This window comes from Vicugna pacos, chromosome 20, assembly GCF_048564905.1.
Source record: "Vicugna pacos chromosome 20, VicPac4, whole genome shotgun sequence".
Taxonomy (NCBI): domain Eukaryota; kingdom Metazoa; phylum Chordata; class Mammalia; order Artiodactyla; family Camelidae; genus Vicugna; species Vicugna pacos.
This window is the reverse complement of record NC_133006.1, coordinates 12,018,845-12,147,853: the sequence shown is the minus strand read 5'-3', so window position 1 is coordinate 12,147,853 and position 129,009 is coordinate 12,018,845. Positions and strand designations below refer to the sequence as shown.

At 43.7% G+C, this 129,009-nt stretch overlaps 1 protein-coding gene and 1 long non-coding RNA gene across 2 annotated transcripts; one reads left to right on the top strand and one right to left on the bottom strand.

The window, feature by feature from the left end:
* Nucleotides 1-13,785: 13,785 nt before the first annotated feature.
* Nucleotides 13,786-36,852, top strand: LOC140687584 (uncharacterized). Its single transcript, XR_012061975.1, has 4 exons — nucleotides 13,786-13,895; nucleotides 15,031-15,172; nucleotides 32,238-32,656; nucleotides 36,637-36,852. It is a non-coding gene; the product is annotated as an uncharacterized lncRNA (long non-coding RNA).
* Nucleotides 36,853-39,007: 2,155 nt separating this feature from the next.
* On the bottom strand, nucleotides 39,008-99,022 carry TNFRSF21 (TNF receptor superfamily member 21). The gene is made up of 6 exons (XM_072944854.1): nucleotides 98,514-99,022; nucleotides 77,832-78,480; nucleotides 75,801-76,298; nucleotides 60,669-60,934; nucleotides 42,156-42,384; nucleotides 39,008-40,436 (listed from the first exon to the last, which is right to left on the bottom strand). Exons 1-6 carry the CDS (start codon nucleotides 98,601-98,603, stop codon nucleotides 40,207-40,209), a joined length of 1,962 nt encoding a protein of 653 aa, XP_072800955.1. The 5' UTR covers nucleotides 98,604-99,022; the 3' UTR covers nucleotides 39,008-40,206.
* Between the last annotated feature and the right edge of the window lie 29,987 nt (nucleotides 99,023-129,009).

Below are 129,009 nucleotides of genomic sequence, written 5' to 3'. Positions count from 1 at the left end.
TGTGTGTGTGTGTGTATATGTATATATTCTTTTCCATTATAGGTTATTATAAGCTATTGAATATAGTTCCCTGTGCTCTACAGTAAGACTTTGTTGTTTGTCTGTTTTATATATAGTACTTTATATCTGTTAATCACAAACTCCTAATTTATCTTCTTCCCCTACCCCTTACCCCCTTTCCCCTTTGGTAACCATAAGTTTGTTTTCTATGTGTCTGTTTCTGTTTTGTAAATAAGTTCATTTGTGTCCTTTTTTTTTTGTAAATTCCACATATAAGTGATGTCATATGATAGTTGTCTTTCTCTGTCCGACTTACTTCACTTACAATGATAATCTCCAGGTCCATCCATGTGGCTGCAAATGGCATTATTTCATTCTTTTTTTTTGGCTGGGTAGTATTCCACTGTATATATGTCTATACCACACCTTCTTTATCCAATCATCTTACCATTTTTATACAGCTAAAATGTAATTTAAATGAAAGCACTATAGATAATATTTCAGTATGTGCATCTCAAACTCAGCACGCAGCCTGTGAGAACCCATGGAAGAAAGGAGGTGTCTGTTGTTGCCAGGTACCCCATTTCCATCTTGCCTGCTGGTAGAGTGCTTCAGAGCATGATTTTTCCTTTAGCCACTGTGGCTTGCTGCCAGCTACGTCCACCTCTTCATGTAAACCTGTTGCAGCCTCCCTGAGTCACTCAAGTCTTCTTGCCTCCAGGGAAACTCAAAACCTTCTTCCCTCCAAACTCTTCCTGAATGCATCTCCTTCTGGCTCTGCTTGCTGTCAGCCCTGGGGCAATTAACCTCATGACGATGAGGACCAAGGCTGTCCTAAGCCCCACAGCGGAGCTGCAAACAAGCTTTGCCCTCCCTGGTGTCCCAGGTGGAGCTGGCAGCAGTTGCTAACTGCCTAATGTGAGGCCTGCATTCTAGCTCCAGCATCACCAGCCACAAGCCACTGAGACCTCCTTGCAGAAAATGAGGCCGCGGATCATGCGGCAGGCACACTAGGCTCCACCTCTCCCACCTCCACCCGTTTGCCTTCCCTCTCTCAGCTCTAGGGAAATTTGGGGGGTTCATGCTCCTCAAAGTTCAACAACCTCACAGGGTCCTTTGGGGTTTAGGATCCTCTCCCTGGAATCTTCCCTACTAATGAGCACAAGGTGGTGACTACGAATGAGATCAGCCAGGAATGGCAGCAGAGAACATTGTAGTCTTTTCAGTCACTGCCTGTCATGCAGATGTGGGTATGCGCTGCAGATGTGGGTATGCACTGCAGATGTGAGGATGGGCTGAATGTCTGTGCCCCTCAAAATTTACATGCTGAAGCCCTAACCTCCACCGTGATGGTGTTTAGAGATGGAGCCTGTGGGAGGTAATTAGATTCCGATGAGGTTGAGAGTGGGGCTGCCATGATGGAATTTATGTTCTTGGAAGAAGAGGAAGAGAAACCAGAGTTTCTCCCCCTCTCTCTCTCTCTCTCCCCCTCCCTTCTTAAGTGAGGACAGAGTGAGAAGCCAGATCTGCCAGTACCTTGATCTTGGACCTTCCCAACCTCCAGAACTGTGAGAAATAAACATTTGTTTAAGCCACTCAGTCTACGGTATTTTGTTACAGCAACTAAAGCAGACAGGCAGATGTCACCCCATCGTGACCATTATTGATTCATTCTTCATAGAAAAGAATAAAAAGAGGCGTGGGAAATAAACAACTAACATTTCCCAAGTTCCCAGTATGCGCTATGCTCTGTGTTAGATGATTTAAGTTTTTCCCTTAATTCTCACAACTCTACCATAGCATCTCTCTTGTTTCAGTTTTAGAGATAAGAAAATTGAGCCAGTAAGAGAACAAGTCATCAAAGTTATATAGGTAACATCTAGCAGAATTATCGTTTAAACCCACAACCCTTGATCTCAAAGTTTCTGCCACAGTAAAATGAAACTTGTGAACAAGATCAGCCTTCTCAGAGCACACACAACATCACAAAATGCAGCTAAACCAAGATTTTATCTTTTAAAGTCCAGGGTGTTTGCTTTTGCTTTGGAGTATTTAGAGAAATGTAGAGGATGGTGGCTTTTTTCCTTAAACCGGTTCATTTCATGTAGTCCCTTGTAAAAATGATTTCCTTAGCTGACAACCCTAGAGACTGAAGCACAGATTTGTCTCATTCATCTTAATATATCCTACAGTAACACCACCAGCAAAATGCGACAGGAAAATCACATTCAGCCTTGGAAGGCCTTAAAATGTGGAGCAAAATGCAGGAAGCACAATTCTCACACTGTCAGGCATGGTTTGTTAGACAAACTTTTCCTGGGCTATAAATGAAAAGCCTGCAGCCAGAAAACACAGGGAATTCCGGAGTCCTCCCCCAAAATTCAGTGTTATCCCTATTTGCATAAATCAGGGATTTTTTTAAACAACCGCAACAGCCCAATGTCATGCATTGAATCAATTTCAACACTCTGGGAAGAAAACAGAGAAGGAGGCTTCCTTTCAACTTTTTTCTTTTTTCACTGCAGTGTGTTCTGCCAAGATCTCACAATTCTAGGAATATGGAAGACGGTTTTGCTATACAAACCAACAAACAAAAACACGAATGCTGACTCACTCCAAATCTAAAAAAGCAACAAAGAAATCTTTTACTCCTGGTGAAGAAATCCAAACAGAGAGACTGAAGGAGACTGAGACAGAAGTATGCCGCCTCTGGGATCATACGGTGGGTTTTTCTCCCCTTCATCTGTGACATCTTTCTCTCTTGGTGTTCTTGTGTATGACAGATACTCAACACATTAAAGTAAAAACTGCTTTTCCACCACACCTGGAAATTTAGGGGTATAAACTATACCCGCTAGGTGGGTTCGAGGTCAGCTGATTGGCAAATACACATCTTCTAAGTCCTTGGTACCATGCCAGGTGCTGCAGAAAATAGAGATGTTTAAAAACCGATCCTTAACGCTGAAAGAGTTTCTATATTTTTATGGAAAAAGATGATCACCAATGAGACAAGAATGAGCCAATTAAAATATTCAATGATTACACTTTCTAGCATTGACTGCAGGTGCTGTAAGGTTTCAGAGTGGAGGGGAATTGATTTAAAGGCTATGGGGAGGCCGAATCGGGCTCATTAAATTCCTTGGCCTCAACCTACTTCTTCCGTAAAGCCAGCTCGGAGCCTGGAAGCATCCCTGCCAGGCCAGCTGGCACATTCCTTTGGTGTTAACTGTAAAGACTCAGACATTCACTGCTCACTCGCTCCCAATTCAAATAAGCAGACATGTGTCAATAAACGACCAGGTGCAAAGTGCTTCCTGTCTTGTGAGGACACAGCCATCACTAAGACACCAGCATTCTTCAGCACTCACCTTCAGTCTTTGGGTGTGGGCTGCTGCAGAGGGCGTGTGCCCACCTCTCTTGAGCGAAGGTAAATATTGCAGAGGGCTGACCGCTGAGGGTATCTGCACACAGCACTCCCAGCAGGCAGAGGAACAGGCTCTTGACAGCTGACGCGGAACATCAGCCATGCATCACAACACACACTCATCTTTCCTTCATGCCTCCTGCGTCCACTACTTTTAAGTTCTGGAAGGATCTCCCCTAGAATTCCGGGGTGGGTTGTGAGTGGTGGGGAGATTGTTTTGAGGAGAGCTTAGAAGAGGATGGTTAGCCCAGAGAACTCTGGCTGGTTTCAGGATCACAACCGAGACTCATTATTTCCTTCCTCTTCAGACATTATAGATTCTTCTGCCTCCTGGCCTCCACTTCTCAGGTCTTGGTGGCTTACTCCATGGCATCACCTATGTCCTCATCCTTGAGGAATCTTGGCCCCAGTCATCCTGCCCTTATCAGACTGGCTGCTGCCCTCTTTTATCAATAAACAAGGGAGTTTCTAGAGGCACCACCAGGAATTACCTCAAAAGCCATACTTTCTCCTGATAATCAGGGTCAATCTCCCCTGTTGGACTATGACATGAGCTCGCATACACAGCCACCTTTTTTTTTCTTTTTTTTTCTTTTTTCTTTTTTTTGAACAATATAGCATTTTTTATTGATTTGTAATCATTTTACAATGTTGTGTCAAATTCCAGTGTAGAGCACAATTTTTCAGTTATACATAAACATATATATATTCATTGTCACATTTTTTCCTCTGTGAGCTACCATAAGATCTTGTGTATGTTTCCCTGTGCTATGCAGTATAATCTTGTTTATCTATTCTACAATTTTGAAATCCCAGTCTGTCCCTTCCCACCCTCCGCCCCCTTGGCAACCACAAGTTTGTATTCTATGTCTGTGAGTCTGTTTCTATTTTGTATTCATGTTTTCTTTTTTTTTTATATTCCACAAATGAGCGATCTCATATGGTATTTTTCTTTCTCTTTCTGGCTTACTTCACTTAGAATGAAATTCTCCAGGAGCATCCATGTTGCTGCAAATGGCGTTATGTTGTCGGTTTTTATGGCTGAGTAGTATTCCATTGTATAAATATACCACATCTTCTTTATCCAGTCAGCTATTGATGGACATTTAGGCTGTCTCCATGCAGCCACCTATCTTTGAATCAAGGTTTTTGCCTCATTCGTCAGCTGGTTGTCAGGGATCCTCCGTACGGTGATAGGTGTGTGCTGAGAGAGATTCTGTTGCAACAGTGATCCTCATTATCTCCTATCTGGGCTACTTGCTCAGAAATCTTGCTTGTGCCTTCTGGCCCTGCTCATGCTCCAGCCTTTGCGTGCTACCTCCGTCTCGTAATGGATGGTTGTTGGACCCGTCCAACCATATGGCTTAGTGGGTTCAACAGAACTGTGCTCATGATGGACAGTTTTGACTCTGCAATCACTGGTTCCTCATGACCAGTCAATTCCATCACTAACTACCATGGCTCAGTAGCATGCCAGAAGCTGTTTTTCAAAAAAGTATGACGTTGTTAGAATAGGCATGATCTTGCTCCAAAACCCTATGGTTTGGGTTGTGATTCTCCTTGGGTGCTTAGCATAACTTCTTTATGGAGTCATTTCCCACCACTGGGAATGCGTCTAATATCACAGGTCTGCTAGAGCATACGGCCAAATGCCAGGGCCAAATAATGCACAGTAGCCTTGACCCTTTCCTGTGGACCCCAATCAAAATTGATAACCTTCCATATCACTAGGCTGGAGCATTATTCCATGGTGTGGACTGTGCAGCTTCTCAAACCTCAAGAGACCCATCAGATGTTGAACATCCTTCTTTGTCCCGGGAGGCACAAGATGAAACAATTTGCCCTTTGCTGCAGAGATGTTTTGGCATAACCCAAACAACCAAACACCTAAAATTTTTACTAACATGGGGTCCCCTAAACTTTCATTGTTTTTTTTCCCCTATCCTCTGAAGTGAAGGGGGCTTCCACTGAACTAGCATTATTTTTTCATTTGGTCCAATTAGCATGATTCCATCCAAAGAGTGGACAAGTGAATGTTCTATCGATTGCCCAGCTGGTCCAGATCTCTGAGAGTTAACACAGCCTTAGAGCAAGACTGTAAATGTATACATTTGTCTATCCCAAGTAAATCTGTAGTGTTCCAGATATATTTTTCTGTCTGGATAGATACAAAAGAATGGGTTGGCCAGACTACATTTCATGAATCTGAGCTATGCTTCTCTGATCTAAAAAAAATGCACTCTCAGAGCAGCTGCAATTAACACAAGCACTTGCTTGAGCTTGTAGTATCTACAGTCATCCTGCAGGAGCCATCTGGTTTTTTCAGGGCTCACACGGGTGAAATAGATGGAGACAGGATGGGAAAGAACTTCAGGGATGAGACACTCATTTCTTTCGTTCCCCCAGGATGTAATATTCCTTTTACTTACTGCCCTGCCAGGGGAGAAGGGTGCAATTTCGGAGGTTTTCTTCCATCCAGCCTTCCTGTTATGGTAGCTTTTGGTGCACAGGCTAAGAAACCAATGTCAAGGTTGTGCCTATTACCAAGTATATCATCTCCAGTTATACATCAGGGACCAGAAAAAGGACTCCTGGCTGAGTCCACATTGTAATCCAGACATGGGCTCCATTTTATTTGAACACTCCCTTTTCCCCAGCGCGTGGTTTCCTGAGTAAGGGTTTGTAGATACCTTTGGGGAAGTACCGGAGAAATCATTATCTGCTAATTCATTGCTGTATTGCAGAATCCTTCCTCCTGGGTACCGTCCTCTGCATCAGTCAGCGGGTTCTGGGTTTGCAAACTATCATATCTGGAACTAGGTGAGAGGTCATGACTTCTTGTTGGAATAGTTGCCGTCAGCATTGCAATCATACAAACCTGATTTCTTTGGATCATACAGATTGCTTTCCTTATTTTTTTTTGTTAATGTTGGTTTCTCTTCCCTTCTTTATTCTACAGCCAGGGCATACCATAATATGCCATCTATTTTTTTCCTTTTTTCATGGACAAAGTAACATCATATTGTAGCCTGAAACGACATTTATTTATAATTTTTAAACCGTGTCTGACATTTTCCACAGTTTGTCCTTCAGATTCTTTGAAATGCACCAGTAATTTAGACACTTGCAGAACAATCTAAATTCAGAATCCTCCTACACTTCTATAATTTTTCTCCTCAAACGCTTAATCTGAGAACAGTTTTGTTTTGTTTTGTTTTGTTTTGTTTTGTTTTTAGGTGTTACCATTTATGATCAATCATTGGAGATGCTGCAGATAACACAGGGGCATAGGGAGACATGTATTTGACCACCCTGTGACCCCAAGGTGAGAAGTTGCAGTGAGGGAAGGCCAGACAGTATGGGGAACCCTGGTCCGATCTTGACGGCTCAGACAAATGTTCTCTTAGGAGCTACTGCTCCAGCTGAGACTTGCAAGGTGAATATCAGTTGGCATCTCACCTAGAGATCCCAGACAGGGTGTGGCCAAGTCACCACAGCCTTGTAGGATTGGGTCCTGGTCACCACTGGCAGAGTTGAGTGACCCAGCCCTCCCATCCTCTCCACTGGAATACCACCAGCTCTGGGAGTAACTGATTGGGGAAGGGAGCTGACAATGACTACGGCCTTTACCTGTCATCACGGCCCCCTGTGTGGCATCTGGCAAGCCTGTGCTTCAGTCTCCTGTTTGGAGACTAGGGTTAGGAAAAATGCCGAGCCTGCTTCTTGCCCAGGACTGTCGGAGGAGATGAGTAAAATGACCCTTTTGAAATAATTCTGAAGGGGATTGACAGCTGAGGGCTCTGTGGACAGTGCTACCTGGGGCTGGCAGAACAGGGTCCTTCAGTGTTCCCAAAGGACCTAGGTGACACATCACAGCATCCACTACAGCTGGTCTCGTCATTGTGTAAGGAGATGGGATAACTAACGAGGGCTGGGAAGCTGTAGACGGCAGGCTTTCAACAGCTCACCCTGGAAGGCTATGTGTCCAGAAAAGGGCTGTTTGGTTCAGAAAAACTGTGCGGAATAAGTCGAGGGAAGTTTGCTGAGTCAGAGAGACAGCGAGGTGAGCTGCAGGGAAGTCACTGCTTGGCGATTCAGGAGGCAAAGATTTTGGCCTTTTCTTGCTCAACTTCAAAGTAACTGGGAAAGTCACTCTACTTCTCTGTCCCTCAGTCTCCTCATCTGAAAATGAAGGAGGTACCTAGAAGATAACAGAGGAGAGGACTGAAATGACCTCGGTTGTGGCGATGACTCTTTAGATACAACATGAAAGGTATAACCTTACAACGAGATACCTCTGCACACCTATTAGAATGGTATGCATTCAAAGCACCGACCACACCAAATGCTGGTCTGGAGGATGTGGAGCAACAGGAACTCTCATTCATTGCTGGTGGGAGTGCACAATGGTACAGACCCTTTGGAAGACAGTTTGGTGGTTTCTTACAAAGATAAACATACCCCTACTAGATGATCCAATAATTGTGCTCCTTGGTAACTGACCATGATGAGACCAAACGAGAACAAGGTGAGAATGGGAATTACTTAGGGGTAGAGGAAGAGAGAATTCCAGGAGGAGGAGGAGGAGGAGGAAGAACTAGCCTGGAGTCTTGAGAATGACAGAGTTGAGCAGGGGCCCCAAATGCGGCTGGGCAGGCAGACGGGAGCTGGATCATACAGGGCCTCCAAGGTCCCATTAAGGCTTTTAGACTTTAGATCAAAAGCAATGGGAAGACCAGGGAAGGTTCTGAGCAAGGTAAGAGGTGATTGCCGCTGCACGATAAACCTCAGCTATTTTATGAACTTGGCGATTACAGTTGTAATTCGGCCCTGGAATAGATTATCAACAGAGCTGGGGGGAACAATCTGCTGGAATAAATCGAGTTGACAGTTAAGGAAGATAAATAACTTCACATGGGAAAGTTGCAGAATAGAGCTCCAGAGGACTGCAAATGAGGTCAGAGTGGCGGAGCTGGACAAAGCAGAGATGTCAGGCTCTTGTCCCTGAGATGGGAGTCTCCGAAGTGGGAAAGGAAAGGTAGACATTTTGCTCCTTTTGTCACAAGCCAAAAGTCTATTTTGAAGGGATATAGGAGGCTTTAAAAAAAAATGAAGTATAGTTGATTTCCAATGTTGCGTTAATTTCTAATGCACAGCATAGTGATTCAACTATACAAACAAATAAACACATGTCCTTTTCTATATTCTTCTTTATTTGCAGGTGACTATGAGCCATTGAATATAGTGCCCGGTGCTCTACAGTGGGACCTTGTTGTTTATCTACTCTGTGCAGAGTAGGGAGAGCACCTCCTGATGGGAGATTACCTCCTGCATCTTAGGGTCACTAACATGCAGGATAATAGGACAAATTTTCAAAAGGGGGGGAATGACTATAACAGACAAAAGAACTGCTCCCCAAACATCTGCAAAGGCTTTTTCAGAGACTTCTCCATCACTTCCATGGATAGTTATTTTCCTAAGGCACTGACTGTGCCCAATAGGTGGGCAACTTGTGAGAAAGAGGAATAGAAAAGGAGATGGTCTTATATGAAAATGAATATATGTATGTATATGCATGACTGGGATGTGATGCTGTACACCACAAATTGACACACTGTAATTGACTGTACTTCAATTTTTAAAAAAAGAAAGCAAGAAAGAAAAAGGAAGGGATCTTCATTTTCAACAAATTCTCCAGGAACTTTTTCCTTTTTCCAGCCCGTTTCCCCAATCTCAGACTAAACTCTGGGTGACTCCTTTTCTTTTATTTCACAATTTCTGCTACTCGAGGACAAATAATTTCATGCCAGAGTGGGGAAGCTCATGAAATCCGTCGAAACAGTGGTCAGTGGGGATCATTTCTAAGTGCTTTCTAGTTCCATTTGTGCTTAATAATAACATTAATGTTTATTAAGCACATACTAAATGCCATGCTACTATCGATTTTATGTTTTATACACGTAATTTTTAGAAAAGTATTATTTCCAATGTTGATTGAATGACTGGTTGAACAATAATTGAATAGTCATCAGGAGGTAATCGGAAACTGGCAATGGAACTATGTGAATGGGTCAATTAAGGGATGAATGAAAGGGTCCTATTAAGTCAAAAAAAAAAAAAGAAGAAGAAGAAAGAAACTCTGATTGTGCACATTTATCAGGGAATAAATCTGGCTGGGAGAAAAAAAAAACAGGGCTATAATCCTCTAATTACCTGTATTGAGAGATCTCTAAATTGGCTTGAAATCCTGAAAACTCAGATACATCCTGCCTTTACCCAGTTACTAATTTCTTGGATGGGATTAAAGTGAAAGTTAAATGAACCAACAGAGACACCTGCGTAAACTCAGATCACCTCTAAGAGATCGTTTGCTTGCATCTAATGGGAGCTACCCGTTAAGAATCCTTTAATTGACTATGACCAGAGCTAGAAATTCTGAATAAACTATGGAAATTGTGACCGCAGTGCGCAGGAGAGGATGTGTCTAGGTATGAATAAGATATTGTTGGAAATTGAAAATTTCATACCTAGTCACATTTCAACCTAAGTCTTCAACTCTAATGTCTTCTTTGGTATTTATTAGTCCTCATAACTGCCCCTTCTCAACTCCGTTCTTTCCATTCGTTGAACCCAGGGCTAGAAATTAAAGGAGAAAAGCTGAGAATCTGTTGAATGGTAAAGAGAGAAATCAGTGACATTCAGGATATTTGTTGTTTTATCAACCTGGATCCCTGAGCAAAGACCCTCTGTTGACCCAGAGCTGAGAAAGACACAGCCGTGGCCACTGTAACTCACTGAGCGTTTAGAGTTGCTCGTTACTGCAGAATAAACCCAGAGCATAGGCCCTCTCCCAGGAGGAGCTCAGTAAATGTTTTGTTTTGTTTTCTTGAACCAGGCACACAGAATTGAAGCATTTATAATCTTTGGTTCATGAGACAGTATCAGTAGTCATCCACATATGTCCCTCTTTCATTTTCTATATTCTCTTGAATTTGATTATTTTCGTAATGAACATCCACGATTCTCCAACCAGGCCAAGAATGAGAAAATTGTCAACAACCTCATCTCTGTATGTTCCCTCATCCCTACCTTTCCTGAGATGACCTCCACCCTAAATCTTCTGTTGCTCATTTTCTTGCTTAAAAAAGATTAATCTGTTTTATTATGTGTATATATATATATATATATATGGCCTAGGTAATATATGGTTTTGGCTTTTGAACTTTATAAAAAGTGTATCATACTTCTATACATTCTCCTGGAACTTGCTTTTTTCTGATCAAATTCATCCATATTCCTAAGTACAGCAGTAATTCTTTAATTACTGTATACTAATGCACTGTATAAATACCTCAATATTTCATCCATTCTACTGTCATGGACATTTGAGTGGTCTCCAGGGTCTTTGCTATTATGAATGGTGCAACTGTAATGATTTTTGTGCATGTCTACTAGCATGCAGCTGCAAGAATAATGAGAGAAATAAAAATGAGAACACAATAAGATATCATTAGGTATCAAATTATTTGAAATGTCAAGAATTAAAAGGTCTATCAAGATCAAGGGTTGGTGCAATGAGCATCAATAGGATCTCGAACGCACTGCTGTTAAGAGTAGAAGTATCAACACCATTGACGATAACTTGGCACTGTCGTTAAAGCTGAGCATCGGCATGCCCTATATCAAAGCTCCATAAACGCTGAATGAACACATGAGTGACTAAGTGATCATTCAGAGAGTTAGTTGAGATACTTTCTACCTCTTTGCATGTTTGCCTCTTATCAGTCCCCTAGTGACTTTTCCACGTTGGTGGATTTTCATCTCTGGCCCACCATTTTCCTCTCTGCCTCATGTCCTGCCCATCATTTAGGTTAACTTGAGTTCCCAAGTGCATGACTCATCCACCATGCTAGCCTCCTCTTTCCATGACATCAGTTATGAGGACTTACTAGCTTAGTAAGTCCAAAGTGCTTAGAACAGTGCCTAGCATAGTGTAAGTGTTATATAAATGTTTTTCCTTCAGCACTCCCACAGAATGACTATCGTCTGGTATGTAATTCAAGTATTCTTTTGGTACCTTGGCCAAATGTATTTATATTCTCATTTCCATTTCATTTTTATTTGGGGCTTAGGTGTTTGTTTTCCTAACATACTTTTCCAGATTTTCCAGTGGAAATCCCCCCATAGTCAAAGATCAAATTTCCATGAGTTCTAGGTCTACCCAAATCATCCATTATTCAAATAAGTCACATCTCCCCTTCCCTTCCTTTAGAAGGAGAGCTCCACTCTGATGTTATCTGCTCATTGTCATTACAACACCTAGTGATGATCTGGACTTCACCCCTTGCCTGTCCTTCCTTTAGTGAGCCTCATCTCCCCTTAGAGTTCTTTTTTTTCTTTTTTTAATTTTGATTTTAACTTTTCTCCCCCTTATCGGAGGTAGTGGAGATTGAACCTAGGACCTCATGCATTCCAAGCACATGCTCTACCACTGACCTATACCCCGACCTCTCTCCCCTTAGAGTTCTGACTTTATAAACTGCTTGGGTGTATCAGTCATTTCTACATCCTCCCCTTCAATCCCACTGACACTTGAAACTTACTGCCCAATGCTCAGAACAGTTTACTCTCATCTCGCTCCTTTCCTCCTCAAACTGTCTCAAATTTCTCTATCACCTTGTAGAGCTGTCCCAGTCGTCGAAGGCAGATTCCTCTATTGAATTTATTATTGATTCCCTTTCTATAGCTTTAAGAGAACTGCTAGAAACTTTCCTTCATCAGGATCAAACATGTGTGAGGTGCTGCTATTTTTGGATATAAAGCGTGTGCGACTGGTCCTGGAGTTCACCAACTAGAATTCTCTCTACGCCAGGGAGGACTTGGAGAGCACAGCGGAGGAGATTTACACGAAGTGACTACCATCCTGATTATGTGAGCCATCAAGCACAGTCTTTCCTTCTGATCTCCATCAGGCAGAGGGCATCAAAACAAGCCCACTTCCAGGGGCTGTGAGAGGACCCTGTCCCAACCACCCTGGATGTATTGCTTGCAGGCTTCTGGGAAAGGGCTTGGAATGGGTTGTAGGGGGTCTCATAACAGTGTCAGGAGGCAGCGTGCTCAGTCAGGAACTGTAGCGTGAACTGGGATGGGCCAGAAAGAGAACAGAAAGAGAGATGGATGAGAAAGAAAAGTGGGGGATGGGAATCAGATAACAAGGGTTGGAGAGGGGGCACACGCTAGACCACACATGCCTGAGAATCATTGAGTTTCAGAACTGAAGATGGCCTTGGAACCTGTCTGGTTTAACCAGCTCACCTTACAGTTAGGAACACTTGGCTCATAGAGGTGAGCGGGCTTGTCCAAGGTCACAGAACTGTCAGCTGGATGGAAAACCCAGTTGTGGGAAACCAAACTTTCTGTTTATATCAAGAAGTTTATCATAACATGCCAAAGTGCTTGCTATATCGAAAGCTAAAAATGATGTGAGATAATGTACATAATAAGATCATAATACAATAAAATTAACCAAGGGTTAATGTTGTTCTCCTGGTCAAGGCACCATTATTATTATATGTAGGCTTTTATTCATTAGTGACAGTTTACTCTGGTGCAAAGAATTAAAGATCTTTTTTCCTTCTACTCATCTGTATTTTCATTATTATCACATATTTCCTTCACAATGATTGAAAAAAAATGTTTCACCCTTTTGATTTAGAGTTATTGGTCCCCATCGAGTTGTCCAGAAGGAAACAGCGAATTAGATAGTCTAACAACTTATTTTAAGATATGGAAAACTTGGCAAATTTCTTTTGGTTGCTATTCTTAGGACAGTACCAATTTAACATTTTGTTTTACAAAGATTCCCAGACACCTTTTCTGCTCTCCAGTTTCGAAAGCTCTAATGCACAGTGATCTAGGAGCCAGAACAAATTCCCATGGGAAAAATCCCTTTATAGGTTAGTCATATGCAAAACGCAAGCCTAGGGGGACAAGAAACAAAATTGGGAATTTGGGATTAACAGATACACATCAGTATATATAGATAAACATCGAGGTCTTATTGTGTAGCACAGGGAACTATATTCAGTATCTTGAAATGTTGCAGAAAAATGTGTTACAGCTCAGTGTTACAGCTCAGTTGTGACAGCAACCTGGATCCGGGCGAAAGACCAAGCAGCACTCGGAGAGTGGGAGAACTCAGGTTTCTTACACCAGCAGGCCCAGAGAAGTTAACACTCCTAGCTCTGGACCCCATCTGTAGGTTTACACAGGCCTTTATAGGCTGCCAGTTTACACTTTGTGACATCATATGCAAATAAGGTATAACAAAAATTGACTTAGGAACAAGCTTTGTAGAAATGGATCAATCAGGACAGAGAGAAATAAGCAATCAGGAGTGAGCTCCATGCAAATGAAGTACTACAAGTGGACCAATCAGGAGTTAGCTCAGGGGACCAATAGAATTTTAGAGGTAAGTTCCACTTTCCTAGAAGTAAGCCATTTCAGAGGCAAAGAGTGAGATAAAGCCGCTGGTCCAGGGAACCGGATGGTGTTGGCAGGAGAGTAGTGGCCCTGCCTGGGGGTCCTGCCAGCTTTTTTTATGGGGCTTCCCACCTCAGTAATAATTTATTGTGGAAAAGAATCTGAAAAAGAATATATGTATGTATATATATTGCTGCACACTTGAAACATTGTAAATCAACTATACTTCAATAAAAGTAATTTTAAAAAATCCCACAAACCTAGGAGGATTCTAGAAAGATGGTGTGTTTGGTTTCAGACCACTGCAATAAAGTAAATTACACGATGTTTTGGTCTACCAGAGCATATTTAAAAGTTATGCTTACACTAAACTGTAGTTTATTAAGTGTACAATAGCATTATGTCTAAAAAATGTACATAGCTTAAATAAAAAATACTTTATTGCTAAAAAATGAGGATAGAGAGAGTTGAGTTTGGAGGGAAACCTGCCTACTGGTGGGAGATCTGAATACATTGTTAACTCCCTTCGTGGCCCTGGACACATTTCTCAGTGCGTCTGTCTGGGCCTCAGTCTCCTCATCTGCAAAATGGGGAAGCTGACATCTACGCTATGAGACTGATGTGTGAAGCACCTGGCGTATAATAAAGGCTCAGAAGTGACTGCTTAAAGCCAGGCCTCTTGTCCTCCGACTCCATCCTTGCTGACTCCTAAAGCACAGCAGGGAGAAGAGCACTCACATTCGGGAGACAGGGCACAGGGGGGCCTTGGACAGACTGGGTGTGGTCTCTGTATTCAGCGGAACACCCTGGGGCATGGAGAGCCTCTTGCTTTCTTATCCCCAAATCACTTCCCCCACTGGCTTCCTGTGGCTTGTATCACCCTGGGGTCATCTTCCTGCCAGCATCCCCACCCCTCCCTGAGGCCTCCCAGGGCAAACATGTCAGCACTTGGTGTTCAGAAACAGTTTTGAGGGCCCTCCGGATGCAGCCAATGACCATAAAAAACATTTGGTCTGGATCCACATTTGGCAATCAGGGAGCACCGGAGGGCATGCAGCTGAGACACAGGATTCAGGCAAAGAAATCCCCTTCATCCTTTCCTTCTTAATTTGTTCTGTTTGCAGAATGCCATCCATTATTGCTTAATAGTTACATTCATGAACCACAATCTTCCTGCCGCAAATCTCCCCACACTCCTGCTTTCAACTCTCAGGGCTCCAGGGCAGCTAAGATGTATCCCCTGCCCCACACATCCAAGTGAAGAAGGTAAGTTCTCTAAATCTCAGGTCTAGAAAAATGCTATTGATGTCACAAAAGGCTTTTCTGGTGGTGCTAATGATTTTTTGTACTCTAAATGGAGGAAGAATTAGTAGGAAGTACAGTTACTCACAAAGACTCCAAAAATTCTAGCGAAGCCTCTTTATATTGTCACGTATTTTTTTTTTTTTACAAACCAAGGATGATGTATTCCTCATGTGAAATTTCCATTAATATATATTCAAATAATTAGAAAGCTTTCTTAATTGTTTGTATAGTCAGTAATGAAAAAGTTACGTGGAAAATTACAAGAACTACAAAATTTTAGTTGAAACACTACATTATTTATTAACCAGTCTCTCAGAAAAGTTTTCGTTATAGAGGTTAAAAATTATATAATTTATTTAGATTTTATGTATTAATATTTGACTTCAGAAATAAAATTATACTTTATCCTTTACTTAAAAAAAAAAAAGAAGAAGAAGAAGGTAAGTCTTCTGGGTTCCAACCCGCTCCAGGTTGTTCAAAGTGTTCATGTGGCTATATTAATGGACACAGAAAGCCAGCCTCCCATGTGTTGTGAGACCCAAGACTGGGTCCAGCCGAGCCTTCCTTGGCCTCCCTCATTCAACCCCTTCCCGTCCCCCCTCTGCGGTGTTCAGCCCTATCCGTGTGGCTGCTGTCTGCACTGTCACCTCGGGCTGACCAAGGTCTCCTGCGCAAATGCCTCTGCAGTAAGGGTCGGCAAAGCTTTTCTGTAAAGGGCCGGATAGTGAATATTTTAGCCTTTGTGAACCAAGAAACGACATCAAAGAAGTCATGTAGCTACTTATGCAACCCTTTCAAATGCAATCATTTTTTCAATTTTTATTAATTTCATTTTCTGTTTTCAGAAGTTTCTCTTTGGTTGTCAAATTGGCCCGCTCATTTTCAATAGTCTCTTATTCTTGACTCATCCATTCGATACCATCTTTTCTTTGCTGAGCACATTAAATAAACTTCAATTTATTCCATAATCAATACCCAAATAGCCGAAGCGACCGTCAGCCTGTGCCTGGTGTCTGTTGTTTTCATTTACTCGAGGCTTTGCTTCCTCAAGCTCCCTGTGATCCTCTTTTAAATCGTGTGCTTCAATTCAATGAAATTTTATATCTGTGAACCTGTGAGGCCCATGATAATGGTGATTCCTTCAGTGAGGATTTGGTTTTTTCCTAGACTGAGAATAGGACCAACACAGGGCCACAGTAAAACAAAATTATCAACTAGGGTTTTTGAAACCACAGTCAAAGTGTGAATTTGGCTGCAGACCTGCAGAAAGGTTAACTGGTAGTTATAAATTTTCAGCTTTTTCCTCCTGTTCTCCAGAGTCAAAGTTAAGACAGGCAAGTTTCCTTTCTAGCCTCTTCAGTGGGGACGTGGCGTTGCAGAAATTCCTGGTTTCAACTGCCACTCAGGAGATATCCTTTGAGATCAAGGTACATTATCAGAGGGTCTCTGGCCTGACTTCTCATGTCCCTGGACTTTGTCTCAACTAGGCTGTACAGATATTAAAACCAACTCTCTGGGTCACTTGAGGGTAGAAAGATGCCTTCACCTTAAACACTCACTTATCTCTTAGCTTCCTCACCAGCTTGTTTATTTTGCCTCTTACTTTCTGATCGGTGTAGTGATGCATTTTGAAAGATTTTTAAAATAGTTTATTTAGAAATTGTAGCTGTGTGTGTGTGTGTGTGTGGTGGTGTTGTTGTAGCTGTTTTAAAGAAGAAAAACTAGGATATCCAGATCACCACGTTGCCTCTCGTATGTGTTTTGAAAGCTCTCATCTCCCCCAAAATATGAATTCAATGGTACCAGCATTTGAGATGGTCCCTAGTGGCCTCACCTTCTGGTATAATTCCCTTGCACCTGTATCAAGGATGGTCTGCATGACCGATAAAATACTGCCAAAGTGATGCGTTCAGAGACTCAGTCTTAAAAGGCATCGAGCTTGTTGTTTGCTCCTTCTTACTTCCATCACTTATTCTGGGGGATCCAGCTGCCCTGCTGTGACAACACTCACACATGGAGAGACCTGTGAAACCGAGGCCTCCTGCCAACAGCCACGTAAGTGAGCTTAGAAGCAGAGCCTTCAGCCCCAGTCAAGGCTTCAGATGACACTGCCCCGGCTAACATCTTGATTGCAACCTCATGAGAGACCCCAGCCAGACCCAACCAGCTATAAGCAGCCCCTGAATTCCTGACCCTGAGGAATTGTATGAGATACCAGCTTACTGTTTAAAGCTGCTAAATTTGGGGAAAACTTACTGCATAGTAATAGATATCAAATATAAATTCTTTCTGCTCTAGCTGTAACTCCAAAAGTTTAGAAATGTTTCAGAGCAATACATCCAGAAATTCCTCATTCAAATATGTCTCTGTTCCATGGGTGCGTTGATATATTAAGACTTAACCCCAGATTCTCTTGTGTAACTCACCGCCACCCTTCGGACATGCCATGCATGGGTGGGACGGGTGAGTTCTGCAGAAGAGGCGTTGTGATCTGGAGTGAAGACCGCGCTTCAGAGAGGCCTGTTGTTTTGGGGGAACCAGTGTGGGTGATGTGATGGCGCGGAGTGACTGGGGTCTCTGGAGCGCAGACTCTCCCCACGCCGTCGCTCAGTGTCTTCTTTTCTTGCTATCCCGCCTGGTCTTCTTGGGTTTTCTAAGTCCTACCCTGTCTTCACCTAACTCAACTCTCACCTCAGGGTGATCTTCTGTAACTGAAGGTTCCTTCTCTCTTGTCAGTTCCTGTTGGCCTTACCGTCCACAGAGCTCAGACAGCACAGAGCCTGCACCGCTTACCTTCAAGGCTAGATCTGAAACGTGTAGGCATCCATGTCAGTCCACACCCTAGAAGCCGGCAGAGGACTTGGCACGTAGCCAGTGCTCACACAATGGTGCTGATGATGGCGCACTCTGGGAATGGTTTACCTCCCAAGAAAAGTCAATGATTATTTAGTTTGTAACCTTAAATATATTTTCATCTTCTAGGACTGAACTTCCTCATCGGTAAAAGGAGGGTAAACCTAGAGTGGAGTAGTTAAGAAGTTTCCAAGGCCACCAAGTATAGTTACAAAATGTGGTCCTTCTACCAAGGGACCCGCAACAGGGGAGGAGCTGGAGGGTGAAATCCAGCAACCACTCCCTTCCCCAAATCTTGTGCCAGCCCACAGGAAGGGGCACATTTTGTAATTCATCCACCCAGAAGGTGCCTTGGGTGTCATGCTCAGGGTGTTCAGTGGCTAGAAGGACCTGGAGCACTTCACAGTGTAGAGTGGCATGATTTTGCCAGCAGCAACCTACCCCAAAGCACAAGACCCTGGGCCCTTCTCTTAGATCCCTGGATCATCAAGGAGGCATTAAGGAACCCAGGCAGGGAGCTGGTTCTGTTTCTTGAACAAACACGAGAAAGTGAGTATTGTTTGATCTTTCCCTGCGTGACTGACTGTACCTGGCTACAAGCTAGATTGGGCTTTTGTTCCCTGGCTGGGATTCCTGCAGGTGACACCATTACTCACTCAAGACTCCTGTTCATCCTCTCTTTGTGTGTGCGTGTGTGTTTCGTGCCCATTTGTTCCCTGGTTGAACCAGTTTTCCACCAGTTTTCCGTGTTGATACTGAATACATCTGCTTTTACTAAACCCTGCAGAGTGTTTGTATTTGTGCAAACAGAAGGAAGTCCAATAACTGGGCCTCACAACTGCCTCTTGAACGAGCTGCTGACGACCCAGGGCCCTTTGGTTCCACAGCAGGGGGGCTCGTTCCCTCCTTTATAAAGTCTCCCTGCACCCCATTGGCAGCCCCCTTAAGGCCACGAGAAGATATTCATATTTCCTTAAATTACCAGAGGATATTCTTTGTTATATACACGTGCATAAACCTAAAACCTACAGGTTTACGCTGTAGCCAAATTTCCAAACCATTATAACTTGTGGAAATTTGACACATATTCTCAAACTTATCAAATCTTTCTTATTACATCTTTCCATAACAAGGAGGCGGGGAGGCTTCAAGACTGTGGGCGGAATAGAAGGACATGGAGCTTACCCTCTCCCACAAATACCTCAAAAATACGTCTCCGTGTAGACCAGTTCTCGCATAATATCCACGACAAGAGATAGGCAGGCCAGTGGTATTGAAGCAAAGATCAACTTCAAATGTAGATCATTTTTTAAACATTTTTTGAATTTTTATTTACTTTTTTTGGAAGGGGTGGTAATTACGTTTATTTGTTTATTTTTGGAGGAGGTACTGGGGATTGAACTCAGGGCCTCGTGCATGCTAAGCATGCGCTCTACCACTTGAGCGCTTGAGCTATACCCTGCCCTCCAAACGTAGATCATTAATGGCACATGACAGTTTTCTTGGAGGGGAAGACTTCCTAAGGTATTCTGAGGGCAAAAGAAAAGCGAATTAAACCTGCGAGATCCTTAGACCCAAATGGAAACAAAAAAGGAGACAAAAGCAATCGAGCCCAGAAGATGGAGCTCCCAGCCTCAGTCTGTTGCCATCCTGGCCTGGAGAAAGATGTACAATGAAAATCAACAAAGAAGAAACAGGTCTCTGAAAACTGGGCAACTTGCAGCAAAAGGTTCCCAAAGAAAGCCATGTGAAATCAACTTGGGTGAAAACAATCACCAAAAGAGTTTTTTTTTTAAGAAGTCTTTTCACACAGCACAGGAGCAGGCCACGCTGCCGCTCCTGCTTCGGCACTTCTGAGTGGTCGTGTCCACGCGGACACAGGTACGCAGAGCACACTTGTACCTGGGATTAATCACAGCAGCCGAGACAAATCGTGAGACAGTTTTAAGGCCCAAGTTCTACGAGTAGGGACGATGGGGGATCAAATTAGACTGTGTTTGGTCCTTTTGTTTTACGTCCTAGTAAACGGGACAAAGAGACAGAATCTAATTGCAATGATTGTCAAAAATAATTAAATCCAAATCTCTGAGAATGGGGTCCAGGCATCAGTACGTTGGATGTACAAATTGATTCTAAATGTGCAGCCAGGGTGAGGAACCACTGGCTTTGGGGAAGGAGCCAGAGGGCTGGAGTCAGGAAACTGGGTTTGAATTGCAATTGGAAGTTACCAGCACTGTGGCCTGAGAGCAAGGTACTAATCTCTTTTATTCCGTTTCCTCACCCACAAAATTGAGAGAACATCTCCCTGATGAGCTCTTGTGCATATTCAATGGGACACTGTAAGCCAAGTGTCTCACCGAGCCCGATAGAGCTCAGGGGCGCCAGGAAAGTCAGGGAGGGCGGGGTTTGCACTTAGCCCAGTACGTCAGACTTGAGTGATCTTGCTAATGGCCACCCATTCAACTGAGCCTGGGTAATCAGGAGATGCCAAAATGACTTATCTCTTCTCCCGTTACACACACACACACACACACACAATACAGCGTGCTCAGTTAAACTGTAATTTCAGTTTAATGACAGAAACATTTTACTGTAAGTATTCCCCACGTAATATTTGGTCCATACCGATACTAAACCAATTTACTGTTTATCTGAAATTCAAACTTAACTGAGTGTCCTGTATTTTATCTGGCAACCCTGCTGTGTAATAGGCTTCATGGCAGAGATTCAAAGTAGAATGCAGAAGAGAGACAGTTCTGGGAACAATTAAAACCAAGGTATAAACAATGCGAAGAGATGGAATGCTTAGATAACACCCAAGAGAAGGTCACACCTGGTTGTGCAGCTAAGGACGGGCTGTCAGGCGGTATTTGCCTACATGTGAAGGAGCGGAGATGGCATTTCAGGCCAAGGTAATGGTGTGAGCAAGGGCGCGGGGATGGGGAAGGGTCACACTGTACTTCCCTCTAGTTAAGAATAATGGATTGAGCTGGAATCGAAGCCAGGTTTTTCTGTCTCCAGAGTCCGTGCCTGTTGCATCCTCCCAGTGAGAGAAGAACTAGCTCTGCACCGGGTAGAAGCCAGTGACGAGGGTTGGTTGAGAACAGACGTCCAAGTCCCAGAACGCCAGGCTGAGTCCTATGGGCTTAATTAAGAATAGGAAAGATGTCACCGTCCAAGGACATGACATGCCCAAGCCGTAGCTAACAGGGGGATTCCAGAACCTTTGGGGCTGAGGGTTGGGAGAGCGGCGGGTCAGCTGGCCAGAAGCTCTCGGTTCCCCCACCCCAAGCCCATACCCTGTGTGGGCATCCCCAGCACCTGGAACTTCGTGTGACTGGGAACCAAGCAAGCCCATGGCATCCTGTTGGCCAAAGCTGCATTTGGCTTCAGCTCCGTAACAGTATTCCAGGCATCATGTCCATGTTGTACTTGTTTTTACCCCCAAAGCCACAACAGCGTGCATCTCTGTTGTAAGTCAGAGAAACAGAGAAAAGCAGTTTAACAAGCTCATCCATGATGGCACCGACTCTGAAAACGCTTTCCTGTTGAGGAGCTGGGTTGTGGCAGCAGTAATTCTAACCTTATCTTGGTTGCAAAAGTGTGTCTTCTCAGCCCTGCGGGGGTGGGATTAAGGGAGACTTTGGAGCGGGGGCAGGAGGGCTCCCCGGGCAGAAAAAGTGGATGAATGTGCATTGTGTTATGTCTGCTTGTGGCCAATGACTCATCCGAGGGCACCTGGTCTCTGGGGGCTGCATGCTCACACAGTTTCTCATCCTGAAGACCAAACCTGCTGGCCACGCAAACGTTCACTGGTTGTTCATCCCTCTGAAGCTCTGGAAAGGGTTCGGGAATTAGCTTATTAATAATCATACCCACAATCTCAATATTACACATGATCTTAAACTCACTTAAACTGTTTTTACTCTCACCACTCTGCCGCTCAAAGACATCTGTTTAGCAAAACTTATGGGCATAGAAGCGAGAATGATTACTACCCCTGAGTGGAGGGAAGGTTGACTAGTAAGGGGCACAAGATAATTTGGGGGGACAATGAAAATAGTCAAGTCTTGATTGGGGTGTTGGTTTTAAAGAATATACATTTGTTAAAACTCATCATTTAAGATCTGTGCATTTTACTGTATATAATTATATCTCTATTTAAAAAACATTTTCAAATGCCTGCTCCTGCATCCCAGAGCCCATTTTTGCCACATGTCCTTGGAAATCATCTCTTATCCGGAGCCTGAGCCAGCCCTGTGGCCCCAGGAGGGAATTCAGCAAACTCTACATCCCCAGGAAACAATCCAGAAAACCGCTGGTACTGAGAGACCAGTTTCCAAAGTCTGCTATGTAAATCCTTTACAGCATTTCACGTTTTAATTTTTTGTTTTGTGTTTTAACATGCCTTAGAGCAATTGACCCAGGAAGTACAACTGGCCCATTAAGTGCATGATTATACAAAGAGTTCTTAAGTGAGACTGAGTTAGATGGATCTGGTGGTAGATTGTGCCAGTTGCCCAGACTAGCTCACTCTTTTACTTCATTTATACAACGCAAGTTCAGGTAGCAATGCTCTCAGTTAAAACTATTCATCCTCCAGTTTCCCTTGCAGCTGGGTGGCATGTGACCCAGTGCTGGCTAACGAGATGTAAGTAAAAGTCTACTGGATGGGAATTTGAGGAAAACTATTGTTTTCCTGATAAAAAGAATCAAACAGCTGGCAGGTGCCATTTTTCCTTCAGTACTCCTCCGCCTCCCACTCCCCACCCCCGTCTTCTGCCTGGAAACCAGGTAAAATGGCTGCATGAGGTACAAATATCTTGGACCATGAAGATGCTAAGGATGGGAGAGAAGCAGGGAAGAAAGAGACTGTTTCTTTGAGCCGTTGTCCTTGTCTTGGACTTTCTAACTGTAGTCTCTTCATTACGTGAAAAACAACTCCCTAATTTGGTTAGGCCACTGTGGTTGGAGTTCTTCTATATCCAGCCAAATCCAATTCTGGTCCTTTATGTTTAAATTTTGAAATACAAAATACAAGTTGAAATACAACTTGAAAATACAAGTATAGATGGCCCATGGTGATGCAGAAGATGTAAGTCTGAGACACAAGAGTGAAGAAATCTAAGAAAGGATAGACTGGACCAGGAGCTGGCTGGGGACAGAGACCACGTCTAATTGTTGTTGTTACACCACTTGGCGAGCCCAGAGCTGGAGCACACTAGGTGTGTTTGGTTGTCCACACCTGTCTCCCTGACTACACCACTTGATGATGAACTAGCTATGTATTGTCATCCTCAAACCTCTCATAGTTTCTAAGTGCGTTGGGCCATGTTGTCATCCAAATTAAACTCTACTGACTGTTTGCTGTCTTGCAATGATGTAAGCACATGATCTTTGTTCTTGGAGACAATATTTTTTAATAGTATCTATAATCCTAGGATTTGCTAGAGTCATCTTTAACCTCTCAAAACCTTTCCACTATTATGCACATGCTTCATGTCTTCTAAATTCTTCAAATCATTGTCAGATTGATTCTCTGCTGGAAGGAATACTCTACAAACCGACCTTCTGATTCAAGGAGAACAACCAACTCAACTTTTAAACTCAGAGGACTCGAGTAGCAATTCATTAATGAAGTTGAGTTAATATTCACACATATCTCTTGTTCCAAAGAACAACCTAGGCAATGTTAAACCAAGCCAAAATGGAAAAGTGACATTGAACTTTTGGCTTTCTAAAGACTGAAACCAAAAGAATAAGTCAGCTTCTGAAAGTCTAATTATCTGACGATTACTTGGATGTGTCTCATTGGAAGAAAGCAAGGACAAGAGAATGATCGATGAACTTATTATGCTGTAGACAGAAAGACTTTCCAAAACTTTTCAAAATTGTAGTAGTTGGGGAAATTAAGATCTACTTAAACTTGTTTGATTCATACAATTGATACACTCCAGCTTTAAAATATTTTAGATTTTCCATTAAGCCTAATTTCATAATTCTTCAGGGACAGAATCTGAAACTTTTGTTACCCTTTCCTTCTCAAAGTTCTACCTTTCACCACATTTTAAAGACAAAGCACAGAAATAGCCAACTCATTTCTAGGCCACTTAATAGAATTGGGATGAAAGGACAAAGTGACATTTCTTTAAAAAAAAACAAAATTCTGAAGCAACTCAGGCTAAATGTTAGTATCTGGCAAAACTGGCTAGCGGCTACCCAGCTGGTTACAATATTTCCTACCCTCCATTCTTTCCTCTTGGTGTGAAATGTTTCATGCCTTCAAAGGAGACGGAAAATATCCAGGTTGTGCAAAATAACTGGAGAATTCAATAACGGAAAGAATTCCTTGTACTCATTGTTAGTCACCCAATTTCTCTACTTGCCCCATGAGCACGTGGGTCAGAGTTATTCCTTCAGTTTCCAAGGAAGAAACAAAAATAAGTTAAGAAAGAAACCAAGTGGTTCTGGGGTAAGGTAAGGATAAGCTCGAGTTGGACTTAAAATTCCTGGAGGATCCAAGGATGAGAGGCAACTTGCAAGCACTGGGTAGACATTCATTTAGCCCTGATTTGAAATAGCAGGGCCATCATCCACGTATCAAGGCTGCCGGTGCTCATCCACTCAAGGCTGTCTTAGGGTTCCTCGGCGGTGCTCACTCAGAACTCAGTCACTGCGGCCACTCCTGACCCTTCTCGGCAGCTGCGCACACAACTTGGACTCATCTTTTCAGGGGCCAGCTGTTCAGCTCCTCCCCCGTGTCCTTGACTGACATCTCCGTTTCCCTCTCAAACATCATCTCCCACTGCCCACGAAGCTCTGCAAACAGGCAAGCCCAGGCTTGTCTCGAACCCCCGGTTTCTCACATGCATGTTGGCCCATGTTCTCCAGGGACATCTCCTGTGTCCAGTCCACATGTCACGTCCTCCCAGCCCTCCCATCTCCACTGCGGGGGAAGCCCTAGGAACCTTCCCTGGACCTGTCAGCTCCTCGGCTGACAGGAGACCTTCTGTGGGACTGACAGCTTCTCCTCTCACTGAATAGTTACCACGGAAACCTCTCTGCAGAGCTGGTTACCTGTCTCCCTTAAACAGACTGAAATCTTCCTTCAACCTAAAACCGCAGCCTGCCCTGGTCTGGGACAGCGCCATGGGTCATTCCAGAGTCTTGAGCACCCGAGACACCCAGCTCCTGTTGACTATTGCTGTTTTGGATCAAGAAGAGCAGAGAAGAGGGTCTGGTGATTCAAGGAGTTGGCCCAGAGCAGAGGGCCCAGGAGATGCTGTGACTTAGGGACCACAAAATCCCATTAAATGTATAAAATTTCTCTTAGTTTTGTCTCAACCAAGGGCCGTTACACAGTGCAGGAGGATTCTAGTGACAAGGGAACAGGTGATATGTTCACTGAAGCTTCTTGAGGGACGTGAAATTCAAATTCATCCTCTTGGAGAGAGAGGGGTCTGAGTTACAGGAAGCAAAGTTGTGTGTGTGTGTGTCTAGGTGTGTGAGCATGTGTGTAACTGTTGCTCTCAGGGGTGGTTCCTGCATGGCAGGGGAGATTCATGTACCCTCATGGGCAGCCACAGCCCTGCTCGGAGCCAGGATTCCACCCCGGCCAGGGCTGAGAACGGGAAGGTCCACAGGGAATCCTGAAGTCTGGAGCTGTGAAGGACTTAGAGAGCCAGAAACCCAAGCCCCCATTGCACAGTGGAGAAGCAGGGCTGGGAGACAGTGTTGAGCTTGGACCAGGCTCCGGCTGAGCAAGAATTGCCGCTCAGACCCCGCTCCTGAGCTGCGCGGGTGGGGCACAGATGCCTGCCGTGAGCCTTCTGTGTCATCTAGAAAACAGTGCCGATGACAAGGATTGGGAGTCATGAGCCTCGCCCTCTGGTTCAGTTGCTGACCTAGGCTTGGCAACACTTTGCCCCTGGGACTGGCAGTGGAATTTCTCCTCAGAGTCTCCATGGGAAGGAGCCAGAGAAAGTTCGAGAAGGTTTAAACAAGAGCAACGAATGAACAGGTAAGAAAAGGGCCACACCCAGAAAAGGAGGACAGGAGCCCAGCCAAAGGGACGATGAGGTCGACCATGGACACTCATGACAGAGGCCAAGTGGAGCAATGTGTGTTCTCCTCTCTGCAGGGGAGGAGGGCCAGGCATGCTCTGGGAGTTGCCTCTGGAATCCCCAGCCTGCTGGGTCCTTTGGTTTACGTTACCTGGAAATGTCAGGTGAGGGGGTGGTGGAGAGGCAAAGCTGGCGGTAGACTGAGTCCCAGAGACACAGAGTCAGGGCCCTGGGTGATTCCAGCTTTCCCAAGGAGGCTGCCATCACACCTGGAGGCCAAAGTGAGGCCAACTCTTGGAGTAGGACATGTCCTTCCGGACTTCTCATCAACCTTTGGTCTGAACTTGCCTAAGACCACGACATCCTGTGCCTCAGCCAGCCTAATCCTCCTGAAAAATGCATTCATCTTGCCCCTCCCCAGATCAACTCACCCTCCTGGCTCCAGACTGCCTCCTGCTTCAAGTCCCAACGGGCTCTGCCCTGAGCTAGGAACCCCCAGTCCAGCCCCGCCTCTCTCTGCATCCTCAGATCCCTCCCGTTCCCACATTCCTATGTTCTTCAGAGCAGCTTCCTCACTCTTCCTACTCATTCCTAACTCCTTTGCCTTTTCCCCCCTGTCTCTTGCCCAGGAAATCATGTCTTCTCTCTCTGTTTAAAAATAATCTGCTTCTTCTGGGCATATATATTCAGAGGAAACTCTAATTTGAAAAGATACATGCAACCCAGTGTTCATAGCAGCACTATTTATAATAGCCAAGACATGGAAGCAACCTAAATGTCCACCAACAGACAACTGGATAAAGATGTGGTATATATATACAATGGAATATTACTCAGCCATAAAAAAGAATAAAGTAATGCCATTTGCAGCAACATGGAGATCGTCATACTAAGTGAAGTATGTCAGAAAGAAAAAGAAAAATACCATATAATATCGCTTGTATGTGGAATCTAAAAAAAAGCAGGGGGACACAAATGAACTTATTTACAAAACAGAGACAGACTCACAGACATAGAAAACAAACTTATAGTTACTAGAGGGGAAAGGGAGGATTAAATTGGGAGTTTGGGATTCGTAGATGCTAACTACTATATATAAAATAGATAAACAGCAACTCCTGCTGTGTAACACAGAGAACTATATTCAGTATCTTGTAATGGCCTATAATGAAAAAGAATGTGACAAGAATATATATACATGTAACTGAATCACTCTGCTGTACACCAGAAAGCTTCACAACATTGTAAATCAACTATACCTCAATTTAAAAAAAAGAATGTTCTGCTTATCCTTTGAAGTGCGGCTTAAGCTTACTTCTCCAATGAATCCTTCTTGACCAAACCACACTGATGTCTCCTTTCTCAGAATGTCACGGTGACAAGCCAGTGTACCCCCCGGAGTGTAGACCATGTGCTGTGTAGGAAGCCCAGGCTGACTCTTAGGCAGCAGGATCAAGAGCCAGTAGTCTGACTCCCAGGCGGGGCAGGGTCACACAGGGGCGCCCACTAGTCCACGTGGCATCTTTGTGCCCAGTAGAAGAGATGTCCCCACATACACAGAGCCACAAAGCAGCCCTGGTGTGAACCCCTCGTCAGCTGCCCGCTGGCTGTGGGACTCGCGGCAAGTGCTGAACTTCTGTCGGCTGCAGTTCCTCATCTCTGAAGTGGAGAGACTACTGGGTCATTTTAAGAGTCCAGTAAGAAAACTGATAGAAAGTGCTTAGCATTCAAATCCACTGAGCGGTCACTGAATGTTAGCTATGACTGTCAGGCGCCTCCACCACCTCCTTGATGAACTGTCTCCAGAAAGAGGAAAGGGTGTCAGTAATTTCTTAAGACAGCAACTGACTTAAGCAGCTGCTTCCTTCTCTTCTTCTTCCTTTGCCATCCCATCACCACATTCCATAAATGGCAACTTCAAAGATCCTAGAACCCAAAGTAATATAGCTGTGGGGGAAAATTATGTCTGAGGAGTAAGAGTAATCAGATTTAGCCTAAGGCAATCCAGGCATCAGGTATACAAGAGAGAGAAATTATCCTCCAAAATGGGAGAAGGAGTGTGAGAACATTGTCCCTAAAGAGAATGAGAAGGTACAAGAACAAATGAAGTGGGTGTGGAACCCGAGGCATCATAGGGCTGATTCAGGCATTTCTTAAGTGATTAAATGAATTGGATTTAGGGTCTGACACCCTAAGGTTCAAATCTTCAATTTGGCCCTTACTAGCTGTGTGAGATCAGGAACAGTACCTCTCTGTGCCTTAAATTCCCTATCTAAGGATAGAAGGTGAATGAAACCATATAAGGGAGATAGCATGGCAGTGGTAAGTGTCCCCATATTTGGTGGATAATTAGTATGTAAGAGGCCCTCTGTGGCATCTGCTGAGAGGACCATTTCTCAGCTGTGAGGCCACTGATAACGCTACATCTCCCCCCAAATAAATCATCCCTGAACGGAGTCAGGGGTCAGGATAGCCAGGATTCAGGTTGAGGAGGAAGCAGGAAACACAGGGACAGTTGCATTTATCCCAGGGAATATCTGATGCCTTGTCAAATATCTGACACATTTCTTGTGAGCATTACATTTTATTGAAGGCATGTATAAACACGCAGTTGGTATACAGTGTAGCTGGTAAATTACTTAACCAGAGCAGCACTCCTGTACCCCATGAGGATTTATTTTGTATTTTTTCATTATGAATAATCTATACAAAAGCAGGAAAGGTTAATAAACCACAGTGTACTCATCACCCAGACTTAACAATAATCCACTCATGACCTGGCTTGTTTCATGTATATCCCCCTCTCTCCCCATCCAAACCCAAATTATCTTGAGGCAAATCCAAAACACCGTATCATTTCATGATGAGGATTTAAAAAAAAAAAAAAAAAGGAGGGGAGGGGATTATAGCTCAATGGTAGAGTGTGTGCTTAGCATGCATGAGGTCTGGGGTTCAATTCCCAGTACTTTATTAAAATAAATTTAACTTAATTTTAAAAAGGAAAGGGAGAAGAGACATAAACATTTTACATAAATTTCACTTTTCCTAAAACAAGTCATGGGGCATGGTAACGAAGAGCCAGGATGAGCAGAAAGGGATTAAATCTAGTCATTTTTATTTTATTTTATTTTATTTTTTAGCCTTTTTTTAAAAAGTCCTTTTTAATTGCTTCTCCAGTTTACATTTCCCCTATTTATTCTTTATCATTGCCGTTAGGTATGTTGCCCTGAAATGTGCAGCTTTAAGGTCCTCACTTGGACTTCCTTCATCAACTCCAACTGAACTGGAAACGTGGTTAGCAAGAGCCACTTTTTCTTCTTACTGAGTTTAATGTTGTGTGTTCTAGGGCTCCAGATGGCATCTGCCTACTTTCCTACCTCCCTTTCTTCTTAACATCCTGCCTTCCACCCTACCCCATCTCCTAACCTCCTAATAACTTCCCAACTTCCTTTCACTAATCCCACCCACATTTCCTGGGCATGGCTCCCGGCATACAGTAGACAAAATAAAAATGAGATGGGAACACATCGCAGACCATTGGAGGCTGAGAGCTGGCAGGGAGTGGTGAGTGCTGCCGAATCTTGAAGAGTAAGAATGAATTACCTCATGAAGGAGGAGGTGGGAGACAGTGGGGGGGTGGCGAGGCAGGGAGATCATCATTTTCAGCAGAGCAAGCAGCCCTTGCCTGACAAGGGTCTATGAAGGAAATTGGGGGCCTATTTGGGGAGTTGCAAAATGTACTGTGTGGCTGGACTGATAAATTTGAGTGGATAAAGGAGGAGACTCATAAGGTTTGAAAATGTAGAATTAAATACAGTCCGGTCCTTGGAGGACAGGACTGATTGTTGGGGTAGGGGGCTTATTGGAATAGGCCTGTGGGGGAGGGAAGTCCCAATATGATGGAGACACAGCTAAGATCCACTCCCAAGCATCTCTTCATCTTCTACAGTGTTTCCTGGGAGAACAAATTCTCCTAAGACTAGCGTAGTTCTTTAATAGTTTCATAAAGACTGGTTCCTTCCCCCCAAGATTTTTTCCTTGATATAGAATCTCCATGTCAGACTAGCCATATTATCCAAGGCATGCACTTTTGTTTAATTGCAAACATGTTTCCCCTGAAAGTATTTTCAAAACAGAAACTAGATCCGGCCTTATTATTTTTACATATTTCTCTCACTTGAGGCAACAAAAGAAATGCTAATTGGGATGGAAAGGTGGTAACATAGATAAATCATTCTTACGCGGGCTGCTTTTGTTAGGTTGACTGTGTCTGCAGTGCACCTGTGGGAATATATTTGGAGATGCTTACTTCGGTCGCTCGAGAGCTGTTTAATCGTGTAGCTGAGGCTTTGAGTTCAATTTTAAATTCAAAATGAGACCTGCTAGAGCTGCCAGTTGACTACTGAGTTGGAGTGAGTCGGCGATCATTGCCATGGAATGATCTGTTCTGGCTGCCACTGCCCCAATTTGCGTGGCGGTTGAAAAGCCCACACTTTGCACTTGAGTTGTTGCACTTGACTGGTTTTAGAGATCAAGTGCTGGAGGGATGTTTTTAAGTTTCAAGGGTCCTGAATTTGAACAGCAGCGAAGTATGCAATGGAGCGCTTTGGAGTGAGAAGTGTGAGTAAGTGACCTCTAATATTCTATTTGCACATTACACTAGTCCTTGGACCACAGATACCTGGAGCCACTAAACTTACCATTATTCTTTCCTAAAATAAAGTTAAGCAAACTTCAGGAAGATGACTCGATGACCAGTTTGAGTGGTGGAGGGAAGACTTTGACCATGTTGAGATCTAGCTTCATATTTTATGAGATTTTGATTCTGGGACCACTAAGAATATTGTTCCAGGACCATTCCAGTTCTCCTGCATCCAGACGTGACTTCATTTCTGCTCATTTGTTCCTTCTTGGAATCAGGGGCTCACTCGCCTATTTCCCTTATTTGTAGCCCATGGTTTTTTATGCCGATTGTATTATCTTGCCTAGTTGCCGTCCACCCACCTCTCACCCTCATCTATAATGGTCCCTGTGTCCCCAACTCCAGGGGAATCTGATCTTAGGAGAAGAGCGGCTATTTGGGGAATATGTGGAGCCTAAACATCTGTCTTTAAGTTCCCCCACTCTCAGACCATCACTAGTGGGGTTTCCATCCCTATTTCCACCCTTTGAGGGGCTGCTTACCCAACCCATGCTGCTGCCCTTCTCAGTACTAACATCCTGTTCTCTGGGCATTGGCTCATTTCCCACCCAACTCTTGCTTGGGGCCACTGGGTTTTAAACTGAGAGGACTTGAAAACTGTCCAAGTGACCTGCAGTTCTAGATCCTGGGGACACACACCCTGTGGAATCCATCCCCGTATATCACATCACTGGGCTCCCACATGGACCTTCAGGCTCTGTCCTGACCCAACAGCTCAAGCCGGGCTCATCATCCCACAGCTCCTTCGTCTGTCCCAGCCCCGGCCGGCCTATGACCCTGGACTTGGCTTCTGACCAAGGAGAAGATGGGGGTGAAATCTCTGGCTCTGCCCAAGCCTTGCCTCAGCTATCAGCACCACATTATCACTTTCTAATTGCTTTTCCCTCCTATCAAGTTTCTTTCTTATATGTCCACGCATTGGTCTCTGACCCAGTACTTGACCTGACCATGGTAACAGTGTCTGCCTTATGCCTCTTGCTTCCTTGGAAGCCTCTTTGGCCACTGGGATATTATCTTACTCTGATAGCTGGCTCAAATGTGCTCAGACCTTCTGAGTCTTAACCAATAGCAGCTGTGGGCTGAGGACTTCTGACCCCAAATCCAGTGTTTTTTTTTAGGATGCCACAATGGTATGATTTATATCAGTGCCTTCTAGACTCTGCTTTGCAGAAAATTACTATTCCATTAGACAATAGGCATTTGCAAATACAAATTAATTAGAAGTGTGTATCTGTATATTTCATGATCACATGAATTTAGGAATATGTTAAACATGTCACTTCATGACACGATTTTTCAGGTCCTCCAATATGCTAAAGAGTATTGTAATACTCAAGGGATGGGGGAGAAGGGCAGAGAGGATGCAGCTGTTTTCAAATTTATTGGCTTACAGAGTGTTTTTCTGCAGAATACTCTAAACATGTTGCCAGAAGCTCCTCAGGACACCATGTGGGAACTGCTGAGTGGTTTAAGATCCATTCTTAGACACTGACCTGGAGCCAACTGAAGAAATTTCCTTCTGACAGAACACCAATGGATCAAGTCTTCATGATCATTAGAATAAAATTAGACCTTTGTCTTACAAATGGAGTAAGAAAAACTTAAACATAAGGCCTGCAACTATAAAACTACTAGAAGAAAACACACAGTAGAACTTCTTGGCAATGATTTCATGGGTCTGATGCCAAAAGCACAGACAACAGAAGCAGAAATACACGAGCGGGATGGCATCAAACTGACAGGCTTCTGCACAGCAAAGGAAACAAGCAATGGAGAGAAAAGGCAACCGGTGGAATGGAAAATAAATATTTGCAAACCATATACCTGGTAAGGGATTCATTTCTAAAACATATAAGGAACTCCTACAAGTCAACAGCAAAAAACCTAATAACCCAATTATAAAATAGGCTAAAGACTTGAACAGGCGTTTCTCCAAAGAAGACCTGTAAGTGGCCAAGAGATATATTAAAAAGATGGGTTAAGCTCACTAATCATCAGAGAAATGCAAATCAAAATCACAGTGAGCTATCACTGCAAACCTGTTAGGGTTGTTATTATAAAAAAATTCAAGGGAGACAAAGGTTAACTAGACTTATTGTGGGGACCTTTTTGCAACATATACAAATATTGAATCTTTATGTTGTACACCTGAAACTAATAGAATGTATGTCAGTTATACCTCAATAAAAAAAATAGTCAAAAGATACCACGTGTTGGTGAGGGTGTGGGGAAAAGGGGACTCTTGTACAGCATCGCTGGGAATATAAATTGGTTACAGCTATTATGGAAAACAGTATGGAGATTCCTCAAAAAGGGATAGATGGGATTTCAAAATGTCGAATATATAAGCAAGATTATACTGGACAGCACAGGGAAAGATACACAAGATCTTACGGTAGCTCACAGAGAAAAAAATGTGACAATGAATATATATATATGTTCATGTATAACTGAAAAATTGTGCTCTACACTGGAATTTGACACAACATTGTAAAATGATTGTAAATCAATAAAAAATGTTTTAAAAAAAAGTTAAAAATTGAACTACCATGTGATCCAGCAGACCCACTTCTGGGGATTTACCCCAAAGTATTAAATCAGTATCTCAAAGCGATATCAGCACCCCCATGTTCGTTGCAGCACTAGTCACAATAACCAAGATATGGAAGCAAACTAAATGTCCACTGACAGATAAATAAACAAATAAAATCTGGTGTATCAATACAATGGAATATTGTTTGGACTCAAAGAAAATTCTGCAGTATGTGACAACTCAGATGACCTTTGAGGATATGATGCTGAGTGAAATAAGCCAGTCAAAGGAAGAAATTAACTGTATGGGGTATTTAAAATAGCCAAATGCATAGAATCAAAAGGTGGAATAGTGGTTGCTAGGGGCCCCAGGGAGGGAGAAAATGGATAGTTACTAAGCTAAGGGCATAAATTTCAGTTAAGCAAGATGAATCATTTCTAGAGATCTGTCATGTAACATTGTCAGTTATACTGTAGCTTATACTTAACAATTTTTTGAGAGCAGATCTCATGTTAAGTAATAATAAAACATAATAAAAGGAAAAAGAAAAAATGAAATTATAGCAATTAAATAGAAGTGAGCATCAGAGAGGTAGCCCTTCTCTCAATTTAAAATTCTTACTTATTTGCATGTCTTCGTAACTTTATAAACCCGTTTGTCCCACTACAAATGTATCAGAATGACTAACGCACAAATATTGACAATATTAAGGACAGCAAGGATGCAGAGTAACTGGATCTCTAAGACATCACTTTGGAAATACATAACAGTACTACCACTGTGAAAAGTTTGACAGTTTACTATAAAGTTAAACATACACCTATCATACTACCCAGCAATCCTACACCTGGGTATTCACCTTAAATAAATATAACTTATTTCCTCATAAAAACCTGACCACAGGTGTTCATAGCAGCTTTGTTTGCAATAGCTCCAAACTGGAAACAGTCCAAATGTCTTCCAATGCATGAATGGTTCAACAAACAGTGGTACCTCCCTACCATGGGACATTACTCAGCAGTAAAAATTAACAAACTTGATATTCACAGCTATTTGGGGACCATGCTGAACGGAAGAGGAAAAAGAAGCCAATCTCAGAAGGTTATATATTGTATGGTTCCACTTACACAACACTCTCTAAATGACAAAACTGTAGTGATGGAAAGCAGTTGCTAGGGTGGAGGGAAAATTAGCATTCTAAAGTGGGGTCAGGATGGAGTTTCTCTGTGGTGATGAACCTTCTACATTCTGATTATGGTGGTGGTTATATGAATCAACACATGTGATAAAATTTCATAGTACATACACCAAAAAAAAGTGCATGTGAAAACTGATGGGAGCTGAGTAAGATCAATAGTTTAATAATATTGTATTCATGTCGATATCCTGGTTCTGGTAATATTATGGACAAAAACCTGGTGTGAAAATGTCTATTTTAAGCTTCTAGAGAGAATGGAAACAATTATCCTAGGACTATTGTTAATGAGCTACCTTTTTGCCTCTTCTTCCTCACCCATGAGATTTCCCATTTGGCATTTCACTGTGGATAAAGCAGTAGGTGAATGAAGACAGGTCAATGCCAGGGCAGGGCAGAAGCATCTCCTTTGGAAGGATGAAGAAGCCCGGAAAGACACTTTAGAAATCTTTGACCTTCTTCCTCGTGAAGATGTTAATTACGAGTGATTCGTGTATTGAGAAATATAATGTAGCTGCTATGTTCCCCCTTTCTAAACTTCTACGTCTGAATTCCCTCCATTTGAATTTCGTGTTACCCTAAGTTTGTCTGGGAGCCAAGTCCAGGAAAAGGATCTAAGATCTCTAAGATCGTGGAGGTTGAGGGTGGTGGTGCCATTTCTCCCCAAGAGGCTGATTTTCCCTTTGCAGTTTCTGCTGAAATGGCCCTCACAAAGCTATCACTAATGTTTCCACTCTGGTTCACATCTTTCTTACCTTGGTCTTCATAAGTGTACATTCCCTGGATGTCATAAAAAGTCTAAAAATGATTTTATGTATAATTTTAAAAATTAGTTAAAATTTATTAAATTTTGAAATTCAGCAGTATATGCCCGTGGCACAAAATCTAAAAGATTCCAAAGAAAAAAAATCATGAAAAGAACACATCCTTCTTCTCTGACAGCCTGTTCCTCTCCCTAGAGGCAAATTTCTTGTATAGCCTTGTAAAATATTTTATGAATATCAGTATTTTAGAAATAGTAAGACTCCGGCATCCAGATGTGTCTCACACATGCAGCTACTTGAAGTCAAAAAAGGGTGAAAACTTTTTCAGATTTCTAATCCAAGTAATTCTGGCTCCATTCATTCATTTCATTTTCAAGAAAAGACACAAAAGAGGTCTCTTGGAATAGTGAAAGCATGCTGGCGGGGACTCAGAGCACAGGGCTCTGCCGGCAGCTAGTTAGATACGGCCCTAACTTCCCACCTGAAAACCACAGGCCCCCTGGGTGACATCCAAGGTTCCTGACAAAAGTAAGGGCCATCATTCTGCTAAACAAAAGATCACATTTACTTTCCTTGAATCAAAGGTCAGGATAGGTTCCTGCCGCATCCACAGGACTGTCCGTTGAGATTGATGCCCCAATGGCCCAGGTGTTGCAAAAAGTCTGAGATTCTGTGATATACAGTCAGTGCAAGTTTTATGACTCATTATATCTTATTTCATTTCTTTGAAAATGGCAAACCTTCAAATATATATAGAACCATAAATCAGAATAACATCACTTTCCAAGTGTTCTTGTTTAATCATGCCTTAATAACTTCACTTCCCAAATATTCTTAATCATACCTAATATGTGCAAAGCCACGGAAAATTGATCAGGTGCAGGTGGCTTCATCAATGCAATTAAGCCTTAAGATATTGCCCCAACTGTGCTTGGGAGTGTATCAATTCTAGCAGTTACAGAAAATTTTACAGCCGGATTATGGGCCCTAAAGCAAGTCTGCAGAGTTGAGGGGGACGGGCTATAGCAAAATCACAACTGCAGCTCCCTTAGTTAACTCCCTGTAAGATTTATCGATCAGATCTGGGGTGAGACTTCAGAAGCACTCTCTTCACACGCTCTTAAATCGGCAGTTGTCCAAGCTGACGACACACTGGCAACTCCTGGGGAGCTTTAAAAAATGCAAATATCTGGGTCCCATTCCTGAGATTCTGACATAATTGGTTTGGGGTTTAGCCTGGACATTGGAGTTCTCCAAGCTCCCTGTAGAGTCTGACCAGGATTGCCTGACTCCGGGAATCTCTTTGGTTTGCCAGGAATTGTTCCCTTCTCTCCTGTGGAATCAGTGACATCTTGTCCCACATCAGCATCACTCTACAGGAAACCGAAGCATCATCTCAGGCTGTGCGATGTGATCAGGAAGCTGCAAGCATCCACGTCACCCAGGTACCCGGCCCCACAACAACTGAAACAGAATCTGCGCTTTAACAAGATCCCCAAGTGTTTCATTAAAGTTTAAGGAGCACAGCAAAGTGGCCTCAGACTAGGCATTTCTAACAAGCTCCCGGGTGCCTTGTGCTTCCGCTGGTCCCCCCTCCACAGTGGCGAGGATCTAAAGAGCTTTCCTCAAAGTGCAGCCCAGCGAGGGCTTCTCGAACAATCGTGTGGGAGGCTCATTCTCCACTTCCCCACACACCTCCTGGATGGAACTCTCTGGAACTCTGTCTTTATCACAGCTTGCTCACCCCCTGGTGACTCTTACTTACAGGAAGGGCTGAGAAGTGCTAACGTCCACCGAACTTCTCCATGGGGTAGGAATCATTCTCCCTTTGGAAAAGCAGCCCCATCTAATTGTTTAAAAGCTCCTGTGCATTTAGCCTAAATTGGCCTAGAGGAGACACTATGACTCCGTAAAGAAACAATTTCTCTTCCTCAGCCCTTCACATGACTGTAGATGGTTATTACCTCCACAGACGTTCATTGTCAGGTTGAGATTTCCCAACATCGCTCCCGGGTCTGTCTCTTACTTCTCCGGTTATCCCCTCAGCCCCACATTGAAGACCTCCCACTTCACCAGATCCCTCAGAGTAAGGCAGCTCCAACCAGAGAAGACCTCCAAGTGAGCACCACAGTATACAAAAGAGATTATCATCAACTCCGACCAGGACATTCTATGTTTCGATAATGCAGCTGGAGGTTGCCTCTTTAAGAAAAGCTATGTATCATGTGAATTCAATATTAAGCTTCTGTTTAACCATTAACTCCTATGTCTCTCTCCCCCGGAACATCAAGAGATGTCACCCCATTCCTCTACTTTCATAAATTTATTGAATGTATCGAGCTTTCCTTATAACCCAGATCAGCTTCATCACTGTCATCTCTGCGCCCGCTGTTTCAGCCTGACGAACGTGTTCTGGTTACTCGTCCTGAACATGGTTACTCGTCCTGAACAAACAGTCTTGGATTCAGATTCAAGTCCGATCACTAAGCACGCCCCTTAGCCTTTAAATAAATAAGCCTGTTTTTCATCTATAAAATGGGCACAATTGTAGTTCCTATTTTATAGGACAGTTATGAAGATTCAATAAAATACTGCAAAAAGCACTTGGTAAAGGATAAAGCTGTGTAAATGATTAATAAAAGCGTCCAAAGCTATGAATAATTTACAAGCTTAATAACCGAAATGATGATTCATGCATTTCTGATGTTGTCAACCCCCACATAAAATAAGTGGCAGGCCTGAAATCCTTTGGAAAAAAAAAAATCTTTCTCCTCCACCAGCATCTATGACTCATGCTGGTTGGCTTTCCTTTGGTGAAGAATTTCCGTCTTCTGTCGACAAAAGAGGAAGGGAAACCTGGCCTGAGAATCATAAAACCAAATCCCATGCTGGCTCTCTAGAAACCAGAAAACCCCTTCCATGTCACTGACACGGGTGTCAGGGTGTTCAGACAGGGTATCTAGTTCCAGTTTCTCACTGAAAGAGGAATTCAAAATTGCTGAGGTTCTGGTTGTCAGAATTCTGGAGAGTCAGGGTTCCCAAGCTAAGGGGGCATGCAATGAAATATAAAATGTCACACACTATAATAGAGATGTAATAAAATACGATGTAACATATCCCACCAACATAAGACGTTACCCTGCCGTACTGAGAAGAACGCCCCCCTGAAGTTATTTGGGGGCAATGAGGTTTCATATGGAAGCCGGTGAACTTGTATAGATTCCCCCCTATTCCTATACGTTCACAGTTATTTATTGAACGTGTAAGTGTCGGGCTTTCCTTGGAACCCAGATCCATTTCATTGCTGTGATCTCTGCGTCCGCTGTTTCAGCCTGACAAATGAGTTCTGGTTACTCGTCCTGAATACACAGATGGTAACGAGTAGGAACAGACTCCACGTTCTAATCGGCATGCGTACCTCTCCACCTCCATAATAAGGACCTTCTCAAAAGCAGAAGCCTCAGATTTACCCCCCAAAGACTAGAAAATGCTTAGTCATCTTCAGTGCTGATCAGTCCTTCACCACCAATCTCCAGGTACTTTCCCAAACACAAACCTTTGCCCACGGGCTTGATTTACAGATTAGCATGGCTGAGGGTTTTAGGATACACACTTTTCCAAGAGACTAATCAAAGACTTTGAGCACATGGCCAAGGCAAGGATTAAATACACTCAAACTACTCAAGTAACAAACACCTAATATTTATTAATAAATTAGTACACTTGAAGGCATTTTTCTGTTATCAGTCCCTCTCCACTACCCACAAACCCCACCCACACAAAGGGAGTCCACACCACCTTTGCATTAGAATCTGGCAACCGAGCATCAGGGAGCACGTCGCTAAACAGGAGTGTAGTTGCAAATACATCAGACAAGAGTTCTTAGAGCTGCAGCCATTTTTAATTAAAGTGATTGAATGAAGGAAACCCACTAAGACCAAAGCCTAGAGGGCAGCCTGGACCTATCGACTATGTGTGGATAAAAAAACAAGACATCTTTTAAAGCAAAGCTGGGCAAATCCCCTTTGGAAAAAAGGTGCCGGTTGTGACCGCCACTCAGTTGTGACTTTCCAAAGTGCAGCAATATGTTCCAGGACAGCTCGATCCCTAAAAGATGAAGTTCAAGTTCGCTGGTGGCCCAGTTGTCAAGCCACTCAAATAGCAAGTCGTGATGGCTTGTGAGGATTTCATGTTTCCAGCCCAGAGCAGATTAGCATAAGAGGAGCACAAGTAATCAAGCGTTCTGCACGGTGTCCAGGTGAAAACGTACAATCAGCGACAGTGTGGTCAAGTTTCGGCCATGAATATGAACTATACAACAAGGCATATTAAAAAGATAACTCAAAATCTAATTGTATTACAGTAACTCAACGGGTCTTACATTGCTTGAACCCTTCAGAAAATTCGTAAATGACAAATAATAAAATAGTAATAATAATTAAAAAAAAAAGCAGACGTGGATGTTGAGATGTGAAGACCACTTATAGAATTCACAAGATGCCATGACACTTTTAAGCCATTAAGAGCCTCACCCGCACTGCATTTGTGGTATATTAAGTGAATTTAAAGTGCACAGAATGATTCTGAGAATACGTAAGAAGGCAAAGCAAAGAAAATACGGAACTTAAAAAAAAACCTGTAGTGGTGGATATTCTGCAAAAGTTACATATTGAAAAGGCTTATAAGCTAATTTTCCAGAAGGGTTTTAGAAAAGAAAGAATGAATGAACTCAAAACACTGGCCATATATTCTGTTAAACACACACACACATAAACACACACACACACCCACCCCAAAAACAAAAGTTAAGAACAAAACAAAAGAGAAAAAACACCACCCTGCCACTAAACTGAGTAAATTTCCAGAGTGCGGTGTCCCTTGAGTTCTACAACAGGTCGGGGAGATGGCTATAAACAGAGTCCAGGAGGGTCTGGCTGGCTTCCTGGCTCTTGACTCCAATAATCTCAAATAGCCGGTCCAGTTTGTCCTCAGCCTGAGGAATCTCTTCAATCACCCGCAGCTCCTCGGGATTCAGAATGTGGAGCATGTCGTCAAAAATAGGCTGCAAGTCGCAGGGGTCCAGGCGGACCTGTCGCAACACTGTGTCCTTCTTTTCTGCAGGGAAGAGAGGAGTGGGAAGGGGACAGCTGTAAAGGGACTGTATCAGGGGAAGGAGGAGAGCTCAGAGTGACAGCGACCCTCTCCCCAGGCTGTCACTGCCCCACCCCACCAAGGTGAGTGAACATCCCAGACATGCTAAACCACCCAGTTGTTTTTACCCACAATGCGCATAAGATAACAAACAAGATTCGCCTAATAGAGATCAGACAAGGATCTGATGGAATGGGCTGTTGATGTAACTTGACATTTGCTGAGACTTACATGACTTCTCCTACATTCTTCTGCAACTCAGGAGAATGCTGAAATACTTAAACTTAAAAAAAAAACTTCACCACTTTCCCCATCTGTACTGTGTAAGCAAACACATCAGCTCAGCCCTTCCCTTCAAACTTTCCAAGCCAATAATCAGCTTATCTGACTTTCTAATTACGTTGCCATATTTCAGAACTAAATTGTGAAGAGCAAAAGCTCATAAACAAGAAAACATTGCTTCTTGGGTCACACCTTGCAGTGGGGTGAGGAACTATAACTTTTACTACCATTATAAACTTTATGTAACATAAATTATAAACTAATATGTAAATCTTTTGTAAACATATAGAGGGGAGGGAATAGCTTAGTGGTAGAGCACATGCTTAGCATGCACAAGGTCCTGGGTTCAATCCCCAGTACCTCCTCTATAAATAAATAAAAAACCTAATTACCTCCCCCCACTAAAAAGAAAAAACAACTAAAAACTTAAGTCACCTAGAAAATATAAAGAAAACAAACAAAACCAAAAAATATAAAATATATAATATATGAAGTATAAAATATAAACATGTAAAATAGAACATATTTTATCCACATATAAAATATAGCAACATAAAATAGAAACTTTTCAGTAAAATATAACTGGTATTATGCAAACTAGGAAATTTCAACTAAAAATCTGTCATCAATATGGTGTACATGCTAATTCCCTACCCTGCAATTAAAAACTGCAAGTGGCAAATTATTTACCAGAAGTCCCAATCCACGATGTTTAAAATATTGTTACTTGCAACCAAGCTTAACAGAGTGAACTTTAATCGGAGTCACCAAAACCTATACTCCAGACTCTGAAGATAGCTTATACTCTACAGCCCTGGATTCTGTAAGTCTGGTAAATAATTTGCAAAAAAAAAAAAAAACCTGCCAGACTACATGTTATCGGACCTTCCCCGAAACACACGTTTGATAGCATCGTGAGGATAAAGGGTGACCGATACTCCCGGTCCCAGGCTCCCGGCCAGACAGCCGGGGCTGTAAAGATTTTCTAGGCGGGTCCCGACTGGCTAATGACGTGGTTCCTCACAGGCCAGCCTCACCTCAGAGTCCAGGGCAAGTTAATCAAATGACCCAGCTCCTACTGGAATGGGGAACTGATGGAGAAATCCCATGGGCTCTACTAGGGGAGGCTTAAGAATGAATGTGGGGGGAGGGATAAGTCAGGAGTCTGGGATTTCAGACACTACTGTATATAAAGTAGATAAACAACAAGGTCCTACTGTGTTGCACAGGGAGCCATATTCAGTAACTTGTGATAACGTATAGTGGAAAAGAATCTGAAAAAGAATACATACACATACCTCTATCTGAGTCACTCTTTTGTACACTTTAAACACTGTGAATCAACGATACTTCAGTAAGATGTTTTAAAAAGAATGAATGAGAGATGGGAGCCACCTGTACCTTTGGTTATAAAGGAGCCGGTCCTGCTCAGGGCCGAGGAGCCGCTGGACGTGGAGTCGCAGCGCAGAAGGGGCTCGGACTCGTCCACGAAGAAGCCCTTGTTCTTGTCGAGCGGGGAGGGCTCCACCGTCAGGAGCGTGGAGTTCTCAAGTTTCGTGTTGGGGCTGGGCATGGGGCTCGGGCCGAGGGGGCTGGGGCTCATCGGGAGGGCCAGCTTGTCCGTTTCCAGCTGTGGATGGCAACAAACAACGTTCAATTACAGACTTTGAAAATTACAGAAACTATAATGGAAAAGAATCTGAACAAGATTATATATACATTCGTATAACTGAATCACTTTTGCTGTACCCCAGAAACTAACACAACACTATAAATCAACTATACTTCAATAAAAATAAAATTAAAAAGTAAAATAAATTGTTTAACTGATGAAGGAAAAAAATGAAAAAAAAAAGAAAAAGCCCTCCGCAGATGCTATTTTTGGTTTCATTTAATATTTTATAAATTCTCCCATTTGACAGTCTATAACATATTATCGCTAGATACACACACACTGTTAAGCTCTACAAAATATACGTGAGGATACGTATGAACATCAAAAATCAGGAGGCATATGCACCAAGCTGTCACCTGACGGGAGTGAAACTGGACAAGGAAGTGAAGAGGCAGACCTCTAACTTAAAATGTAATTTTGTATCACTGGAAATGGTCTCAGATAACACCCAGCATTTCTCCTCCGTGACGGGTGGAAATACGTGCCCCTCAAAAATTCAGGTGTTGAACTCGTAACGCCCTGTGCCTCAGAAGATGACTGTATTTGGAGACAGAGCCTTTAACAAGGCAATGAAGGTACAGCTGGGCCCTAATGCAATGTGACTGGTGTCCTCATAGGAAGAAAAGGTTAGGACGCAGACACAGAGGGGAGCCATGTGAAGACACACGGAGAAGACGGATATCCACAAGCCCAGGAGAATCAACCCTGCGGACACCTTTATCTCCAGCGTCTAGTCTCCAGAATTGTGAGAAAATAAACTTCTGACTTTTAAGCATCCCACTCTTTTACAGCAGTCTTCGCAAACCAATACGCCCTCTCTTTACACATAAGGAAATTGACCTAGAGAGGCTACGTGACTGTCTTCAGGGCACCCAACCAGGAAGAGGCAGAACGCAGACTAAACCCTACATCTCCTGACTCCCATCTCAAACTAGCTCAGGAAGTAAATCAAACTGCTGGAAAAAAGGAGGACAGGAAAACACCGGAGGCAAAAGCTGCTGGAAGGAGAGGGAGGACCACCTAGCCAGGGGACCGGCTTGTAAGGATGTAGTGGAGACCGTGAAGCTTGCATTGTGGGGTGAGGGTCAGAGAGACAATAACAAGAACGCAAACAAGTAAGATGGTTACAGGTGGAGAGAGCCAGCTTCATGGCCACTCTGGCTGCTGTGTGGAGACCGGATCTGAGGGAGGCAAGAATCAACGCAGAGAGAGCAGTTAGGACACTGCTACAGTGACCAGGTGAGGTATAATCACAGTTTGTACCAGGATGCCCGGTGGAGACGGGCGGAGGTGATCGGTGGTATCACCCCATTGTACAGGTGAAGTGACTAAGGCCCAGGGAGGGCACACAGACCCTGGCGAAAGCCAGTGCTCTACTAAGGTCTGCTGGACACGTCTGCTTGTCCCTGTCCTTTGACACTACATGTGAGGGCTCTGGCAGTCACTCATGGCATCTCCTGCTGGGTTGACTTTATCTTTTTATTGGCTCTTCTGGGATGGAGGAATATCTGGAAGCCGGGTGGCCAGATGACACAGGGCAGGGTTCAGGAAGCGACATACACTCCTCTCGGAGCTGTTAATCACCGCTCATTAGAAACCACATGACTCCCCTCATGAGAAGTCAAGCGAAACATTTTCAAGTTCCTCAATCAGACAGACATTGACCCTCATTTCAAAGTATGACGTTGCCCAGTTGTAAAACACACAAAGCAAAGTGCAATTGCCTCTTTTACAACCTGTAAGGCCTGAGAAATTCTTGCCACCGACTGCAGATTCTGAAGACCTCTGATGACACCATGTCTAATGTTCCAGCAGCGCCTTCCCCCATACCCACATCCTGCCTCTGCTTCCTGCGCAAGTTTAAGACTTGGATATCAAGCATTCCCACCAGCCCCTTCTGATCCACAGACAAGTTTTATGGCTTTTAAGATTTTAATTCATTAGACCCAGGCATGTGCCCCTCCTCCCTGAAAATGCACACAGCCATGCAAGCCAATACACATTTTTCATTCACTCCATGAGACAAAGAGCACTTGTCTACACTCTGGTTCTCAGGGACAGTACATTGGGCGACACGGTCAGTCAATATAGTGCCCTGTTCTTGCTTACAAAAGGAATTAATTCCCGCCCACAAATCACATGCTGGCAGACTAAGAAGTCCACCCACCTATTTCCTGAACTTGGTTCAAACCTTTAAATATTTCATTTCCCCCCCTACCTTTGCCAAAGGATCTTATCGGTGGAAAGGAAGGCCATGATGGCCGACATAATTTGGAGAGACAGAATGCTGAAGTGATGCTGTCTTATAATTAACAGTGAGTCAAAATGAATGTGAAAATGCCCGTAGGAATGGTTTTAGCATCTCCACCACCATGAGAGCCAGAGACCATCTGACAACCATCTCTCTAGAAAATCCATTCAGCTACTAAGCACAGCTCTCCATCACTATGTAGAGGACACTCAGGAGCGGGTTGCATTCCAGGTTTCTCTGAAGTTACTTGCATTTATTCTCTAGAAGAAAAAAAAAATGCTCCTGGAAACTTAGTTCTTTCCTCCCTTTACCTTAATATTGACACCATCCATCAAAATTGGTTTGCAGCTCCGCAACTCAAGCATCGTGTTAGCTGTGATTTCTCTAATGAGTAACTGAAGCCTCAGGATGGGTGGGTGAAATTAATTGTTTTTTTTTAAATTTATTTTTATTTAATTTATTTTTATTTTGTGGTTGTGGGGGGCAGGTAAGTAGGCTTATTTACTTTTTAATGGAGGCACTGAGAATTAAACCCAAGACCTCATGCATGCCAGGCGGGCACTCTACCACTGAGTTACACCCTTCCTCACAATTCTTTATTAGTTCAGCAAAGTTCATGGTTCAGTACTGAGTTCACAGCACGTTAAGAACACACACAATAAGACTTAGATACTAAAAAAGAAGACATGCGCTAAACAAGAAAGTCCATTAAAAGAGGGTTTTATCCTCTTGAGCATAAACTTATCAAAACATTCACAACGTAGATCATGAGTAACTTAGTTTATTCCTGATTCTTCTCTAAGCTTCCCAAGTTCTCTACAGGGACATATTAACTTTCGTAATTAGAAAAACAATAAATGTTATTTTTAAAAGCCGTCACCACCGAGGAGTATGCTTTCTCGCTCTTCACTTGCAAATGTTGTGGCCGCAGCAGCCCTTATTTACAGCAGGAGCCAAGGCACAGGGCAGTTGGAAGACCATCCACTTGGCTGAACTCCCCTCTATACTTTTCGCAAGCGTTCACGGGCACAAAAGGACAACACTCCTCCCCAACCTACTGCAGCGAGGCAAATATTAAGACTTGAAAGACAGGTCTCAGGGAAAAACTTGGCCAGGGAAGGCAAGATATCTGAAGCTCCTTTGGAGAAACTTGAAAAGTCAAGTTCTCTTTGTTCTGCAGAGGCGAGCGAACCATGTTAACTTGGGAGACTCCCTCGAGAAATAAGGCAGAGAGATGGTAAGACAGACTAACAAGAGTGGAGGGTGGCAGGGATAAGGAGGGGAGAGCTCTCTGAGCAGCCTCAAACAGCTCGGACCCCTCGTGTGAACTTCAAGAGCAGGCAGCTTACTTTGGCCAACAACGTCCTCCGGATCAGTTTCCATGCCCATACGCTTTGTCCTTCCGGATCCTTTATTAGCCTGAACTGATAAGGGAAGAGAGATAAATGGCTCACCTTACAGCAGCTGAATCACACCTATCGCTCCATGGCTGACCTGACTGCTCTCCTTTCTGATGAGCAAAACCACTGAGTTAGGAACCAGCCGGAACGGATGAGGCAAACAAGGTATGGATTGCAATTTGTGGGCTTGAACGTCTCTGGGCTGCCGAGATTTGAGTAGCGTTGGTGAGAACAATGACTTCACTTGTATTTGCGTTGTACTGGAATGAGCCATCTCCAGGTGTGTTCTGGAAACCCTCCATCCCTCCCCAAACTGAAGTGCCCACTCTGGGTGCTCAATTCAGTCACAACCTGAAACTGAAGCTCAAAAATACCAACCCCCCCAAATCACTTCCCTGTCGACTGGCCCTTCCTAGGATGACACACTGTGGAAGGCTGCAGTGTTTCTCCAGCCCCGGGGATGGTGGAGCCATGGATGGTAGACTGATAGTCATGGCGAAGGTGGTGTATGAAGGAAACAGGGTTTGAGACAACTTTGCTCCTCTCCTGTGAGGGAGCAGCAGTTCTGAGCATACTCTGCAAACTGCAAGGGGCAGGGGACTCCAGCCTCAGAAGCTTCTTTTCAGCATGAGTATCATGTTCTTCACAGTCAGCTCCTAAGAATCAAAGTCATGAAAGTCCTGGAACATCATGGCAAGGGGAAAAAAGAAATCTACCACCAACTAGCTGTGTGGTCGGGGACAGTGGATACACTCACCACTGGCAGAAAACCACACCCCTTTTCAGCCCTGTTTCCTCATTTCTAAAGAAAAAGATTACTCTAGGTCATTCTTCCTCAAATTATGTCTTCACATTGTTTGTCTTATCATACCTGTTTCATGATGCCACCTCCCCACCTGTGGACCCCAATTCCCTTTCTCCCTCCAAGTTACCCCCAATTGGTTCACTCAACTAAGATACCACCGAGTTATTTTCAATTACTACCCAATTACAATCTCCTGGTGGTTGCACAATCTGTTTTCATAAAACTAATTAACAACTTTGATGCATCAGTGATCCCCTGAAATGAAGCCTTAATTACCCAGCCTAGATGCCCCTTTGCCAATCTGCTAAAATGGTTCAACTTAACCCCTTGGCTCCTGGCATCACCCATTCAGATTCCACAAGATTCCTTTTCTCCCTGCTCTATCGCCAGATATGCCTGATAGACTCAAGAAGAAAGCTCCTTACAATCAAGACACCATTTCAACTGAACTTTCCCTCCAGACCTCATCCAACACTTAGAAAGAAGGAAGAGTTCTTTTGTGACATTTGTGAAAATTTCTATCACTTTAATGACGGTTTTCAAAAACTCATTTGCTAAATTCAGTGGAAACTAATTGGTATTCCATCCGAGTTGACCAGTTTGTTACTCAGATCCAGTAAACAAAAAGGGACTTAACGAAATAAGCCATCATCAATACTGTGCTAAACGAGTCGGCATGAAATATATGGAATCCAGATGACATTAAGGTAGCTTTTATTAGCTCCATTTTACAGAAGAGAAAACTGAGACTCTCAGAGCTTTAAGTAACCTCCCTATGGTCACAGAAGCCAAGATTCGAGATCTGGTCTGGTCTAGTTTCCAAGTAATCTTTGCTGAGCCAAGTCACTTCCTTATCTGGACCTACTAAGGTTAGAGAAATTGGCAAACCCTGTAAACTCAATATAAGACGTCATCTGGCCACCAAGGGCTGCCCTGGCCCTGCAGCCAGAGTGAAGGGGCCAGAGGCAGGGTCTGCAAGGACCTATAACCCAAAGGCAGATTTTGCACGCTGGCTGGGTGATTGCCCAGAGATAAAGATGAGAGATTATGTAAAAACTTCAACTGGAGCCAATAACTTTGTTTCCTATTTGAAAATATTTCAGATCCCAACAGACCAGTGACTATTTAAAAACAAACAAATTCAATTTCCACTAAAGGTTTATCTCAAAAGAATTACAGTCGCAAATAAAGACATAACTACAACTATTTAAGGATGATGTTATTATCTCTTGTTTCCCCCCTCCTCCCAACTGCCTGTGTAATCAAGACAAAACTGGATTTCATGACCTCCAGCAGATCCATGTAGGTATGTAACACTGGGCTGATAAAAGCAAGCACTAGCCTCCTTGCCATATAAATCTCTCTCATATCAGAATCTCCATATGATACAGTCCCTAAGTTTAGAGAAAAGGAATTCAGATAATAAGAAATGCTGTATTGTTCCAGGACTTCAGATCTAAATGAGGATTCAGATAATGAAAGCTACCAGGCCTATCTCCAAAAATGTATCTGAATCTATTCAATTCCTAAGTTCAGATACTAAAGAATACCTGTATACGGTGATTTCTTCTTTAAAAAATAAATAAGAATGAAAACACCACCCCCAACAAAAAGGAGAAAAAGAAGCAGGTTTCCTTAAAGCTCCAGAAGATATGAAACAATGATTTCATTTATTCTTCTGAGTGTGAGTTCTTGTTCAAGCCAACCCGAAGTAAGGGGACTTGAAAAGAATAAATCCAAATTGACTCAATAAAAAATTTTTGCAAACAAAAAGTAAAAAAAAAATTAAGAGAAAAATGAGAAGACGCTGATTCCTAAACCTTTAAAAGAAGGATTATCAGTGGTTAAGAAACTTGGAGGGAAGTCTTGGAAACAGGAATACGGACTGAAAATATTTACACGCGTATATAGGTAAAAGCAAAGATGTCAAAAGAGGAGTAATTACTGAATCTAGGTAGTAGGTTGTGGGTGTCTGCTGTACCGTGTTTTAATTTTTCTTTGTTTCCTAAGTCTTCTTTTCAAAATCCAGGAAAAGAAATAAAAAAGAAGGGCTAAGAGCCAAACAACCTTAAGACAAAAATTCCCCAAACTTTTCCTAAGCGTCTGACTGTTTAGTTTTTTGTTGTCCTTCTTTCTTCCTCGTTCTCCTGCCAAGACTACAGGAAACGGAGACAAGGAGGTGCTTCCACTGCATACGCAGGGGACAGCGCTAACACGTAAATCTACGTTGTCATTGGCGGGTGGGTCTCGGCTGTCTAGATCTCCCTGGGGTCATGGTAGGTCATGGGGCGGAAGCAGGAACAGGACTTCAGATCTTCAGATCTAACAAGGCCAAGACGTCCCATTCAGCTTCCCTGGGAACCCACTCAAGACCACAGAGGTAACAGAGCTGAGTGAATGCTGACTCTGCGCTGCTCAGGGGAGCTGGGGGCCAAACAAACTCCCCGCAGGAGGCTCACAGGATTAACCTGACCAAAAAATGCCAAAACCACTGGGGAATTATTTTAAAAGACACCCCACACCCACCCTAGGTCTGCCCAAGCATAGGATAATTGGAGGCCTTTGTTTCAGCTGCAACGTTACCAAAGACTATATTTAAATATTAACCCAGGCTAGCTGGCCAGGCTGTGTTTCTCCCTGAAGTACCTCGAGCCCCCATCAAGGCAGCTGCTAGATAGTCTTGTGTGTATATGTCATCGGCTAATTCTGATCACGTCTAAGAGTTAAGTTTCAAAACTGAATCCCAAAGGCTACAAATCCATCCGCATGTAAACCAGGGTGTTGTTGGTGGCCAGTCCCCGCCATCAGCAAGAAAACTTAAGGCGGGAGGACTGGTGCACAGGGGACAAGCCACAGGAAGTCACGACAAGTCGGGCTGTGCGAAGCGGCCGGAGCTGGTAAGAACCAGCTGGCTCCGGAGGGCGTGTCCTGCCCAGCTGCCGGCGTGTGTCTGCAGGCTGTCCCCGCTGCTGACATCAGCCCTAAGGCTGCGGCTCTGGGCTGACTCACCGACTAGCTTCCTCAAAAAGGGAAGTGAGGGTAGTGGGTCGGGGGCTCCCTGGGTTCAAGGCTGGAGCCCACTCACAGTCAGATACACTGCCAGCCCTGCTAAGAGCTCAGCCTCATCCATGCATGAGGAGTTTCCCTAAATGTCACTCAAAGAGACCTATTAGGAAGCCTTCCCCGCCCCCACATACTCTTGGACAATTCTAACCACGAAAAGAGGTGGCACTTATCTTACACGCTTGCCTGAAGACAAGAAGGAAGACCAAACTGTATAAAAGGAGGTCTTGTGTGTTCCAGGCTGGCACCTGTATACTGAAGATAAGACCTACAGAGACCGACTGTACAGTAGCTCCGCCCCGTTCATTGGGGCACATGAATCTTGCGGTATTTCTCCAGCGAACACCAGACTAAAGGCTTTAGAACGTTCCAAAAAACAGTTGAGGAGGATGGAAAATAATTTCATAGGAAATTTTCTTGAGGTGAGAAAGCTCAAGCTTATCTTTGTGACTCAAGTTTTCTGAACTTCCCACATTGGATTAAATTAGTGTTATTCCTAAAAGCCTTAGTTGGAATTCTGCCATTCGAACGAGAACATACATGGCACACAATTCCATAGGTACCAGTGGGGACTTTGAAAACAGGTCTCCTTTACTAACCTGACTTCGGCTACTCAGCTCCCCTCAGAGTGTTAACTTTTACCAGCTCCCCACGTATTCATCCAGGAATAGTCCATCCATACTTACACCAATTAGTACGTACAAATATTCTCCACCCCACCCCAGCTCTTCTTTTTCACCCTTAACAATTTTTTTTTAACAACAGGGTGGCACAGTCTAGGTATACACTGTTATGCACCCTGCCCTTTTCCACTTAAAAATCCTTCTTGAGGTTAGCATGTGAAGAGCTGACTCACTGGTTTTGACTCGTGCATGCTGTTCCACTGTGTGGATGTCCCCTCACTTACATAACCCATCCTCTACTGAAGGGCATTTGTGTTGCTTCCACTCTGTTGTGATCCCAAGTGATGCTACAGTGGACACTTGGACTTGCATCATGCTGCACACATGTGGGATGCACATAAGAACAGATGAAGAACATAGTCCTAGGAGTGGAATGTCAGTGGTCAGCGGACACGTACTGTGGGAGATGAAGCCAGATGGCCTTCCGTGGGGGCGGGGCTCACGCACAGATGGACCAGCGATGGGTGCTGTTCTTAGTCCCTCACGACACAAGGATGGTGTCGTACCTTTTCCTCCTTGCCAGTAAAAGAGGTTAAAACTGTATCTCAAATAAATATTTACATGTTTTAAAAGATCGTATCTCAGTGTAGATTTCAATTTGAATTCTCCTTATTCTAAGCAAGGTTAAAAAAAAATCTATATACCTTTAAGAGCCCTCAGTATTTCTTTCAGTGCACTGTCTTGTTCACAGACTAGCTATTTTTTGGATGGTTGGTCTCTTAATTAATTTGCAAAAGCTCTTCATCGTTAAAGGAAATTAACTCTATGAGGCCAATAGCTTCCCCAGTTATTATTTTGTCTTTTGATTTGCATATGGTTTTTTCTGGCTTGTATATTTATTGTTAAGGAGTTGAATCTCTTGCATGAATCTTTCTCAGAAGAGCCTTACCTCCTGCTGTGATTATTAAAAACGAAAACAACCTCCCTGTTTCTCCCCAGCACTTTTCTGGTGGTAAGTCATCTTAATGGTTGGTCATTCCAGCCTGTCCCCTGACTCAGCCCAACTGTGGATAAACCAAAATTCCTTCTGAAAATAAAAAAGGAGGATGCGAATCAGGAGTGACAGCTGTCTCTCCCAAGGGAACGGTGACAAATAAGTGATTAAAGTGTTGAAATTAAATGGTGTACGATAAAACCTACTGCAAGGGGGAGGGTATAGCTCAGTGGTAGAGTGCATGCTTAGCATGCAAGGTCCTGGGTTTGATCCCAGTGCCTCCATTAAAAATAAGTAAGCAAACCTACTATCTACCCTCCAAAAAATAAAAAATAAAAAATAATTTTAAAAAACTTAAAAAAAACCCCTACTGCTGTCCACAATGTAATTCCTCATCCGTAAGCATACATGCTTTTGGCACTTGGATTATAACAGATCAAGACACAGTCTCAAAATCATAGGACCAAGATGCTAGGACAAAACTTACAGCTACGAAGCTTTATCTGAAGAAGAATTCTGGCTTTAAAACAAACAAGAAAAAGAAAATACAATCTCCAGCACTGGTGACTGATGGCGAAAACAAGCTTCATTTCACAATATTGATTCTGATTTCCCTCCCGTGCAGTTTTTGAGAAAGCCAGGAAGCGGGTGGATTAAAGGGCTGCGTATGTCACCAACTAATAGACTCAAGTTTTTCTGAATGTTGAGACACGGTGTCTCAGGAAAAACAGAAAAACTCACGGCAACTCCTCTACATGGCGGTTTCACAGAAATATATTCTAAAGTTCGGCGCACGTGCGCAGCCTGCCTGTAACACTGCCGGTGTCTTCAGGGATGATCCCGTTTTTGTGTTTGTGTGTGTGTGTTTTTATATACAGTTTTTAAAGGTTACACTCTAAGTACAGTTGTTACACAATATTGGCCATATTCCCCATTATATAATATATCCCTCTAGCCCTGTCTTACACCCCGTAGTTTGTACCTCCCACTCCCCCACTCCTGTATTGCCCCCGCCGACCCCCACTGGTAAGCACTCATTTGTCCTGTCTCTGTGAGTCTGCATCTTTTTTCTTATATTCACTAGTTTGTTGTATTTTTTTTAGATTCCACCTATGAGCGACATCATACAGTATTTGTCTTTCTCTGACTTGTTTCGCTATGCGTAATCCCTGCAAATGGCAACGTGTCCTTCTTTTTTATGGCTGAGCAGTATATACTGTGCGCTTTCATTTAGGATCTCCAGTGCCTGGTGCAGGGCTCAAAATGAAATAGGTGTCCCATTAATGTCTGCTGAAGAAATTGCTTGTGCCAAACCATCTCATCTTTTTCTTTTTCTTCTTTTTTAATGAGATACTGGAGATTGAACCCAGGACCTCGTGTATGCTAAGCATGCACTCCACCACTTGAGCTATTACCCACCCCCACCCCTAAACCATCTTATCTTTAAAGAATTCTTGGGAAAAAAAAAAAGCACGTGTGAGTGTGTGTGTGTTGGGGAGGGGGAGTGTGTCAATACCAGACATCTGTGTCCCAGACTTTTCTCCTCATAACCCGTTCACTTCAAGCGCAACTACCGTATTTCATTAATTCCATGGTGCATTTTTTTTTCGCATTTTAGCACCTCTGAAATAGGGATGTATCTTACAACTGCTTTTATTGCTTTCTTAATGGTACCCATAATAACGGTACATACACAATGTACATGGCATTCAACAAAATACAGCAATATATCTTGATTCTAAAACCTACTGCTGTCTCACAGGACCATGAAGCTTTCCAAATAAAAGCAAACGCAAAGCACCCAGACAGTGCTTGGGACGCAACAGGTACTCGGCCAACACTGGCTCCCTTTCTCCTTAACGTGCATGTACAGACAGTAGAGTGATGTTGCTCCTGGGTCAAAAACAGGAGAGCGTGGAATTCAAATGCCAACACAGAAAACAGTAGCTAAGATTCCCTGAGCCTCCAGTACAAGTCAGAGGCAGGACTGGGCATTTACAACCATCATTTCTAGCAGACACACCCTGTCTCTAATCTTACCAGATGCTTCTAAGACAGTGAGCAGTTCCAGAAGCCAAAAGTCAAATTGTTGGCTATGTCAGTTCCTTCGATTAGTTCCTGGGGATTCAAAGTTCCAACTCCAGCACTTGACATGAAGTGGGACATTGGAACCTCGTTCCTGTACCTTTAATATTGTCGAACAGTGAGCAGTTCTGATAAGCTTCCTCCTGAACCAAACAAAACAAGGTGCCAAGTAAAACAGACATTCTTTGCCAAGTCAAAATTCTGAGGTGCCCTTAGCGTGAAAAAGCAGGTGGCTCCCTGAGCAGAAATCAGATGAGAAAATCTTGGAGAAGACCACAGTACAGTCTTGAAAGAAGCTATAGTCTGTTTTTTTAAGAAATGACTTTCCAATGGAAATACATACATGTGTTGTGTGTGTTATTTTCTAGGTCTATTTTGGTGTGTTGAGTGTCCCTGCCTTCTGGTGCCATAATTCCTCGTGCACACCTCTATTATAACATTTGCTTATTCCACTGAACTGTCATTATTTGCACGCATGTTTCCATCTCGGTGAGTGAGCTATTGAAAGGCGCACACCTTCCTTCTTTACATAGTACCAGGCACACAGCTGGTGCTCGACAAAAGATGTTGACTTACTGAATGAAACTTTGGAAAATGATAAGTTGAATGGCCGGAAATGTCATTAAAAGTCTAAAGGCTTATTCATACACATGGCTTCTTTGTACACAACCACCACCTTCAACACGAGCATCACTAAATGCACCCGGGCCTCTCATGTGTCAGTAATCTCTTTACGTTCCCTTCTCACCACCACCCAAGTCCCCCAGAGCCTGCAGTCACACCCTGCAAGTTAAGTCACCTTAAATGACCCTCTGTGCTGTGGGAACACAGCAGAAGGAAGGGCCTTGATACATGCGAGTTTAGCTAACATCTTAAGGCCTTATGACAATAATCCCTATTTCCCAAGAGCCAATCAACTGGCCAATTAAAGACAAAGGCAAATTTGAATAGCCCAAAAGCCAACAGTTAAAGGCACAGCTGGTATTTGCTGCAATTCGCCCCCCACTATATTTCATTTCTGAAAATATCTGTTCTCAGTTGGACCGTTGATAAAGACGAATGCAGCTGGGAAAGCAAAGGATGAAGCGTCTCTAACAAAGAATCATTCTATCACACAGACGTTAAGGACAACAACACTGGCTTCGGGTCCACTAGTAATTATATTACAGCGTAGTCTGAATCTAGCTAATCTCACGGAAGGAGGGAGGGAAGGATATGGGCTGAGATACCCAAATCCCCTGCCTGATCATCACCAATTCTTTGCATTTGTGAATCTCTGGTCAAAGGCAGATAGGTAAAGTAACACTTCATATTCTTTTAAATGATTGTGGCTGTTTTTGAATATTATCATTTTTAAATGTACATAAAATTCTTTTTTCCTCCCTTTTTCCAAAATGAAACTAGAAAGGAATGCTGGAAAATTCGTATCACCACTACTTCCGAACCTAGCCAGGAAGCATCACTTTAATGCCTCGCTTTTTCATCTCCTACAGTTTAACAAGTGATTCCCGGATTTTGTTCTGAAAAACACTTGAATGCCCATTTTAAATAGAAAAATCTGAGTCAGAGAAATCATTTGCCCAAGGTTTCCTATGGAGAAAAAAATCAAGTCCAAGGTGAGGGTATCAAGAAAACAATTGCACTGGGCAAGGCTATCTGAATACACACAATCCTGAAAAGAGAAAATAGAAACTATAAAAGGGAAACCTAGAAATCCGGTTGCTCAATTTAGTGTCCTTTTTCTGACAGCTACTGGGAGAGCGGACCGTTGTCCTCACACGTACCATCACCTCTGTTTCTTTGTTCGAAAAAACATCCCTGGCGGCCCAGGAACACTCACTCAGGCAGTAAGGAATAAATATTTACAATTCGCTGGAATTTCCAGTTCTTGGGCACTGAACTTGGATGGCAACCCTGCGCTCACCCGTCTGCGTGAAGCATTCTTGGAACTGGCGGTCCCTCCCGACCTGACACCAAGTAACCCTTGGCGCTCAGGATTTGAAGGCTGTTTTACGTGAGTTGGAGCTGGTTAGGAACACTCTTCCAGCCCGCCTGCCTCTAGAGCATTCACCAAGTGCTTCCTGTGGGTCACGTTCACATTGGACAGGTGCCAATGGTGTTCCCATTCTCTTAGGGAAAAACTGAGGCAAGGAGGCCAAGTAATTGACCATCACATCACCAGTGTGATATGCTGCCCGGACAGGAACTGAACCCGGCACACATCTCCACCCCAATGTCCCTATTTGGAGCCTCAGCGCTGATGAGTTGTACGTGCAACACTGCCCTCCCCTCCCCTTGTGGATTTACTCCCTTAGATGAAAGATGCATACGTTTCTTCCCTTCCGTGGTGAGCTTCCCTGACAGCAATGACTTTGTCTTACTTGTCTTTGCATTGCCCAAAGTGCCCAGTATAGGACTGTGCGTGTAATGTGTTATGCAACAGAAATTTAAAAATAAAATCGCATCCTCTCCTTGGCTGTTTAGCAGGGGGAACTTAAACCCAGGCAAGAAAGTACTGGAAGAAAAATAACCGTCAAGCTCAAGCTCTATTTCCAACTAGCCTTCAAAAACAAAACGGCAAATCAGGCAATGTATTCAGTGGGCATTTTTCAGACAAAGGAAAACATTGCTTATTGCTGGAAAACGACATGAAGTATTCTTTAGGCCGAAGACAAAAGATCTCGGGTTGAGGTGGAGGCTGCAGGCAGGAGTGAAGAACAACAGAAAAGATCAATAAACAGGTAAATCTACGTGCATCCTGACTGTGTAAAACCATGATAATTATGCCTCTTGGGGGTTAAGAAATGTGTAGCGTCAAAATGTATGACAACAAAAACAGAATGCAAGAGAAGGATTAAACAGAATTAAAGTCTTTTAAGATGGTTGTATTGTCTCGAAAATAGTAAAAAGGACACATTTATAAAACGGCTCATAATTGAAGTATGCATGTCCTCATCTCTGGGGTATCCATCAAAAGTAAAGTAAAAAATGTATAACAAGTTAATAGGACAGGAAAAGTAGAATAAATAAGAATATTTTATTAACTAGAAAGGAAAGGAAGGGAGAGAACAGATTGGATGAATACAAAACAAATAATAACATGGTAGATTTAAACCATTTAAACCAAATATATGAGCAATTACATTAAAATGTAACCTCACTGAAATTCTCCAATTAAATGACAAAAACTATCAGAATAGATTAAAAAAAAAAAAACAAACCTTAAATATATGTTACTTACAAGAGAATTCTTTAAATCAAGCCACAGGAAAAAAAGTCCAAGTGAAAGGATGGGGAAAAAAAGGGAGGAGGGTATAGCTCAAGTGGTAGAGCGCACAATTAGCACACACAAGGTCCTGTATTCAATCCTCTGTACCTCCTCTAAAAAACATATAAATAAATAAGTAAACCTAATTACTTCCCCCCAAAATTAAAAAAATGTATAAAAACAAAAATTTGTTTTAAAAAGACGGGGAAGAGTTAACATACAATTTGGAAAGCTGTATTAGGGTTTTGCTTTGTTTTTTAAATAGTTTTGGCAAAGTCCCAGTAACTTCCAATGATTGTCCCACTGCTTTGCTACTGGCCCCCAAAAGCTCATGCCCTGGAGGGGAAGAATAGGTAAGACTCTGGAAGGCTGGGCTCAGTTTGGATGTTGAACTTCAAAGAAGAGCACACTGAAAAGTCCAGCTCACACCTCAGATAAGGACAGAGTCAGGCAGGTGAATGGATGAATAAATGGTGGTGCATCCAAACAACAGAATACTATTTAGTGCTGAAAACGAGTCCACTGACAAGTTCTTAGACAGACATGGAGGAAGCTTAAATGCCCAGCACTAAGTCAAAAAAGCCAACTTGAGAAGGCTGCCCACCCTATGATTCCAACCATATGACATTCTGAAAAAGGCAAGACTACATGAGCCAATTAAATGGTTTGTGGTTGACAGTGAAGGGGTGGGTAGGGAGGAAGAGAAAAATAAGTGAAGCACAGAGGATTTGGGGGGCAGTGAAAATAGCCTGTATGATATTATAATGATGGACGTATGTCATTACACATTTGTCAAACCCATAGAATGTCCGACGCCAACAGTGAACCCTGAGGTAAACCATGGACTTAGGGTGATTATGTTATGTGTCAATGCAGGTCTACACTTGGTAAAGAATGTACCATTCTGGTGAGTGACGTTGATAACGTGGGAGGCGACACACATGTGGGAGCAGGGAGTATATGAGAAATCTGTGGAACTCCCCCCTCAATTTTATCTTAAACCCAAAACTGCTCTAAAAAATCTGTCTTGAAAAAAATTCCAAGAACAGTAGAATAGTACACTAAAAAGTGAATTTTACTATCTAATTTGTTAATGCATAAAATTAAAATTAAAAAGTCAGACTCCGGACATGTTTAATTAATGGCAGATGAGCCACTATGGTTAATAATGGATGAGATGCTCCTGCCAGAGGTAACTGGAAGGAACATTGGCGTCCGTCCTTTGAGTGGAACACAACATAGGTGTTCTCAGGCTCATGAATAGGAAAAAACATTAACTGCTTTAAACACACACACACACACACACACACACACACACAGAGTCATTTTTACATATTAAGAGTCCATTAACTCCTGGGGCAAAGTCTCAAGTCACCAGCAGTACCACAGTACACACAGAATACAAATCCACCATAAGATTATGCCCGCCACGTTCTGATTCTCTTGTTTGACTCGACAAATCTCAGAGATGAACTATGAACAAACTGTGTGATTAACAAGAGGGCAGCCAGAAATCCATGCTCGCTGGCTATTAAAATCAGAGTCAGAGCTGGGTCCACAGTGTTGCTGCACAATGATGGACAGTACTGAAACACGGAACAAGAAGCTTAATATGTCCTTCATCATAACAAGGTCTCCATCAAGACACACAGGCTACACAGGACCCAAGGAGTAAGCTATAGGATGTCTTGATACCACTGTTTCTTACAAAACAGATGCTAGAATCTTTTTGTATATAGAGGAGATAAAGGGAGGAAAGAACTAAAGGCAACAAGAGTTTGGCACTTGGATATATCCAGAGAAAACTCTATTTGATAAGGATACATATTCAATAACATGACATTAATATTTATGCATTTTCATTTTCCTATGCTTGTATTTGTTTTTTTCTAATGAGAAAGCTTCTTTTGAGCCCTTAACAATAACATCACAATCATCCTTCCACTTTATTAAATATTCCATTGAACCAAACCCTAGCATTGCATCAGCTGCATTTTATCTCTCTTGTAGGCTTTATCCAGGAGAGCCAGGGGCTTATTCTCAAGTGTCTAAATCCTTCTTCAAATCTGCTGCTTGCCCCACCAGCTTTTCCCTTTAAAGCCAACACTCCAAGGAAGCACAATAACATTTTGCCTCTGGAGTCCCTTGTTTGAACTGCAGCCATTTTATTTAACTGGAGGTCAAACAGCTCCCTTTCCTTTCCCCAAATCCAGCTACTTGAAGCCTTGTTTTTGCTGTGAACCATACTTCATTGAGTTGTTTCTCAAAAAGTCACAAGACACCGTGCCTTTGAATGTTTATCCCTGCATCTATTAGTAAATTTTTTTTCTGAAATTCCACATTTCAAAGAAGTTAAAAATACACCAGGAGCTTGAAAGACTGCCTTCAGAGTCAATTAGCACCTATAAATTTTTATCCAGTCACTTAGATAAAAGACCTACCTGATGAATGTTTACTTCAATAATGAAGAAACACAAGACCGTGAGTATACAAAGATAAAAGCACTTGGATTTCTTAAATCTATAAAATTGAGTCCCTTGATATACAAAATTTGGTTTAGAAAGATAGTGGGTTAGAGTTGATGGGGGAAAAAATTTCTCCCCCGCTCTCCCTCGCTCTTTTTAGGCAAGGAGTTTGAACCACTGGAAAATAACACAGACAGAATGGCCTTTTAAATTTTAAGTGGGTTTTATCAAGTCTCAGCGGTAGCGTTTTTACTTTGGGAATTCACTGCAAAACTTTAATAGAAGTTTGTGGGAAATGATTCAATAGCCAAGTTTGTACCTAATTCATGGCCTTTCAGGGAAGCACGTTATGATTAAGGAAAGGCTACGTAAAACGAGTTACGTCATAACCATGACTACCCCTGGAGAACACCTTCAGTGCATCACGCACTGCGTATACTTTATTCCTAGTCTTAATAAATCCTCTAAATGTGGCTTACAAGTGAGATAACAGAGGCAGAGAAAGTTGAAGGAACTTACCCCTAGCCATCCAGCTAGTTAAGTGGCTGTCCGACTGCAAAGCCAGGGCTCACTGACCAACAACTATGAATAAACCACACCCCTGGGTCCCCCTGGTTTCATCAGACGTTCTGATTGAACGAGCCCAAGGAGAAACATCAGTCCTGTTACTATTGCCAGTACCACCTGCGTCCTCAGGAGGCAAGATGGAGCCTTCCTAAAACCGCATCACAGAAACCACCCTCCGGAGGGGGAAGGGAACGCAAAAGAAAAAGTCTCCTTCTTGCTTCGGTTCAAGGTGTGTCATGCAAAATGAGACTGCAAATTGGGTAGCAAAGAACAGAAGAAGCTGTACAGTCTGAGGCCAGAATCTACCCCAAAGACAATGATTCTCAACTTTGCACACTGGAATTCCTACAGAAACTAACACAACCTTGTAAATCAACTATTCTTCAATTAAAAAAAATAGACGGGTAGCCTAATTGATTAGTTAATTTAAAAAAATACTGATTTCTAAAAATTCTGATTCCTAGTCCTCTCCCTAGAAATTCTAATTTGACTGGCCTACGTGGGGTACAAATACCAGGATTTTTAAAAAGTTTTCGAGATGATTCTAATGGAAAACCACTGAGAAGCACTGCCCCGTAAGAGAGACGCGGGTGTGGGTGGTTGTGTGAATCTAAGCGCCTTCCATCGGCTCTTTTTCCTCCTTCCCTGTGCCTGGACACGTCGGAAGCACGGGGCCCTGCAGGTCAGTGGGAGAGGCAGCCGGGCCGGGCCGCGTTACCTGGGCCGTATCTTCCATCAGGCCCCGGATCTTGTCCACGACGTCGTTGCGCCGGTGCTGGCGCAGCGCGCTGATGAGCTGGGCCAGGCTGGCCTCGGGGCCGCGGATGGTCCAGTGCTGCAGCGCCGCGTACGCCCGCTCGTGGTCCGCCGTGTAGCCGTTGGAGAACGCGGCCACCTCCCTCTCGCTGGCATTGCACAGAAACTGATAGATATCCTTCCACTGGCTGCCCACTTGGGCTGCTACAAGCTTCAGGATGTCAATACCTGTACCGGAGACAAAATCAAGCCGAAAACAAACACAGGCGTGTGAGGGGAGGGCTCTCTATCAGGCCGCTCTGTCTGCACGAAGTAAAAGCAGCCGGCTTTCTCACGGCTACCATCTGTCAAAAGGATGCAGTGCTTTTAAAAACACTTGGCACACGCAGCTCATCCTGGGGACTAGTTCGGTACTTTCCAGCAAATGCGGAACCAGAAGAAGGAGAAACCTGGAAGTATATAGTAATAAATGTACATAAAATGATTTTTTTTAAATACAGATACTGGGGATTGAACCCAGGACCTCCTGCATGCTAAGTGTTCGCTCTACCACTGAGCTATACCCTCCACCCTGCCAGAGGATGTTTTGAAAGCCAAACCCAAACCACTCACAGTGATTCCTTTGTCGCTGCTAAAAACAAACGGAAGCAAATAATTTAGAGGCTCCCCAGACTTAGAAAGTGGTGACTTCACAAAATCTAGAAAAAAGTAAGCCATAGGTTAAAACTGCGGGGAGTTTATCGAACACTGTCGGGGTAAAGGGTGTCCCAGAGTTTAGCTATAGTGTCCATTATACCAACTGACGAAGTACCCAGCTGACCCTGCCCAGTGGAGGCATTCCTGAAGAACATCTAACTTCTCACTCTCTAAGATACAGTGCGTGTGGGGGAAGGAGGGAGGGGTAGATAGCTCAGCGGTAGAACGCATGCCTAGCACTCACAAGGTCCTGGATTCCATCCCCAGTACCTCCACTGACAATAAAATTCAAGAAATGAAATTCTCTGCTCAACAAGCCCTTTTCTGATCTAGTATTCAGTCTCCTAAGTTGATGTGCACAGTTATAACGAAGACAACCACAACATTACAGTATATAAACAATAGCGGTCGTCTCCCAGGTATTACATGAAGGCACTAGCTCATGGAACATCTTTCCAAAGCATTCACATTCCAATTGCTCAGGTAAGGGGACAAAAAAACCAAAGAAACAAAAAAACACACACACAGAAAATTTAGGCTATTTGCCCAATATCATCAAGGCATGTGGGTTGGGTTTTGAATCCAGTGTTCTATATTGTTATTGTGGCTCATCTGCTCCTTGTAAACGCAGCATGGCTCTGCCGTCCCCAGACCTGATGAACAGAGGGGGAAATGCCAAAATCGTAAGCACCTGGGACTCACCCTCCGTGAGGTGAGGGTTTCCCTGAGTGTCACCCTTTAGTGTCTTTCCCTTTAAGATGCCTTCTCCGTGCAATGACGCATTGGCTTTGCCCACATTAATCCATGAGTGCATATATCACCTCACAGTAAGAGCTCTGGTGTTTTTTTATCAATAGGTGGATAAGTCTTCATGAGTCAATACTATGGCTTTGGATGAAGCCATACTTACATGCTCAGATACCAGAGTTAGTATAGTTAACAATGTCTTGAAAACATTTATTACTCCAACAACAACAACAACAACAAAATGGAGTCAAGTTCCCAAGTGAAGCTTAAGGGAATAAAAGAGAAGGATAAAGGAGTTTGTTGTGATGGTTAATTGAATTTTTTTGGTTTAACTAGAGGTTAGTCAGGAGGAAAAAAAAAAACTTTTTTTGCTCCAATCCTTTGTTGGGGAAAATATTTATTAAATGAGCTATCAATTTTTGTCTAAGAAAGGAGCACTAAGAATTCCAGAAGTTTCCTTGTAAATGGAGGATTTTGTGGTTCCTCCGTGGAAGCCCTTCCTCTGCTGTGCAATTTTACTGAGACAGATGGTGTCTGGAGGACGGCGTGGACCTCCTGAACCAAACCCCTGCAAATGGTTTCAGAAAGGAAGTTCCTGCTTTCTTGTCAGCTGTAAAAGCAGAACACTACAAATTGAGACATTACTGTACTTCCCACACTGTTTTCCCTGGCAGTGCGAAATATACTTGAACCCGCTGCTTTTTGGTTTTCATAGCAATGTTTAGCCAGATACAGAGCTTTTAATTTCAAGCAAACAGATTCCTCAAAAAAAAAAAAAAAAAAAAAGCACTATTTAAAACCCCACAGGTAACTTTTCAGGAGTAAGCCAGCTCTCTGTGGTTGATGTGGTAGATTCTTCCGAACACCAAAAGGCTTGTTAGTCCCTGAATCTTAATTTAGGTCAATTTAACGGAGGCTCACAGCATCTTGCATGACTGCGCTTTTTTTCTTGTACGTGGGACCTTTGCTTACATCTTCGTAGTGCCAGTGACAGTGCGGCTTTGGGCAAACCACTAACTGTCATGTTCGTTTCCTCATTGGTACAATGGAGATACTCACTCCGGGCCCTGGGGAATGGGGCTGCTTAACATTTTCTATAGAGTCGATTTATTTTTGGAAGTACCCCATCATTACAAATGCTCCATATACTGGGCACCAAAATTGAAAACTACATGCATTTCTGATGCAAACGCACAGCCTTTATAGAGTAATTACAGCGTTTAAAAGGCTTATGCTTAACAATAGCTCCTTCTTCCGTAACCCAGTATTTTATACTCTTTTTCAGCCACAAATTTTTTTCCCCAAAAAAAGGGAAAAACACAAAGAATGGATACAACGAGATTTTCCTTCAACTAAAATTGACTGGAAGCTAAATTTAAGGCCCACACATCAAGTTTCATCTTGTTCTTTTACTATGTAAACATGGAGTCAACTCCCGGGAACCAGCCAGGGGTCGGCAAGGTTCCGGGCCACTGCCCGCTCCCATTGCAGAGCTGATCAATCTAGAGAAGGCAGAGACCCCAGCCTCTCAGCCTAGCACATGATCACAAGCCTCGGCAGGAGAAGGGAGGACCATTCTGAACTAGCCCACGAGTTTGCCGGACCTGGTCCCCACCCCACCATTGCCACCAGAGGGAAAAGAAAACCCTTGCGGAATAGTTCAGGAGTATTTCTTGGGCAGGCACTGTGCGTCCCTGTGTTTGCTGGACTGAAAACTGATGAGATTTTAAGACAAAAGAGTTTATCACCAAGAGAATGAAGGAACGCCAATGAAGCACAGGACTGGAAAGTGTTCTCTGCTGAGAAGAAAGTTTGGGGCAAAACTAACCAGTCCAGCTACAGGGAAAAGCAACAGAATGATTAAACTACACTGAGATGCCTGCCTCGGGGGCAGGAGGGAGACGAGACGTTACCGGACAGGTGAGCAGAGGGGACGTCAAAGGTCTTCACAAGGTTCCATTTCCTAAGTTGGATGGTGGGGAAATGGGTCTTCTTTTTATTTTATTACTGTATTTGATATTTATTATTCCTTTTAAAACTATGCATATAATATATATATGACTCACTGATATGTGACATGTATGTATATATCCTTTATATATATACATACTATTATGTGGGATATATAATTTTTTTAACTGTTTAATTTTACTGGGGAGGAACTTCCTGTAGAAAGGTTATTGATCAGTACAAGGTGGCCCAGCGAGTTAGTGGTCCCTCTGTTGTGGTTAATGGGGGATGTGGTATCGTAGAGGAGCATGATTATGGTCCTAGGACACAGCCATCTAGTCCACGTGTGAATGCAGTCCAGGTTGGCCATGATGTGTGTGTTTCCTGGCCTGTTATTACTGACCAAGAAGATGCTGGGTAAGTTTCTCTCTGGGGCTAGCAAGTGTTGTCCTTTCCTTTAAAACTACGGTCCCTTTAAAAAAAAAAAAAGAAGAAGAAAGAAAAAAGGACGTTTCAGCAAGCTTTTTCTGTACAGGTTAAGGCTATATATTTTCAGTTTCTGTTGGAACGTGACAGCAACCACGGACGACACAAGAGGCCCAGGTGCTACAGCCCCTGCAACCAGCAACTTAGAGAGGCCGTAACTAGACGATCAAGTGGCTAAAAGATTTAGAAAAGCATCGTGTTTAAAAAAAAAAACACAGATACCCTCAAAAATGAACGTTCCCACCCAATTATTAACCTCAGTGTGAAATGACAGTAAGTGAAGTAGGGAACAAATCTCTGCTTGCCAGGGCGCCCTGATCATCCGCCCGCCAGGGCTCTGAGAATGTTCGTCTAGAATGGACACAGTCACTGTGCGGAACTAATCTGACTTGTTTAGCCTAACAGGATGCCAGGTGTCTGTTTTCTTAGGATGAAAAGCAACACAACCCTCAACTCAGGGAAATGCTGACTGATGGGGCAATGAGCCTAACTTTGCTCTCGTCGTGATGGCAGGTTCTGAAGCTCTGGGGAATGGCTGGGATTTCTAAAGAAGTCATTGAAGGAGCCAAGCCCTCTAAACCAGGGACTGTACTTGCCGGGAGCTGCGTCTGAGAAGGTGGCCCTGTGTCGAGGGAAATGACTTGTCACTTCCAAGGTGCAGGTAGTAGGAAGATTATGAACTTGGCAATCACAAGATACGGTTTCAAACTCCATGACTTGTTCGTTGGGCAAGTGACCTCTAAGATTTCAGTGTCCACATGGGTAAAACGAAAATGCTACCTCTTCTCTCATAGGCTGGGTACAGAGATGTATGGGGTCAAACCAAAAAGCACCATGGTTCTCTTCCCTTGGCCCCCTCCATTTTTGTGTGGACAAGAGTCACTGGGGCAAGGAATCTGAAAGGTGGGAGGAGTTCTGCATACACGTTGGTTTTTGCACCAGGATTACAGGTGCTGAACAGTGGAGCCAGGCACCAGCATCCTAGCTTCACTAGTACGTGTCCGAAGGGTCACGACAGCACAAGAGGCATCATCCAAAGAAAGGCACATTGAAAGGACAATGTTGCCCCTCTGTCACACGCAGGGCATCATGACAGCACCCCACTGGGTGAGCAGACACTGCCCTGATCCACCATGAAAAAAGCTCAAGAAAAAAGGCATAAGGTGTGCAGCTGGGTTATCACAGAAGGCACGGTATTTTCCTGTCCGTTAAAAAACCCTGAATCAGATCTAACCTGGGCGATAACCCTCCTTTGAGGTTCATTTCTTTGAACGCTCACTGTCAAAGCCAGTATGCAAAAAAAAAGGATTCCTCCTCTTTTAATAAGAACTTGAGTTGACCTTTATAACCAGAGAAGGTATTAAAGCTCTTGCCTTTTGGAGATTAATATCTGAAATGAGCACCATCATTAAGAACCCATATTAAAGCCTTCCCTGGAAGATGCATGAAGGAGAGTGATGAGAGGACAAAGGCCACCTGGAACCCACAACACAGCCCGCTGGACTTCACACTGTGCAACCACGCTGCGTACAGAATGGGTGCAGGGAAGAGATGGATGTGTTTATAGAAGCTTTTTGCTGGTACTGCATTCTTATCATTTAAAAGGTTCAAGTATTCCCACTGCATCTCCCGTACTTGTTAACGTAATGGCAGTTCTCATTATTCTTCTAGAAAAAAAGAAATGGAGGGACAAATAATGGGAGAACTCCCATGGAGGCAATTAATCCACAAACTCCTCCCAGGACAGACGACGCCACAGTTATCCCCGTGCTGGTTTCTACACACAGACACACACACACACATAGCAGTCTCCCCAGACGTCCATGTGGGAAACAGGACACATGAGCTCAAAACCACTTTCCTTCTGCCACCACCTTGACCCCCCATCCCAGACATGCTCTTCATCAGCATGTGCTGTGACCTCTGGCTTGCAAACTACAGACACAAGGGCAAAGATGGACACAATGCATAAAACATAGGTCAAGTTTGGAAATCTGATGAAAAGCCTGGCTTGAGCATCCCGTGACGTTCTTCCCTGTACAGCAGTCATGTCCTCAGAGATGCCTTTGCTGACCACCTCCTGCCCAAGCCTCATATCTACTCTGATTATCTCCCAGAGCCTAGCACATAATGAAAGTACAAAGAGTATCTGTTAATGAATGAATGAGAGCCTTTTTTGTCATCCTTCCCCTCTTGCCTAACCCTCCCCCCATTTATCATCCGTTAACTGAAGTTACATCTTCTGTAACTGAAGCCCCTGAGAACATGAGGGACCAGATGCATCACACCCTTGTCGCTTGGTCCTGCCAGATCCACAGTCTCTACGATAAGGAGAAGGCAGACCCACGGGTGGCCAATGTGGGGAACCTGGGCTTCTGGTGCACGAACCTAGCAGTTGTGCAAGAGCCCCTCCCTCTGCCGGCGTCCTCTTCCCATTGGTCCACCGTGTCCATCAGGGCCCAGAGCTCACCAGGCAGAGATGTCCCACCTCTCCCTGCGGCGAAACCCTTCTACCGCCGTCTGTCTGGCCTGATAACATACTAAATGCTCCTAAAAGCAACCAACCCCCACGTCTGGGTGTGTTGTGGGAACTAGCATGTCACAGGATGGTTAAAACACAGTGTCTCCAGTGATCACTCCTCACGTCATCACGCAGGAAACTGCATCCCAGCACCAGGAACTTGGTTTGCCCCAGGTTAAAAACTCTTTCCTTATTGAGGTGCAAAATGGAAGGAACTGCTTAGTTTTCATTTCAAACCCCTAAAGTCATTTCCAAAGCAGACTGAATCACGGTCTTGTTGAAGGCTCGGTGGGCAATCAGAGTAACCTCAGACCTCAGGAGCCACCAAAAAGCACCACGCAAAGGTCTCGTGGTTCATGGATGGACTGCTGACCGACGGCAAACTCTATCAAAGCAGGAGACAGTTTTCCAGATGGGAGACATAAATTTCACTGATGCAGTGAGGAAAACTAACCACCTTTTATTTCATCCCATAGGGGAAAACACACAAAAACCCACAAAGTCAAAAATGCCTCCTCCCTCCATGTCTTAGTCTGTGTTTGAAGGTGTTTGTTTATTCATTCGACAAAGATGGACTGAGCAACGCAGCAGTGAACAAGGCAAGATGAAACCCTTTCCTGGTGAAGGCTGTGTTCTGGTGCGGGATGCGGGAAGTAATCAAGTATTCCGTCTGTTAGACAGCGGGGAGGGCCAATGGCAGCAGGGGAGCCGGGGAAGGGGATGGAGTGGGCAGGGCTGCAATTTTAGATACAGGGCCCCCTTCCCCATGTCTAAGAGAAGGCTCCACTGAGCTAACGTGGGAATCAAGCCCTAACGGGGGTAAGAGAGTAAGCCCAGAGAGGGAACAGCACGTGCGGAGGAGGCAGGATGCTGGTGGAGATAAGGAGGAGCAGGGGGGCTACGGTTCATCTGGAGCAAGTGAGCACTGAGGACACATGGTATGCGTCCGAGCTTGGAGACGAGGGCCGGGAGGGGAGTATAGATGCACTGGGTTTTCCAGCTGCTGCTTTGTGTGCCAGTGGCAAGTCACCGGGGAATTTGACTTTTCAATGACAGGAATGACACGATCTGACTTACACTGAACAGGATCACTCTGATCGTTGTGTCAAGAATAAACTAAAAGGGGCACAGGCAGAAGTGGAACAATCAGTTAAGAGGCCATGGCAACGATCCAGGAGGGAGGTACCAGTAGCTTGGGTCAGGGTGGTGGTTGTGAAAATGAGAAGGAATGGTCGGCTTCTGCACCTATGTTGAAAGTAGAGGCGGGAGGGTATAGAGCTCAGTGGTAGAATGTATGCTTAGCATGCACGAGGTCCTGGGTTCAAGCCCTAGTACCTCCACTAAAAAAAATAAATGAATAAATAAACCTAATTACCTCTTCTCCCTCACCCCAAAAAAAATTTAAAAAAAGGAGAGCTGATGGGATTTGCTAATGAATGGAACACAGGGTGAGAAAAAAGGAAAGGAGTTGAGGACGGTGCCAAGGTTTTGCTCTGAGCAGCGGCAAGCCCCGAGGACCCATCTTCCACATTGGGTAATGGATGTGGATGGATGGTTTGGGTTTCAGGTTTATGTAGCTACAGGGGGAGGAGCCGGCTGGACACCTGGGTCTGTCAGGCAGGTGGGAGGCTATCTGTGTGTCAAGGTCAGGTACAAGATCCAGGCTGGACAGGGAATTAGCAGCAGACAGGTGGTACTTAAAGCCATGGGTAACCCGGGGATGGAGACCGCGCAGGTAGAAGAGAGGTGCAAGTCCTCACCCCGGGCTCTCCACTACTTAGAGGTCGGGTCGGAGAGGAGGAACTAGCCAGGGAGCTGGAGAAGAGACAGAAGGAGCAGGTGGGAAGAGAACCAAGACAGGGTGGTGTCCGGGAGGCCAAGGGAAAGTGTTTCCAGAAGAAGGGAATCTGGGCTGCCAATGTGTCAAGTAGAGGAAAACCCAGAACCGAACAACACAGTTAGAACTGTGTTGTCAGACTATGTAGAAAAGAGGCAAGACTAGGGCTAACACACTGGCATGTTTCACTGATTCTAAGACATCTGAATGCCTTTTTAATCAACGCCTTTCCATAGCTCGAATCCAGTGTTTTCTTCCCCTTGTGGTGTATACATAATAAAAGACCCATCTCACAATCAGTGGTGTCTTAGATTTGATGAACTATCATAAGAATCGTTATTTTTTAAACTTGTACCCTTGAAGCCACCTACTTTTTACAACTTGCCATATTACCAGCAACCTAATGTGTCAAATTCTGTATGTACACGGCAGCGGTCACAACCAATTCCTTGTGAAGAATGACCAACAGAATTCTAGAAATTCCTCCTCCTCTGCAAAATCTGCTTACATAACACCTGACCAGGTTGATTCAAGGACACTAACTTGCAAGAACTTTTTTTTTCCCTACTTGTATTTTAGCCCTACCAGGGGGAGAATGCTGATGTGTTTTTCAACATCGCAAACAGCTTAAATTCAAAAGCTGTTAGTTAGATAAATTAGAGAATAAAATATACATTAAAAAAAAAATACCTGCCCTCTAAAGCCGAGAAGAAGCAGCCCGCAGTGGGTACGCCTGGGAACAACAGCAGCCTCCCACGGGCAAAGGCCACGTCTCCCGAGACTTGGTGCACAAGATAATGCTTTTTAGGCCATCGAAATAAGAAGCTTTTCTCCTGCGATGGGTCTGCGGGCTTTATAACCCTCAAACATCCTAGAGGTGGAACCAAACGGTGCTGTCTACTGGAAATAGCATTACTGGAAGCAAAGGTGGAAAAGCCGGGGGGGGGGTAAGGGGTGGAAAACAGCCCGCCTGTCCCTGCCTGTTCTCTGTAAAGTGACAGAAGCCCCACGGGGCAGAGCAAGAACCCAGCAGCCTCTTAAAAGGAATCATCTGCTCCCTTCAGCCCAGCTTCCTGGTGTTAACATTTCAAGGCTACTTCCCCTAGGAAATTCGGGCTGACAGACAGGATGACTGTCTGGAATTTTTAGTCCAGGAGGCTTCTGGCAAAGAAATGGAAGGTTTCTTTGGTTGCAGCGGCGGCTGCTGCCGTCTGGGGCTGAGAAAACCCCCCAGTGCAACAGATGTGAGTTCTGATTAGCAGGACTCCATCACCTCTGACTTATTTGAAACAGCCTTAATTGTTTTCAAACAGCCCTCAGCGCCTTCAGCCATTGCGTATCTGGCTTTAGAAGTTTTCCATTTCAAGCATTCCAAGAAAAAAGTGAAAAAGGAGGAAATCAGAGGGAATTCTACGGAGGAAAACTCACCATTTGATGACAGTGTTGTCGTTGTTTTATTTCAGAACAAGTTGGGATTTGCTAAGGGAAATAAATTTTTCTTGATGGAGCATGATTACAAAAAAAAAAAATCAACCATGGACACCTAGAAATTTCTAACACTGAAAAATTAAAATCCAGATGTTTATAAATCCAGATGCTAAGAATCAAGAGGCAGGGTCTAGAGTCAGACTGGTGTCTGAATTTAAAACCCGGCCCTGCCTCTTTGTAGCTGTGTGCCCTTGGGCAAGTGACTCTCTGTACTTGTTTTCCCACCTGCAAAACGGTGATGATTGTGGCCAACCTCATGGGGTTCAGAAAATTAAGTAAATATTTATAAAAATGCTTAGAACAGCCTACAGCATTCAATAAGTATGAGATTAAGTCTTTGTTGAAATTAAGTAGGCAATGAAAACTTAATGGTAGCAGAAATCTTTCGCATGAGGTTAGAAAATTATATTAGTAAGTCATCATCTTCTGTCCCCCCCAGATCATCTATGGGCAGTAGCAGGCTCCGAATAACCTCACTCTAGGAAAAAAATTAAGTGGAGAAGCACTTACTACTGAATTCCTAACGCACTTCACTTGCTCTTTATTCCTGAACACTGCATATGGTGGTGAAAAAATGAAATGTTTTCTTAAGCCATCCCTGAAACCTGATTGGAGAGTGTATTGCTATTGTTCAAATACAACAAGGACATAGTTTCCAGTTACTCATCACCTGTCCCTAATTAACCTTCGCAACTTTGGGGAAATATCTGTACTAGAAACACAATCACAGCTCCACTCCTACAATTAGACTGCACCTTGCTGCTTCCCCTGGAAGGAGGATGAAGTCTGCAGAGTTGTGAATCTGGGAGATGCATTTGCTTCCTACGCCCCAGTAAAGACCAGTTCTCCCACACTGGATCAATCATAAATGAGGAAACACAACTGGGGAAAAAAGGAAACATTTTTTCTCAACCTGTTGTTGGGATGCGTAAGGACCCAGAACTGAGAACAGGGTTGTTACTGAGTAAAATCTAAAGACAACAGAGATCAGAGGGGATGTGTTTCTGCTTGTTTGCCAGGTAAGGTGGGATGATGTCATAGTGGATAGGACGGAAGAAATAAAAAATATCTTACCAGAAACTCAAGGTCTAAAATGTAGCTCAGTGCAAGCAAGCACAGTGCCGGAACCTTTTAAGTAAGTGCACTAAGCAAATTATGTCCTGTTTCTCAAGCAGGATTGCTTTCCCTAAGAACAGGCTTCACGTACAGGTTAGAACATCAAAGTTACGCAAATAACATGGATAGACCCAGAGATGATCAGACTAAGTGAAGTAAGTCAGATAGAGAAAGACAAACATCATGATGTCACTTATATGTGGAATCTGAAAAAATGATGCAAATGAATCTATTTACAAAACAGAAACAGATTCGCAGACATAGAAAACAAACTTATGGTTACCAAGGAAGAAAGGAAGGACGAGGGAGGAATTAGGAGTTTGGGATTAGCAGATAGTAACTACTATATATAAAACAGATACACAACGAGGTCCTACTGTATAGCACAGGCAACTATGTTCAATATCTTATAATAAACTATAATGGAAAAGAATCTGAAAAGAATATATATTTACATATAACTGAATCACTATGCTGTACAACTGGAACTAACACAACATTGTAAATCAACTACAACTGTTTTAAAAGTTATGCAAATAAGAGGTTCAACCACTAAGCCAGCTGGTCTGTAATTCAGTCTTTAGGTTTCAGGCCTGAGCTATGCAAAGGAAGGTTGCGGGTTGTTTTCAACTTCACCTTTCAGGTTTGGCATCAGTGAAGAATAGGATTTTAGAATGGAAGGTTAGAGATATCTGAATCCAAGACCTTCACTGGACAGGTGAGCAGAACCAGGCCCCGCAAGGCCCCCTTGGCACAGCCTCCCTCTCCCAGCCAATCGCGCCTCCTCCTGAGGTTCCCGGTTTCCCCTGTGCCCAGGGTCTTTCTCTTCCCCTCGTTCTCCCAGGCTTCACCATCAGCTCAGCAGGTGCTCCTCATATTTGCAAGAGCAGGTAATGTGACCAAAGGTTCTTCCTTCCTAGATTGATTAGAACCAGACTCCACGGGCCACATTTTCTATTCTAGCTGGTTCTGTACTGGTCCATCAGACCTCAAGGCATTTTATGGCCAAAGTTCCCAGCACAGATTTTTCCCTGCAGCCATTTCTCCCGGCCCCTATAACTCATTACATGTGACCCTTAATGGATTTCTACTTGGGTTGAAATAGATAGAAATCTGATCCTCCTGGCCACATAAGGTCTCATCTTGTGTTCCCACCACTAGGATTCTGTGAAAGCAGGGTAGCAGTTTTGTGGAATTTGACTTGAAAACCATAAATCCAGGGAGAGAGGGGAGAGATGAATCGGGAGTTTGGGATTAACAGATACACACTACTATATATAAAGTAGGTAAACAACAAGGACCTATTATATAGAACAGGGAACTACATTCAATATCTTGTACTAGCCTATAATGGAAAAGAATCTGAAAAAGAATGTATATCTGTATAGGTATATGTATAATTGAATCACTTTGCTGCACACATGAAACTAACATAACATTGTAAATCAACTACACTTCAATTAAAAAAAAAAAAAAGACAAAACCCCTAAGTTCATGGAAGGCAGAGAGGGATGAGTGGAGCCAAATAAAGAGGTTCTGGTTGGCAAGGAAGATGAGGACCCCTGGCCTGGCTTCAGAGTGCCAGGGATCTAGATGGCATTCAGGAACACAGCACCATCTGCTTAAGGTGAGCAAAGCTAAGTGAGGTCTTACGTGACCTCCTATACAGAGCACCCACATCTAGGTGATTTTAAACCCACCTTCATCCTCATGAACAACTCAGTGTGAAATGGATAAGGACCAGAGAAAGATCTTATTATACAGGATTCTTTGCTGCCCAGAACTGAGCGCAGTCAGATCAACAAGGTATTGTTTCCAGAGGCCTCTCTGAGCACCTGGAATGGTTTTTATTAAACAGAACCTCTCTTTGTGATGGGATTTTAAACTGGTTGTACCTTTGAGAACAGCAATTTGGAAAGAAGAGAATTTCCTTTTTTTAAAAAAAAAAAACCACCTTAACTATAAACATCCCAATACAAAATCTTGCGGGGAAAAAGTTAAACTACCGGATGAGACCTGAATGAAACAGCTGTGATTTAGCTGGAAAAGTCTATTGCTGAAGTCCTGCTTTCACGGAAGGCAGGGTCAGGTTTTGTTTGGCACTTCCATTCTTTCTACAAAAGAGAATATTGTTTCAAGGACAAAGGCATAGGAGTTTACAAGGTTACAGTGGCCCTGACTATGCCTAAGACCGTTGTGTGAAGTTGCTTTCTGAGGCTGGACCAGATTTACTTCGACAACTCCCTGTGGTCTCAAGAAATCTGAAAACTGCACTGCAAGGGAATACAGCTGACCGTAACCTAATCCATAAATGCAGCTACTGACTGGAATGGCTTCTTTAATAAATGGAATAATGAGAAGAGTGTTCCAAATACTCACATATTTGAGCAAAATGTTCGCGCTGCCATAATTTTCTTAGTCATTTCCCTAAAACTGGCCCTTTGATTATTTCCAGTTTCTATTTATTATACGTAATGCTGAATTAAAAGTTCAAGATCTTCAGGGGAGGGAAGGATAAATTAGGAGCTTCAGATTAGCAGGTAAACACTACTACATATAAAATAAATAAACAAAGACCTACTGTATAGCACAGTGAACTACATTCAACATCTTGAGGCAACCTATAATGGAAAAGAATCTGAAAAAATGTGTGTGTATGTGTATGTAAATGTGTGTGTGTGTATATCTATATATATATGGATAACTGAATTACTAAGTTATACATCTGAAACTAACACAACATTGTAAATCAACTATACTTCAAAAAAAAAAAATCCCAAAGCAAATATATGGTTACTATCAGGAGACAGTATAAGTAGACCAGTAAATGGTCTGAGGAATGGAATAAAAGTACAAGGTTTCTCAAAAAAAAAAAAAAATTCAAGATCTTTGTGCTTAAATATTTTGTGTGTGTTTCTGGTTTTTATCTTTCTGGTAGATTCACAAAAATAGAACTGCTGGGCTGAAAGGTATGAAGATTTTTAAGGCTCAATACAAAAGGCCAAACCACTTTTCAGGAAGGTAAGTCTCAGCCTTCATCTTTAAGGAGAAAGATCCCAAACGAATTATCAAAACTTCGGGCTGAAATTTCATTCAATATTAAGGAAAGGGAAGTTACCGCCACAGTCTGAAAACTGCAGCCTTCAACTCAAACTTAGCTGCTAAGACAAATTCTAGAAGTTAGTTTTTGCTTTCAAAAGAGGAAAAACTGAGATTTCCCAGCCTGGACCCACCACACACACTGACCACTAAGGAAAAGATACAGAACCCAGCATCAGACGACCATCTGTAAACTAAGGTTCAGGTGTCTGAACTCCAAGAGACCTTCCTATCTTCCTGATAGAAATGGGGTCCTAAAAATGTAAGAGGGGAAAAGTACATGTGAGAAAAGGGCTAGGAATCTAAAAGCAAGGTTCAAATTCAAAAAGGCAAACTTAAGGCAAGCTGTATTTATTTTTGCCTCCCTCTTATTTTCTTAGCAGACTCGTGGGAGGTAGTGAGGACTCCAAAGTCGGGAGACACTGAGTCAGTCCCATCTGTCCTGAACCAAAGACTACCCTGGGTCACATGACATCACTTATATGTGGAATCTAAAGTGACACAAATGAACGTACTTACAAAACAGAAACAGACTCACAGACGTAGAAAACAAACTTACGGTTACCAAAGTGGAAATGGGGGGATAAATTGGGAGTTTGGGATTAGCAGACACGAACTACTATACGTAAAACAGAAAAACAATAAGGTCCTACTGTAGAGCCCAGGGAACTATATTCACTATCTTATAATAGCTTATAATGAAAAAGGATATGAAAAGGAACGTATATATATGCATAATGGAATCACTAAGCTGTACAACAGAAACTAACGCAATATTGTAAACTGACTATACTGCAATTGAAAAAAAAAAAGACTACCCTGGGTCAGCGCAGCCAAGCCTCTCTGAACTTGATTCCCTCGCTTGTTAAATGAGAAGGTTGAACAAAGCCCCTAGAGGTCATTCGCAGGTCTCTGATCCCACAACACTCTCCTTTAAACATGCCAGGAGAACCGGGGGCAGAGGGGTGATTCTCCCTGAACGTAGGGCGTCGAAGGCTGACCACCTCATCTTTCCTAACGCAACTAGATCAGCCAGCATTTGGTGCACAGAAGAGATTCCAGAAACTCTGCATGTTCCTTTCCTTCTGCCAACGGGGACTAGGGAGGGAGAGGCTGGGGCATCGGGAAGTGAGGAGAAAAGACGGAAGGCTCACCGTGGCCGTTGCAGTAGTAGATCCACTTCTCCCGCTGCGGGGCTGGGGTCATGGACTTCTTCAGCCCGGCCTTTTCCACGATGGCGCTGGGGTCCTGCCGCGGCCCCTTCTTCAGTGTCCTGGAGCTCTTCCGGACACTGCACACCACTATCACCACAAGCACCAGCAGCAGGAAGAGCACGATCATCCAGGGCAGATGCTCATTGATGTCGAAATGCTTGTGGGGGTTCTGCCTGGGGTGGCCCCTCTTGAGGCCCTTGAGGGGCGTGCTGGACTTCTCGCCCCCCGTGGCCTCCATGGACGGCAGCAGCTTCAGGATGTGTCTGTGGTGGGGGCCTTGCTGGTGGCTGACGACCTGGAGGCTGGGGAGGGTCTGGTTCCTGCCTTCCTCCTGCTTCGCTGAGCTTGTGTTGTCAGGGACGGTCCCCTCCCGGATGCCGCTCGACGGCACCTTTGGTCTAACAGAGGCAGAAGAGTTGGATTCTGTTGAGTTCATGCCTAGAAAAAAGAGTAAGGAGTGGGGAAGAGCTTTTCTATAGGTGGGGTCTACACACTCCCTCCTCTGCCTCATCATCTCCAGACCAGGCCAGATAATCAAAGAAGAGATGAACTTCAGAGCTTAAGAATAAAGAACAATGCATGTTTTCATAAAGACCCTAACAGCACCATTACGTGGAAGGTAGAAACTCAACTTAACAGCTAAACTCATGTCCTTATGTTAAGGCCAAGGGCATCCTTGAGGAATCCAACATGTGAGCGTCACAGCAGCTTGTCCTGCTCTGCACACACTGAGTCCACTCTTAAATGTTTCGATTATTCAGAGAACTAGTTCCAGCTGAATTCCTTTGTCCTTTAATTCCTTTATTCCTCCTCTCCCACCTTTTGGCTATTTCATGACCCCATCATGAAATAAATCTCCATCGTAAAAGGGAGAATGTAACTAAGCGTATAGAAAAGAGCTCAAACTCAAATTCAAGTGTGACCAGCGAATGGTATGGTGACATAGGTCAGTGAGATAAGACAGGGCTGGCTCAGTATGTGCTATTATTAGAGAAGCAAGATGGGGCTGGCAGCTTAGTGGACTTCCAGAGAAGCTTCCACAAGTGTTCTTCAAAAGGGGTGTGAGAGCCAGGGATTTCGAGTCCCAAGGCCTGGCCTGCATCAGCCTCTGAGGAAACCTGGACAGGTCACATAAGCTCTCCGAGCCTGTTTCTTCACTTCCAAATGGCGGTCGCAGGAAGGCCCTCCTTACACGACCGTCAAAGGTAACCACTCGTGAGAGTTCACTGGAAAGCACAGCTCACGTTGGGCTACTATCTCATGGAAATTCAATTCAATCAAAAAGTATTTAAAAATAAAAAACTAAATTTTATTCTTGCCTATGGTTCAAAATGCATTCTGGGGGAAACCGGGATATACTTGATGGAGAACATAAAGTTCAAATCGTCTGAACAAAAGAAACTATTTTCCAGAGAGTCACCTTCAGTGTGATGCAACTATGTTTGTTTCCTGAAGCGTCTGCCCTAGTTTGCTGTTCTCTGCCCCACCTCACACCCAACAGTCATCCCTTCCCTTCCAGATGTCATGGTATTTCTCTCCCCTTCTTTCTGACCTTCAGGCTGTGTCTCTCCAGGACCTACTGGGTGTTGGAAAACTTTTCAACTGGAAGGGACCTTAAAACATGTAAACCACTCATTTACTGTGTCTTATGATTGCCAAGTTTGAGACCAAGGCCTGAGGAAGTTCAGCGACTTACATGAGGCCCCCCACTGACCTTGTTTCTCTGCGTTATTTTCTAGCTGGAGGTAACCTAGTTTTCAGATACTTGATCCCCCCAATAGATAACTTCTGAGTCTAAATGTCTCTAATGGGTCCAAAGGAGCCAGAATTTAAAGAGCCACAAAATGCAAGGCCCTTCTTCAAGGAGTGACTTTCGAATATGGAGAGCACATCCCGGGTCCAAGCCCATTCTGGGCACCTCCGCTGGGCTCGAGGCCTTCCACAAACACGTAACTCACGAGGTTAAGTTACCTTTGGGAACGTAAGTGGAGGAAGGGACGAGGTGGGGTTGCGTGTGCTCGGGGCGTGAAAAGATGGCTGTGCCCGGGGAAGGCGGGGCTGGGCTGGAGGACGGAAGCGGGCCGCAGACGTTGTCTGCTTCCTTGGTCCCCGGTTTGATCACCACCAGGTTCTGACTCAGACAATCTGTGTGGGCTTTGCATCGCATCACACTGGAAGGCACATCAGAGAAGGTACCCCGAGCGCACTGCTTGCACCGCACGTCCTCGGCCTCCGTCCCTTTCTTCCGCACCCCCCAACCCACAGGGCACACCGTGTGGGGGGCGCAGGTAGCATTCGCCTGGAACATGCCAGGTGGGCAAGTGCATTCTCGGTCAGTCAAGGCAGCACAAGGTAATTTCTCCACCATCGGCCAGGGGCATGGCAGAGTACACTCGTGGCATCTCTCTATGCCATTCTCGTGTCTGGTGAAGGTCCCCACGGGGCAGCGGCTGCAGACACGCAGGCTTGTGTTGGTACAGTGTTCAGACACATAGGTTCCTGCCGGACACTTGTCACAGATCAGCACCTGGCCGGTGACACGGTCAACATGGTGGTATTTGCCAGGGATACTCGGGGCCTTCTGTTCCGGCTGAGCCATGGTGGTACTGAGAAATCCAAGCTGAAAGAAAGAAAGGGATGGGGGAGGAATAAAACCCAAGAAGGTGTTATACAGGAAGAGGAGGAGGACAGATGGGACAATCCCAACCCCACCATCACCCTTCCTATTAAAGGTCTGACCAGGACTGTATCCTCTTGACACTAGGGCTGCAACAAAACAGAAAGCGAGAAACAAAAATTCCATCCAGTTCCATATAGGGCCTGAACTGCTGGCTGTGGAGCTTTGGTTTTGTTGCTTTTTGACCTTAGCCTCGCTTCCCTTTTTCCAGTCTGTAAAATGAAGCGGATGGTACCTCTCAGATCAATTAGAAATTCAACTGAGAATGTGAATGTGAAAGCACTTTGTGACTTACATTAAAAATGCTACACATTTTTAATCCTAATGTTAAATCCTATTGCAAGAGAAAATAACTTGCCAAATAGGGTCTTCCTTCCGTGGCCCAACAGTTGCCGTGTCTTTTTTTTTTTTTTTTGATGGGGGACGGATGTAATTAGGTTTATTTAATATAAATATAGTAAGTAAATAACTAGTTTTATATATCTAGATAGATAGATAGATAGATAGATAGATAGATAGATAGATAGACAGATAGATAGATAGATACACACACACACATTTTTTAATGGAGGCACTGGGGATTGAACCCAGGACCTCGTGCAGGCTAAGCACACATTCTACCACTGAGCTATACCCTCCCCCCATGCCTTGCCATTTCTTGATACCAGGACAAATCAACCAAGAAGCAAGACGGCAAATACTTGAGCTGCTGCTTCCATAAGACCAGGTGGCCCAGTTGGAGTTACCCAGTAGACATGGCAGGATTTTTTCAAAGGTTTCGTCTTTACAAAGCTGAATCCTGCTTGTTTTTGCTTTTATTTTGTGAAACAGAGGCAGCCCCTTGACATTCTTAATGTGCTTTAAACAGCAGAATTAATGCTTTTAGAAGCGCATCCTGCTCGATGAGCCTCTGAAGGCCGTGTCATCGGTGTGGATGACCTGCAGCCACCCAGGAGCCCAAGCCCAAAACTGGGCCTGACAAGAATTCAATAAATATTTCTATTTAGTTCATAGAACAGAAATGTCATCAGCTAGACAGGATTTTAGACTAGTTTCCCGAAAGAAAATTTGAGGGAAAGGAAATTATATCTGTGGTTCAAAATCCTGAGGTCCTGCAGAGCAGGGGCGGGGGAGACATTTAAGAATGAATATTAAAAATGAGCTTTTCTGCATGAGTGAAGACTGAAAGGTTCCAACAAGAAAAGTCTGCACTGTCCTTTTCAAAATGGAGAAAGGTTATATGTCAAGAAAATAATGCCTGTCTCAAACTGCCTGCCACCCTACGAGGCAAATTCCTTCCAAATCTGCCGCTATACCAGCTGCTGAGAGAAAAAAGCAAAAAATAAAAATTAAATTTTTAAGTGAACAGAGTTCCTGTTCTCTCAGCAACCTGAAACTTAACCCTAAGATTCAAGTCCCCTTCGTCTCAAAATTTAACTATTTGAGCCCCAAATTTTTCCCCTGAAGTCCTTCCCCCTATCCCAGCAATGCCTCCAGTCAAATGACAATATTAAAAACAAATTTTCAGCTGATAAGCATAGATTCATCTTTTCTTTAATCTGAGACCAAAAAAAAAAAAAGGGAGAGTGGCTGATTTTCTTGGTAAGAAACTTAACTTCATATTGGGCTCTAAAGAAAAAGGATCTTGCTCTTGCTTAATCATAATAAATCCTGTATATACAAGATCTTGTGGTAGCTCACAGGGAGATAAAAAATGTGACAATGAATATATGTATGTTCATGTATAACTGAAAAATTGTACTCTACACTGGAATTTGACACAACATTGTAAAATGACTATAACTCAATAAAAAAAAAGTTTAAAAATAAATAAATAAATAAATAAATTCTATAATATCTTCCCTTTCTCTGGCTTTATCTTTTCTTTTTCTTGCTCCTTCTAGTTGCAAAATCAGCCCCAGCCTCCCCTTTCTGGGCACAGCAGACGCATGAGATTGAGGGAAGAAAACCTATTACCAGCTTGGGCTCCCAAGTGCCACTTGGCAAGTCCATGAGGACACATCTTGTCCCAGTCTCCCCAAAGCTAAGGACCCAACCCAAGAGGCTACAAGAGTGGCCCTGTGCCGCACTTCCTCTAGCCACTTGGAATCTAGTTCTAAGTGTAAAAGCAGTTTTGGATAACCACAGTGCTCTGGAAGTCTGAGACACATGAAAATAACAGGTTACTCCACTTGTGCAGATTACATGAGCGCAGAGAATGGGAAGGACAATCTGGTCAGAGAGCAGTGATCGGGGACCAGCATCGCCTGATTCATTGTGGGACTGGAGTCTGGCCACCTATCTGAGCAGGAAGGCTGGGTAGTCAGCCAGTCACACACCCAGGGGGGTGGCTCGGCAGAACACGGGGGTCATGAGTTCACTGCAGGTGTGCCTGGGTGTGGGGTTGGGGCTTGGCTTCCTGCAGCTTCGTATGTCTCCCCAGGGTACGCACGTCTAAACCTAGTCTCAGGGATGTTACTAGATTCTGCATCAGTCTCCTGATGTCCGATTCCCAGAGGTCACCCTCACACCACACAAAACCCACCTCCAGATCCCATACACCCACACGTTTCCCCACTCAATTCCATGGATTTTTCAGTTCTTTGTTCATTTAGAATAACTGGGTAAGTTTCTAATTAAAGCAAAGCTCAGGGATCTTTCAACTGCATCCCACTAGGTAACCCACTTTGGACAACGTGGCTCTAAAAATGGACCTTTAAATCACCTCCTGCTACCGGAGGCAAATCCAGCGCCTACAAGTGAGAGCTAAGATGCAGCCAAACCCCGGCTGAACACTGGAAATGAGGTTTGTGTAAAAACTGGACACTTAATTCACGGGACAGATATTTACTGAAGACCTACTATGTGTGTACCAGGCACCGGGCCCACGAGCTGACCGTTGGATCTTGAGAACTCTATTCCAGCCCTTATGGAGTTGAACTTACGGAGCTGAGGGGTGGAGAAGCAGTGCCTAACTCTGGGCAGGGGAAGCGGAGGAGATGAGGCAGAAGGAGCCTCAGAGTGAAGGTCTGAAACAGAAGGAAATTTCTGAAAGCCTTTGAGGAAACCTCAAGATGCACTACAGTGGCCATAGTTAAAATTGGAGAAGTGCCACATCATTTTTTTAAAAGGAAGTATTAGAGATTGAACCCAGGACCTCGTGCATGCTACGCATGCGCTCTACCACTGAGCTATATCCTCCCCCTGGTTCCACATTTTGATCTTAATCCAAAATGCAATGAGGTCATGACATGTGTATATTGGAGGATGGGGGGAAGTGGCAGATAATCACATCTGTGAATAAAAATGCTATCTGGCTGCAAAGAGGAGGGTGAAAGGGGTTCTGGGGTAAGCGGAGTAGATAAGAAAATCCACTTAAAAGGTGGAGACCAAGGTGAAAGTTGGGGGTGACTTGGACTCAGGTGGTGGCTGTGAAAAGAGGCGAAGGCAGCAGACTTGAGAGGTCAGATCAGCTGGATCTGGGGAACAATGGCCGATGGAAGAAGAAAGGGGAAGAAGTCACCGGTTTTCAAACTGGACCCAAGAAAGCACGTCGCAGAGCACAGCTCTCAGGGCTTTCCCTCGGGCAGGGACGGGAAGGAGGGCTCTAAGCGCCCCCATTTCTGCCTCAGACACAGCAGCTCTGATTTACCAATCTGCCGGGGGGGTCCAAGTAAGAATTCATTGGAAGGAAGTTTCAGTCCTAAAACAAGTTTGAAAACCATTGCCCTGGAGAGACTGCTAAGAGCTCTCCCAGCTTCAAAGTTAACAGCTAAACCCATCTGAGCTACAAAGCTAGAGAAACTGCTCCCTGGGCTCTTCATTGTCACAGAAGCCCTGTCGAGATGAAGAGGGGGCAATGTCCCCTTCTCTTAACAGACATGCAGGTGGCACCCGAGAAAAGTTATTTTCCTAAGGCCTTTTAGTCAATTTAAAATTAGAAGAATATGAAAGAAATATATATATATATGTATGTGTGTGTATATATATGAATCACTACGCTGTATGCCAGAAATTAACATGACATTGTAAGTCAACTATACTTCAGTTAAAAAAAAAAATAGAGCTTTTCCCACTAGATGGGTGGCAACCCTCTGGTTTCTAAGAAAATCAAAATGACGTAAAAACTCATCCTCAAAGACAATTCTGGGGGTGAACAATGGGGAGATGGGGGGACAGCAATCAAGGTCAAAAACAATATTGAAGAACATTTCCTGTAAAATGTGAAAATAAGTTCAGATGATACTTAAAAGCTAATCTTGGGGAAAACAAACCTGAATCGGGAGATAGAGTCACTGAAAAAAGTTCAAGAGAATAGGAACCAGAATTCCTGAAGCTCGTTCTGCCTGGTCAAGAGCCCTGCTTCCTCCTCTGCACAGAGGCAGGGAAATTAAACCAAAGTTTTAAACAAAGCCTCAGGCCTCAAATGCAGAATCAAAAAATTGAGAAGCTTTTCAAAACATCCACATCTCCAGCCCATCACCTGAGACCATGTGACTCTGCAACGGGGCCAGGAATTCAGGGTTTTGGTTTGTTTTGTTGTTAAATTTTCCAAGTGATTCTGATGCCCAACTCAGTTTTGGGACCCCCCTGAACTAATAAGACAGCCCCCCTCGGGCCCTAATGACCTCGGATTCTGGGAATCAGAGCCCAGTTCCACGGTCAGAGCCCCTCCCTCTGCCTCTCACCCAACGTGGACCCTTTTACTGTTTTCATATTGCTCTTTTTAAATTATCATGTCTATAACAAAAATACACATTCTTGTAGCAATTCTCTTAATTGTAAAATAGAGTAAAAATGTTTAAATCTCTGCTCACATCTGGCCCCTCCCCAGACACTCACTGTTCATTTCACTGTGCATCTTTCCAGACCATTTTCTGAGCATTTACACATAAAACACACATACTCACTTCCAGTTGGCCATTTCAGCCACTCTTGGTTTGGTTTGGTTTTACACATATAAAGGGGACAGGTCATACACACTGTTCTGTGATCTGCTTTTGTTCACTTCCTAATACTACATCACTGAAACCTTTCTATGTTGGAACACAGAGGCTACTTCCTTCTTTATAACAGTCAGGTGCTCTTCAGTAGTATGGCTATGACTTTGAACATGCCCATCTTGAAGAATTTAGAGCTTTTTCCTCCTGAGGCTCATGGATTGTTTCCTTGTCCATGTGTTGGTGTGCACAGGAATGCTTCTATAAAGTAAGTTTGCTTCCTTCTGCTCCCACTCTACATCCCGGCTTCTCTTTGCTTTCCTTCTCATCCCAAATGACAGCTACACCCAGGCTGCTCTCAGTCTTTTGAGGACCCCTTTCCTTCAAGAACAAAAGAAGTCTCCATTCAACCCTTAGCTTGGAACCTCTCCCTTCTCCTACTCTATTATTATTATGACTCTATGAGATACATATTTCCAGCCTGCGGGAGGACCAGACCTGAAATAAGAAGAAGAACTGGGCAAAGATCTAGAGAACAGAGGACTTATATTCTTATCCAGACTCTCTGCCTTAAGATCAAATGGACCTGGCTTTACATGCGTGTTCAATTAGCAGGTTGGACTAGGTTGTATTCAACTCGAACCTTCCAGGTATCTGTGATCATTTGTCAAGTTCCATCTTCTCCAGGAAGCCTTTACAACCATTCCTAGACACTCAGATTCCAAGCCAATGAGCGAACTCTCCATCGTATTTCCTGTTTTTGTCCATCATTTTGGTGCCTAATTACATATTGCCATGTAATGTCTGTTGATGGCTTCATAACTGTATATATTTATCTTCCCGTAATGATTATAAGCAGCTCCAGGCCAGGGACAACCACATAGACTGCATTTCCTCCCTTGCTCAAGCACCTCAATGATGAAGATCACAGAAACGATAAACAAAGCATCCTCTGAGCCAAATGTCGGCAACTGAAATCCCGCACGCCACCTGTTCTGGTAAATAAGTTTTATGGACATTCATTTAGGTATTGTCTACGGCAGCTTTCACGCTACAACAGCAGAGGTGGGTAGCTGCAAAAGAGACCATATGGCTGCAAACAAGAGTATTTACTATCTGGCCCTTTATAGGGGGGGAAAAAAGCCTGCTAATACCTCTGCTGAGCAGTCAAAAAAAAAATGTCAAAATATACAGGGACCAGGAGCTCACGCACAGGAACCCTCAGACCTCCTCAGAGAGTCTAGCAAAGAGTAGTGAGCTTGTGGCTTCCTTTTTTGATGCCCAGTCCAACTCACATGTCACATCTGATCCTTTCCTCCCCTGCTTAGAACTCTCAATGGCTTCACTCAGGGCTTAGGATGAAATGCAAAATCTCACTAGAGTCAGGACTTCCTCTGAAATGCCATCCCTTCCCTCCCCTCCCCAACTTAAAGCAGGTGTCAAGTTCTCCCCTCATTCCCAATTTTTTCCTATAGGACTACCATAATTTTGTAGTTACACAATCATCTGTCTTAGTGTGTCTTCCCCTCTGGAGCACAAGCCCTGTGAGGATAAGAACAGAATCTCTTTACGGATGCTCTCCAAGCCCTCGAGGACGGTGTCTGATGCGTAGTGTAACTGACAAGGGTTTGCTGACTAAATAAATGAATGCATTTGCAGACCATCACTAATTAGAAGCAGCACATTAATGGGTGATGGTGGAGGAGGTTGCCGGGATGACACAGGTACAGAAGCAAGTGTGAGGAAGCCAAAAGGCCACCATCATGTAGCCACAATAATGTAGGAGATTCAGCAGGCTGGGATCCTTCAGAGTAAGAGCAAAGAATTTCACCTCCAAAGACTCTGAGGATATCACTCTGTTTTAACAGAGCCATAACTGGTTTATAAGAATTATGCTCAGTGTGGAGCTTGAGGTGACTAGCAAATGTAATGGGGAATTTAAAACATCCCCTCTCATTTGATAAAAAAGATTACACTCAAAAAGATACATGGACCCCAAAATTCATAGCAGCACTACATACAATAGCCAAGACACGGAAACAATTAAATGTTCAACAGAAGACGATAAAGAAGATGTGGTATATATAGTGGAATATTACTCGGCCATAAAAAAGAATGAAATCATGCCATCTGCAGCAACATGGATGGACCTAAAGATTATCACACTAAGTGAAGTAAGCCAGACAAAGACAAATATCATATGATACCACTTCTATGTGGGATCTAAAAAGTGATATAAATGAACTTATTTATAAAACACACAGATGCACAGACATAGAAAACAGCTTATGGTTATCAAAGGGGAAGATGGGGGAGGATAAATTAGGAGTTTGGGCTTTGCAGATACTAACTGTTATATATAAAATAGATAAACAAGGAACTACTGTATAGCACACAGAACTATATTTAATACCTTATAAAACCCCATAATGAAAAAGAATATGTATGTATACTTGAATCATTTTGCTGTACACCTGAAACTAACACACCATTGTAAATCAACTATACTTCAATAAAAAATAAAATATAAAAAAAGATTACCCTAACTTGGTGCTTAGAATTATAAGCAGCATAAGGAGATTATTTTCCAGAAGTCATCTACGTTCCATCCTAGTTTAAACTTCAGTTATTTGAAAAATTTCATTTACTTAGGACACTTATTTCACCAACAACAATGGGTAAATGAACAAATATCAAGTGTACCACCCCAAACTGTGCAGGACATAGGAGCACTACAAATGCTTAGGGAGTGAGTCAAAGATAAAACACAGGAGAAAGCAAATTTCCAAGGGCAGCTCCAAAATGACCAGCAATAAAGGCTTCCCAGGTGTCCACACTCACCTTGGTGACCACACCTATCCTGTTATGTCACCTCTGCTCCAGGGCACAGAGATGGACTTGACTGAAGCCCCCAGATAAGCTGATGCAATGTAGGATGCTGCTGTCTATTTCTCTCTTAACAAGTCTTATCCCATGACCTCATCCTTCAAATAAATGGGGGAAAAAATCCTGTGCCGTTTCTAAGTGCAACACGTTTATGTCATTCCTGTCCCTTACCAAATTCCCATCATTTCTAATAGAAAATGAGCCCATTCAAGGCAGTGATCAACTTTTGTCTATTCCTCATGGACCAGCAGGAAGACCACTTGCGAGTCTGAGATAGAGAATTTTTTAATGCTGCATGAAACTAGTAGGTCAAAAGGAATCTCAGTTACTGTGGATATTATAACAAAGAAAAGGGAACCAAGTTATTCCTGAGATGGTGCTGATAAAACCTGCTAACAGATGATCAAAAGGCAAAAGCCAGGCGGCGTAGACACCTCCAGAATTTCTGACCATTTTATTTCTAGCACTGCATTAAATGTGGCATCACAAGACATCGGCTGCTGGGAATTCTCTAGATTCGAAGGGAGAAAAGAATGCATGAAGAGGAAGACGCCCAGGAGAAAGCTTCTACAAAAGCACAGGCAGGGCTGTTTCCAGTTATGTTATATAAATTTGGTTGGCTTTGGCATTGCCTACTCTCCTGTCTGATTTAAAAAGCCTCTGTTGCTAGGGCAAGAGCAGGGACTGCTGTTTCAAGCTGGTGAAGACAGAGAATGCCAAGGCTGGAACGTGCTGATGACATGATTGGAGGGAGGCAAGCTATGAGGACACGGGGGAAAAGCGGGAAAAAAACAGGCAAGATGGAACTAAGCCAGATGCTGTCTTCCCTGGAACCTACCACGCAGAAGAGTGTGTGCACTCAGCCTTCGGGCCCTGGACCACAGAACTGCATCCCCCTCCATCCACCACCATGGCTACTGCTTAGGCCAAGACTCCACCTGCATGGAGAAGCCATGTTATAAAGAAGACAGGGGTAAAGGTGTGAGGAGATTACACTTCTGTGCTTGCCAAGAATTTATAGAATCCTTAAATAAACCAAGGCAAAACTGGCGACACCAGCCAGGGCAGCAACTCCAGACTGAAAGTATAAACAAAACCTATTTTAGTCTGAAGTGTGCTAAGCAAGCCGAGCTCTACCAGGTTCTCGCTGGGGAGGAGGGGACCGGGGAGGGGCGTGGGGGAAGGGGACTTGATCTGTGTCTCCAGGTCCTTATTTGTATAATGGATATAATAATAATACAATTAAATAATAGATTACATAGATAATTTAAAGTAATAATATGATAAAAAATAATGCTTAGCATAACAATCCTACGATTGTTTTCAGAATTAATTGTGACAACAGATAAAGCCCGTAGAACACACATGACACAAGGAAGTTCTCCGTGAATGTATTTTAATCATCGCTCCTTCTCCTTATTATTTCACCCCATCTCAGCTTCATTCCCTTGGGATGACACAACCTTTTAAAACAGCCCAATTAAAAACACAAAATATCCAACTCCTGACACGGGAGTCAAAGACTTCAGATTCTAAAAAACTGTAATCCTAACACATACGCTACAAGGCTTGGAGCCCATCACAAAATGAAAAATACAGACTGAACAGCAAAGCGGTAAAAGACAAGCCAGAGCCAAGTGGCATTTCCACGTAGATTTAGAATATAAACTTAGTAGATGGCAAATGAGAAAACACAAGAGGAGAAAGGATGTGCTGTTAATAAGTACACTGTAGACAAGTGGAGCAGAAGTTAACTAAGCATTTTCCAGAGTGAGTTCCCCAGATCTAGTCTCACAGGATGTTAATGATTCTAGGGTTTAAAACACGGCTGAATAAACTCCGGCCAGCTGCCTGCTTTTTTTTTTTTTTTTGAATAACCCACAAGCATAAGAATGGTTTCTACATTTTAAATAGTTGTTGGGGGGGAAGCAAAAGAATAAAATTTTGTGATACATGAGAATTATTTGAAATTCAGAGTTCAGTGTCCACAAGTCAAGTTTAGTGGGAAACACAGCCACGCCCATTCTTCTGGACCTTGCCGAGGTCGGCTTTCAAAGCACAGAGTGACAGCTGAGTGGTTTCCATGGAGATGGCAGGGCCCAGAAAGCCAAAAACATGATCAAGCTCTTGACAGATCAAGTTTATCAACCCCTTGTCTAAAAGTTTAGGAAATGCTCCAATTGCAGCCCTCTCTTGGAGAGACACAATTGTGACAGTGAGAGTGACAGAGAGACAGTGGCCTGATGATGGGTCCAAGAGGACCAGCAGGACAGCTGTAGAAAGAGGTGACATATGAAAACACAGATATATATGTACATGTATGACTGAAACATTGTGCTGTACACCAGAAATTGATACAACATTGTAAACTGACTATTCTTCGTTAAAAAAAAAAATGGTGACTCAGCTGGACCCAGACTTATCTGACCATGAAACCCTTCACTCACACAAGGAGTATGATCATCCTGTAGAACAGAGTGATATAGTGCTCACACCACCCATGCTGAAGTCCAGAAAAGTAGTAAGAATCGTTTATTTAGCCCATCTGTAAGATCAATTTCGGACTCTTAAATCAACAACGAAAACGAAGATACTCTCAGACAAAAAACAAAATGGGTTTAAGAATATTAACCTACACAGGGAACTATATTCAGTATCTTGTAATAGCCTTTAATGAAAAAGATTATGCAAAGATACACATGTATAATTGCATCACTATGTTGTACGCCAGAAACTAACACGTACTATAATTTGACTACACTTCAATTAAAAAAAGAGTATTAACCTGAATTTTTGCGTTATGAAATATAACAATGTTAAAAGTAGGTTGCAAAAATACATGCCATATACAACTAATAAAAGCTTATAACTAATGGGAGTTTGAGATTTGCAAATACTAACTGCTATATATAAAATAGATAAACAACAAGCCCCTACTGTAGAGCACAGGGAGCTATTTCAATACCTTGTAGTAACCTGTAATGAAAAAGAACACGAAAAGGAATATATGGAGGTATACATATGACTGAAGCATTATGCTGTACACCGGAAATTGACACATTGTAAACTAAATATACTTCAATCAAATTTTTTTTTAATTTTTAAAGGCGTATAACTGAAAACGTAAAGAATTAATACAAATAAGATTAACACAAATTCCACTCAATAGATCAGGCAGAGTAACTACAAAGGCAATTGTCACGTAAATACATTTACGACATCCCTAGCAACTACTGAAATGTAAATTTGCACAACCAAAGACACTTCCATATCTATATTAAAGCAGCATAAATAAATTAAAGTGATAAACTCCAACGTTGGCAAGCTTGTGGGGTAGAAGGTACATTTACAAGCTGCTCGTGATGCTCTAAATGAATTCAGTCTTTCTAAAGACAGTCTGGCAACACACAGCAAGAGTCAGAAAGCCATTCATTCATTTCCTGTGACCCAGCAATCCCGCTTTGGGGAATACACATCAGATACACCTCAGTTTTGGGAACAACCCAAAAGGAAAAAGAGCAATTGTTTTGTACAACGACAACTTTGTTAGTGTTGCTTGCTGGCAGTCAGAAGACAATGACAACAACCCAAGTGTCCAACAAACAGTAGGATGACTCAACACACTGCCAGCCAGAGGCGAGGTGGCATTAAAAAATGGCAGGCATGAGGGTTGAACTGACATGAATCAAAGGACTTCAAACCACATCCAAACTTTCCCCACTCCCACCCACCCCTTCCTCAGTCTCCCCTTTAAAGTAATCAGACCACCAAAGGCTCAGCTCAAGAAGCAGAGAGTCAGGGGGTGGGGTATAGCTCAGTGGTAGAGTGCATGTTTAGCATGCATGAGGTCCTGGGTTCAATCCCCAGTACCTCCATTATAAATAAACAAAAACCTAATTACCATCCCCCCCCAAAAAAAGTTTTTTAAACTTAATTTTTAAAAAAGCCAAGAGTCAGCCTTGATGACTCCTTTCCTTTCACCTCACTTATCTCTTGTATCTCACCGTCAGTAAACTCTCTCCAAAATCCCAAATCTGATGACCCCCACCTTCACTGCCACCAGCCCAGACCCATCATCTCTCCCCTGAACTATGGTAAACGACTCCAACTAGTCTCCTCCATCTATGCTTCCTCTTTCTAACCCACTCCCCACAGAACTGCCAGAGTCATCTTTAAAAATGTTTGATTTTTTTAAAAAAAACTATTATAACCCTGCTTCCCACTGTACTCTGAATAATATCCTGACGTGGTCACATCTTTAAAGGTCTTGTACAATCCGGCCCCTGCCTACCTCATCAACCCCAATCCACACTCCTTCTGTTTGCTAAGCACCAACCACAGTGGCGTTCCTTCCAGTCTCTGAACACATAGCCTCTTTCCTACCTCTGGGCCATCCCACGTGCTGTTCCCCCTTCCTAGAATATTCTTCCTTCTGCTCTTTAAGAAGTTCAGTCCTTAAACATCAGCCCTTCTGTCTTCCCTGATAAAGTATGAACTCCAAGAGGGAGGGACCATTACTAGCCTTTCACTATCATATACCCAGAGTCTAGAAATGCCTGGCATTTAACAGATGCGCCATAAATATTTACTAAATGAATAAAAAATAGAACTGTATGTCTGCAGGGTCACAGAAGATAGTTACACGAAGAAACACAGGGCACAGGCAAGTATATACATACTAGTTTTCACCATTCAGAACTGTTTGTATACCATCAAAGCATAAGAATGAACTGGGAAGACACATAAAGAGAATTCCGTACCCGCTAGGTTCCTCCAGCCTGTCAACTTGCTTATGTTTAAAATGCTCTTCGTTAAAAACTGCAATGCCCTCGAGTTGTAGCTCAAACACTGAAAAGGAGATCAAGCTCCCACTACTCCCCCACTTGCCTAGGATGAATGAACAGTTAGTTGAGAGGAAAATCCTTCTGGAATTCATTCAACAATCATTTATTGCTTAACTACTACCTGTCGGGGCATTGAGCCAGCAATGCAAAGATGAACAGCACACTGTCCGTTGTCTGTAAGAAGCTGAAACCGAGTAACACCGTTGGCCCTAAGCATTCCATGTGAGAAGGGAAACATACCCAAACTTTGTCCGATTTGGGACTTTTCCTGGATCAGGGATGCAGGATGTCAACCAAAGAGGAGAGAGGGGGCTGTGGACTTCCAGAAGTAAAGGAAGAACAAAAAGTGACTAATAACCAGTTAGATTATTCTGGGAACCCATCATCATTTGCCTTTGAAACTTTTGCCCCCTTCAACCCTGCTGCCTCTCTTAAGCCTGACTGAGCCGACCTGGACATACCTACGACAAAGTCCAAGAATGGTCTTGTCTCAGAAGGGCTCTTTAGGGACCCAGAACCAATGATGAAATCTCCTCTCGCCCTTTGCCTTTCACAGGTCTCCTCAGCTTCTACAGTCTGTGAAGATATATGCTGAAAAGCCGGCTCACGAGAGCGCTACGGTGTGGTAAACCACACACAGGCACATCCCACATCAGACTGTGCAACTCATGGAGTCCAACCGGCTTCTGAGACACCCGAAATGAGAAGTTCACAAAGAAAAGACTAATCACAGATGATGCAAACCCCTGCCCTAATCCTACACAAATAGTCAGGCTGGCAGCAGAGGACAGCCTGAGAGGCCCTCAGGTTCTGAGGATGAGTTGAAACTACACGGCTCAGCAGAAACCCTGTCATTCTCTTACTCACTAAGCAAATATTTTTCAAAATGACCCAAGTAACAGGAAAGCAAAGCCTCTGTTCCCTATTTATAACACTTCAATTTGAAAGAGTATCTTTCCATCTTAGCCATGGCACCATGGCCCCGTAGAGTCATGCCAGAGGAAAACGCATGCCAGTAGTTCCACGCCCCCACATCAACACACACACACACACACACACACACACACACACACATGCTGCCCTTAATTTATAATCTTCCAGTGGAGCAGAATTGCTCACCTGATGGAAAGAGAATATTCAACTCTCAGGGAAAATCATTCCTTGAATGGGAAACAGAATTCCAGTAAGTGCAGGTTCCTTGTCTCCTGCCCCCATTTTGGCAGGAAAAGTGGTGGGTACGAAGATCTGAATCCTCTCTCTGGCACTTGCCAACTGCCTGACCGGAACCTCTCCCCAGCCTCATCTCCTCACCGGTAACATGGGGCTGATGCCACTACCTCATGGATGTGAAGATTTCCTGCCATCACTGGTGGAAGGCGTTCAACCAAATGTCAATGCACGTACTCAGGAAAGAGGAGCTTACAAGTATCTATCTATGATTAATTTAACAGCCATTAATATTCCTCCCCTCTGGGCTGTCAGAGACAAAGCCCTCTTGAATGCACAGCTGCTCTCACTTGGACCCAGGACCCAGGGGCTCGCTCCTCTCCTCTCTCCTAAATCCACGAAACCCATGTTCCTTCTCCCAAAACAGATTTGCAAATGGCACCCACCCCGGGGACAGAGCCACCAAGCAGTCCTGGTGGCAAAAGAGCAAATGGGAGACTCTATCACGATCAGATAATGAGGCTTGCTGTGATTTTGCTTACTAAGCCCCCTCTCCTTTCTTTAAATTTTGTTTCGGTTTCTAGTTTAGAACAGCACCTTCGACAAAATGTTCGGATAGTCTCAAGAGAAGATGGGGCTATAGCTCGGGGCCCTGACTACCCACCCACTCACCCATGCCCTGCCCAATCCCACCCTGCCTGAGGGCTCTCTGAACACAACTCTCCCACCACTGCACGCATCTGTCACTCCAAGGCCAGAGTGCTGACACGTGGGAAAACTCCAGATAGCCAGAATCCAAGCGAATGGACCATTCCCGGTGGCCTTCAGCATCCCTCAAGAAGAGTGAGGTCACCACTGCTCTGAATTAACAGCCTAAATCCCTGTGAGCCCCACATTTCTGCAGCCCCGTGAGTGTTCAGCACACACTGATGTCTGCCAGGTTCCTCCCTACTTCTAACCGCTGCCCCGCTCCTCTCCTCTGGGACTCAGGCTGGAGATGGGAGGGGGTAGAGAAGCCAGGTAGCATCACACAAGCCCACTTAGGATGCCTGGGAACTTTTTGGTGCTTGACAAATACAAACAGGGGGCGAGGCCAGGATTCATTCATGATGTCACTTCATTCCTAAAGAAGCAGAGCCCAGCAACTGCCGCTCCAGCAGTGACAAAGCCCAGTGTCCTGCCATCAATAAACGGGGACTCAGTCCGGGGGACCAGCTGACTCCTATTGCAACTTCAGTTCTCCTTTGGCCAGGCAGACAGATTTGCGCCTGATGGTCTAGACCGCATCTGCTCTGAACAGTCATCCAGGAAACGCCCAAAGCTGAGGAGAGACACCTGTCACCCAAGAGAAGCATCTGAGTTTTCCAGGAAGTTGCCAGTGACCTGGCATCACTGGAATTTGCCAGGCCTGCTTGGGGAAAGAGGGCCAGCTGAGTGCTAGTGCTTACTGGAAAACAGGCATTGCCATTTACAAAAAGAAAAGTCACTCAATTCACACTGGCCCCAAATAGTCTGATGATGCATCTGACCTTTTCCTATCACACACACCCCCGAAAAAATAAAAGTTTACTTAAGCCAATTAGAGTTTACGTGTTTCATAGAGGGTCAGCTGAGGACAAAATCAATTTGTAACTTGTCTATGGAATCTCCAAACAGACTTTACCTCTCTTCCTCACAGATGGAGTCAAGTGTAAAAAAAAAAAAAAAAAAAGTCTCTGCATTCTGATCCATAAGCAGACAGGACACAGAGCACCTGCTGGAGCCAGTCCCACAGCCCACGCCGCTCACCCCATCCACTAAGGGCACACCTTGAGCGAGGGGCCTTCTGCAAACAGTGCTGGCAAATTCAGCATTAACTGTGCTGGCCGCACCCCACTGGAAAGACTTCATCCAAATTTAGCCACACAAAAATATGTAATTTAGCCAGTTGGTGGATCTATGCTGATTTAGTCTCAGGTGTTTTTTCTCAGCTTAAGGTAGTATATATGTTCCATCACAAGAAATTTTTTTTTTCTTGCTGATTTGGTGTGTTTGTGTATTTCCTTTATACTGTAGGTTGTTTTGGACCAAACCTGAGGCCGATTCAGCCATATGCCTTTAGAAACACTTCAGATGAGAAAGTTCGATCTCATTCTAAACATTTTGGTAACAGAGATGGGAGATTCACGGGGTAAGTGAGAAACTCTGCCCCCCAGTACAAGTCTGCACAACCCATTCTTCTGCTTGTAAGTCACTTTTCCTACTGAGGCTAATGTATGTTACTCTGAGACTTGGCACCAAGTTTTATTCTTCAGACTTTCAGGCTAAAAGCCAAAACTACTTCAAATAATTTAAAGATTTTAACATCCATTACATTTTGTGTATTACTTTGAGTATAGTACATTTATCCACTGATTCTTTCTAAACACGAGAAACCCAACCAGCACAACTGATAGCCATGTATGTTTCATACAGCAGATAAATTGTATCCACGGGGCAAGATTCAAATACTAATTCATCCCTGTGTGCCGCCACCTAGTCCAGTGCCTCTCTCAGAGTAAGCACTCAACGTAGGTTTGTCAACATGAAAAAATAATGTACTTCCCCAATCTAGGCTGTTTTATTCCCTCCAGTTTTCCCTTCCGGCTTTCACATTCTAGGATTGCGGAGTTAAGGTATATAGAAAGGAGAAAATCTTTTGGACAGAACATCGGCTTGAATTCTGAGCTCTCCTTGAACTTGTCACCAAGTCCATGCAGGACTTCAGCCCTGACCAGCCCCTCCACATCTACCCAAATAGCCAAAGTCAAATGCCAACATACTAGATAACTTTGATGAGCAAAGGTCAGGAGGTGGCACTAAGCTCGACGTCTAAGTCTCCGTGACAGTGACAAACATCGGTCCTTGGGACCTCCTAGGCTGGCACACAGCTGAAGGCTCTGACTACAACTGTCCTCCTATCTGGAATTCATAAGACGTGCAGGTTAGTGGTTTCCAGCATTTCAGACCTCATTTCCCTATCAGTGGTGCCTTCTCTTCCTTCTGACTGCCCCACTGCCAGCGTTCTATCTGACCGGGCAAAGCAAGCTCCCTGAGGGCAGCAGGCACGTCTGAGTGTGCAGGTCACACCAGGCAGGCCCTTCCAGGGCGCTCCTTCACACTGGCACAGACCTCAAGGACTCACTTACCTGCTCTCCGGACTCTTGGCCGGGAACACACGATGCTGTGCTTTTCAGTCTGTGGTTTACTTTCCAGTATCCTGCAGACACCTCCACGCCTCAGACCCAGAAGCGCAAGCAGCAAGAACACTTTCGTCCAAAGGCGCTCATGTAAGTCTCATTAACGTTCCGCAGCGAGCCAAACCACCCGCCTCAACTCTCCCCCAGACAGCCTTCTCTGCTCTTACGTTTCATCATCCAGCAATTCGGAGTTGTGAAATCACAGAGTGGCCCAGGAGTGAGGAGTGAAGGGGAGGCAGGCAGTCCTAGGTCCCAGTGCCATTATCACTTGAGAGTTGGGTGGCCCAGGACAATGAAGTTTTGCAGCCTCCACTTTCTCATCTGTAAAATGGAGCTAATCCCACCTGCTTCCCAGAGATGTTGGGAGTAAAAGAGATACTCTGTATAAAGCACCTGACATACGGTTTTATATATATATATATATATATATATATACACACACATATATAATATCATATTATGTTCACATATCATATCTTCTGTAAGTTTTTTAAAGTTTATAGTAAGTTCTTTCAGTTAGCCTGTCATCACAAGAAAAAAGTGTCCAAAATGAGGATAATAACAAATATTGTCACACCAAACGGAGATATTTGAGAGAAGAGGGGTAACCGAAAGCCATAATAAACAGGATATTTTATTGGGCTTATTATTTGTTAAGCTAACTGCAATGACAGGGTAGGTCGCCACCCGCCACTGGCCCCAGCTGCGGTCTACACACACTGCGGTGCCTACCTGGGCCCCAGGACCTGGCGTCTGCCATTTTCACATGGCCAAGAATCCCAGTGGGATAAAGAATCCTTATAACAACGTCATAAAATCATCATTTTATACGCCAACAATGCCTGTCCTGAGGACTGGAACTTGCAGAGCAGGAAAAATAAAAGGCATTGTCTTCCCACCCTGGTGACCCCTGGCCCACCCCCTCCAGTTTCCCTTCAGGGCAAAGAGGTCAGCTCCAGGCCATTCCACGAACTGAAGTGCAACCTTTCTTTTATAATTATCAGGAGAATAAGGATTCTGATTTTAGTTAACACCTGGAGATTGCTTCTCAATTCCACTGTAAATTTCCTTTTTCAAAAAAAAAGATGGCCAAACTTAAATTCTCAAGTCTTCAGTTGTAAATGCAGGGCACAATTTTTAGGTCAACTGAACTTAATGATTTAAGAACAAGAATCCTCTTTCTCAGTTGGTTAAAGAGACCCATGCTTTGACTACATGGAGACCTTACTTTAAGCAACTATCTCATGCAGAAACATAAAATTAATGAAATATCGCACTGAATGAAGATTCAACCTAGGAGTGAACTCTATGGAAAGCGTAGCAATCAGATGTGCTGAAAGGACTCAACACACAGCAGGGGAGGTACACTAGTAGATGTGAGGCTGCAAAGACAGAGCTCAAGGATGCCCTAACTCCACTGATACTAGGATCGGTGTTCCCCTGGACTTAGCTGGTCTTCTCTCCCCACCACGACTGTCAATGCAGGTTCACTGCTTGAAGGAGACGGTCCCCTTCTACTGCTCACCACCCACCACCCTGGTTTCACCCATACAAATCTTGACTTTGCCATTACTATAAAACGGGCAGGAAAGCAGCTTTGAAGGGAGATTGGGACTTGCCTCATTAGAAATGCTAACAGCACCAAACTTTTCATAAGTCTCTCTCTCTTCCCCTTAAAACACACACTCACACAGGGAACCAGAGTGTCTGTAGGATGAATTCCCAGGCCGTAGCAACTACAGTGCTCTGGGATCTAAGAGCTCTTGGCTGGCCAGGCATTAAGCCCTTTTCGGGAAGGAGACAGCAAGCCTGCCTTCCCCTGACACAGCCCTGCTCTGAAAACAGGCTCTTGCTTTTGTTTTTGTTTGGTTCTTAGCTAAGAATCTCTTTCCTTCCTTGCGGAGACAAAAAGGCACGGGAAGCTTAGGGCAGCTCCTGGGTTTGATATCAAATAAATTTTCTTCCCTAATTCATCCCATCCCCACCAACATCTGAAAAGCAGCGGAAGAGATCTGGGGAAGTTGGGCCTAAGTTTTGGGTCAAGGGTGCGTTCAGGCTTTGACCAGGTAAGTGATGGAGAGGACTAGCTATAGGGCACGCCCTGGAGCTGAATGCGGCCACGGTGCAGAAGAAGGCAGCTGCCCCACCCTGCAGGCTCACCTGCCTGGCCACAGGTAAGCGACGGATGGGAAAGACTGGAAAATTCAGCTTCCTTTATGTAGCGCTCTGCCCCCTCCCCCCCACTCAAGTGCCGGCACGCCGGCTGGCTGGCTGGGGGCAGGCGCTTCGGAGGCGCCTGAGTGGGTCTCGGGGTTCCTTCCTGGGCGTGCGGAAACCAGGACCCACCCAGCCAAGGCGGAGAGATGGGGGAGGGGGCTCGGCGCCCCTGGGGCGGGCGAGGCGCGGACGCACCCCGCGGTTTCGGTGGCGGGCGCGCACCGGTCTCCCACTGCGGTAGCATCCCGACATGACACTGCAGCTGCAACAAAGCGGCGGCCGCCGCGAGCCTCGGCGCCCACCCGCCGCCCCAGCCCCACGCCACGCGGAGGGGGCAGCGGCTGGTGGCTGTGGGGGTGCACGGAGGAGATGGGGGCACTGGAGGGGTCGAGGAAGGGGAAAGCCCTGAAATGCGCAGGAAGCCCGGCGGCCACCTCTAGCGCCTCTCCCAGCGCCGCCGGACTGCAAGGAAAACAATTCGCCTTCATTCCCGAGTCCGGGTAGAGCCCCGCAGCTCCCCCAGATGACCCGATCGGAGCCCTCGGCTGTGTCGCCCTCCCTTGCTTGCAACCCCCGCCGCCCCGCTGGCCCGACCCCAGCCCCCCGCAGCCCCGGCCGGGGGAGCCGCCCCGCTCCCGGCTCGCCGCCGCCTTCTGCTCCGGCGCGGCCGCGGTCCCAGAATCTCCCCCTCCCCGAGCGCTCACCAGGAGAAAGGAGCCCGCGATCATCGCGGCTCCGGCGACGCGGCTGCAGGAGGCCAGGGCGGTGCTGCTGCTGCTCGCGGAGGTCCCCATGGCTGAGCCCGGAGCTCGAGGGGCGCCCGGGGCGCGTGGCCCCCCGGCAGCTGGAATCGGCGGCTGCTTCTGCCCAGCGCCGCATCCACCGCCGCCTCCCGAGCCGGGAGCCCATCTACCTCCAACACCCCATGTGCACTGCGGCAGCCGGACGGCCGGGCAGAGGAGGGAGGCGGTGAGGGAGGCTCCGGGGGCGCTCAGCACCTGCCCAGCTGCGCGGCTGCCCGGGCGGGGAGAAGCAGCCGCGGCTGCAGCCCGCGCCTCCCCGTGCTCTCCTCCGACAGCGGCTGCGGAGAACCAGGGAGGAGGCCTGGGCGCGAGAGAGCGAAGGAACAACTTCCCATAGCGAAGCCTCCAGCCACTGCCAACCACCCTCCGCTGCCTAGACCGGCCGGCGAGGGACTAAGTCGGGTGGCTGCCGGGCGCGGGGACACACGTGGTGGCGCCGAAGGGGCGGGGGATCGGCCCTTTGTGATGTCACCTCGAAGGAGGCCGGGCTCTTTGTGCGATCAGAAATGGGAAGGCGTTCCAGGTGGCGCGAGGAGGGAGAGGGTGCCCCTTGCCGTTCGCTGAAGAGATTGCAGCAGCTTAGTGACCCAGGGAAAACGCTGCGAATGCATACATATTTCTGACCCAAATTTACTTCTTTTTTCTAAGATGATTCTTAGTAAATTATTTCTGCGACAGACGCCTTTCTGTTGTTTCTGGCATAATGATTAAAGACAGCCAAAGAACATAAAACATTTAGATCTACTGCGTGCCGTGAAGAGACCAGCGAGTTGGTTCTCAAACTTGAGTGCGCGGTACAATCTCTTGGAGAGTCTAAAACATACGGTGATGCGTGGTCCCACACTCAGAAATCCTGATTTAATCGAAACAGGGTGTGGCCTGGGCACTGGGTTTTTTTGTTTTTTGTTTTTTGTTTTTTTTTTTTTTCAGTTCTCCTGATGATTTGGGGAGATCACGTGGCAAAATTTGAAACCCTCTGGGTCAACGAATGCACCTAAGGAAATCCAGACTAAAGATTCCAAACCCAGCATCCGCGGAGTTGGGTCTGTGAAGGACCTTCCAGAGGCCTTGGAAATCCTTGAAATATGTGGGCAGGTGCGTTTTTCTAAATAAAGGATCCCCAGAGTTTTGAATCAAATTATCACAGAGAGAAGAAACACCCTTCTTCCAAAAAAGTGTTAAAAAAAAATTGAGTTGAGTTCCAAATGCCTTTGCGGGATGTGGGTGGGGAGAAAAGGAGGCAGTGTACAGCTTCAGAAGTAGAAACAGCCAGAGCATTCCCTTGGATGGGCTGGCATCTCCTGCATTTCTGAATGTGAGTGAGGACCTGGCATCCCTTTCTGTCTCAGTGAGGGGAGGCAGAGTCTCCTGGTTGTGGTACAGCAGCATCCACCCTCTAGGTACTGCTGGTCCGCCACACACTGTTGACATTACATCTTTGGCCATCTGGTTCACTCCATTCATGTGTGAGCCCTTTGATGCTGCACTTATTCTAGCTTTCCTTGACCCCTTCTACGTCAAGATAGCACCCTTTCTCAATTACCTGCTTTCAGACTCAATACCCAGTTCTCTTGAAGGTCACCTACTAAGGCAGAGGTGCCAACTAGTTGTTTTCTTATTAAAATAATGTGCTTTGGTCTTTGTCCTGTGCACACTTGGGAGATGCTAAAAATTAACATGATGGTTAATGTCAACCTATTCTTTCAAATATCTGTCAGTAAAGAAAAGGATTGTCCATGACTATTGCAGCAGGGAAAATTCACAGAAGTGCTAGAAATTATTACTGCTAAATATGGAGTTTGGGGGAGAGGGTTAAGTTTGGACTTGAATTTTTCTAGCTAGTTCCACAAGTTCAAAAGCGGAAAGAAATACATTACATCTCCATATAGAACAGATTCAATGGAAAAAGCAGATTGGCTGGAAATAGACTAAAGGAGAGGAAGGAATTAACAATGATTTTGCGGCTCAAAAACTGGGAGGATTGTGCAGCAGGAGCAGAAATAAAAAAGCCCAAAGCTGGGATGTATGGGAGGAGACGGACAATTTTATGGCAAAGATACAATGAAACTAATCCGTACACGTTACTGAGTTTCTATTCTTTCCCAGAAAAGGAATATGTCTATGTGAGCATTCTGAAAAGGTGGCCATGAGCGAATCAACAGTTGAAAAAATTGAAGAATTTACCCAAGGTGAAATGAAAAGCATTTCTATATTTTAACTCAGAGTAATAAAGTTTTATACTCCACTTAGATTCAAACTACTTGCAATCTATTTATCACTCATGTAGAGGGACGTTTATTTAAATGTTAGCAGGAAACGGGATGGAGGGAATTTTTCCTCTCTCAAAACGAACAATATCAAATTTGTGTGATCAGTGCCACACCGGGAAATGAGGAGACTTGAACGTAGTGGAAGCACAATTCAGATTTCTTTTAGGTTCAAGGATGACAGTTGAGAAAGGACTTCCACCTGCAAAGTAACCCAAACTCTAAATGCTCAATTTGCCCGACTTCACGGGGAAAATCAGTCAGGTTCTACTTTGAGAAATGTAAGTTTGGAGGGAAGGAGTTAAGTGGACAACTGCTTTGAGTCTCTTTCCCCCGCCCCTTCCTCCCCCCTCTTTTTTTTTAATGTCTATGCAACTTCTTTAAAAAAGAAAAAAAACTGATGATGGTATTGAGCAGTCCTTTGAATTTTTGAAGAAATATAAATTGAATCTGTTATATATATGGAGACATAATGCATCTCCATTATCATTTTTCTCAAATTGTAGTTCAAAGTCTTGATAAAACACCTCATTCTGATCTCTGTTTATGATGCAACCCTCCCACTGCTGCAAGGTTGAGTAGACACGCACAGATTTGGCACACGGAGCCTTTGCTTCCTATACCCAGCTTAGTTTTCGACCCCCACTGCCTGCCAATCCCTACAAACCCCAGCTTCTGCATACTAATCCCATTAAATCATTGTGTTTCATAACTACCTTGTCCCTGTCATACTTCTAAGCCTTTGTTGGGTGTTGTTTTCTTTTCAACTCTCCTCCTGTGCTCAGTGAATTGCTAGGAATCTACCCTTTAAGACCATCCTCAAGGGGTACCTTACCTAAGAAGTCTTTCCTAATGTCCTCTCTCCACCTCTTCTACCCTCATTTGAGAAACCAGTTCTTCCTTCCTCTCATTCTTTCCTACACGGCTCTGTTATAGCGTGTATGACATCATGCTGTCCTTAGATTACCTCTCTGTGCCACTGGCCAGATCTTGAACCCTTTGGGACCAAAGTCTACGTCTTAATCATCTTGGGATCTCCATAGTCAAGATTCAAGATATTCACCTGCCTCAATAAATACTTGTGGAGTGAAACAAACTTGGAAACGTTTGACAAACCATGGAACAGTTTGCACGCCTGATGAACCTTTTCCTTCTCCAAGCCTTAAATCAAACATCCTGGGTTGTGTTATACACACAATAACAGGCTTAATCTCTTGTTTTGCTAAGGTGCCACATCCCTGATTTGGGTTAAGTGTTTTGTCCATAGTTTTGTTTCCTTAAACTAGCTCATTTCAGAACTTGCCATTCTTCGGCCCAAGAAGGAATATCAGCCCTTTGGCAACAGATTGCAAGATAAAGTGCATGAGCATGGTTTGATCAAGTCTCCACAGTTATGTTTTACAAAGAAGGCATTCTTGGATCAGATCAAGTGGGAACAGAATTGCAAAGCAGGCATGATTCTGGAGGCTCTCTTGGATGATAAGAGAGGGGTGATTGGAAAAATAAAATAGCCAGTTCTTTTAAGCTATGACACCTTTGTTTCACTCCCAAGAACTGTAAGGTGATTAAATTAGTTCCTTTCTCTGAAGGAAGATTCTGCAGTGCTGTGAGAAGTGGTACTCATCTTGAATTGTCCATCATCCCTCTGCTTTAAGAGTTTACACCTGGAGTGTTCTCATTTTGCCATAAGCATTTCCACCCAGGGCCCCAAATCATTTCTCACTTCTTGGGAGAGTTGGTGAGAAAATAGACCTCATTTAATAGTTTAATTGAAAGACAATGGATCTGGCAGACTCACAGACATAGAAACAAACTCATGGTTACCAAAGTGAAAAGGCTGGGGGATGGATAAATTAGGAGTTTGGGATTAACAGATATAAACTACTATATATAAAACAGATAAACAACAAGGACCTACTGTGTACAACAGGGAACTATATTCAATAGCTTGTAACAAAAAATAATAAAAAAAATTATGAAAACTATGCTGTACACCAGAAACTAACATAACATTGTAAATCAACAACTTCAATGAAAAAAAAAAAAGACAATGAGTTTGAAGGGCCACCAAATATAGGATCAAATTTCCATTAGACAATTTATTAATTGAGTAGTCATAGACCTTAATCTTTTTGAGCTTCTTCATGTTTAAGACAGTAAAAACTATCTCATAGTGGTGATCTGAGGAATAAATGAGATAGAATATGTAAAATTTCCAGCACAGGACTCAACGTTCCTTCTCCAATTCCCTTTCTTGAGAAGATTGTCTTTTATAAATGACTCTAATTAGAGAAGAAACAGTAGGTTGGGAAGTTTGAAATTTACTCAGAGACATATAGAATTGGGGGCTAAGATGGAAAGGAAACTGCTCACTCTGACATGACGCAGTGTAGTGTCAAGACATCTGATTTCTGGTCTCAGCTCGGGCCTGAGCCAGCTTTGCACTGGGACAAGTCACTGCACTCCTCTGTATCTGTTTGGGTTTGTTTAAGCCCCCTGATGTGTAAAATGATAAATGTGGACCATGTGATCTTTCATGAGCCTTTTAACTCCTGACGTTCAAGGATTCTAATTGGCTCCTGTAGTGTACTTTCTCCTGGCCAAGATGAGTTCAAGCTGCTTAAAGTAGGAAGACAGAGAAATTGAAGGAAGAGTTCTGGGAGGAGGAGGTCCAAGCAGAGGCTGGCAGGTGTGCAAAGAGCATGAAACACAATTAGCTCCTGTTTCAGAGCTGCCCGTCCAGTTTGGGATTTATCAAGTCACTGGCTTCTCCGCTTTTCTCACTAGCTCTCTGTCTGGTCTCCTTCAAGCCACTGAATCACTGAGCGGTTATAGAGGGCAGGCTTTGGCCCAGCACTTGCTAAGAGGCAGGATTGCAGATAGAATATCAAGCAAGTTGTCTGCCTTCCAGAAGCTTCCAATAAAATCAGGTAGATGAGATGAAATGCATGAAAACACATAGGACTAGACTATAGTTTAGTGCCGAGATGTGTGGCCTGAGCTGTACAGGATAGAAGACAGTAGGATTGTTGAGGGTTTGAGGACTTGGGGCAGGCAGGATGGGGCCTTCCCTTACTAATAGTCACCAACATGTATTGAACGTTTGCTAAGTATCAGGTACCACGTAAGTCCTTTACATGTGTTATTTCATTTGATCCACACAACAAGCTTTAGGAGTATGTATTATTGGGATCATTCCCACTTTACAGATGAGCAAACTGAGGCATATAGAGGTTTTGTAACTTACCAAGGTCACATCCCTAGCCACGATGGAGGCAGGATTTGAACCCAAGTCTTAACGGCTTCATAGTGTACCTGCTCAGCCAATACATAGGAGACAGCCTCACAATAGTTAGTCTTTGGTTGAAGAAGATCCTTTGGATAAATACATACTCCAGCGCCTCTCATGAGCCCTTCTTTACGCTTTTGTAAGTGATAAGAGCAGCATTAAAAGCCTCTGACAAATGGGCAGAGAAATAGCTTCATTAGCAAGAGAAAACTGGATTCAGATTAAGCAATATGATTGCATACCCCCCAACTCTCCATCCCACACGCACACCCTGCCTCACCCTTCCAAGAATTTGTAGGGTTTTTTGGATGTTGGTCTTTGGTGCCCTGTATCCTTCAACTGACCCAAGGAAAAAGGAATTTTTTTTCTCAAGAGGGAATTTTCCTTTCTGATTAAGTCTTTTCACTTTTATTCTCCACAGCACTCACTATATATAGTGTTTGAAAAAAGATGTCCCAAAGGTCTTAGTGCAATTTAAAACTTTAATACTTTCAGAAGTGTATATGCTATAAACTTTAAAAGCCATTTGACCCAACATTGTAGATCAACCATCCTTCAATTTTTGAAATATAAAAATTTGAAAAAATTTTAGAAAACCATTTGAATGTTTAGTTTTTTAACTTTTTTGTACACTACATGTTTTAATTTTTTGAAATAATATTAACTTAATTTAATTTTTTGCCCCTCTAATTGATGTTGGTGAACATTGACCAAAACAAAGAAAATTAAAACATTAATCATTTAGAATTCATCAAAATGCATAAAAGTAAAGAAATTGAAGAACCATTTTCAAATGATTTTTTTGTTGTTTGTAACATAAACACTGTTGAAGTCTTTAAAGCTTAAAACCACATTGAGATTTTGGGGCTACTCTGTTCATTCTGTCTTAGGCTCAACTGAAGTAACTTACTTGTATCTGAAATCACTTCTTAAGCAGCATGAACTTTGCTTGAAAAATAATCATTTTACTGAAATATCTAAAATATTTAAAAGCCTAAATTAATCAACAATGTGGTTGTCACTCTGTGAGATTTTCAGCCATCTCTCTTCACAGTACTAAAGCCAACATTACATTAAAAATTCATAATGATCAATGCAATGAATATTTGTAGCTTAAGGCAGGCTTTTCTAGAACAGATTTATGAATGGTGTTGCTTGAAAACCCATCCTTCTCCCATGTCTACTCCTCAAATCAGTTAAACTCTGTCTTTAATATAGAAATGTTTACTATTTTTAAAAGTAAGGATTGTGAGCGACTTTATTGATTGCTGAATTGGCATTTTATGCAGTTTTTCTCTTAGAAGTGATTGCAAAAAGTAGTTTCATTTCAAGGCATTAAATTCCTGTTACTCTAATAAATTAATCGTGTCTGTTTACAAGCAACTAAAAAATAGCTATACCCTAATTTCTGTTGCTTTTTTTCCCCAAATTTTCCTGCCGAGTGGGCTGAAGACAGAGAGATTTGCAAGGCAGGGAACAGGATTTAAGGATGGGGAAGCCAGAGGTGTGGGTGGAGTGTTATCTCTGTCAAACTTGAAATTTCACAGGTCATAAACTCCTAGTCTGAGTGATTTACTATCTGCCGGGCATTTTCACAAATATCATTCTATATTAATCCTGTCAGGTAAGAATCCTTAATCAACTTTTATAAATGAAGAGACACATTTTCAGAGAAGCAAGCGACTGATCCAGGCTCACACAGCCAAGCAATGGAGCTAGAATCCCAGCTGCGTGGCGGCGACACCTGTTGGCGGCAAAAGCTAGGACCCACTTTGAGAAATGCAGCTTTATTCAGCCAAGATCAGAATCTAAGATCCATCTTCCCTTACCCTGACCCTCGCTGAAGACGGTTCTCTCAAGTCACTGTGTACCCAGCCTGTTAAATAGTCAAAACATTGAAAGTTTTTTTTTCAAAAGTTTTTTTTATTTGCTTGGGTTTTTTGGTTTGTTTGTTTGTTTTTGTCTTTTGACCCACTTCACCCATTTCTCCCAGCCCCACCCTCCACCTCTGGCAACCACCACTCTGTTCTCTGTATCTATGAGCTTGGGGGGTTTTTTTTGTTGTTGTTGTTTGTTTTTTTTAGATCCCACATATAAGACAGTCATACAGTTGTCTGTCTTTCTCTGTCTGACTTAGTTCACTGAACATAATGCCCTTGAGATCCACCCATGTTATTGCAAATGGCAAGATTTCCTTCTTTTTTATCACCTTTTTTAAGGTGACCAGACTACAATTTCTTTATCCATTCATCCCCTGATGGACACTTTGGTTGGTACCATACCTTGACGATTGTAAATAGTGCTGCAATGAACATGGGGGTGCATGTATCATTTTGAATTGATGTTTTCATTTTCTTTGGCTACGTACCCAGAAGTGGGGTTGCTGGTAGTTCTTATTCTCACCTTTTTAAGTTGAAGTATAGTTGATTTACAGTGTTGTGTTAATTTCTAGTGTACAGCATAGTGATGCAGTTATACATACATAAACATATCTTTTTTTGTAATAGGTTATTACAAGATACTGAATGTAGCTCCCTGTGCTATACAGTAGGACTTCGTTGTTTATCTGTTTCATATATAGTAGTTTGTATTTGCAAATCCCAAACTCGAAACTTCCCCTTTGGTAACCATGAGTTTGTTTTCTACGTCTATGAATCTGTTTCTGTTTTATAAGTAAGTTCATATGTGTCATTGTTTTAAGATTCCACATATAAGTGATAGCATATGTTTTTCTTTCTGTGTCTGTCTTACTTCACTTAGCATGCTAATCTCTAGGTCCATCCATGTTGCTGCAAATGGCATTATTTCATTCTTTTTTATGGCCGAGTTATACTCCATCATACATATACCACATCTTCTTTATCCAGTCATCTGTCAATGGGCATTTAAGTTGCTTCCATGTCTTGGCTATTGTAAATGGTGCTGCTATGAACATTGGGGTGTGTGTATCTTTTCAAATTAGAGTTCTCTCTGGATATATACTCAGGAGTGGGATTGCTGGATCTAAGTATAAGTCTATTTTTAGTTTTTTAAGGAATCTCCATACTGTTTTTCACAGTGGCTGCACCAGACTTCATTCCCACCAGCAGTGTAGGAGGGTTCCCTTTCCTCCAGACCTTCTCTAGCATTTATGATTTGTGGACTTTTTAATGATGGCTGTTCTGACTGGCGCTTCACAATTCATTTTCAAATCCAGATGAGATTGATTGCCTTACTCACCTTGAACCTTTGCTATCTTTTTTCTTTGACTTTATTATCTCGAAATGAATTATCTACCTTTCTGTTGCCTGTCTGTACCCTGTTCTGGGTCAGGCGCCCTGCTGTAACGCTGAGGCTCTGTTTCAGATCTGGAGTGGAAAAGGTAAAGTTGGACCTGCAGGCACAACTGTGGTTTTCTCCAGACTGGTTGAGCTGCTTGGAAGCAGGATATAGTCAGTGGAGGTTTAGGTAGTCAAGGCTGAGGCTTGCAATAGAAGGGAGAAGCAGGTTGTTGAGGGTGCATGCAACAGAGGCAGAGAAGGGTCCTGGAATCTACCCTGAGGAAGTGGGGATGTGGGGACAGACGATGGGGGCTTGTGGTAGACTGAAGAACCTCCAACTCTCCAAAATATCTATGTCCTAATTTCCAGAACCTGTGACGTTTACTTCATAAGGCAGAAGAGACTCTGTAGATGTAATTAAGTTAAGGATTTTAAGATGGGGAGATTTTATCCTGGGTTACCTGATGGATTATAAATGTGATCACAAGGCTTTTTATAAGAGGGAGGAAGGAAGGTCAGAGGATGAAGGAGGAGATGTGATGAAGCAGAGATTAGAGCAAGGCACTCCGAAGATGAATGAGGGTCACCAGCCCGGGAGTGTAGGTGGCTTCTAAATGCTGAAAAACACAGGGAAACAGATTCTCCCTGAGAGCCTCCGGGAGGAACCAACCCTGCTGACACCTGGACTTTAGCTCAGTGAGCCTGATTTCAAAATTCGGACTGTACCATTGTAAGGGAATAAATTTGTGTTGTTGTAAACCTCCCTCCTCCCAAAGAGTTCTGCCCTAAGGCTACGTACGTGAGAACTGTCAACTCCCAAGGTGTCCCCTGAATTTAATCTGGAAGCCACTTTCATTGCATCATCATCATCACCACCACCATCATCCCACCATCCTCACCATCCTCACCATTAACATCTTCTGAGTCACCATCACTGCCACCACCTTGCAACAGCTCCCATTTACTGAGCTCTTACTGTACACCAGGTTCCTTGACAAGTGTTTTATATACACTATTCAATTTCGTATCTATAATAACCTTGCATAGAAAATACTATTATTTCCCTTATTTTAGAGATGAAGAAAATGAGATGGAAAGTTAGCCCCAGTCCCTGATTCATGACTCTGGCAATGGGTCCCTGGAAGACATTCCAGTAATAATAATAATCACCATTTTGTAAATCTGCTAAGTCCCCGGCACACCATAAATGGAATTTCTAACCTTTACAACTATCCTGCATGGTAGGTGTTATGACTGCCATTTTATAGTTGAGAAAATCAAATCTCAGGTAGGTTAAAGGACTGTCCATGGCTGCCTCGTTCATTAGGGAGTGGCTAAGTCCAATTCAAACCAAAGTGTGATATCACAATTCATGTTATTTCAATTATACTAGGCCACTTTATAAATCTCAACTCCCACAAGCAGAGCACATCTTGCGCTCCATTCAGGTTTAGACCGACCTTCGGCTTCAGTATCTGGTCTCATCTTGGCTTGACGGGGGCCTCACTGGTGCTGTGACTACTGCAGCTCAGATTTCTGCTGAGCCGGGCACTTAACGGACGGAGTTCTGGCCTTTGAACCTAGATCACAGCTACCCCAACCTTGGGATCTGTCACTTGGCCAAGCAAACCTCAGGGTTTCATTCTGAGATATTACTGGGCCCCAGGGATGTAGCCATGAACATCTTGTATTAATTATTCAGCCACCACACCAGGAAATACAGATGAACTCAACATTGGATCGGGGGCCCAGGGCTCTCCTGCCACTGAGACAGGAGGGAAGGGGGCAGGGCACAGCCACTCAAGGAATGACGGCAATTTAACACCAAAATGGTAGAAGATTCAACTCCTAGTTGGGCTTGAGGATTAAGAGGTTTGACTTCTAGTAGACCTTGAGCTTCATTATATGCTCATTGTAACAGCGTGATCAGTAACATGCCTACAGGCGCCAGGACAGCCCCAAGGCTAACCGCAAAAGGCCAAAAAATGGGCCATGGCCCAATTCCTGGTAATCCCAGCCCTTTCTCCAGGGCCCTTGGAATGGTCTCACCTGTGGGCGTGTGAAAATACTGAGACTATAAAAACTGTTGTTTTTAATCCTGTCAGGTAAGAATCCTTAATCAACTTTTATAAATGAAGAGACACATTTTCAGAGAAGCAAGTGACTGATCCAGGCTCACACAGCCAAGCAATGGAGCTAGAATCCCACACCACGCCTAGTGGCCCTTCTTCGCTCCCTCCTCTTTGAAGACGGCCCGCACTCTGTCTACGGAGTTTGTACCTACTTTTACTTTAACCTGAGCACCCCATTCTCACACCTCTTTCTTTGCCTTTCTCTTGCCTTACACTCTATGCAGTATGGATCGCTCTAAATAAATCTACCTTTACTCAACGGTGGCACAACTTAAATTCTTTCCTGTGCAAAGCCAAGGACGCACACTTGGCAGGGCACGTCCCAGGGGCTCAACCGAAGCCTGGAACACAGGCCTCCTCACGCCGCATATCCGTTTTCCTGCATCACCATGACAGACCAAATTCACCAGAAATTCAACAAGAAATAGTTACAGAATGTCTACTACATGCCAGTCACTGTGTTAGGCTCCGGGGATTCCAGAGAACCCACTCTTCCATGATGGATGGGAAGCAGTGGGGGGCGGGGGGGGGGGAACAAGTAAACAGAGAAATCAGTGAAAGAGTCACAAGTTTTAGTAAGTTGTACAACGTAGCAACATTTTGAGTGACATAATCAGGCAAGAACTCTCTGAGGAGGTATGCTTAAAACTGAGTCCTAAAGAAAGAAGGTGGGGAAGAAGATTCTAGACAGAGAGAAAAGACTGAACTTTAGAGAACGTGGCATGTTCGAGACACTGAAGGAAAGGGAGAACGTTGAAGATGGCTGATGGGGTGGTCGCGCCAGTCGTGTGCCTGCCGCAGGTGTGATTCTTGGCGTAGTCAGAAGGCCATTGGAAGGAGAGCGTGGTTTAAGGTGAGAGTGAGAGGTTGTTAACGATAGTAAAGGACTGACTTGCCCTCCAAACTCTGGTTCATTTCTCCAATAGAAAAGCAGGGGACGAGATGGCAACCACACATCAAAGCAGGTGCCCGTCTCTAATAGAGGAAACTGAGTGTCACTCGCAGATTTTTCCCTGTACTTGGGAAGAGGTCCTGGCACTGCAGCTTCCTTACAGCTCAGACTCTAAGTTGACTTTTTTTTGCCTTAAAAATCATCATGTTTTTTGACTCACTATTTTCCAATCTAGGACTTTGTCTTAAAGAGTAATAATCAATGCAAATAAACATTTATGTGGAGAGATCCTTACAGCATCACGGCCACAGTGAAAATTTGGCAACAACCTAAATATTCACCGAGGGAAATATTTACATTACTGTATACTAACCCAACATTGTAAATCAACTATGCTTCAATTTAAAAAAAAAAGAGAAAAAAATAAATTACACTATATATTGAAGCAATGGAATGTTATGTCGTTATCAGAATAATTAATGTCTTTTGGGAATGTTTCCACATGTTTAGTTACATAAAAATCTTTGTAATATAACATGAAATTAAAATAAGCAGAACATTGATACATAGATGTGCGTGCACACACACACACATTCTCAATTTTATTTGAGGCATGAAACCAAGCAGGACGCTGTGAGGTCCTCCTGGGTACAAAAGCCTTTCCATGTTCCCTGTTTCTTATTCGTAGAAAAAGGCTTTAGTCTCCTAAGCCTTCCCTGAGTTCCAGAGAGCAGATTCAAGCAGAGTCATTCATTAGGGAAGTGAGGGAAGGCGGGACCAGAGGAAAGCAATTAAGGAACAATAGTTCAGCGATAGAACATCGTCTTAGTTCCTCCTCAAGGGATGCACACAATCTGGTACGGATTTTTGGGTTGCTCTGCAGGAACTAAGGTCCCCACCCAGGTGGGGGATGGTGACAACCCGAGGAGACCCCAGACTGGTTAGAACCAGAAGGTTGATGAATGAGATTCCGGGAACACCACCCTGTTACCTCACCACCAGCCAATCAGAAGAAAGTCATGCTCCCTGCAGCCCTCACCCCGATGTGACCTTTGAAATCTCTTCCCTGCAAGCCATTGGAGAGAATTCAGATCTTTGGAGCACAAGCCAGCCGTTCCCCTGCTTGGCCCTGCAATAAACCTTTCCCTGTTCTGTTCCAAACTCCAATATTTTGGTTTGTTTGGCCTCACTGTGTGTCAGGCACATGGACTTGAGTTTGATGACAATATGTATAAAATGAACGTAAAAATAAAATATTTTTGGTGGCTATCTCCCTGGCTGCTACTTACTCAGTACAGGGCATTTTAAAAATATCACCCAGTCTATAAAAAATGCCACAATAATATTTGTTGATTAAAAAATAACTTTCCAGGAATATAAGAGAATTAACTCTAGGTCTGTGACTGACAACTTACCCTGCCCTGCGGGAGAGGGCAATAGGTAGCGGAAAGCTTGAGAATTCTTCAATTAGACACGTTTTTCCCTTATAAAGGTACCTTGTGTCTTCTAAGCCTTTTTACAACATAAAATGTGTTTAATTTGTGCCAATGTCAATATCTGTAATCTGGGTAGTGCCCAGAAAATGTACTAACTTCTTAATCTTCGTCAGCAATATAAAGGTGGTGGTGATGGGGGCAGGGGGAGATAATATAAGTAAAAGAGGCTGGAAGCTATATTTATTAACATGAAGAGTAAGTTTTGGTTTGTTTTATGGGAATCAGAGTAGCCCTGGAATATCTGCTTCCTCCCAAATCTTTCTTTTCAGCACAGTTTGAGATGTCACATTAGAGACTAATTTGTTCAGCTTAAGAAATTGTTAAAATGTAAAAACCCAGGAAGCAGAGCAAGCTGTTCTCAGTTACAATTAGTTTATCGGGGTCCTTTTCAATAATTCTGGGACCTGAGCATGGGCGCTGCTCTATGGGAGAGTGGATGCCAGGCGGGGCAGGAGGCACTGAGGGGCAGGCAGCCGGGGAGGAAAAAAACACACAGAACCAGTCAGACCCCGGGTGAGTTGGGCATAAAGGGAAGGATGCTGGACACCTGGATCTAAGCCCTACCTCAGCCACTTATCGCTATGGGACAGTCTACCTGGAAAGGGGGCTCAACACTACCACCAGCAAGGTCCTGTCTAATGAAAGCAAATTACTGCCACCCTGATCACAGGTGATGGACCCGAGGACAGCTGATCCCCAGGCCAGGTGGCAGTTGGCGAGGTCTGGCACAAGACTTTTGTCCACGAGGAAGAGCTATGAAACTAAAGGAACCAACCATCCCCTCTCTCTTAGGGAGACTGAAGGGAGACAGAGGGGAGGGTGGTGGCCTTGAGCACAAGCTGATGATCTACTGAGAAGTGGCAGGCAGAAACCACAGTCAGGAGAGGCCAGGAGTCAGCATGGGCCACAAAGAAGATGGACGAGTGTTTTTCCAAGTTATTAAGCCAAGGCAGCAGAAGTAGCAGGAGTGGTAGAAGCAGAGAAGGAGAGGAGCGGGGCTATCACAAGGCATAAGCCTTGGGTGGGACCGAGAGTTCCCTGATGCTGAGGGCACAGCCGGATGGCCTGGATTCTTTGCCAGATCAACCCCTGCAGAACCTAAAGAATGTTCCAGCATCCATGAAGCCTGGCTGGATGGCTGCTGGGATTGCATCTTACCGTTTCCCCGGCCCACTCAGGCCAGGGCTTCCTACCACACATTTATGTCCAACACACAGACACACACATACACACACACACACACACACACTCATCGACTAGGGAACCAGGATGTGTCTCTGTTGTTTTCAACTCAAGAGCCTTGTAAACTTTAGATAAGATTCCCTGAAACTGTTTTTTCTAAAATCAAAGAGTTGGATTTCACTAGACAGTCTTTAAGCTCCCATCCAGATCTTGCCTTTAGAATTTCATGAATCCAAGAAAAATGTGACAAGATTAGGATCAAAGCTTGTTTTTGTTCTAGTCCCTTCCCCCGCACGCAGGGAGATAGGGTCTAGGAATTCACCCTTCCTTTGCTCTGGGAATCCCGTGAGTATCGTGGCTTGACATGACCCGAGTCAAGACAACGGGAGAGAGCCTGAGGTGGGTGAGGCGTGTGTGTGTGTGTGTGTGTGTGTGTGTGTGTGTGTGTGTGTGCACAGTGGGGAAAAGGGGGTGAAGAGTGAGGAAGATGGGGAAGTAGGAATTAGCTGGGAAGACAGGCTGAGCAGCAGAGTCAGAAGTGGATCAGGAAAGCCTGAGGTTGGCTGCTTTCAAACTAGTCCAAATTGCATTATTTGAGCGTATGTAATGGGTCTGGTGCCTTTTCTCCAAATGATGTTGACACATGTCTGCTCAAATAAATTAATGCTCCCGTCTCCACTGTGCGTTTGGTGGGAATGACAAGTGCACTTGCTGACTGGAACGGAGAGGAGAGGGCACAGCAGTGGGAAAAGCAGTCGCAGAGACATTGTACGATTTATCAAACCTTCCCCTCGCCACAGGATCACATCCAAGCTCCCAGTTACGTGCGTGCCTGGCCCAGCCTTCTCTTCCTCCCTCCATCCTTGCCTTCCAGCTGCACATCCTATAAGCCGACCATATTGTTTCTTACCAGTTTAGTTATCTTATTTTGTTTCTCACTTTTCTGTATCCTCTTCTCTCTGCTGCCAAGAGTCTTAACTTTCTTGCCTACACAGTGGATACCTATGCTTCCTGCAAAATATGAATCAAAATTTATATCCCCCCAACTAGAATATAAACTCTGATAGGGCAGAGCCCCTGCTGTCTTATTCATGACTATATACCCAAGTGTGACCATAACTGCCTCTCAGTGAATGTTAAATGGATAGATGGATGGATGGATGGGTGGATGGGAGGATGAATGAGTGGATGGGAGGATGGATAAGTGGATGGATGGGAGAATGGATGGATAGGAGAATGGATGGATGGATGGGAGGTTGAGGGGACTACTGATAAAGCTTTCCCTTAATCCCCACAAATCCCTTTGGGGACAAGTCTTTCCTTTCCTAAGGTCCTTTCAGCACTTTGTATGTATCTTTATTCGGTATCATTCCTAAAAGACTAAAATCTCCTAAAGGAAAGATAGCATGTAATAGTAGAAGCAGAGAGTAATGGAAGAGGAGGAAGGAAGAGACTTGCTACTTACAACCACAAATTTCCACTTACCAAGGCTGGATTCTATTAAATAGAGATCCCCTACTGTGCTGTTGAGCTCCCACATACCCAGGGAGTTCTGAGACCTGGATACCTCCTCAGAAAGTGAAGAGAAGAATTTCAAGAGGCAGGAGGAAGTGAGGAGCAGGATGGTGTGACTGGGAGTCTGTGCTGGGACAGTGGATGGTCGCTGTTAGTGACAAGGCTCGAAGACTTTGCAGATTTGGAGATGTTGCCTTACTGCGCTGTAAATCCTCTCTGTCCCCTAAAGTCTCCAGTGAGTCCTGTATCACGTGCTTGGAGTGAATGCTTCAGCAGGAAGAAGGGACAGCGCCTAGAATTCTGCCAGCTGTTTCGTCAACCTGTGAGCTCAGGAAAAACAGGAGCTTGGCTCAGAACACACTGTGAGCCTCCTGGGGGTGCAGTTATCTCGGGCCGGGCTTTGAATTCCCACAGGGCAGGAATGGGTTCAAGACAATCATGTCTAGATATTTGGGATCAGGGGAGGTCCAATTGACAGCTAACTCCTAGAAGACTCTGAAAAACATTTGTTGAAAAAAATAGATTGGAGAGGGAGGAAATAAGGAGAGAAGAGACAGAAAGATGTTAGGTTGCTTCCCTATCTTGGTAATTACAAATAATACTGTGAGGAACATTGGGGTGCAGGTGTCTTTTTGAAGTAGTGCCTTGGGTTTTTTCAGATATATACCCAAGAGTAGAATTGCTGGGTCATATGTTTTTTAAAGGCAAAATCTTTTTTTTTTTCATTTTGAGAATTGCTGTGCAAAAATAATACAAGGAGAGTGAAAGCATCCCAGTGGCCTTCTTCCCTTGGAAACTCTCCTGAAGATCTGGTGCCACAGATTTTTGCAGAGACAGTTTTGTGGAGACAGTCCATCCCAGCGCTGGAAAGTTCCAACAGCCTCTCCATGATTTCATGAGCAGATGGCAATGTTTGGACCATATTTCAGGACTTACAGATTTTGTCCAGGAATTTTTTATTTTCAGTTTCTGCTATAATTCATACGAGCCTTGACAGCTTGCCTTGCTGAAATATTTTCTTTTGAAATGCTACCTCCCCTGACTGAGCCACTGGCTAATTTAAACAAATAAATAGTAATACTTATAATGGTAATTCATACCTAATTCTTACAAAGATACTTCAAGCTATAATTTCTGGCAAAAATTTCAAAGTCCATCTTGAATATTTATCTCCCTAATTCTGGTGCTATCTCTGTAAAGCAGACAGAAAGGAGAAGCAGCAAGGACAGCTGCACTGCTGGTCACTTATACGTGTGTTATCTTTCTTGATCACCATCGTTAATATTATGGGCTCTCAGGTGCACAGAATAGGACTGACGGGACCAGGCTACCACCCCTCTCCAGTGTCCTGCCTTTTAAGCAGGGCTGTCACTCCAAGAGAAGTGTGCCACTGTTTCCAGTTCCAGAACAGGGACTCCACGATGCCCAGAGGTCAAGGCAGTCCATAAAAACAGAAAGCTCAAAGCTTTTCCCAAAGGAACTGGCTTTATTTGAAATAGAGTGTGAGGAAGTTCAAGTCTAAGGTCACCTTCAAAAACCATGGAGATTTTGGTGGTAAACAATTAAAAGGAGGCTGGTAGATCTATTGGATTAGCAAGTTAAACCTTAAGTTAGCTAGTTAACCAAAAAAGAATTGAAGAAAGATAAGGAGAGCCTTCCAGGGTCAAACGAACCTCAAAGACTTGCCTCCAAAACTACTTCTCCAAATGGCCCAAACTTAATTGGATCAGACTTCAGAGCAAGTTAACACCCACAGCACTGTCTAAAATAGTACAGCAATCAGCCAGCAATTAGAGAAGCCTAAAAGCTGGGTTTGATACCAGCAGAAGCAGGTAGCTTCGCAGAGAAATCCGGGGAAGAAGCAATCAAAGCAAGGCTTGATGAAATCACTATCAACCCAGTGTGACAGTTCCTTTTACAACAAAAACAACACAGTAAGATAAAATTCTTAGGCAACAATTTAACCAAATTTTCATATACACTTAAAACTACAAAACACTGCAGAAAAAAAATTAAAGAAGACCTAAATAAATCTTCATGGATTGGAAGACAATACTGTTAAGATGCAATAGTCCCGAGATTCACCACAATCCCTATAAAAATTCCAACTGCTGTTTTTAGAGAAATGGACAAACTGGTCCTGAAATTCATATGGAAATGCACGAACCCAGAATAGCCAAAACAATCCTGAGGAAGAAGTATAGCCAAAGCAATCTTGAAAAAAAGGACACTATTGAAAAAGCACAAAGATGTAGAGAAAATATTTTCCAATCATTCATCTGTTAAGAGTCTAGTATCCAGGCTAATAAAGAGCACTTCTAATTTAACAACACAAACAACATAATTTTTAAATGGGCAAGGAATTTGAATAGATATTTCTCCAAAGATAGACAAATGGCCAATAAAAACATGTGAGCCACAGATGTCATTTTAAATTTTATAACAGTCACACTAAAAAAGGTAAAAAGAAAGTGGTGACGTTAATTTAATAATATACTTCACTTAACCCACTATTTCTAAAATATTGGTATTTTGAGATGTAATTAATATAATTAAATTATATAGGAGGTAACTTTTTTTTATACTAAGTCTTCAAAGTCTAGTGTGTGTTTCACATTTACAGCACATGTCAATTTGGACTGATCACATTTCAAGTACTTTCCTTAGTCACATACGGGTAGTGGTTGCTGCATTAGACCACAAAGTTCTTCAACAGTCTGTACTCACCCATTTCATCACACTTTTCACTCAGGATTGTCATTTCTGGTTTACTAGTCTACCTCCCCTGGCACCATAAGCCCCCTAAAGGCAGAGCCTCCATCTTTACCTGTTACATCCGTGGCATCGAGAATAGAGGCTCGTGCACACACGTTTGTTGAGTGCATTTAGTTAGAAGGGAAGTCGGCCAAGCTTACTTTACTTGAGATGCTCACATTTTTGGTTTCTACATTTCCCAGGTACTCAGAAAAACTGGGACCTGAGAGCCCTTCCCTGGAAGCAATGCCTTTAGCATTGTCTTAAGTTCATGTTAATCTTAATCATCACTACTCTTAGTCATTTTCAGGTTTTCATTATCTTATTTGACATAAAGTCCCTGTGAGTTGGGTAGAATGTATTTATTCTCCTTCATTGAAAGGTGAGGAAATTGAGGCTCAAAGATGTTCAAGTGCCTGGTCAATCCCCAGTGATGTGCCAGTAAAAGTTCAATACGTTTTCTAGGGAGAGGCATAGATGGGGAAGCCCTGACTGATAGCATTTGCCAATTTCCATGGAGTATATACACCCACGCAGCAAACTTCAAACATCCCTGAACAGGAAATGGGAAGAAACTGACCCCAACTCCAACACACCACTGCATGAGACAGGATTCATTGAAAGGCGGTGGCAACTGCAATTTCTGAGCACCTGTTAAGTATTGGGTGCTCTGCAAGGTGCTTCACCTACATTATCTTCCTTAATCACAATAATAAACATTGACTGTAGGTATTCATTATCCCCACTTTAAAGCTGTGGAAAATAAGACTTAGGTTAGGTAACATGCCCGAGGTTGCTTGTTAATGAATATATGGGATGAGATCTTGGCAAAACCAATGGCAAAACCAATGGCAAACCCTCCCTCCTTCTCCTTTACTTTTCCACTCTCCTCCTATGTATTTGGGTTCTCCATCACTAGCCTTTCTAAAAGTCCTATTTTTACCTGAACTGATTTCCTATGTCAGTCCTTCAAGGCTCTGCCCAAGACAGAGGTCACACCAGCTTGGCTTACCAAAAATGCCTACCGCTTCATTTCCTGCTCCATTGATCTCTGTGTGTTCTTCTAAAATATTTTAGGGTTTCCACAGAATAGAAGGGTCTATTCTGTGGAGAGGGGAGGGGAGCTTTCAAGGAGGGCAAATACAAGTGTTCATGTGGTCACCCGGGCTCTAGCACATCCCTCCACAGGTTTGGACCCACAGTCAGTGCTGCTGTGAGCAGCACATGTGTGGGGGAAGACAACATCGGGACAGTGCCTGGGGCGGGAAGAGAAGCCCATCAGGACGACACGGATCTATATTTCATTTTTAACTCATCTCCAGTAATCTCAGCTACAACCAAGGATGAGTTAATAAAAAAGATGTTTCAAGGAAAAAAAAAAACACACACACACACACGAAACGGATGGGGTGGCGGGGGCAAGAGACTATTTCTGAAGCAAAAATGTCATCTTCAAATTCTATCCATTAGTCTAAGTGGCAGACAGCAGTTTCTTATAGCGTGTGAGGGAACAGGTGGCTACTTCCTTCCACCTGAACTCACAACAGGTGTTATCAAACTTGACTCTATCTCTCTCCCTAGAGTGTCAGGAACATGACACGTACTGGTGGCTGAGTGGTGCCACGCGGCATATGGTTACCATATGTCTAAGTCTTACGAAAACTCTAGACACTTGGTAATATATCCTTGTTTTAACCTTGGAAGTAGGCTCAGACATTTAAGAAACTTGCAAAGACCCTGACCTGGGACTTGAATCCACGTCTCCCTAACCTCCAAGCCCATGGTCCTGAAATGCAGGACCGGGACCAGAGCTCCACGTACTCAGCTGCCTCTCCGGGACTCCTTTCCTGCCTTCTGTGTCTGTTGTTCCCCGTTTCCTTGGGTGGCTGGTCTGCTTGATGCCAATCTCAGTCTGAAAGCTGGGTGGGTGGCACCTGGCATGTGGGCAGACAGATAATTAAAAGGCACTTTCCACCTCTCCTGTGTTCTCTTTGGTTGGGCAAATAAAGCTAATGAAGCTTGCTGACGTCCAAGTGATAGTCCTGTGGCAAGGCGTGGTGCTCACACGCCCATTTCATAGATCAGGCAAACAGAAGACTAGGGAAAGACCAGACCAACTCAAAAAAAAAAAAAAATAGAGGGGGGAAGAGAAACCTAACACTTTGTCTCACTGCCTCATCGTTAGTACCTGTTCACATAGATTGCCTTTCAGACAATGTTATTATCCTAAAACTTGACATCAAAAGGTCTAGTTCAGAACTTTTAAGGAGGGACAAGTTATGGGAGTCAGAGGAATACTTTTGATCAAATGTTCCTGGACCAAGCTAATATAATTCCATGCTCCAGTTCATGGCAGAGGATGGATTATGTACACATGAAAGGGACTTTGGATGTGTGTTTTTTGCAAAGAAGCATGAACTATGACAGCAGACTGTGGCCCTGGAGAACTTCTAAAGGTAGATGAGGAAACTTCCCCGGTGAGATAAACATTCACAAAACACCCAGGGACCTGTGAGGGTGTACAGTTCAGTTTCAAAGATGCAGTGGTGACCCAGCCTGTGACATAAAGAATAGCGTGAAATCAGAGTATGGGCTGTTCTGTGACTTGTGTGTCAAGGAGCCCGTGTTGTCACCCATCTGTGGTGACATGGCCATTTTGAGTTCAGCTTCCTTGGGAATATGAGGTGATATTCACTGATGCATTGATTTAACAAATGTCTGTTGAGTCCCTGCTGTGTGCAAAGCACCCTGTTACAATGGGAAGGTTCAACAGAGAACAGGACAGACTGTCCATGCCTTATGAAGCCTATAGTCCAAGTGAGAAGACAGATATTGTTCAAGTAATTACAGAAATACTAGCTTTGTTAAAGACAGCCGCAGCAGATCTCATGGGAGGGAGGCGGGCGTCGTAATCATTTTAGAGATAGAAAACCAAGACTCTAGAAGGCTGAGCCACAAATCTAGAAAATCCAGTTAACCTGGACTTGAATCAGATTTTCAGACTCCTGCATCCAATGCTGTATCCAGATGTGAGAAAATCAGGTTCCATTTATTTCATTTTAAATGACAGGCCGTACCAGGAACGTCCCTACGACGTCAGTGACAGAGCTGCGCTGTTAGTTTGTGATGTTGGGTCAGGGTTCCGGGGCTGGGGCCAGCTCGGAGAGGCAGAGCCCAGCTGGGGTCAGGAGGCGGAGGGAGCGGCACGTGCTGCTTAACCTGACTGCAGGTCAAAGCCGGGTTCTCTTTCTCACTTCCTATCTGGTAGGTAGTTAAGTGGTGCCCACCTGTCACCCTCCAGGTGCCCAGAAAGACAGGTAAACGGAGGGGAAATAGGGAATGGAAACCACCCAGACCTGCTCCTTCTGCTTTCTGATCTGTCTTCATAACCGAAATCCCAAGGGAGCCTCCTGACCTTAGACATAGTCTGATTGCCGCCTCTCAGTACAGTTAGCAAGGGAAGTGGCTCAGATCATAACTCACCTAACTCCCGGGATGCCCTTCTTTTCTTGTTTCTTATTCAAATATAGTCAGTTTACGATGTGGTGCCAATTTCTGGTGCACAGCATCACGTTTCAGTCATACACACACATACGTGTATTCCTTTTCATATTCTCTTTCATTGCAGGTTACTACAAGATATTGAATACAGTTCCCCATGTTATACACACAGAAACTTGTGTATCTATTTTATATATAGTAATTAGTACAGAATGCCCTTCTTCAATGCCTCCTCTCTCTGATCCAGTCCTGGTCCATTTTTTAGGACACAGACCAGGTCTTTCCTTGTAGACTTTCCTGACCCTTCTATCCAGCCCAGCTTGATCTTCCTGAACTAATTTTTCTTACAATGATTTCAGACAAGCTCTCTCTTCTCAGTCTCCGTTTATGAGTTGGGCAGGGAGGCAGCAGTGGTCATAATTGGACAGCATTTACTAAGGAGTGAATTGTTAAGGTGGTTGTATAAAATTAGCCCTCGCCTAGTCGTATTTCATATTTTCAGGTGTAGCTGTCAAAGACCGATCACCCACCCTCTTCTGCCAGGGCTGTGAACCTAAGGACGTAACCGGGACAAGCCATCCCCTGTCACGCAGCAGATGGGGGACCTCCGTGCACCTACCCAACTTGCAACCAAACTTCAAATACTCTATCTTCTGAATTTGTTTTTAAAAAATTACAAAAGGCTGGAAGGAAACGATCTTTTAAAGCCAGTCTAATTTTTAATTATTCCAATCGTGCCGTCGACAGATAGCTCTCTTGCTTGTTTCCTGTGAACGACTGTTTTCAAGCCCTAATTCATTTCAAGGTGAAATCGCAGGAAAGTGCACTGACTCCAGGCACCTTGTGAAAAGTCTCCTAGAAATGCAGGGGTATGGAAAGGAGGAATATTGAACCCGATGAAAGCAGTCACTTTGTGGAGTCCCAGAGGATGTCAGTGCATAAACATAAGCCTTCTGATGTTTGGGAACCACCACAGCCAAGATAAATAAGTCATCTGTAAAACAGTAACTTGAAAATAATATAAAAGGAGACAGGAAAATGAAAGAAATGACTTTTGCCAAAATGTTTCTCAAACAGTGGGAGGGCAGAAGAGGGGATGAATAATAGATTGGATGGTTTTAAGAGGCCTTAGTAACAACTGAAGTGCATTTTTGGAAATTTCTGAGTATTTGCCACAGCAAGTCTGGGCTTGCTCAATCCATGTTGTTTGTTTGCCTAACATTAAAATTAACACACAGACACACACACAGTTTTTCAAGCCATGTCTTCTTAAAATCTCCTCTTGAGAAGACTTACAAAATGGAAAACAGCATTAATGATTGGGTTACTTTATGGGAAACAATGCAAAACGCTCAACTTTTCAGTGCAGAAATATTTCTGGAGTCCTGCCCTCAACTTTGGATGCAATGGTATCAGTGCCATTCTGTACACAAAGTCTGAAGTGCAGCCTAGGTGACAGTATTGAATGAACTGCCTGCCTTTGACAGCAACCTCAGAGACTGAACAACACAGAAACAATCTCGCTTTTAAGTCACAGGTATGGAATCTGTGATTTAAAAGGGAGATCATTATGATGTTTTCCAGTTTGGGAGAGAAGTAGGAGGGAAGGAATCTGAACGCAAGAAAAGAGTAGACAAGGCAGCTAAGCCGACCACGTTAACTTCCAGCTCTAGAGGGCTGGGGGTTAAATGAGGTTCTCTCCTTTCCCTCCTTCCCTCCTTCCCTCCTTTCTTCCTTCTTTCCCTCCTTCCTTCCATCTCATAAATCCTGTTTGTAAAGTTCAGGCAAACTTTTAATTTTTTGTCATGTGAAGTATCAGGAAGAGCCCCATCTTTAAAACCTAGAGCCGGAGGGAGGGTATAGCTCAGTGGTAGAGCACATGCTTAGCATGTATGAGGTCCTGGGTTCAATCCCCAGTCCTTCCTCTAAAAATACATAAATAAACCAAATACCTTGGCCACTAAATAATTAATTAATTAATTAATTAAAAACTTAAAAAAAATTAATAAAACCTTGAGCAATGAATCAATTTGAGGGAAGGATAGAACTCAACTTATTCCGAAGCCATCCGGAAAATCAGCAGTGTACTCACATGGCCCTACTGACAACCTTCTGAGAAAAATGAGATGTGGTAACCGGACGGCCTTTTACTAAGCAGCTGATCCATTTTCCAAATATTATCCTAAGAGCTCGAGAAACCATTCAGAATAAGAAATAAGTCTTGCTTGACTTGAATGACGGAAATATGAAAACCACGTGCACCCTCCCCCTTTGGGACTGGTCCATGTGGCAGGCCAAAAAGGTGTATTTTTTTCTTGTCCTTCTAACAACCATAGAGCTGCAAGGTCTGAACTGATTGTGAAGGGTGCAACCCTGAAGAACCCACGCAGAAGGACAAGAGGCTGAGGGGTCAGAAGGGCCAGACATAGCCTGGGATGCTCTGCAGTCCAACGGCTTTCCTCTCCCTGAGATTCCCTTAGCTCTGAAAGTCAGGGGTTTTTTAAACGCAATTTTAATCCAATTACCTCTTTAACTGTTCAAATTTACTCTTGGCCAGGGTAGCCAGGAGCTTTCATTTCTTTCCAAGATTACTTCATTTTTTTAGGAGTGTCTTTAAAATCTCAACGTCTTTAAAAAATCTGCATGAACGTCAAAATGTCTCCTCTGTTTGGCAAATCTGGTAACATCGAGTCTTGAGAAATGGCTCTCATCTTACAGCGATCAATGTGGTCAGCATAAGCACAGCCCAAAGGCTTGACCAAGTGTTCCCAATGGCATGAAAGGCCACAGGACGGCAAGGCAGCGTGCACCTTGAAATGACGGTCACATCTTGCATTTGGAAAGTATACAAATGTGCGCTCATTTGAACAAGTCATAGCATAGTGGAAGTATGCTATAAAAGGACAGTAAAAGTATTACTCATCACCTCGGTTCCCACTCCCCAACCCACATGCCCCACTTGCACATCAATGCTTTAAATGCCAATCAAGCCAAAGGTTCATGAGTACTTGCAAGCATCCTTTAGTGCAGGCTGGAATTCATTTGTTTGTTTATTTGTTTGTTTTAGGGGGAGGAGATCGGGTTTCCTTCTTAATTTATTTTTATGGAGGCACAGCGGATTGAACCCAGGACCTTGTGCATGCTAAGCACGCACTGTACCACTGAGCTGTACTCTCCCCACTTCGCGAGTCCTTTCTTGACTTGACTTTCTGAAATGGCAGCCCCACCCTGCACACAAATTCCTTATCCTTCTTCCCTGACTTATTCTTCCCCTTAGGGTTTAACATCATCTAGCACACTATCGTCTAAGGTCTTATCTAATTTTCCTGTGTCTCCATGAGGCCAGGGATTTTGGAGATTTGGGGTGGGGGGTTGTTCACTGCTGTATCACCAGCACCTGGGGCAGTGCCACACAGCCTGGTAGGCATTCAAGAAACACTTACTGAATGAATGAATAATTGACAAGTTACTCCACAAAATGATCAGCTTTTTTTTTTTTTGCACTATTTAGCATTTCAGTGGGCCACATCAGAACCATGAAGGCTTACAGCCAGTTTTTTTTCCATCTGAAGCATCCCAGCTGACGTAAGAGTTAAACCTGGGCTTAATCTAGGACGGGTCAAACTCACTGTGCACTTCCTGTGTCAGGGAGAGTCAGCATCCAGGACTGAGATATGAAACGAGCCAAATACTACCCGGGGAGCCAAGGTAAGAATGGACAAAGCCCTTGCACTGGGTGGGGTTTAGATGAAGGGCTGTTGTGATGTTGTGACTTACAGTAAGAAACAGGGAGGAGGGTATAGCTCAGTGATAGAGCGCATACTTAGCATGCACAAGGTTCTGGGTTCAATCCCCAGTACCTCCATTAAATAAATAAACCTAATTACCCAGCTCCCCCAAAGAAGTTTTTTTTTTTAAAGGAATATGTATAGTAAGAATATATATTCAACCTTTTCTCTGGCACGTTCTGGCACCTGCTTTCCTTTAGAGTTCCTATAACCCCCGGGATTTCCCAAGTGAAGAGAGCAGGAAAGGGGTCTTCTTGGAATGTTGATGGGTGACTTTTGGAAGGACCCTAAGGGGCCTAAGTTGCCAGGAGAACCAGTTATGTTAACTAGAGAGTTGGAACTTTCAGTACCACCCTCTTCAGCCTCTGGAAAGAAGAGAGGGGCTGGAAGTTGAATCAATGTCTAGCAGCCAATGATTTGATCAGTTGTGCCTACGTAATGAAGCCTCCATAAAAACCCAAAAGGACGGGGTTTGGAGAGCTTCCAGGTTGGCGAACACATGGAGATTCGGGGAGAATGGCTGACCTGGAGAGGGCACAGGAGCTCTGCACCCCTTCCCCAGATCTTGCCCTGTGCATCTCTTCCACCTGGTAGTTCCTGAGTTGTTATCATTTTTGTAATAAACCCAAAATCTAGTAAGTACAATGTTCTGAGTTCAGCCATTCTAGCAAATTAGTCAAACCCGAGAAGCAGGTTGTGGGAACCTCCAATCTGCAGCTAGTTGTTCAGAACACGTGTAGGTTGGAAACTCAGTGCAGGACTTTAAGCCGTGCAGCTCTCAGTAGGGAGGAGTGGCCTCCAGCTCCTCAGCGGAGATTTGCTGGAGGACGGACCACACGCTGTTACCGGGCTGGCTCCCAGCCGAGCTGGTCTGTAAGCCTCCCATCCACGAACTCCCATAACCACTCTTTTCCCTTCTTCTCCACACCTTACAGCCTGCATCCTCTCAACTCAGGGAACGTGTTGCTGCCCCTCCAGGGGAAGGGTGTTTGGACCTATTTGTCTTCACTGAAATGTGAGTCTTCATTGAAACGTGAGCCGGGCAGAGCCTGCTAACCCTTATGGCTTCACCACCACCAGATGGGATCTTGGCCCCACTGAGCCACTGGGGAGAATTCTTTGAGAATTTCCACCACTTAGTTACCACCATGTGGCATATCCAACACTCAGTAATGTTTAATGTGCTCAACAAATGCTGGCTCATAAATTAATGATCTATTATTTATATCTCTGGTCAATATAGAGCATTTACCCCAGAGTTCCCTACAAGACTGTGGCCTTTGTGTACCTTGTCGGTGATTAGATTACACCCTCGGGACCTGTGAATGAAAGGAAGCCTGCCCTAGATGTCATGTTGCAGAATCTTAAGTATAAAAAATCCATAATTGGCTGCCTCTTTAAAACAAAGAGAATGATGGCTTGTCTCCTCCAAGAAGGATATGCCAGAGCAACACAAACAAAAAGAATTGTTGCTGCAGGGAAGTGAGATTTTCTTAATGACCTGAGAAAACCCGGCGGTGTGGGACACTGGAGTAAACTCCGTGAATGCAAAAACCAGGCTGGGAGCAGAGCTCTCATCAAGGCTGATGCAAGTGCCCTCGGGGAAGGCACGCCAAGCCTGATGCTGGGACCCCAGGATGCTGCGAAAGTCTGAAGTTAATCACCTGCGACACCCAGGCTTTCCTTGGGACACGGTTTTAAACCACTGACCTTATTTCTGAGCGGAGCGGATGCCAAAATTGAATTTCTGCTCAGTTGGAACCAAATTCATTCCTAGCCATCTCTCGAGGGAGCTGGCAATACTTGCTTTGAATTCTTTGTCCTACTTACGCAGGATTAATTTGGGGTCATTTTGAAGTCTCTCTCCTTTGGGCTGGAAAGCGGTGAGGGAAGCAGCATGTGGTGCTTTGGTCCCACGTTAGCCTCTTTGTCTGCGTGTCTGCCTTGCTCTCCGTATCCTGCAAAGGCTGTTCCCTTGATACGGTGAGTAAGTCTGCAGTTAGGGTTCCCCTTGATTGCATGAGTATTTGCTGAGTCATTACCAGAGGCTGGGGATGCTGGGGACTCGATGCTGGGGTGGCTGCCTGGAGGAGGAGTATTCGGTTTACAGAGAGAGTGATGGAGCAGAGAATCCTGCCTCTGGTTTCTAATCCTGGCTCCTCCCCTACAGACCAGCAGGGAGAACATGGGCAAGTCATCTACACACTGTGTCCTCTCAAGTGCAAAATGAGGTCATAATCTTAAATTTGAGGAAATTATATTGGTAAATCAATTCAAAACATATAGCCTTCTAAAATAGCATAAAACATCATAGATGGTGGGGGAGGGTGTAGCTCAGTGGTAGAGTACACGCGTAAGCATGCGTGAGGTCCTGGGTTCAATCCGCAGCACCTGCATTAAAAAAAGTAAATAAAGACAATTACTACCCCGCCACCAAAAAAAAGAATTTAAAAAATTTTTCAAAAAGATAAGGATAAAGCCAGAAAAAAAACCATAGTAAATAGGCTCAAATGCAACACATAATAAGCAAATAAATTATTATATTCTTTCCTTTTTTAAAAATTCTTTTCAGTGTATTGTTAATCTCTAGAAGCAGACCCTTTGAGAAGGGAAGTAAGCCTCACACACTCGAAACAAGGATAGAAAATAGCAGAGGGCAAACGGCCAGCTTCATCCAGCAGAGCTGGGGAGAAGTGGAGGCAGAGCAGGCACACGTTTCAAAATGTACGTAAAGGGAGTCAGTGCTGTGAGCACTGAAAAAGCGTATCACAGTTCTTGCCTAGAGATTCTTTTCCCCCATCGTCTAGCATCCAAGCCTCACTGCTTATGTAATTAGAAAATGCAGGGTGTTTTCCTCTTTGTGGTGAGCGTGCCTGCTTTAAATTCCACTGCGTTCCAGTCCAGATCACATGCGTTCAGCATGTAAATTAAATCTGTTTGAACCTCTGAGATGAGTTGTGACTTTTGACTTTTCTACTTGAAGGAACAGTATCATTGCCACTCCACTAAATGACGGAAGAAAGGAAAGCTTTTCTCTCCCTCCCCTCTCATGGATGATAAAAATCAAAAAGACAGGGAAAATCATGCCCAAAATTTGACTGAAGTACAGTCTGATTTATTAACAAAATTGCTCCCAGTCGTTGTAACAATGCATATATGTGTATGTAATAGCAAACCACATGTGTAATAATGCGGTGCAGGTATATGTAATAGGGATGTGTACATGTAATAATGTGCATATTCATGCACGTGTATGTAATGGATAGTAATGTAGCATGTATATGATGTGTGATAGCATCTGTAACGTATAACTCATGTATGTAGACGTAATCATGTAACAATACGGCAACTATCATCAATGGCCAGTCTATTTGAACCTCTTCAGCATAACTTTTTGCACATGTGAGATCTTTTAAAGTCAGTGACCCTCTAAATATAAACACAGAATGTACAAATCCCCACCTTTGGGCATTCAGAGCTCCAGGAACAGACGACGTGTGAGTGAAACCAAGATATTTAGGGCATCGACTGCCCTCCAGAAGTGAGCATTTTTGGTTTTCTGTCTTGAAGATGTAGATATTTTCAACCTTTTAATTCTAGGCTGCCTTATTCTGTCTCCTACGGTGGGGCACACACCCTATGAATAAGGCCTGTTTCATCCAAGAAAAACAACCTTTGACAGGCCACTTCCTCATCTCTCACCTGATGCAAACCAGTTGGCCTATCTTTGCGTGACATCAACACGTTGAAATGTGCCCAAATGGTCACTTTACCGAAACTTCTAAAACGTCCATTAAAAATGAATTCTGTCTTCATTTAATAATAACCATCTTTCTTTTAAAACCAGTTTCCTGTCAATAAAATGCTTGAGTCAAACGATGATGTGGTGTCTTCCCACATCTTGCTAACATAGCTTGATGATTTTAATTAATGATCATTTTAACTATTTCACACGGTTTTTTTTTTTTCCTCCTAAAGCATTTACGATGCCAAGATTTCAAATAGAAATGTATCTTTCCAGGCAGTTTTGGCAGACCACATATGTTTTTCGCTTCCAAGGTGAGCTTATATTGGCTGTGTGGTACAGAGCTCCCTTTTTTAGGAGGTAGCTGACTGAAGGTGGGGGGAAGTGTGGCTGTGCAAAGGGAAAAGCATCCTCTTTTTAAACAATTATTGAATAATTGGGAAGACACTGTAGAATCATCTAGATCTCATCTGTAAGACGAGGGGGCTGAATTGAACTTCCTTTGTGCCTCCTCCTGCTCTAATGTTCTGTGAGCCTGTCACCCGTTCGGCTGTGAACTCCTGGAGAACAGTCACT

Coding starts and splice junctions, on each gene's coding strand:
- TNFRSF21 (XM_072944854.1), bottom strand. CDS start 98,603: ATGGGGACCTCCGCGAGCAGCAGCAGCACCGCCCTGGCCTCCTGCAGC. Junction 42,385..60,668: donor TGATGGAAGATACGGCCCAG/GTAACGCGGCCC, acceptor TGCCATCCACAG/CTGGAAACGGACAAGCTGGC. Junction 40,437..42,155: donor CGGCTCCTTTATAACCAAAG/GTACAGGTGGCT, acceptor TCTTCCCTGCAG/AAAAGAAGGACACAGTGTTG.